The 126988-nt window shown below is 44.0% G+C and overlaps 1 protein-coding gene across 1 annotated transcript; it reads right to left on the bottom strand.

Moving 5' to 3' along the window:
* Positions 1-25633: 25633 nt before the first annotated feature.
* On the bottom strand, positions 25634-114101 carry LOC120919059 (keratin, type I cytoskeletal 19-like). Its single transcript, XM_040331026.1, has 8 exons — positions 113646-114101; positions 66910-66992; positions 56482-56638; positions 49596-49760; positions 35727-35852; positions 32249-32469; positions 29990-30012; positions 25634-28980 (listed from the first exon to the last, which is right to left on the bottom strand). The coding sequence occupies exons 1-8, from the start codon at positions 114024-114026 to the stop codon at positions 28889-28891; spliced, it is 1248 nt and encodes a 415-aa protein (XP_040186960.1). The 5' UTR covers positions 114027-114101; the 3' UTR covers positions 25634-28888.
* Between the last annotated feature and the right edge of the window lie 12887 nt (positions 114102-126988).

Raw genomic sequence — 126988 nt, 5'->3', positions numbered from 1 at the left:
GGGGTGCAGATACCTGTCTAAAGACAGGTATTTGCACCCACTACCGGCCCAGCATTCACGGGCAAAAGATGGGCATTGCATCACATCCCATCGCCCCCCCCCCCCCCCATTGTGTGCTGGGAACACTCGGCTCCCAGCACACAGCGGGAGCCAATCGGCGGGCGCAGCGCGACTCGCGCATGCGCCATAGGGAACCAGGCAGTGAAGCCGGAGCACTTCACTTCCTGGTTCCCTCACTGTGGATGGCGGGGGGGGGGAGCAGCAGAGTGACGAGCGATCGCTCATCCTCTGCTGCGGACGGCGCTGGATTCCAGGACAGGTAAGTGTCCTAATATTAAAAGTCAGCAGCTGCAGTATTTGTAGCTGCTGGCTTTTAATATTTTTTTTTGGCCGCACATCCGCTTTAACCACTTCAGCCCCAGAAGAGTTTACCCCCTGCATAGGATGCATTACCCACTTTAATACCGGGCACTAATACACCTTCCTGCCCAGACCAATTTTCAGCTTTCAGTGCTGTTGCACTTTGAATGACAATTGCACGGTCATACAACACTGTACCCAAACTACACTTTTATCATTTTGTTCCCACAAATAGAGCTTTCTTTTGGTGGTATTTGATCACCTCTGGGATTTTTAGTTTCTGCCAAAAAAAAAAAAGACCGAAAATTTTGAAAAAAAAATATATTTTTTTAGTTTTAGTTACAAAGCGTTGTAAATAAGTATGTTTTCTCCTTCACAGATGGGCACTGATAAGGCGGCACTGATGGGCACCGATGAGGTGGCACTGATGATGGGCACTAATATGCGGCACTGATGGGCACTGATAGGTGGCACTGATATGCAGCACAGATGGGCACTGATAGGCGGCACAGATGGGCACGGATAGCTGGCATGGATGGGCATGGATAGGTGGCATGGGTGGGCACGGATAGGCGGCATGAATGGGCACTGATAGGCGACACAGATGGGCACTGATAGGCGGAATAGGTGGGCACTGATAGGTGGCACGGATAGGTATGGGTGGGCACTGATAAGTGACACAGATGGGCAAGGATGGGCACTGATAGGTGGCACTGATGTACTGTAATGTATTGTACTGATGGATGCCAATCAGTGCCAAACAATAATGCCAGCCGATCATTGTGGGCACTGATTGGCATCCATTGTGGGCACTAATTGGCATCCATTGTGGGCACTGATTGGCATCCATTAGGGGCACTGATTGGCATCCCTGGTGGTCTAGGTTGGCATACCTGGTGGTGGGCATCCCTGGTGGTCTGGTGGCATCCCTGGTGGTACAGTGTGGGCATCCTCTGGGGGGCTGCGCTGATAATGGATCAGCACAAACCCCCCCTGTCAGAAGAGGAGCCGATCGGCTCTCCTCTACTCGCGTCTGACAGATGCAAGTGAGGAAAAGCCGATCACCAGCTCTTCCTGTTTACATCCTGATCAACCGTGATTGGACATGGCTGATCACGTGGTAAAGAGTATCCATCAGAGACTATTTACCTAGATCAGTGTTGCGGGTAGTGGGGTAATGCGACCACATTTGACCACATTTCCAAACTACCATTTAGGGACACACTCCCTTTACAAAAATCAGCTTGTGCTGTAACGAATCACAGCACAGTGATTTGACACAAGAGGCAGGATTTATTATTTCTCCAATAACAAGCAGGGGGCAGGGATTGTGCTCCTCCAGGCATTCCCGGCCAGGACAAGAACTGTCAATAAGTAAAGCGGTGATGTGGCAGCCTTTTTTGGGGGCATCAGATTGGCCCGGGGGGTTTGCTGTGTCAGTTTCATTCCGGGACACGGGACAGACCTGCAAAATGCGGGATTGTCCTGGGCAATCCGGGACACGTGGTCACCCTAGTTGCAGGGTGTCAGACTGACACCCTGCAACAATGATCGACGCGATGCGCGCCCCCTAGGGTGCGCAGCGGCTCAATGTCCTGAAGACAGCATATGACGTTCGATGGTCAGGGTATTAAAACCACTTTGCCGCCGTCATTTTGCATAAGGCGGGCGGCAAGTGTCTAAGGTGAAAAAACACAAGGGTTAACAACCCCCTGAAGTCAGTCAATCCTCTTCCATTTGTGATTCAAATGCTTCCTTTCCAGGGGCGTCGTTGGGGGTGGGCTAAGGAGGCTGGAGCCCGGAATGGGCCGCCGAAAAGCCCCGAGTCTCGGGCATGCAGTGTTTAATTACGAGCCCAGAGTGCCGCCAAACAGGGACCATTCTGTAGCCAGGGCCGGCCTTTGCGGTGTGCAGGTTGTGCGCCCGCACAGGGCGCCAGGGCGCCGTGCGTAGGGTTGCCACCTGTGCCTGGATACACATTCCATCGTCCTGTGGAATGTGCTGGATCGCAGCCGGATCTCTGTCTCTAGAAGGGCGGCGTGCATGACCCTGTACCCAATATTATTGAGATGCGCTCTGAGCCTCTGTGCCCTGTGATTGGCCGAACGGGCGATGTGTGGGGCGGGAAGTAGACATGGGGGTCTGTGACTGGCCCTGCGGAGCTGATGCTGGTCATGTGTAGAGGCGTGGGCGGGGCTGCACTGTGGGTTTGAATCGATAATCGTGCCTGCTTGCTCCCGGAGTCCTGCCTCACGATGTGTGTCTCCTGAGGTGAGGGCTCCTCTGCTCTGTGTCACCCCCCCTCTGTGTCACCCCCCTCCTTTGTGTCACCTCCCCTCCTCTGCTCTGTGTCACCCCCCTCCTCTGTGTCACCCCCTCCTCTGTGTCACCCCCCTCCTCTGCTTTGTGTCACCCCCTCCTCTGTGTCACCCCCCTCCTCTATGTCACCCCCTCCTCTGCTCTGTGTCATCCCCCCTCCTCTGTGTCACCCCCCTCCTCTGTGTCACCCCCCTCCTCTGCTCTGTGTCACCCCACCTCCTCTGTGTCACCCCCCCTCCTCTGTGTCACCCCCCTCCTCTGTCACCCCCCTCCTCTGTGTCACCCCCTCCTCTGTCACCCCCCTCCTCTGCTCTGTGTCACCCCCCTCCTCTGTGTCACCCCACCTCCTCTGTGTCACCCCCCCCCCTCCTCTATGTCTATGAATTTCTGTACTGACCATCTGAAAATCAAACGTGGAGCCATTGTCCACCAAAAATGTATTACATTTGTTGGCTAAAAATTGAAAAACAATTGTCTAAAGGAGCGTACTAATGGTAAGAATTTAGGACAACAGGCTGTCAAATGACAATCCCCTTCTGATTTTCGTATCATGTGTACGAGGCTTAAAGCGGTAGTTCACCCTCACTCACATGATTTTACCATCGAGACAGGCATTGTAGCGCGAGCTACAGTATGCCTGTCCCGATTTTTTTAACCCCGGACTCACCTTGTAATCGTACATTATAGATTTCGGCTCCCGCGGGGAATATCTTCGATGTACGAGTAAACGGTGAGTACGGGGAAAAAAAATCGGGACAGGCATACTGTAGCTCGCGCTACAATGCCTGATTTTATGGTAGAACAAAACATTTTTTTTTTTTTGGGGTTTATAGGGTGAACCCCCGCTTTAAGCCAGGCCATACATTATACAATTTTCCTTTAAATTTACCAAAAACCATATACCGTATATACTCGAGTATAAGCCGACCCGAATTTAAGCCGAGGCACTTAATTTTACCACAAAAAAAATGGGAAAAATTATTGACTCGAGGATAAGCCTTCTGCATGCCTCACTGTGCCTCACTGTGTCCATGTGCATGCCTCACTGTGCCCATGCCTCACTGTGTCCATGTGCATGCCTCACTGTGCCCATGCCTCACTGTGCCCATGCCTCACTGTGTCCATGACTAGACTGATGTTTAACATGGGAGTCTATGGAAGGGATGCCCGGCTTTGAAAAATCGGTGCTCCCCAGCTGTAGGTCCCCCAGACAACAAACTTTGCACACTTGTAGAGGAGAAATGTGTGCCAAGTTTCGAGTCCAGGAGATCTACGACCAGCCAGTACCGGGTCACCAAATTCACCAGAGAAATTACCGTTTAACATGGGAGTCTATGGAAGGGGTGCCCGGCTTTGAAAAATTGGTGTTTCCCGGCCGTAGGTCCTCCGGACAACAAACTTGGCACACTTGTAGTGGGGCTACATGTATGCCAAGTTTGGGGTACAGGCAGGGGCGGACTGGCAATTGAGTCACTCGGGCACTGCCCGAGGGCCCCATGTCACTAGGGGGCCCCATCATGGTTGCCAGGCTCAGTAAAACCAGGGACAGTATGTAAAAATATATGGTTTTTTTACATCTGTCCCTGATATGTCTGAAACCAACATGCTTCTGATGTGAAAATCCCGAGATTGTAGCTGCCCCGCCTCTGCACTGCCTCCTGGCGTGGTGGCCATCTGTAAGCCCAGGAGCCCCATAATCTTCTATTGCCTGGGGGCTCCATGAGTTGTCAGTCCGCCCCTGGGTACAGGAGACCTACGGCCGGCTGGTACCGGGTCCCCAAAGTCCGGGAGATCAGGCGCAAAAAGGTGACTCGAGTATAAGCCATGGGGGGCATTTTCAGCACAAAAAAATGTGCTGAAAAACTTGGCTTATACTCGAGTATATATGGTAATATGAGGTCAAACAAACTAAATAATTTTCTATTGTATTTAATTAGGCAGGCCCTTGCACTACATAGTTTAAGGTAAATCTAAAGGAAAATTGAACATGTATGGCCAGCCCTAAGAACCCGTGAGTTTGAACATTTTAATTGATTGTTAAAGGTATTTTTCAATGCAGGTGGTGTTGTTTCGCCTGTAAAAGGTGTTTGCCTGGAGCTAATCCATTCTAGGAATAATCCTTCTAAATTGGATGATAGGTCGTGCCACCTGCTTATCGTCCTCCTTGACAATCAGGTTGTATGTGCCCCGGTTTAGGCTTTAGGTCACTGCTCCGGTTTTTTGGTATTTGCTAAAATGAACTTGTCAATAAGGAAAGAGATTATCTTTATTATTACTAGTGCTGTTACTAGTGTGAGATCCCTAGGAGGCCCCAGGACCAGGGCCGGACTTACCATTGGGCTTGACTGGGCTCAAGCCCATGGGCCCTTTTTTGTAGGGGTCCGGAGGTTCCCAGGGGCCCGGAGGCCCCCAGGGCCCCCGGACGGCAACCCCCCTTTTTTTATTTATTTTTTATAAAAAAAAAAGTTTTTTTATATATATTTTATATATATATATATATATATATATATATATATATATATATATATATAATTATTATTATTATTATTATTATTAAAGGGCCCAGAGGTCTCCAGGGCCCCCGGATGGCAACCCCCCCCTTTTTTTATTTTTTTATTTACCCTTTTTTTTTATATATTTGTTTTTTATTAAAGGGCTCAGAGGCCCCAGGGCCCCATGTGGCACCCCACCCCCCTTTTTTTATTTTTTTTTATAAATGTTTATTTTTTTATTTTTTTTATAAATGTTTATTTTTTATTTTTGTTTATATTTTTTTATTTTTTATTAAAAGGCCCAGAGGTCCCCAGGGCCCCGGATGGCAACCTCCCTTTTTTAATCAATTTTTTATAAATGTTTATTTTTTTTTTATATTTTTTTTATTAAAGGGCCCAGAGGTTTCTTTTTTTTTTAATTTTTATTAAAGGGCCCCTTTTATATATATATATATATATATATATATTTCTTCTTTTTTTTGTAAAGCCCCCCCCCCCCCGCTTCTCAATTTCAGGCGGCAGCACCCCAGCCCTCACCCCGCCCGGTTCTCGGCTCCATGGGGCCCATGCCTTAAGTTGTGTAAGTTGCCGACCATTATATTGAAGCAGGTTGGCACGGCTGCCCGAATCGCCGTAGGTGTACGTCGGCCGCTTTAAGAGCTCTAAAGGGGCCTGCAGCGATGTGTACCCGCTCCTCAGAGCCAGAATGGGGATATGTCAATATAAACAAACAGATCCCCGTTCCAACAGGGGAGTAGAGAGAGATCTGCTGTTTCTAGTGATCAAGAACAGCGATCTGTCACCTCCTCCAATTGCACGATCGTGTGATGCTGTAACCAAATACATTTTTTTGCGCTATAAACCAATTAAAAACAAAAACAAAAAAAAAACATTACATTACATTCTGCTATAAAACACATCCAATAAAGTTTAAAAACAAACAAATTTCTTCATCAATTTTTGGCCAATATGTCTTCTGCTACATGTTCTTGGTAAAAAAAAAATCTCACTAGGCATATATTGTCTGGTTTGCGCAAAAGTAATAGCGTCTGCAAACAATGCAATATTTGTATCGTTTTTTTATAAACTAGTAATGGAGGTGTTCAGCGATTTTTAGCAGGACTGAGACACGGCTGACAAATCGGACACTTTTGACCCTTTTTTGGGGACCAGTGACACCAATACAGTGATCAGTGCTAAAAATATGAATTGTTACTGTACTATTGACACTGGCAGGAAAGGGGTTAACATCAAGGGTGATCAAAAGGTAAAATGTGTTTCTAGGGAATGCTTTCTAACTGTGTGGGGGTTGCTCTAACTGGATGAAAACATAGATTGGTGTTCCTTCTTAGCAGGAACACAAGGGCCCAGATTCTCAGTGGAGATACGACGGCGTATCTCCAGATACGCCGTCGTATCTCTGCGTTGTGCCGTCATATCTATGCGCCTGATTCTTAGAATCAGTTACGCATAGATATCTGTTAGATCCGACAGGCGTAAGTCTCTTACGCCGTAGGATCGTAACTGCATTTTTACGCTGACCGCTAGGGGCGTGTATGCTGATTTACGCGTTGAAATATGTAAATCAGCAAGATACGCGAATTCCCGAACGTACGCCCGGCCGACGCAGTACATTTACGCCGTTTACGTTAGACTTTTCCTGGCGTATAGTTACCCCTGCTATATGGTGGCGTAAGTGCGGCGTACCAATATTAAGTATGGCCGTCGTTCCCGCAACAAAATTTGTAAATTTTGCGTCGTTTGCGTAACTAGTCCGTGAATGGGGCTGGACGTAATTTACGTCCATGTCAAAACCAATACGTCCTTGCGGCGTATTAGGATCAATGCACACTGGGAGATTTCCACGGACGGCGCATGCGCCGTTCGTGAAAAACGTCAATCACGTCGGGTCACAGAAGATTAACATAAAACATGCCCCCCTGTCCCAAATTTGAATTAGGCGGGCTTACGCCGGCCAATATACGCTACGCCGCCGCAACTTACGGAGCAAGTGCTTTGAGAATACAGCACTTGCCCGTCTAAGTTGCGGCGGCGTAACGTAAATCGGATACGTTACGCCGCCGCAAAGATACGCTGCTGGACGAGAATCTGGCCCAAAATCTTCATCTTCTTCCCTGTCAGAACGGCAATCAGCCTTGTTTACATAGGCAGATCACCATTTTGTCTCTCCCGGGGATGATCTCGTGAGGCCGGTGGACATCGGGTCCCCCCAGACCCGCTAATTGCCATCCCCTGTGTCCAATCAGCGTGCGATCACGCCTCCAGCGGCTCGCATGAGCCACCCAGTGGCTATTGCACGAAGTGACGTACAGGTACGTGATTTCGGGCAATAGAGCCAACCTGCCACAGTAATTATGCGGTAGGCGGTCGGCAAGTGTTTAACCACTTGCCGCCCACCATATAGCAAAATGACGGCGGAAAAGTGGTTGCTGACTGGACGTCATATGACGTTGGCAGTATATCAAGCCGCTGCGCGTCCCCGGGGACACGCATCACGGCGATCGGTGTTGCGGTGTGTCAGTCATCAGTGTCACCTTATCAGTGCCCGTCAGTGCTGCCTTAACAGTGCCCATCAGGGAATGAGAAAACATGCTTATTTACAAAATGTTATAACCGAAACAAACAAAAAACATATTTTTTTTCAAAAATGTTGGTCTTTTTTTATTTGTTTAGAAAAAAAAAAAAAAACACAGAGGTGATCAAATACCACCAAAAGAAAGCTCTATTTGTGGGAACAAAATGATAAAAATGTTGTTTGGGTACAGAGTAGCATGACCGCACAATTGTTATTTAAACAGCGACAGATACGTTAAAAGATACGTTACGCCGGCCGGACAGATACGCCATTGTATCTGAATCCGGCCCAGTATCTACCTATTCAAAATCTGACTTTTTTTTGTGTGTAGACAGCACACAGTAGATGAGAATGCCACTCTGAAGCACCATCTAGTGGAGACACATGGTATAGCGCTTAACAGTGTACATTCCCTTTCTTGCGCCGATCATTTATTTCCTTTTCAAACATTTTTCAAAAGATTTTTATCAGAACCAAAACACTTCCATAGTTCCTAATGGCATAGCTATTTAAACATCAAAATTAACAAGTAGGCTAATGCTATGCAGGATACTCATCTATTATTCGATGCAGGCTTGAGATCCAAACCTGCGTTGAAGAATAACAACAGCAAAACAAAAGTTTGATTTAATCACTTGACCCCAGGCCAATTCTGACACTTCTTACCTAAATGTAAAAATCAGCATTTCTTTTTTACTAGAAAATTACTTAGAACCCCCGTACATTATATATTTTCTTAAAGCAAAGGCCCTGGAGAAACAATGTTGTTTCAAGTTTTCATGTCACATAGCGATTTTTTCAAACGTAGTTTTTTTTGGGTGGGGAAAATATGCTTTCATGAATTTTAGTGCACACAAACATAATATAATGTTCTATTGCTTGGTAAAATATAAAAGATTATGTTACACCAAATAAATACATACCTAACATGTCACGCTTTAAATATGTGCATGCCTGCAAAATGGCAACCAACTCTGATGCCGCGTACACACGGTCGTTTTTCGGCATTAAAAAAATGTCATTTTTAAAAACGTCATTTAAAATGATCATGTGTGGGCTTCACATCGTTTTTCGGCTTCTGAACTTTTCGAAAAATTCGAACATGCTGCATTTTTTAATGTCGTTTTTTAAAATGTAGTTTTTCATGTTGTAAAAAATTATCGTGTGTGGGCTAAAACGATGTTTTAAACCCGCGCATGCCCAGAAGCGAGTTATGAGACGGGAGCGCTCGTTCTGGTAAAACTACCATTCATAATGGAGTAAGCACATTCATCACGCTGTAACAGACAGAAAAACGCGAATCGTCTTTTACTAACACGGAATCAGCTAAAAGCAGCCCAAAGGCAAATAGAAATTCCCCTTTATAGTGCCGCCGTACGTGTTGTACGTCACCACGCTTTGTTCATCATTTTTCAAAAATGATGGTGTGTGGGCAACTTCGTTTTTTGGACATGCTGAAAAATGTCATTTTTTTTCATGCCGAAAAACGACCATGTGTACGCGGCATGATACTTAAAAATCCCCACAGGCAACACTTTAAAAGCCTTTACAGGTTACCAGTTTAGAGTTACACAGGAGGTCTGGTGCTAGAATTATTGTTCTCGCTACGACGTTCATGGCGGCACCTCAAATGGTGCAATCACAGTTTACTTAGGCGGGCGGGACTGACTTGCGTGTTTGCATTTGCACATGAGCATGGGAGGACAGGGGGCGAATTACATTTTTATTTTATTTTATTATTTCTTTTATTTACATATATTTTTCTTGTCTCTTTAAACAACTTTATTGCTATTACAAGGAGTGGACAACATCTCTTGTGATAGCTTTACTGAGACATCTGGGGTCTTTTAGACCCTAGATCTTTTCTCTACTCTCAAAGGCATCTGATCAAACCGAGATCGGTTTGATCAGATGCTTTACAAGCCAGTAACGGCCTGTAAACAAAAAAACTGAAACCAGAAGTGACATAATCTTCGTCTCTTTTGGTTTCACAGACCATAGAGATGATCGGGAAATGGAAGTTCCTCCTTCTTGTCTACTGTTTGCTGCCCCATTAGTTGGTTTCAGTCCAGGGCTCCCCGGTTCAAATGGAATGGGAGAAATCGGCAGGGGACGGAGATATTACATTCCACCACATGACCCTGTTAGAACCACTGAAACCCGAGGATGTACAGATACGTCCATTTGGGGGAAGTGGTTAAATTAGGGAATTGCTTTAAGGAAATGGAGACATCTGTTTCAGAAACAAACACTATGTTAATGCCCTATGGTAAAAAAGGGCTAATCCATTTAAAAAAAAAAATCATGCCTCAATGCTTGATCCACAAAAAAGTAACATTTTAATTATAAATGAGTCCTAGTGGGATGAGCCAGCACCAGGCTTCTTATATGTGTTGGATACACAAGTACAGTGGAATCTCGGTTTGTGAGTAACGCGGTTAACAAGCGTTTCGCAATACAAGCACTGTATTTAAAAAAATCATGACTCGGTTTGCGAGTGTTGTCTCGCAAAATAAGCATGATTCAGGCCAAAGTGGTGTGCAGTACCACATTTGGCCTGAGGTGGGGGGGCGCCGAGCAGAGCCGAACATCGCCAATTGCAACCGATCGGCGCCATTTGGAAATGCACGGAAAGGCCAGAGGACAGCACGGCTGACCTCGGCAAATCTTGGGTAGGAAGTCTTTCCGAGGTCAGCCGAAGTGTCCTCGGGCCTTTTCGGCCGTTTCCGAGGCTCTTCGGCGCCCCCCCGCCTCTGGCCGCATGCGGTATTGCATCTCATTGAAGTCAATGCGGAACAAATTATTTTTGTTTCAATTGACTTCAATGAGGAAACTCGCTTTGATATGCGAGTACTTTGGATTACGAGCATTCTCCTGGAATGGATTATGCTCGTAATCCAAGGTTCCACTATAGATTGATTGGGCACAGGGAGTCCTGGTCTGACATAATTCCTGACTCTTTCTGTCCAAATGGGTGTTCCCTCCCACCTTTAGCTGTTATAATATCTGCCAAAAATTCTAATGTCAGTTTTGAGTCGACTGGCCCTATAAAATAGATTGTCATACTCTCTAATTTGCATTGTATAGATCAACCCCTTTAAACTATGGCCCTTGGGCCACCTGCAGCCAGCTACTGGACTTTTTATGGCTTTCATCTAGGGTCAGTGGCGTATCCTCAGTGGTGCATCCTTAGACTCAAAGTGCAAAGACTGAGCATTCAGATGAGTTGTTCTCCACCTATGCGGGGGCACTGATGTAAGGGGCAGAGTGATGTATAACGAAGGGGGCTTTAAAATGATGGGAAGTTTGTGATGTGAAACGTAAGCTCTGATGTGAAAATGGGCTCCGATGCAATATGGAGGATTCTGATGTGAAGGGGGAGGTACCTCTAGTGTGATAGGAGTCTTCTGATATGAAGTTATTTATTGGAGTGTGTTTATTCATTTAAATTGTATTCATTCATGAAACAGATTTTATGGGGCCTGCGAATAATTGTAAACTATATAATGTGGCCCTCACTCTGATGTAGCCAGGAGCTGGCTATTATATCTACAATTCAGAGACATTGTGCAGTGTTATTGATGAGGGTTGGTTCCCTCTTATGTTGGCTGGACTCTATGTGTAATTTCCTTTTCTTCTGACAAAGTTTAGAGCAGAGCAAAGCATTGTGGGATGTGTAGTTCAGATTGCTAGATTTGCTGAGAATAGAAGAACAGACTGCTGGGAGAGAATATAGAAAGGTCTGGAGAGGCCTACATCGCTCTCTTGGGACTCCGGTTTGAATCTGCCAGCAGGGAGCTGTGTCATTGTGAGTTGCTGCTGATTTGTGGCCTACACAGCAGGGAGCCATTCAGCTGCACCAGGAGGGACCTCTGCAGACAGCATAGGCCCAGAGTCGGTTCCAGGTTATCCAGTGATGCCTGCACTTCAGATCTGGGTAGGCCGCTCTGGGAAAGATGCCATTTCCCAGAGCCAGGATCCAGAGGGAGTTCCTGAAAGAGTCTCATTCATCATCTGCATTGTCAGCAGCAACTGTATCCAGTGTGGTGAGCGGGCATAGCCCATTTAGAACACTGCATACAGACATCATTTACTCAGCCCAGTTTTCTGGTACTTGTGGTTAGGGCCAACCCTAGCAGAGGGGCAGCAATCTCCTGCCCGCCAGCCAACTCATTCCACCCGCTCCGCTGCTTATTTCACAGGGACTTATTGGGCCAGTAGATTGCAGTGCACCAGTGTGTACTTCTACTTCCTGGTGACGGTGGAATGCATGATAGGGGTGGACGTGATGTTATCAGCCGGAAATGATGGTTGCATCGCCTTCCTTGTCTTGCATCATTTACGACAAATTACATCATGTCCGCCCCATTGTTCGTTCCACCGTCACCAGGAAGTAGATGTGCACAGTGGTGCTCTGCTGTCATGTACCTGGGTGTATTTGAACCAGGATCTTCCTGGTCCCACAGCTGCACCTTTACCTGTTGTGTTATGGAGGAGATCTGGACTTATGGAAATGTCCTCGCAGTATTAAGCATTACCTAGGACTCACTAGCCCAACCTGCTGCCAGCTGTGGACAATTTTCAATCAAAGCAGCCCATAAATAGGAAGTGATGCTATCTCTCAGTGCCCGTTTTTGTGTGGATTAGCTCCCTGGGTGTTCTGACTGCTTGTGATATTGATTATCGTGTTGAACTTCTGCCTGAATCCCTGACTACTCTCTAGCCTGCTGATTTTGTACTCCACCACCAGCTCGTGTATGACCTTTTCCTGCCTGACCACTCTCTGGATTTCGATCGTGTACCGTTTTGCCTGACCTGTTGCTAACCTAATCTGCCTGACCACGTTTTCGCCTAAACCCTTAGCACACAAGTTCCACTTCGGACACTACCTATCACCTTACATATGCATCAACTGGCTCGATCAGTTCCCAATGGCGGCTCCTAATTTAGATTGACAAGCCTGGACTCTTGCACACAGTGTCTTAATGCCTTTCACCCTACTCCCTTTGTCAGTAATCTTCTTTTAGTGGAAAAAAAAGTTATTTTAACAATACACTAAGTTGGCGCTGTGTATCTTTCTCTCCTCCCCTGTCCACAGAGTCCCTTCTTGCTCCGGACATGACAGCCACTACAGTGGGCATCAGGGCCGCTGTTAGAAATCATGGAGACCCTGTACAGCCTACCTGACAGGGCCCCCTTCGAGCCAGTGGCAGGTGATGTAGCAAGTGACAAGCTGCATCTGCTGACAAGTGATGTGGTAAGTGACACACTGTATCTGCTGATAAGTGACTTGGCAAGTGACACACTGCATCTGCTCACAAGTGGATAAATTGCATTCGGGACTGTAGTTAACGGCATTTCAAACGTCAAGCGCTTAAAAACTTGGTAACCCGCGTTTATGCACATTTTAAAAGTGGAACATGTAAAATGTATTAAAAACACAATTTTCACCACATGGGGAGGGAGAGAGAGGGAGAGAGAGGGAGAGAGAGAGAGATGAATGGAGAAGGATGGATGAAGAGGGATAGATGGATGGATGGGAAGGGTAACTACTAAGTTACTCTCCCTTGAATGTGAACCCTGTGAGATGACTTGTCCTGGATTAACTGATACTTGTTAAAAGTTGTCTACACACCTGCTTCGGGCCCTACAACAATGGATCCCCTCTCTGCCCCTCGGGCACAAGTTTGTTTCCATCCCCATATCGAGGTTAGAGTAAAGAAGAGCACACACCAGGAATGCCTCTTAACAGTTTACTGAATAAATAGACACAAAGGTATTTACAAACTTCAGCCATCCCTTAAAAGTGGCAGCGGTCAAAATAAGTTACAAACAGTCCAGCATGTTTCAGAGAAATGTGGCATTAGGGGAGAAAAATGAGACCCGTTACTCATAAAGGGATGTCCTGGAGTCCAGTATCCCGTGACACGGGGATGTGAGTAGTCCGAAAAGTACATCAAGTCCTTTAATTGCTGTAAGCTTCTTCCCAAGGGAAAACTAAATTAAATAAGGTCCAACTGCCTACATGTTGTTCTTGTCCAGGTTCATCCACAGAGACCTCTGTGGATTACCATCAACGCTAAATATAAACCTGGCTTCCCATGGTGCCCTTATACTGTTAGGGACAGGCTGGTGTTTAACCCTAATAAGTCCCGAGCTTCCCCTGATTTATGGCTATGGGGACATCTAGTACATTAAGAAAAAAACTCTGTTCTCTACCCTACAGTATTAGTGCTTTCACATAAAGGTAGCCTATAGTTTAAGTTTGCTGGTCCTTTAATACAGTAAAGTGAAAGGATACCGCAATTGGCATAGAGGAACAAAAAGGTGTTACAGCAAACTAAAGAAGCACAATAGCTGCTATTGAAATAAACATTCATATTCTTAATTGTGTCTGCAGGTTCAAACCCAAATCTGGTAGATCCAGTTTGTCCAGCCCTACATGTTAAATAAATTTGATGACCTCATCCTTTCCACACCATGGAGATAGTGCTTATGCAATGTGGGAACAGCTTCCATTATTTACAGGGAGAAATTATGTCCCACAGAAGTGGAACACATTGATTTTCATAGAATATGCAGTATATTCTTAGATATTGTACTATGTAGAAACAGCATGGACATCTTAAACTGTGAAACTCAAGGTCAAGGAAAAGGTCACTAAATACAGTAGGATAATAGTGTCAATCTGGTTTCATAAGATGTTCTGTAATAGTTGTACAGATTAATAAGAGATGAACCCCAGGTATGTTCTTTTACTGCATAGTTACATTGGTTTAGCTTGGATGCATATCTCAGAGGAATCTGAGAGGAATTCCGTCGGGAAAATCATTGTTTTTCATTGTTTTTTTTTTTCGACAGGAAAGTTATTTTGAGTTTCTAACATCACTGTCTTTAACCAATTCCATTTTTCAAGATCTATTTTCCAACAGAAGGGTTAGTTGGGTTTTCCAATGTCAGATTTTACTATATCTTGGTGTATTTCATTTATATTGTAATTTATTATTTCCGTTGACTAGTTCATTCAACAGAGTGTGGGATTCTGGATGTTTATATGTAAATGTGATAGCAGTAGAATAATTTAAGTACAGCTCTTGTATAATTGAGCTCTTAACACTTCTATTATCCTGCAATACCAGAATGAACCAGTTTGGTAGTCTAGGGTGGGGACCAGCCTAAGAAGTGGTCAGGTGTATCCAAACAAGAACATGATTCAGTAATACATATGTAAAGGTAAGCTGTCACGTGTTTTTATTAAAGTATCTTCTATTTAGAAGAAAAAAAAGAAAATTAATGTCCAGGTTAATTAGAATGTATGCATAGCCAAAACTTGTTTAGTTTTAATTTGAGTCGGACGGGTTAAATCCCCATCGGAGTATTTTTCTGTTATCTGTGTCCTACTGGGAAACACAACAGGAAGTGAGAGGAAGTCACTTCCTGTTTTGGAAACACAACAGGAAGTGAGAGGAAGTCCCCCCCAAATTTAAGATAAATCTCATATTAGACAGTTGTCACTAAAACATTTGAAATATTTTCTTTATTACACTCTTTTATGCCAACTCTAAAATGACTTATTCATGCCTCAGTGACAATGGTCAGAAAGACAAACAGAGGGGCGAATCTCCCTAGTAGGGACAAAGGGGGGGGGGGGGGGGGAGGGGGTGTTAAATGAAATAGTTGTATTGCCACACATGGGTAAAACACATCTTCATTTTAAGATCATTTAAGGACTTTGAAAATGCCTATAACTATTATTTCTCTACAACAGAGACTCCCAGATACAAGAGATTCTAATCGGTGGGTACCATGGTGCACTAAGCTGCGAGGACAGACAACAGAAAGACAATACAATTGTGGTCTAGTATAACTTTTGCAGTGCTATTTTTTATTTTAATTTTATTTTGACTGAGTGTGCCCTTAGGGAGGACCTTTCACTTAGATGTTTAAAAAGTGATCAGCCACTGTAATAAATATAATTACATTATTGTCAAAAAAAGACACAGTCATTTCTGGAGTCCAAACGACACACTAATTTTTGGAGTCCATCAAAGTCTTCCTTTTAACCAAATTGTATCTAATGATTCTCTTCTCCTACACTACTATTTTTGTTGTCTGGGCATATCTCGGGGGCTGCCCATCCCAGTGACACACCCCTAGATTCTGCACATGTACACACAGAGATCTACCTGATTGCTGTCATCTATGCATGGGCAAAATCTTGCGAGAACTTACTGTGCCACAGCCTTCTTAAATGTGTGACGTGGTTATAAGGGGAAAACAAGGAAGTTGCAGGGAAATTAGACACTTATAGGTAGATTCAGGTAGGGGCGCGCAAATCTAAGGCGGCGTAGCCTAACGTGTTTACACTACGCCGCCTTAAGTAAGAGAGGCAAGTACTGTATTCTCAAAGTACTTGCCTCCTTACTTAGGGCGGCGTAGCATAAATGCGGCGGGCGTAAGGGCGCCTAATTCAAATGTGTTGGAGGGGGGCGTGTTTTATGGTAATGAGGCTTGACCTCACGTTTTTGACGTTTCCTTGTACTGCGCAAGCGCCGGGCGCCTACATTTCCCAGTGTGCATTGCGGCTAAGTACGCCACACGGGCCTATTGATTTCGACGTGGACGTAAACGACGTAAATCCCGATTCGCAGACGACTTACGTAAACGACGTAAAAAATTTTAATCTCGCGGCGTGAACGGCGGCCATACTTTAACATTGTTATTCTACCTAATAGATGGAATAACTTTAGGCCTGCTAATGCCTTATGGAAATGGCATAAATCGACTGCGGCGGCCGGGCGTACGTTCGTGAATCGGCGTATCAACTCATTTACATATTCTACGCCGACCGCAATGAAAGCGCCACCTAGCGGCCATCCGAAAAATTGCAACCTAAGATAGGACGGCGCAAGCCATCTTATCTTAGATATGTTTAAGCGTATCTCTGTTTGAGCATACGCTTAAACATAAGTCGGCGTAGACTGATAAGCCGGCCTAACTCTTACTGAATCTTACTGAATCTACCTATTACTAACCAAAAAAATTGGAAATTCGGGAATTAGAAAATTCGGAAATTCAAAAATTCAGAATTCAGAAAAGGTAATGGAAAAAATGGTTTAAAGAAAGGCGAAAGTTCTATTGAAACCAAGTTCAGATAGAGTGGTGAGGGGTTAGAACAGGTTTTTTATTGTTGTCCATGTCCCATTTGTCTGTTTGTCTTGGTGTCTATTATCACGGAGGCTGAAAATAAGGGAAATCTAAAAAATGTCTGTGATCAGCCAGCAGGTTGATTAAAAAAATAAACAGATTCCCCCATCCACACAAGCAAGGTGGATGGAGGAATCCTCCCAACTGCATTCTGACAACAGGGACTCCTCCTCTGTCACTCAGAATACACTGATCAGTGCTGCAATTGATTGGCTGGATTGATTGAATGGAATTATGAAAGTTTTCCATAATTCCATTTCCACAAAAGTTGATATGTCGAGCAGATGAATCTGAATTCAACCGGTCCCTGCTGAACTGGCCAGATTTTGATCCATCTATGGCCAGCTATAGACTTCCAATTGGGGGAACCTGTTTGGGGAAAACTGTCAGTTGGAATTTCCCTCACTTTGGAAAGATCTCCTCTTACTTCCAGGATAGGAAGTGAAGGGAAATTTCCCCAGTGGACAAAGATGGCAAAAATAAGCTGACAGAGCTATTACCTATTCCAGTGGCAGATGGTGCTCAAAATTGGGGGGGCGCAAACGGAAAAAAAATATTGCAGCCTCACTGTGCCCATCAAATGCAGCCACTGTGCCATCAATTGTCACCACTGTGCCATGCCATCAAACGCTGCCACTGTGCCATCAATTGTCACCAATGTGCCATGCCATCAAATGCAGTCACTGTGCCATGCCATCAAACGCAGCCACTGTGCCATCAATTGTCACCACTGTGCCATGCCATCAAATGCAGCCACTGTGCCATGCCATCAAATGCAGTCACTGTGCCATGCCATCAAACGCAGCCACTGTGCCATGCCATCAAACGCAGCCACTGTGCCATCAATTGTCACCACTGTGCCATGCCATCAAATGCAGCCACTGTGCCATGCCATCAAACGCAGCCACTGTGCCATCAATTGTCGCCACTGTGCCCTTTAATTGTCGCCACTGTGCCCATTGTCGCCATTGTGCCCATTGATGTTACTGTGACTGGGCCATTTAATTGTTGCCACTGTGCCCATGCATGCCGCTGTGCCAATTGTCCCCACTGTGCCCATTGTGCCTATTGTTGCCACTGTGCCGATTGATGTTACTGTGCCCATTGATGTTACTGTGCCCATTGATGTTACTGTGCCCATTGATGTTACTGTGCCCTTCGTCGCGGCTGTGCCCTGTAAAATGCCCCTCCCCCGCCCGGCACTTACCTTTACTGGAGTCAGCCATCCACTTCCCTCGATGTCTTCTCCCGCCCTCTATGACGCTTCAGCCAATCAGGTTACCGATAGCCAGAACCGGTCAACCTTATTGACTAAGACGCCTGTCAGTCTTATCCAAGGAACGCACCCCGGTACGTTCCCTGGATAAGCATCCGGAAGGCTGAGGGCTGTACTCGGAAAGCCGCTGACTCTGATAGGCACTTCCGTACAGCCAACCAGCTTCCGTTATTCAGGTGGTCGGCGCTCATGTCTGGCCATCTGAATAGACCAACGACGACAATAACATTGATTCATGCAATGCAGTGATATTAGTCAGTGGTCAGTGGTGTGTGCGGGAGCCAGAGGGGGCGGCGCTCCAGCGCCCTCTATGGACGAACCGCCACTGACCTATTCCCTACTCTATACAAAAAAGGGTTTGGTTTTAAATATAAAGCTTCTTTGGGACTGATTCCAGTTTAGCGGCTGGAAGAGTCACTTTTATTAGCCACAAGCAAAACAAAACCACTTATTTATCTCCTAAAATGATATCATTTGTGTTTCCTCAGCCCTGATATATTGGCATTACATGGAAAGAGAAGGGTTCTGCTGAAAGCATCTTGATGATCTAGTATCTGCAAACACACCCAGATTTCAAATCCCATTTTAGTTATTCTTTCAGCAGGTTTCTTCAAAGTTGTTCTTCAGCTTCCCTTGCCAATGGTTTGACAGCATGGAAACAGCCGTCTGCTTTTAGCTCCATTTAAACGTCACGTGTTTGACCCTTAAAGCGTACCTTCACTCTACTCACCCACTTTCCGTCATTCTATCCTTACCCCCATCCTCTATCACTAGTTATTTTTTAAAAATTTTTACCTCTTTTGCAGAACACATCCCTCACTTACTGAATTCTGAATTAAAGCGGTGGTTCACCCTTAGAGAGCACTTTTTAGCCTTAGATGGATGCTCGTTTTGTCTAGGGGAATCGGCTATTTGTTTTAAAATATGAGCAGTACTTACCCGTTTACGAGATGCATCCTCTCCGTCGCTTCCGGGTATGGGCTGCGGGAATGGGCGTTCCTTCTTGATTGACAGTCTTCCGAGAGGCTTCCGACGGTCGCATCCATCGCGTCACGATTTTCCGAAAGAAGCCGAACGTCGGTGCGCAGGCGCAGTATAGAGCCGCACCAACTTTCGGCTTCTTTCGGCTACTCGTGACGCGATGGATGCGACCATCGGAAGCCTCTCGGAAGACTGTCAATCAAGAAGGAACGCCCACTCCCGAAGACCCATACCCGAAAGCGACGGAAGAAGATGCATCTCGAAAACGGTAAGTACGGATCATATTTTAAAACAAATAGCTGATTCCCCTAGACCAAACGAGCAGGAATCTAAGGGGAATTTTTTTTTTTTTTAATAAATGGGTGAATTCCCGCTTTAAGTAAAAACAATGGGCCAGATTCACAGCAGAAATACGCCGGCGTATCTACTGATATGCCGGCGTATTTTCAAATTTGCAGCGTCGTATCTTGATTTGGAATCCTCAAACCAAGATACGACGGCTTTTAGCATAGATCCGACAGGCGTACGGCTTCGTACGCCTTCGGATCGTAGGTGTAATTCTCCGGCAGCCGCTGGGTGGAGTTTGCATCGTTTTCCAGTGTCGGGTATGCAAATTAGCTGTTTACGGCGATCCACAAAGGTACGTGCGTTCGTCGCATTCTCTTACGTCGGTTTATCCCGTCGTAAAGTTAAGAGTGCTATTTAGATGGTGTAAAATTACACCATCCATGTTAAAGTATGGCCGTCGTTCCCGCGTCAAATTTTTTTTTTTGCGTAAGACGTCCGGGAATACGAAAGTACGTTACGCACGTTGCCATTCAAAAAACACGTCGGGGCGCCGTAATTTCACGCAAAGCACGGCGGGAAATTTCCAAACGGAGCATGCGCAGAACGTTCGGCGCGGGAACGCGCCTAATTTAAATGGTACACGCCCCATTTGAATTAGGCGGGCTTGCGCCGTTCAGATTTACGTTACGCTGCCACAAGTTTACAGGCAAGTGCTTTGTGAATCAAGCACTTGCGCTGAAAAGTTGCGGCGGCGTAACGTAAATGAGTTACGTTACGCCAGAGCGCAGCTATGTGAATCTGGCCCATTGTATTCATCTGCCTGCAGCCTCCTGGGATAATTAAGTCATGCATCCCAGAAGACCTTTGGGTACCCCTTAATGCATGAACCGTGTTGCATCATCTGGAGGTTGGCTGTCTCTTCCTGACTTTTTCAGCCAGCCCCTTGATGGTGTGCCACCGTGCTTGCTTGTCATCAGGGGGCTGGCCAGAGGAGACAGCCAACTCCTGATGTTGTCAGAGAGCAAGATGGCAGCACTGGACAAAGTCAACAGTACTGAAGGAGTGGGTCCCTACAAAGCAAAACTGGAATTGCTGCACTTGTGAGTGTTTTTTTTTATTGTGGATAACCCTTTGAAACAGGGAAAATGCAACAGGCATGCAGGACAGGAGTGCAAACTTTTTGGACTTCACTAACTGTATGCTTGTTCCAGATCAGTAACTTACTAGGCAATAAATCCCAGGCCTTGTGCCTACAGCTTTGAAAACCAAGTCAGCAAGGACATCCTTAACGTTTCTTCCTTTAAAACCTTTTACTTTAAATAGATCAGCTTCATGTAAATAAACAAATCAATATGTATCAATGTATTAATAACCTTTTTTTCCATATATAGTTTGTAATTATATACCACGTGCAGCGCTACACAATGGTTGTGCTTGATTACTCATTCTTACCACCCAAGTACATGAGTCGGGCCATCTAATTGAAAGCAATGAATGAGTGAATGCACTCTCTGTGACTGATATCTAAAACAGGGAGGTTGAATCACACAGATCTCCCTGGTGCGTTTTGACAATGCGATTTGGCATGTCAAATCGCATATCAAAACTTTCAATTTCCGGCAATGGCGCCGTCCTAATCGGTGCGACGCCGCATCTGCGGCGCTGCACCGATTTCAAAAAGTTTCTGTACTACTTTTTGCGATTTGCACCCGCGATTTACATTGACATCTGTGCAGAAACCTGCACAGATGTCTCTAAAATCGCGGCCGAAATCAGGACTTCCAGCGGGAGTAAAATCGTGGGAGTTCAGCTGAATTTGCACGGCTTCACTCCCGCAGCCCAGTGTGAAAAAAGCACAGAAATCTGCGTCAGTATATGCATGCAATCACAGGTGCACAATGTTAATTTTAAAAGATTATAATCACATTCCGGATTCGCTACAATTTATTTTATGCATGTACGTGTGTACGCACAAATACATACAAAATAAATGCAAGACATTTCTGCCAGGAATTTTAATATTCAAACATCAGTCCTGTGTGCAAGTACTCTTAGTGCTGGTTCACACTGCAGCGACTTGGGATCCGACTTGTGTCGCCTCAAGTCGCGTGACATAAGAAATTCCATTGAAGTAAATGAGAGCCGTCTTAAAATACACTACTGAAGTCGCTCCGACTTCAGAAAAGGTTCCTGCACTACTTCAAGGCGACTTCTAGGCAACTTGTAGGCAACTTGTACACATTAGGGCAGATTCACATGCATTTAGATAGGCGCAGCGTATCAGAGATACGCTACGCCGCTGTAACTTACTTTTTCATTCTTTGAATCCACAAAGAATTTGCGCCGTAAGTTACGGCGACGTAGTGTATCTCTCGGCGCGTAATTCAAATCGGCGGGTAGGGGGCGTGATTCATTTAAATGAAGCGCGTCCCCGCGCCGAATGAACTGCGCATACTCCGTTTCGAAATTTCCCGCCGTGCATTGCACGAAATTACATCACAACGACGTAATTTTTTTTCACTTAGATGTGAATTACGTCCATCCCTATTCACGGACGACTTACGCAAAAAAAAAAACTAAATTCAAATTTCGACGCGGGAACGACGGCCATACTTAACATGGCAAGTCTATCTATACGCCGCAAAATAGCAGCTTTAACTATACGCCGGAAAAAGCCGACTAGAGCCGACGTAAGAGAATGCGACGGCCGCGCGTACGTTTGTGGATCGTTGGAAAAAGCTAATTTGCATACCCGACACGGAAATCAACGCAAACTCCACCCAGCAGACGCCGAAGTATTGCATTTACGATCCGAAGGCGTACGAAGCCGTACGCCTGTCGGATCGAACCGAGATGCCGTCGTATTTTGGTTTGAGGATTCAAACTAAAGATACGACGCGGGTAATTTGAAAGTACGCCGGCGTATCAGTAGATACGCCGGCGTACTCTCTCTCTGGATCTGGCCCATTGATTTCAATGGAAGTCGCCTCCAAAATCGTTTCACTGTCTTAACTAAAGCAACTTTACGGGAAAAGAAAATAGTTTACTCAGGCAAACCTCTCCCTCCTACAGAGCTGATTATTCTGTGATTGGCCACAGCCAAAATCGCTTGTCCTGGAGGCAACTTTAAGTCACGTTGTAAGTTGCTCCAAGTCGCGCTGAAGTCGCCTTGCAAAGTTGCGCTCTAAGTTGGGTTGCCCCTGTGTAATTATTGTAATATAATGGTAGTATGCATAAATCACACCAATATGATGTAACAGTTCTTTATTTTAGAGTATGATATAGAATGGACATCAAAGATACAAATACATATATCAACATTCACAGCTAATGTATAAGTGCTTAGAGAAAATACAGGGAAGAGTCATTAGGAAACAGCAATTCATAAATAAATATAATAAACACTAAATCCACAGTGAAAAGACCATCTTCACTAAAGTTATGAAGGCACTTTTAGTGCTGGGGCAGACAAATTTGGGAGCATTGTATTTAATGAATTTATTGCTATTTTTGGTACAATCTATTACCACCATGAGTTTGCCTTTCATACCTTTCAATAAAGATACCAACACTTAGTCAATACACATCGTAATTTTAACAAGGTCAAATTGCAGAAGCCATATACAAAAAGCAGATCCTATGCATTAAGGTGAAGAAACACCTTGCAGTCACCGCCCCCCCCCCCCCCAAGCCTCGGTTATACTTACCTGAGATCCGAATTTCCTTGGGAGCGAACCTAGTTGCTTTCACCAAACTCTAGTCAGCTCTTCATTAGATGACTGATTGGCTCCCTCTGCTGTCAATCAAATCAATGATGCGGCGCTCGGGGGGCAGGGCCCAGTCATACACTTGGTGGCTATGGCCGCCGAGTGTATCACACGGGAGCGCGCCCGCAAGGTAACCCCCTCGGGAGAGAGCTTCCCAGGGGGGTTAGCTCTTGCGGGGAGGAGCCGAGACAGCCGCTGTGGGATCCCAAAAGAGGACGTTTGGGGCCACTCTGTGCAAAACAAACTGCACAGTGGAGGTAAGTATTTTTTTTTAATATAACCCATAGTATCTCTTTAAAGTGTTTGTAACCCTAAAAAAAAACTGTCTGATCCTGCCACTTCCTGTATCCCCCTCTATGAGCTGACCACAATAACCAGGGCTGCTAAGCCCTCACTACAGTGGTCAGCTTACGTCCCTTACATCCCTCGGTCATCTGCTGATCTCCTCTGTACTCCTCTCCCCCTCCCTCTCTGCCTGTCAGCTCCCATGTCTGTGTCTCTGTCTCCGCCCCCTCCTGTCGCTATTCGTATTGAAAAAAGCTTTACAAAACATCCTGGCAGCCCCTCTCCATTATCCGGCGATAACTCATTCTGTAAGTGTTTGTTTAAAAAGATGCTTCTAAATACCCTTTTTCTGTTATCTTCAAGACACTCACGTGACTCCCGGTCAGTCTGCTATTACAATCCAGTGCTACAGTGGGAGGTGCTGAGCGGCCAGCACGCCAATTGCATGACTCCCGGCCGACGTCAGAGGGAGATCTCAGCTCCTCCCGCTGTAGCCCTGGATTGTAGTAGCAGAGAGTTTGGGAGTCAAGTGACCGGCCTGAAGCTACCTGGAAAAAGGTAATTAGAGGCAGCTTTTGAAAAAAAAAACACTTACAGAGTTATTGTTAGATAAAGGAGAGGGGCTGCCAGTGAAAGGCTCTTTTAGGGTTACAACCACTGTAACAAAAAATACAGCTTCAATGAGTTAAACGAAGGATGTAGTCCTTTAGTAAATCACATTTTAAAAAAAGAGTCTATTTAATTGGAAGAGCTCCACAGAGCATTACCCATTTTTCATTGACCATTACCTCCTTTCCACCTTTATGTATTCAAGCTATTTAGTCAACCTTTCCCGACTTTCTAACTATTTCACATACCAAAGACTGATCAATTTAATTGACTGTTACTGACAAATATGTTGGGACTGTTGTATGAAATTTTTTGGAAATGCAGCCTTGTTGGTGATAAGTAGGATGTGTGAGATTGAAAGACCAAGAATAGTTATAAAAAAAATATGTGGCTGTACCGAAAGTCAAAAGTGGGCATAATGTTTGTCTTAACTTACATAGGTCGTTCAAATTTCACATGTTGGTGGAGTAACTCTTCCTCTATAGTAAGGTAAATTTGCAGGAAAATAATGGATTCCAAGCAGAAGCAATGTACGATCATTGAGATCCTGATGAAGGGGTGCAGGCTGTCCTATATTGATGGTCTTCCTGTGTATGGTTTGTCTTCAGTACTAGTTTCCCCTTCTTTAAACATCTTCATCCATCTGTGCACATTGCTCCTGACAATGTGTCATCTCCGTAAACATTCTGTAGTCTTCTGTGGATGTCAGACAGCCTGCATACCTCCTTTGTCAAGACCTAAATGATGGCACATTGCTTCTGCTTGGAGTCAATTATTTACCCTCAGTGAAAAAGAAGAGTTATTACAAAGCAATGGTTACTCTATCAACATGTAAAATTTGAACAAACTACGCATGTTAATAAAAAAAAGTTATGTCCACTTTTGCATTACTTTCTAACAGCCCTTGAAAAAAAATTCTGGTAACATTGGTGGCTCAGATCTTCGCACTATCCATTCAGCAGAATTGTATGGGGAAATAATCCTGTAGCCAGTCCCTCAAAAGTTCTTCTTATCTAGATGATCGAACAGCTAGTTGAGGCTAACTACATTTAATCAGTCTTGTTCTGTAATGTTGAGTAAGATAATTGAGTTACCTGTGTGGATATAAATTCTGGGGTCCAGTTGAATGTGACTATCTGCTTTAGCTGGAGTTTTAAGATTTGGAACCAAGATAGAAAAAATAACATTTCAATTCATTTGAGCTAATTTATAAAAAAAAAATAGATCAAGCTGCAGAAGTGGAACAGGTGTTTATATCAACCAATAAAATTCCGTCTTTAAAAGAAAAAGATGTTTGGTTGGTTGCTGTGAGCAGTAGCTCCACTGTCAAGCTTCCGTTATGTTTTTTAAACTGGTCCTTGGGGCCCAGTTATAGATCAGGCTTCTGGGCTTTCATATAGGACCAAGAGTTCTTCTCTTTTTTTTTTTTCATGCTACTAAGGGTATTTTTAAAAATTGCTAACTAGGGAAGGTTAAGTACTGAATGGACGTTTTCAGGAGAAATACAGTCAGGCAATTCATTCTTAAAATCCATTCCTTGTTCTTTCAAAGCCAAACCATAGACACAACAAATGTCCTCTAATTCTATCATTGTAATTCTATACTCTGTTATTATTGAATTTAATGGTAGTCAGTTAATCATATACTCTCTTTATATAAACTTAGTGTATATTGGATAAAAATATGAATGTTGCCCTCACTATTTTTTGTAAAGATTTAAATGCTGGTTCTAATAATTCAACACATTTATTTTTCTGTATTGTTTTAATCAGTATCTTTCAAAAAGAAGAACCAAATTAAACCTGTATTTCTATTAAGAGAGCTGGAAAACATTTTTTATGGGGTTATTAAGGACCAGAGTTAAAAAAAAATTGCATTTAATGAATTAGTCTTTTAATATTGATTTTAACTGTAGTCAGGTAATCATATGCTCTCTCTATATAAACTTATTTTTTATTGCTTGTAGCTGTGAATATTTAATTGCTGGTTCTAATAATTCAATACTATTTGGGGGAAGAATGAACAGTAAAGTACATCAGAACAATCTACAAAGAAAAATTTAACTTAGTAGAAACTTAAATAAATATTTTGAATGTACAAATTTGACAAATTTGTAGATGTTCCTTCACTTAAACATCTGCCTAGTTATGCCCACTTTTACATTCATTGCATGATACATTTAAAGCAACTATATGCAAATGCTAAGTAGAAAAGTATTGGAAACAAGGGAAATTATGTAAAAAAAATGACCACATTTGATTAAAATTAAAACAAAATATAAATAAGCAGAAAATAACAAAAAACACTTCATAAGTATAACAATGTAAATGCAGTATGTGAGCCATTTGTAATACATTAAAATATGTAATAAGTAATGTAACACAGGGAGGCTATAAAGCCAAATTTAAGTTTGTATGAAATATAAAATTGGATCAATAGGTTCTAGGTGCAGCAAAATGGTTAAGTTTGTGCTATATTGTTTATTGCTGAGACAACAACAACCAAAATAAAAAAAGTCACCCTCCTCTTGTATATTGCCGAAAAGGGCATCTGTATCTAAGCAGCAGTCTGACACGCTCATTGGAGAGCTCAGTCAGAACTCTCCAATGAGCAGGGGTTATTTTTTTAACTTCATAATTTATTTATCTATCCCATGAGTGGTTGAGCGCTGATAGCCTAGCGCCATTTCTGGGTTTGATCTGAGCCTGTTCTGACTGGCAAGCTCCAATTCTAAAACAGCCAAGGGTATCAGACCACTATAGAGAGACAACTGCTTCAACACAGATTTCCTATTCTGTGGTATATTGGCTGGGCAAGGGCTTTTCTACTCTGGTTCACCAAATTCCGAAATGACAAATACTGTAATGGGTATTTAACCAAAATATGATTTTAATAATCAATCTTGAAGTATAATTCACCCAAAGTTGACATGTCAGATGCTAGAGAGGCTGCCTAATTAAAATATGGAAAATACTACATTAGGAATGGAAACATTCCAAGAAGAATGGCACACCCAGAGCTGAAAGCACACTTAACTGGTAGATTCCCTGAGAAACTAAATAAACCAGGGTGACTTCACCTATTGTACTTCACCTAATTTCAATATCAGTTTTTTAATGGAGTGTTGCTTCAAAAGGAAATCTGTCTTTTGCCTATTCAGGGCCTTATCTACTGGTACTGGTACTGCTGGTTTCATTGCTCCTTGGTCAGCTTTTTCACTAATCCTTTGGCTTAAAGTGGTTGTAAACCCCATTCATGAAATTTGATCTAAGCACATATATCTGTAGTGTTTACTTGTCTCTCTCCAAAGCTCCAAGTGCTGATTCTCTCTGGTGCTCTGTTCCTCTGTTTTCAGGATGAATCACTTCTGAGAAGTTCTCCGACACTGGAGATAACATGAGCTAAAAATTTGTGTTGGGGAGGGAGTTTAGAGGGAGATTATCAGGGAGCTTGTCTATTCAGAAGATAGCTCTGCATGTTTCTTTGTTTCTCTGCCAATGTAGAAGTGTCCCTTTCCTCCAATCAGGTCTCATACCATACAAGTCCAGTCTCCCCACCCACCCCTAAGTACAGCTGAACAGTGTGCACTTTTCAAAGAGCGTAGAAAGGGGAAGACCACAGATATACAAGTAAAACTTATATAGGGATATTTGTTTAATCTCTGTGTATCATTTGAGGCTGTTCACTTCACTGAGTATGTGTGAGGGTTAACATCCACTTTAAGTCCTGGGTTAAGTATGTTCCAGCTAACACAGAGATATTGGCTCTACACAGGGCTTTTGGCCTTCTATTCACCTCACAGACAACATGCAGGCTTGGCCATTAGCTACTCAAGAGTTCAATGTTGGAGGAAAAGGAGATAGTCATGTTCCCCTCTACCAGGATGTACATACTTTCTGGGAGTCTCAACTGGTGATCAGAGTGGGTGGAGGGAACAAAGAAGTTAAATACCTGCAGTGGGGAGCATCTGCTAGGCAGCATATTTGTTACTTTGCCCTGGATAAGTAAAGTACCGGTGCACTTAGTATACTCTTTTACGTCAAAATTATATCACAAAAAACAAGAAAATAAAATATAATGTAACATATTCCATTCATTCATACCACCATGTTAAAAACTATAATGCCTAAACAGTGTTTAAACAAAAATAACACTCCCATTGAATATGATGGAGTATTTACAGTATCAGACTCTAGGCTGTATATAAATAAATATTAATAGACACCGCCTTCTTCAAAGTATTGATAAATTAATTGCCTGTATATTTATGCTATATTAATTGAACTATACTTAAGTTACCTTTCGTAGCCATGAATAACAAAATTTATTTTCCAGCCTATGAAAATATACTAGCAGTGACATGTACTAAGCTCCCTAATGTCCCTGGGGTGTTATCTTCAGATAAAAAGAGCGTAGCACTAGGTTCACATTTTTTCAGGAAAGTACAGTAAAAGGTAACCCTTGCAGGGAAACAAACTAGGTAATGATAGATGATGTATGCCTGGCCGAATTAGCATTTTTTTTATTTTTTTGGACATCTATTATGCTGGCAGTAATAAACAGTAGACATTTTCTATTCTTTTCTATTCTTGTTACAGTATTTCCCGCTGTACATTTTTGCGATAAATATTGGCACATGTAAACTAGGTTTAATCGCCTGCTTGCGATGTGAAGTTTTTTATGTCTCAGATTTCAAGTTTTCATGTCTTCACAGTTTTAGGGGGATCTCAGAAATTCTGGAGTTAACCACTCTTCCATTGACCATGTCTTGGACTATAGTCTTGACCTTGCGATTTATATCTGAAAGAAAATAAGTTTAAATTATTTAGTAGTTCAGTTACAAGCACTGTATCCACCAGAAATGTATTTTAAGGGTCAAGCTCCTGCAAAGTTATAAGTAGATTGATATAGAGTGAGACATCAACTGTTATCCTATATTTTTGCAATTCAATTTTGCTCTCAGGTGTTACCACTTATTCGGTTGCTTAATGCAATTTGACTCTGTCTAGTATCTCTTCCCTTGGACCTTTTGGAGTCCAGTCAAAACTGCATTACACTTGAAATCGCTAAGCCCATTGACAAAAAAATTAGGAGTCTATGACTATTTTTTATTAATTTCACAATTCAACTTGTTCAAGTGTCAAAAGTACCATTCGTTTACGATTTGACATCATAGACTGGTTTAATGTGTGCTGTACAGCAGTACTTAACCATATGATTTGAAAAAAATAATCAAAGTAGAACTTCACTGCATCTGAGTACCACAAACCAAAAACACTATTTAATTCCTTCTTAATATTCAAAGCAAACTCCCCCATCCATCCGGGTCTCCGTGCTTTATTTTACTGAGAAATCACTTTGAAAACACCCCCTAGCATTTATGTGGCTGTCTTGAGTAAGAGCAAATGATTCATGTTGCATTTACATTCTGCAATCCGTCTGCCCTTAGCTCAGGCATGCAGGCAGAAGGGTGTGTTTAGCTGAGAAACCCCTCCTCCCTCTCTGAAGACTTCTGGGATTTATGCCATAATTTGCCTAGGCAGGGAAAGCAGGAAGTAACTGAATAAATGTATAACAAAAAGGGTATAATATACTTCCCTATCTATTTACTAATGCTAGTAGCATAAGGAATTAAAATAGACAATGTGGATTAAGAGAGTGAAGTTCTGCTTTAATCATTAACACATACAACTGTATTATAATCATTAAACATAACCTTTTGATAGTTCTCTTATCTCTCTTAACAAATCCATCAATCACAGCATCAGGCATAAAATCCATTATTCAATAAAACAGTAAATTATATTACCTTTTGTGTTGGTGGATTGTTCACTGTAAAAAACAAAACAAAAAAACAAATGTCAAAAACAATAAAAAGTTAAATGTTTATCCAGCTAAAATTGGATCTTCTAGCAATGTTATAGAAATTCAAGTATCTATATGTAGCACCCTCTACTGTGCTAGATGTAGTTAGTTGTTTGTGTAGGAAAATTTGGCCTGGCTGAGAGCCAGGCCTATGTTAAATCTGGGTCAAGGCTGAGTGACTTAGGGAGGCTGGATGACTCAGAAAGCAGCATCTCTGCTGACTCCCCCTGCTTTCTGGAACATTGGAGAAGCTTCCAGAAGTTGAGGGTGGGGTCCAGGTGGAGCTGCTTTCTGTTGATGAGGGCCCCAGCCAATCCCCAGCAAAATGGTCTGGCAGGGGGTGGGCCACCTCATAAAGACTCATGAGTCATGCCAGCTGGGACAACGATGTGGAAGATGGAGATGGAGTGCTGAGGAGGCTGTCAGTGGCCCTTAAGGGTGCCCCTAAGTCTGGGGGGGGGTAACCTTGGGCCTGGGGCTCAGATACTAGAGGGACCCTCTACAACACATGGTGTAATCTTTCCTGGAGGCACAGGAGTAAGGGCCCTTTCACACGGGACGGATCTGTTCCTTAATGATCTGTATGCTCAGCGGGGATCGCTCTGTTAATCCCCGCTGAGCCGGCAGATGACAGGGCGGTCCCTGCACACTGTGCAGGGACCGCCCTGTCAGATCTCCGCACTCCCCTATGGGGGGATCGGATTAACACGGATCGTCTGTCCGTGTTCATCCGATCCACTCTGCAGTCGGATGGAAAAATAGTATTTTCCTCCGTCTGCAGAAACGGAGTATTGCCGACCCCGCTGACACCCGCTATCTCATGGGGATTAATGTATGTCCCTTTTTTATCCATAAATGGATGGATGAAAAAGCAGACATACAGTCTGCATGTGTGAAAGGGGCCTATAGAGAGGACAGCAGGATCAGGTCAGAAGGCCTCCTGGGAAGTCAGCTAATTGGGCTTCTGATTGATCAGTCTGGGATGACTGTACAGAGAGAATGTCAGTCTGGGAGGACTGTGGAAGTAGCCATGAAGGCTAGAGAAAGGCAGCTGCAGCCAGGCGGGCTGGCAGTGCTTGAAGATTTGATGCTGGGATCAGTAGCCACAGGAGGAATGTAAGCTAGCCACTGGACTTTGCTACACAACCAAGGGGCCCAGGGGCCCCTGCTTGTTAAGGGCTTTTGCTTTGGTCTGGTAGATCCACTAAAAGTGTCCAAGCTTCCTTTTTTGGCATGCAAGTGAGTGCAGGAGGAAGTGAAGGGTGTATATAGACTGTACAGAGGAGAAGTTGTCCTTGGAGTTGTCTAAAGTCAAGTGGGCCTACCATAATACCCCTACTAATCTCTAATCTCTCAATAAACCGGCAAAACCAAATGCTGGACTATTTTCTGACTCTGGGAGACTGTGAAAATTCAGTGTGCCTGGCTGTGCAGGTTGGGAATTTCCATTTCACCTTTGGCTCCTTAGGGGGTGCGCTACAGATACATTCTTAACGAGTAGAAAATTTGCTTTTTTAACAAGTCATTGTTGACCTCTGTAGCTGCAGGCACCGTGGAATAAGGCATGCCCAAAACTCACAGCAGAAGCACACTTCTTCCAGAGCTCCTGTGTTTGCATTAAAAATTACAGGTTGGAGCAGGGTGAGTAGAGTTGCTTACGAGACTAGAACTTGGCTGTGAAATTAGAGGATGAATTGTTCCACAATGCCTGCAGCTACAATGGCCATTAGAGACTAGTTTTTAAATCTCATTTACTGTTTAGTTTAAATATGCACATACTTGAAAGTCCAAAACTCGACGATATGTTCACTTTAATTTTATTAAGCATTTAGGTGCTTCTAGTTTTTCTTTTCCCCCGAATCTTAAATTATTATTTTGCCCATAGAGTGCAGGCATTTTTGGACATGTGTGGGCAGACCAAGCAGCTAAACACTGCTGATTACCCCATATAATTTGTGTGTGGTACGAACAACACCTAAAGTTTCAATATATAAATGCCAATAAATAAATAAGACAGCTTGCAGCACCTTCTGAACAGTTTACATCAAAACGCATCTTCCATAGGGACAATAAGAGGAACATATGAAACATGCCTAACATGCATCAAAAATGCACGGGGTCTCTCACCCAAAGGTTTTAATGAAACACTAGGATTCTGGGGGTACCATGGCTGTGTCAATATGACCCTCACATGTCATTATACCTGCTGTTGTTTCCATCTATCAATCTTCTGTAGGTGGCAATTTCATTCTCTAGACGACTCTTGATGTCCAGAAGGATCTTATACTCGTTGCTCTGTTGTGATAGATCATTCCTAACTCTGCTCAACTCGGCCTCCACCTGGCAAATCTTTTCTTGGATATTCTGGAGCTGTGAGCCAGAGTTGCACTGGGTCTCATCCAACGTGTTCTCCAGCGCCTGTTTCTAAAAGAGGAAAACAGATCCTTGTAAATACCTTTATTTTTTTTTCTGAAAACTCTGTGTGAAATTTACAGTAAATGTATTTCCTTTCACATCTGTGCTCTTTAACCACTTCAATACGGGGCATTTTCACCCCCTTCCTGCCCAGGCCAATTTTTAGTTTTCAGCGCTGTCGCACTTTAAATGACAATAGCTCAGTCATGCAACACAGTACTCAAATTACTTTTTTCCCCCACAAATAGAGCTTTCTTTTGGTGGTATTTGATCACCTCTGCGGTATTTATTTTTTGTGCTATAAACAAAAGAGGAGTGACAAGTTTGAAAGAAAAACAATATTTTTTACTTTTTGCTATAATAAATATCCCATATATTTAAAAAAAAAAAAAAAATTCTCAGTTTAGGCTGATATGTATTCTTCTACATATTTTTGCTAAAAGAAAAAAAAAAACGCAATATACGTATATTTATTGGTTTGAGCAAAAGTTATAGCGTCTACAAAATAGGGGATAGATTTATAATACTGCATCTTAAAGGGGATGTATATAAACGTCGATCTGCCCACAGGAGGCATTGTGTCGACGTATATATGCCTGAGCTGGTCCTTACAGTGGAGGTTCCCCTTTCACCGTACATACCGTTATATTGTTATTCTCCTTCCGGGTTCTGATTCCCGCGGGACTGGGCGTTCCTATCCCTGGGTTAGATGATTGATGTCTGGTGAAAAACTTCCCATGGCGCACAAGGCGCGTCACCAGTTTTCCGTAAATAGCCGACCTGCGAGTCGGCGATATACGGCGCCTGCGCCCACCGTGTAGAGCTGACTGTGCAGGCCCTGTATAGCGCCGACTCACAGGTCGGCTTTTTTCGGAAAACTGGTGACGCGCCTTGTGAAGTTTTTCACCAGACGTCAATCATCTAACCCAGGGATAGGAACGCCCAGTCCCGCGGGAATCAGAACCCGTAAGCCGGGGGGAGAATAACAATATAACGGTATGTACGGCGAAAAAAAAAAAAAACCTGCATACTGTACATGTCGTTAGTATGCTGGATGTAATGTTAGATAATTGTTTTAGGGTGAACCTCCACTTTAAGCGGTTAAATATCAGAATATGTTACAGTAGCTAAAGCCTTTCTATTTCCATTTCTAGCTTTAACCTTAAATCCAGCTTTAATGGGAAAAAAAGGAATTCTGTTATGTCCTCGATGGAGCTACTTGGTAGAGGTCCATCGACACTGTTTAGAATAGGCATTCTTATAGCTTTGTTCCCCAGTGGCCTTTCCTTTTCAAGCAAAGTCCAAAGGGGTGTGTTTGGAGCCTTTTCTTTAAAATGTTTTACTAATATAATTTTATGGAATTTGTCCAAGTATCTTTTACGCTGATGGGAGCTCTGGATGGCTTATGCCCCGTATACACGATCAGAATTTCCGATGGAAAAAGTCAGACGGAATTTTTTCATTGGATATTCCGACAGTGTGTGTGCCCCATCAGACTTTTTTTCGTCGGAATTTAGAAAGAGAACACGTTCTTTTTTTTCCGATGGAAAAAAATTCTATCGGAAATACCATTCGTCTGTAGAAAACTCAGACGGAGAAAAAAACCATGCATGCTCAGAATCGAGTCAACGCATGCTCAGAAGCATCGTACTTCATTTTTCTCAGCTCGTCGTAGTGTTGTACGTCACTGCGTTCTTGACGGTCGGAATTTGGTGTGACAGTGTGTATGCAAGACAGCTTTAACGGAAATCCGTTGGGAAAATTAGTCAGAGTTTATCCCGACGGAAAATACGATCGTGTGTACAAGGCATTAAAATTCCTATCCCCGCCAGGTTGCCGAATGATGGGCTGGATACACAAAGTTTCCATTGCAACACACAGCACAACAGAGTGAGATAATACTAGGCAACCATACTGACTAGGTTCTGGTATAGGTAATACAATTGGATTAGCAGAGATTTTTCTTGAAAATACTGCAGGCTGAAGAAGGAACCAATGAGCTGTTCCAAAACGTGTCCTGCCTCTATGACACACTTCCTGTCCACTTCCTGTTTGTGTTCCATGCTGGTTTCTGTCTCGCTTCCTTTTACATCATCCCCAGGCTCCAGCATTATTGTGTCCTCTGAACATGAACAGCACAAGGCGGCTGTTATCTCGTGGACTTCCCTGGAAGCTTTACCATCACAGACTGGGACTGCCCTGCCACTGGAACATCTCCTGGACACACTTACCTGCTACATGCCTGTTTCATCCACTATCTTGTAAGTGTTTTTAACCCCTTTAGGGGATATTAAAAGTTTTATACTTCTGAACTTAGAGGCGCCTTGTTTGTTTTTCTGTATAGAAGAATACTAATGTTGGATGACTAGTAATAATAATTAATAAATATAATTATTACTAGTCATAAAACATTAGAATTCTACTATAGCTTGTGGGCGGAGCATTCGTACGATTGCAGCGTCGAACCGTCGAATCTTCTTAGAACATTCAACAGACACCATAAGCCTTCAATGACAGATTTGACCTTAATTAATTTGGATTTTCGGACTAATGCATTTTTTAACTAAACAAAACAAATAAAAACAAATATCGGAAGTAACTAAATAGTTTTATTTTTCGGACGAAACCGAAATTCTGAAACAAAATATTTCAGTGTGCACAAGTCTAGTAAATTCTAGTAGGTTACCATTGATATATGCCCATTGTTATGCACTGTACTTACCTACTGCTTCACTAGGAACATTGCTGATCATGATTATAAAAGGAAACTTGTACCAAGAGAATGTCTTCCATTGTGATTTAAATCATGGGGTCTATTTATAAAAAAATGCTGTATGAATGACTAAGCATTTACACAGCGAATAAGTTTCCCTAATGTGTCTAATATTATTTTCTATAGTCGTCAGCTCCATCTACTGGTCAAAATGTGGTATAATCATAAAATACTTAATTCAGGAAAATACTGCATTATGGCCAATAGATGGAGCTGCTGATCATAGAATATAATAATATTAGACATATAACAGGGAATATTCACAGTGCTAATGCTTTTATAAATAGACCGCTAAGTTGCCTCTAATCTGAGAACAATCAAGCGGTAAGTGCATGCAAAGTAAAGCTTGAGTTCCTGGGTCTGCACACCTGTTGTTCCCATAGGATGTGTGTGTAAAAACATAGTCGAAACCAGTATTCATGTATGCTGCCAGCTCATTTATTATATATTGTGTGTCAAATAAAATCACACCTAATAAATAAACAGGTCTTACCCTGCTGAGCTCAGCTTGCATTTCAATCTCCAGATTTTGCAATGTGCGTTTCAACTCTTTGATCTGGCTTTTGCTGCTTTGCAGAGCTTCTGTGTTTGTGTTAACCTCCTGTTGGACTGTTGTAGACTGAAATATACAAAACATGGTGATTAACATAGATAATCAGTAATTAAACAGCTTTTACTTGTAATTTGAAATGAAATTCATGTTGGACTATCATCTCTTTAGGGGGCACTTTGAGACTCAGTAAGCACGTCTATTTTTTTTAAGAGAGATACCTGCTGCTACCATTTGTAGTTTCAATGTTGCTTCTTATCAGTGGTGGTGCGTCCATTAAGGGTACAGGAGCGCCGCCCCCTCTCTCCTGCACCTGTCTATCACCATAGATAGATTCGTGCATTGCGTGAATATATCTATTGTCGCCGCTGCCACCCCCTATTCAGGTGTCTGGCCCCTGGTCGGGCGCCGGGCATCTGAATTACAGCGGTGGCGGTGTTTTTGGAAAAGCCTGATTAGAGCCGTTGGCTCTAATAGTAGTCCCGATTAGAGCCATAGGCTCTAATAGGTTTCCAAATTGGTAAACAGCGGGCGCAATGCTGTGCGTTCACTGTTTACACAGTGTTGTGTTAGATGAGTGAATAAATCGCTTCCCTAAAATTGACCCGCCTCTCAGCTAATCAGGTGCACCAGGTTACCTGTCACCTGATTGGCTGAAGCGACAGGTGTTGTGAATGAACACTCCACTATCAGGCATCCAATCATAACAGAGAAGAGGACAGGAGAAGACGTTGAGGACTTGGAGGGAGCATGGAGGACAGCGCCGTGACCTGAGACAGGTAAGTGCTGGGCAGGGGGCACACTGGCAGCATTTTATGGGGCACACTGGCGGAAATTGATGGGGCACACTGGCAGCAATTGATGGGGCACACTGGCGGCAATTGATGGGGCACACTGGCAGCAATTAATGGGGCACACTGGCAATGATTGATGTGCACAGCGGCGGAAAATGATGGGCACAGTGGCGGCAATTGATGGGCCCACTGGCAGTAAAATATGGGCACAGTGGCTGAGTTTGATGGGCGCAGTGGCTGCGCTTGATGGGCACAGTGGCTGCACTTGATGTTTTTTTTTTCAGTTTGTTTGCGCCCCCATTTGTCAACCCTTTATATACTATTATACATATACTAAGAACAACTTCTTTAGACCTTGTTCACAAGAGCAGCAGGGGGCTGTTTAGAGGGTAAGACAGAATAGACAGAGAAGGAACCCCTATTAATTTTAGCATTGATCAGGGGCATTGATTGCATTGGGCTCCAAGAGCACATGTTCCTGCATCTCCTGCAGGATGCCCTGGGTCCCCAATACCACAATCTTTGCCCCACCCTTGCTGCAGCAAACATTATCTTCACCCCACCAGCTGCAGATACCTGACACAAAGCCGAGGGAAGCTTCCCCTGGGCTCTTCCTTGGCTCTGACATGTTATATGACACATACAAGGAGGAGCCTGGAATTAAGAAAATCTTGCTGTATCTGGTCTGATTTATGGGTGAGTGAGTGAGTGAATAACTTGTATAGCGCTACAAATGCAAACTGAATCGCCTCAAGGCGCTTGGTATCCATTTCCTTCTATTTAGCCTTCAGAATAGGTGGGTCTTAAGTTTTTTCCTGAAGGCCTGGTGATTCACTTCCATTCGGATATTAGTTGGTAACACGTTCCACAGTCGAGGTCCTTGTACTGCAAATCTTTGTTCTCCTTTGGTCTTGTAGCGGGCCTTGGGGATTTGTAGTAGATTTTGATTAGTTGATTGAAGAACGCGATAGGGGTTGTGGTATTTTATTTTCTCACATAAATATTGGGGGGCGATTTCATGTACACATTTGTGCGTCAGGCAGAGGGCCTTAAATGTGACTTCGTCCTTAACGGCCAGCCAGTGGAGGGACCTCAGGGACTGTTACCAGTCGTGACGCCGTTTTCTGGACGACTTGTAGACGAACAATCTGGTATTTTGGGAGTCCGAGGTAAAGGGAGTTTGCATAGTCGAGCCTGGAGTTGATTATTGTTCCCACCACTACTGCTGTGTCTTCTTTCGGGATGAAGGGAACGAGTCTTCGTAGCAGAAGTAGAAGATGGTGAGATCCACTGACTACTGATCCTATTTGTGCATCCATGGTCATGTCGGAGTCAAAAGTGACTCAGAGGCTTTTGACTTTGGTGCTTGGGATGATGATTTGTCCCAAGATGGACGGGGGCGTCCAAGTCGTCCTAGAAAGTCTCTTTCGGTTTGCGTGGAGCAGAAGGGGGAGAGAATTTGTGCTGGGATAAGGAATTTGAAAGAAGAGGGGAGGATTTTGCGTTAAGAGGAGGGATTTGGGGTGAAGAGGATTTGTGCTAGGCTGGTGATGGTGGGAGGATTTGTGCTATAAGAAAGGATTTGATGGATATGATTTGTGCTGGGAGAGAGGAGACGATTTATCCTGCAAGAGTGAAATTGAGGGATGGTGGGGGTTTCTGAAATTGGAGGTGTAGATTTGTGCTAGGTGGGGAAATTTGAGGGAGGGGTAGGGAGAATCAGTGTTATGAGGGGGGATAGGGGTGGTGGGTCAGAGGTTCTGTGTCTGCAGGTTTGGGCCTCGGAGGGGGTGGGTAGGAAAGGATTAGTGCTAGAAGGTGGATTTGGGGGGAAGGGGGATTATGCTGAGGACTGGAGGTGAAATTACCTATAAGGTATTAACTGGCAGAAAAAAAATGTTTTACTATCCAAAATTAAAACAACAAGGGCAGAATATTTAATAGATGGAAAGTTGAAAAAAATGCTAAAATGCTAAAATGCCATAAAATAATTCCACCTTAGCATGCTTTGATTGCACTTGTTTGCAGATGTTTTAAATGCCTTAAGTGCAGTTTTATGAACAATGGGCATGGTATTTTCCCATTCATAATCTACTGTCTTATGTTTTTTTTTTTGCTTTGTGGAATTTTGTGTTTTAGTGCCCTAATGTCTGAGGCAAACACATTTAATTACATTAATTATACTCATAACAGCCCATCAGTCATCTGCAGGAAATGAGGGGCATGACTGTATATGTAATGTGATGGAGGTTGTCTGTTAATGCATGTTTTTCCTTTTCTTTACAATAACATAATGTTTGTATAGGGCCTGAGGTTAATTTATCACGAATGAACCGATTCCAGTTTGACCACCAGCCAAAACTGACGCAAGCCAAAATAAAATTGGATTAACATAAATTGTTGAACAAATGAAACATTTTTTTCCATTTAGTCTGATCTAAAGGGACATGTGTTGGCATGAGGCATGTGCCAGGGTTAAAGCAGTCTATGTTTACAATGCACACATACACATTAGCTAAGAGTGTAACGTGTATTCAATGAGCAAGTCTTGGCTTGTTCTTAGACAACATTCAAGAGCTGTTCTTGGCTTTAAAACCCAACTCAAACCCAAACTTTGTTTTCATTTTGGATAGAGTGTGGAAGGTTGAGACTCAACTTTTTATGTTACTTCCTAATTCAGGAGATTTTTCTTATTTCCTATTTCTATTATATTCCTATGCTGTGTGTGGACTATTTTTATGGGTCCAAAGTTATCTTCTGGCTGTGCTGCCTTTGGACTACCCAGGTGTATGAATTTATTGGCACTACAGACGAGCAATGAATGTCATGGGCGCTTCAGTTGTCGAAAAGTGTCCAGTACAAGGATAGTAATATATGTCACGTCACCTGTGGCCAGGGATGCACCTCAGGGTAGTGAACCCTATAGCCGACTGCTGCTATCAGAGAGGAAGCATAAGCCCAGGGCGCGGAGTCTAAGATGCAGATTTGTGTTCAGCAGAGCCTCTAGTGGTGAGGATGGCCTTCGCCGCAGCTGGATCCTGGTCACGACCCCTGGGATCCCCTAGGTCACGCTCCGCAGAGAGAGAGGGGAAGCAGCAAGCAGGATAAACGGAAGTGATGGGTAACCTGAGGTCAGGGCAACAGGCAGACAGGGTAACCGAGGGACAGCCAAAAACAGTACACAGGGAGGTAATTGTAGCACACTGCAGACAGGAACTTAAGCAAACAACACTGTTGAATAGCACAACAGTTAATATAGACTTCCTGGGATGGCCTGGGTGGGGCCATACAGGAAGTATAGGAGATAATAAGGTAACAAGAACAGGGTCAGGCCTCTTAATGGACAGATGGAAACAGGTAAGCTGCCAGACTATTGCATATCCATGACAATATACAAGACAACCAAATATCAAGGCTTTCATATGGGAACATCTAAATGGATCTATTGGACATGTTCACTGACTTTGGGTTTCTAGAAAGTATCCTAGGTGCATCCACTGTTCCCCTTGGGGGCAGGGCCATCTTTAAGGCAGGGCAAAAGCGACAGCTGCCCTGGGCCTTGTCACTGTTGTGGGGCCCAAAGCAGCTGCCTCATACTTGCCAACTATCCCAGTTAAAATTCCCTTGTCCCTTGAAGTTTTAGTCCTGTGCTGTGTCCTGATATCTCAGTGTGAAGTGCTGCCTAGCTCTGCCCTATTGTTGTGTACAGATGACTAACCTGCAGACCCTGTGTTTACATGTAAATAACCGTCATTCATATGTAAATAGTTGAGGCCGGCGGCATTCATATGTAAAAAAAGGCGGCATTCATATATATATATCATGCCCCTCTGCCGCGAACTGATACCTAAACCATTTTTTTACTTTAATGCAGAAAATCACTTTAAGTCGATTCTTTGGCACCTGAAAGAGAAACGTTTTCTGGAAAATATCCCGCTGTCTGTTTATATGACATGTGTCAGATCATTTTAGTCTTGTGATCATGCAAGTGATCACAGACTGTAGTGCAATACCTCAAAACAGTCATGTGGCAGGTAGTTATATCGGTCCGGATCCACAAAGAACTTACGGCGGCGTATCTATTGATACGCCGCGTAAGTTCTACGATGCGCCCTCGTAAGTTCTACGATGCGCTCTCGTATCTTTGTTTTGTATCCACAAAACAAGATACGCCGGAATGTGGGCTAGATCCGACTGACGTACGTGTTAGTACGCCGTTGGATCTAAGGTGCATATTTACGCTGGCCGCTAGGTGTCGCTTCCGTTGATTTCCGCGTAGAGTATGCAAATTAGCTAGATACGCCGATCCTCAAACGTACGTCCGCCCGGCGCATTTTTTTACGTTGTTTACGTAAGGCTTTTTTCGGCGTAACCCTTTACCCCTGGGTCTTCGTGGCGTACGCAATGTTAAGTATGGACGTCGAGACAGTGGCAAATTTTCCGTTGTTTGCGTAAAACGTTTGCGAATAGGGCTTTGCGTAAATTACTTTCACGTCGAAAGCATTGACTATTTGCTACGTGATTTCGAGCATGCGCACTTGGATCCCCCCACGGACGGCGCATGCGCCGTTCAAAGAAAACTTCATTTACGTGGGGTCAAGTTGAATTAACATAAAACACGCCCACATCTTTGTCATTTGAATTCCGCGCCCTTATGCCGACACATTTACGCTACGCCGCCGTAACTTTAGATGCAAGTGCTTTGTTAAAACAGCACTTGCCTCTCAAAGTAGCGGCGGCGTAGCGTAACTACGATACGCTACGCCTGCTTAAAATTACGCCGATCTACGTGGATCTGGCCCATAATTTTCTGAATGGATATTTGTGTATTTATTGAACCTTCAGCCTAAATAACAGCTATCCGATATGAAGGTACAGTAGTAATTTGCTTTCCACTTTGTATATACACACTTTATAAATACACGGTAAACCTTACATTTTGTTTAGCTGCTCTTTTAATGAACAACACACAAATAAGGAACCAGAGACAGTAAAAAAGCTAAACACCAAGGAAGGAAAAAAAAGCTCCCTTACATAGGTCTAGGGGACCGCAATAACCATTTTTGCTTCCCTGATCCTCTGTTCCTGAAGACTCCATTTAGGCCAGAAGTCTCCAAACTACAACGCATGGGCCACATTTTTTTTGTGGCTCACCACTAGTGTCAGTGGGGTATGCTCAGACTGAGAATTTAGATCAGTTGGTCTCCACTTCTGATGAGGACCCTGATGTAAGAGAAATCTCTGATAGGCACCCTAATGTTTGAGGGAACTCTGATAGGAGCCCTGGTGTAAGAAAGAAACTCTGATATGAAATGGGTCTCTATGTAAGATAAACCAAAAAGAATATGAATGTACCCCTACTAAGATGCTGCTTAGTGTACCTAAGGACCCTGTTTATAGTCACTCCTCATATTAGAGGTTACCGCCGTAGCCAAAAACATACATGCAAAAAAGTGGGTTTTGTTGCCTGAAGCGCGACGCCCCAAAACGCTAGAGGGGAAAAAATACATTATTCTCTATGGAGATGGTTCACATCTCCACTACAAAACGCCTGACGCCGAACGTCTGAAGCCCAAACAAGTTCTGGACCCTTTTTTGTCGCTCGAATTTGGGCGTTTGGGCGTTTTACATTGGTGACCCTAGACCTCTAAAAAATTGCGGTAAAAAACGCTGCGTTTTGTCGCGGCAAATCGCGGTAAAAAATGGCGCGGCAAATCGCGGTAAAAAACGGAGCGTTTTGTCGCGGTAAAAAACGCTGCAAACCGCTATGCTCGGGTGTGAATGCAGCCTAAGGGGCTACTATGGGCAGTAACGGACAATGATCAGGGTATATATATATAGAAAATATATTTAAATTTATTGTATGAAAATCCTTAGGTAGATAAAATTACAACATAATGCTACAAATAGCAAATCACAAAAACTAGCTACTAATTGCCGGCAAGTGTTGCACCAATAAACAAAGTTTATTGTGTATGTGCAGACAAACAACACACAAAGACATAAACTAACATAAAAACAAATTAACAAGAGCAGTCCGGACGCCTAGATGTCCGCACTTGCTGGGCTCCCAAGCGGGAATACACTGCATATCTTAATAAAATAATAATAGTGCTAATATTGGGAGCATCCAGCATGTGCGTCCCCGCAGGGGATAGTGAGGAATAACGCCTGTGTAGTGGTGGGGCTTACATACTAATGCCCAATTACTGACTAATGTGACACTCAACATGGTTATGAAAGGAGAAACAATCTAATGGCTGTCCTTTTTCAGTAATACTGCAGATAATCACAGTGATTGGCCAGTCTTATATACAGATGCCATTCAATGATGGAATGTCCCTCTGTGTTTTGAAAGCTCCAAGTACTCCAATATCTGGCATCTGTTAGGCAGCAAATCACTAAAAAGTCAGCAGCACTCCTTAGTAGAAGTTGATATCATAACTTAGTTGGTATGCTGAATGCTGAATGCTATTAGGTGTCGCTACTAAAGGCACGTACGCTTCGGGTCAGTCCACTTGCCCATTAGACGTGGATGTCTATTGAAAATCCTCGTAGCGATACACTTAACAGTTCATGAACACTCTAACATCAGCCTGATTACGGAAAATGCATTCCACCTTACCGCCTTTGCATGTCATAGGGTTATGTTGTGCAGACTCATCCTCTACCTCCAAAGTGGGATGTGCCCCGTACACGGGTGTATGTATTGTTTTGATACACCTCTGCTGGGGGGTAGGTGGATTGACGAGCGATGAGTTGTATATAGCGCTTCTCAGATAACTTGCGATCCCTACTCCCGTATGCCAGGCACGCATTACCGTATCGTGTCACATATAGACCGAGCCTTTACGTATCTCCCACTAGGCCGGGGAATAGCTTCAACGGCGTCCTGGAGCTGCGTGACATCAACGCGTTTCGCAAACGTGTATCGCGTAGATTAGTCTGGATGGAGAGGAGGAGGCGTGCATCGCTCCCTTATATCCTATCAGTGCACGCCCACTCCTCATTACAATAAGTATTACAAACAAGATCAAGGAGTTATAGCGAGTAGATTTCTCCCTTATGTGTTGGTTGTCACGTTCCCTTAACAGATGAGATAGCCAATACTGCGTATAGAGTCATTCCTGTACATACTCATTGCGTATTGCTGGCACAAGGACGCCAGCAGCAATGAGTATAGAGTGTTACCATACATTACACACCCGTTATTCCTGTAAAAGGGATAGTGGCTACACACTTAAAAAACGATTTTTAATTGAGACCCTGACACATAGGTGTGTGCACAGGGTATGCCAGGTGTGCCTGGGCACACCCTAATCACCCTGTGTGGTGCCGATTTCCCCTGCTTTCTGTCTCTCCCCTGCAGTGCTGCCAGCTTCCCTCCTCTCAGGATTGGGGAAGGGGCTGGTAAATATTTCCTTAAAGGGGTTGTAAAGGAAAAAAATGTTTTCCCTAAATAGCTTCCTTTACCTTAGTGCAGTCCTCCTTCACTTACCTCATCCTTCCATTTTGCTTTTAAATGTCCTTATTTCTTCTGAGAAATGCTCACTTTCTGTTCTTATGTCTGTAACTACACACCGTAATGCGAGGCTTTCTTCCTGGTGTGGAGAACGCCTCTTGAGGGGGCGAGCAGGAGTGTCAGGACGCCCACAAACACCCAGCTCCTTTCTCTATCTGCAAAGTAGAGAGTGTCCTGACTTGCCTGCTCGCCCCCTCTCCCCTCAAGAGGCTTTCTCCACACCACGGATAAAGCCTTGCTTTACGGTGGTGAGTTACAGACAGAAGAACAGGAATTGTGCATTTCTCAGAAGAAAAAAAGGACATTTAAAAGCAAAATCGAAGGATGAGGTAAGTGAAGGAGGACTGCACTAAGGTAAAGGAAGCTATTTAGGAAAACATTTTTTTTCCTTTACAACCCCTTTAATCGGCCCTTCCTTTTCTGAATAAACACAGTGAGTGAACTGTACTAATCGCTTTTGACTTCATTCTTAACCAAAGCCTTAACAATGTTTACTGCAGGCTGCAGGCTGCAGGCTGAAAGGAACTGGGCAATCTCTGTCCTTGGTTTCTTTCTCAAAAGTGAGGCCTCGTACACACGACAGAGTTTCTCGGCAGAATTCACCGAGAAACTCGGTCAAAACCCGGATTCTGCCGAGAAACTCTGTCGTCTGTACAGTTTTGGCTCGATGGAGCCGCCGAGGAACTCGACGAGAAAATAGAGAACATGTTCTCTATTTTCTCGTTGTTCTCGTTGTTCTATGGGAGAAGGCGGCCCGCCGAGCTCCTCGGCGGCTTCATCCCAAAACTCGACGAGGAACTCGACGTGCCAAGCACGTCGAGTTCCTCTGTCATGTGTATGGGGCCTGAGACATCAGGGTCCTGTTTAAACCCCTGATATTTCACCAAAGCCCCATAAATAAAAAAAATTGAAAACAAAGTAATAAAAAATAATACTGTAAAAAATGATTTAAAAAAATAATATTATAAAAAATAATAAAAATAAAAAACTACTAATACTGTCCACTGCTCTGCTGATATAAACACATGTGTGTTTGTGCTCTGGAGTGCACACTCTAATGCAATAGGCTGCGCACACCAATGCCCTAAAGTAAGGGGGGGCTTCAGGGGTCAAGTCCTGGGAAAAAAAGTGTGGGAACTCCCACCCAAGATCCACTCCCCCACAAAAAAAAAATGATACGCTCGTATGCATAATTACTAAAACGCAAGTTCTTTCTAAATCCTGAGATAACTCGCGGCAGACCTCCGCAATGTCTCCTGGGAACAATGACAAAAGCTCCCAGGAGACATTGCGGCATCAAAGAAGTGACGGAATACCCGCACAATACCGATGAATCCATATACAGGAAGCGGCCAGTAACATAAAGGATTACTAAGGTTCGCCTGCCCCTGATAGTGACTCGAGCTGGGCATCGCCGCCTAGTGAAGGATTGGCTCGGGTGGCTCGGCTGCTCTAGTCCTGCAAAGGGAACTGCGTTCCTGCTGTGAAAAAAGTGCAGGAACTCCGTTCCCATGCGTTCCCGCAGGACTTGAGCGCTGGGGGGCTTTATATAAAAAGGGAACTCTGAAGGGATGGGGGGCTTCTGATGTAAAAGGGGGATTCTGATGTGGGGGGCAATGATGTGAAGGGGGAACTTCCGATGTAATGTTTGTTCTTGGAGAGGGTTTATTCATACATTTTTAAAACTGATTGTAATGTATATGTTGTGGCCTTTGGATTAAAACGTTTTGGCTGTAATTCCAGTCCCCACAGCCTCTTATCCCCTATGCTCTGGCAGTTGCAGGTCCTCTGACATGAGTAAGTCTAGTGAGTCACGCCAATGTACTTTTTTAGTGAAATTTATATTTTTGGATTACAAAACCAATGGTGTGGTGCCTTTGTTCTTTCCAAACTCTTTAATTTTGCTCAAGGCACTTTAGGGACCCTTTCATATTTAAGAGCCTCCTAAAAAGAGCTTGGGCTATACAATACTACTGGTTCTACTATGTACTGGGCTACTTAACTATCTGTGAATCCACTGAATCCCATCAATAATTAGAATGAATGTACGACTGGCCACTGCTCCAGAACCAAACCAAATCTGGAGCAATTGTAGGCAACAGCTAGTCAGGTTTCATGTGAAAAATAAAACCTGAATATTTACTTTGTACAACTCAATCGCTTTTTGTTCCAGTTTTCTGAGATCCAGTTGTCCCAAACCAGTCCCTTCATGATTTATACACTGCACATACACGGTTTATGTATATATACACCCACATACTTTATTTCATAGTCATCGCATTACAACTCGTTTTTTTGTTACAACAGGAGCCTAAGGATATCTGCTACACCAGTGCTTGAATGTGTAAGTTGACTCCAAAGTGTATTACCTTCCTATGGGAAAGTATAACCCGACATGTTAAATTTCATGCATTGAAATTTCATACAGTAGCTTAATATGCTATTTGCAGTTTGTAATACATTTTTCTATAATATCAAAGTTTTTGTTGCCCCAACATTTCATATCGCTGATATGTGCCTGCTGTACCATGTAGTTGTATGGAAAAGTTTCCTGTTCTCTTTGTATTGCTTCATTGTGTGAAATCCCTGGTGGTCCTGCAAGTCCCTCTGCTTTCCTAATAAAAATTTACCACACTAAGCATGAGAGCACACAGTGGTCAGTCCTCTAGCTATGCTGTGATCTCAGCCTGGTCTCCTCCAATGACTAGACCTGTGCTCACAGACCCCCCCTCCCCCCCATGTACATCTTTTTACTGGAAAGATCAGTGTCCTGCTGTTTCTTCTCCCCCTAGCTCTTATGCAGTTGATAACAGAGGGAATGTTATCACTTATAAAAAAGGGAAAAAAGGGTATTTAGAACTTATTTTCTTTTTCATATCTATACACAAATGGTTTACCTTTCATTTCTATTAAACACTGAATTGATTGTTTTACAAGGTAAGGGTTTACAATCACTTTAAGCCATATCTTTGACATATATTATAAATTCTGGGTGAACAGTTAGCCAAGGGACATAAAGGAAAGATTTGCATGTCTCTGCTTGAAGGACAAACCAGGAGTCAGGTTGTTTAGCCTGTTCCTGGTCCAGGAATCTAAACTACAACTTTGCAATGATGGAGTGGAGAGACCCATCAAATTCCGGACATCTCTGGCCAATAGACCTTATCATGAAAACCCTTTACATGAAAGGTTGTAAGGCCTCACTGTCTGGTCTCTGAGGACTTCATAACAGTAACTTGGATATTCTAGTGGGAGCAACTCTGGAACCTGTCTGGCCAATCTGGCAAGCCCGCCATCAGCAGAACATCTTCCACTCCTGAACTGAACTGGCTGCTACAACAGTCCCAAGTGCAGCCTGTGACCTCTACCTTCCTGAGACCTTCTCCAGCACCCCGCTTGTGTGACACGATAATAAGGCATCAGGGTTGATTTAAAGCGGGGGTTCACCCTAAAAAAAAAAAAAATTCTACCATGCCATCCAGCATACTAGCGCGAGCTACAGTATGCCTTTATTTTATTTTTTTGCGCCGTACTCACAGTTTAATCCCGTAGTTAATTTTCAGACTCCCCGCGAGGAGTAGGCGTTCCTATGCAGAGGGGAACATGATTGACGGCCGGCTATAGCGCGTCACGCTTCCCAAAAAATAGCCGAAATAGGAATTGGCTCTTCACGGCGCCTGTTCCTAGTCTGTGCGCAGGCGCCGTATAGCGCCGTGAAGAGCCGAGTCCTACTCCGGCTATTTTCGGGAAGCGTGACACGCCATAGCCGGCCGCTAATCATGTTTCCCTCTGCATAGGAACGCCCATTCCCCGCGGGGAGTCTGAAACGTAACTATGGGATTAAACTGTGAGTACGGCGCAAAAAAATAAAATAAAGGCATACTGTAGCACACGCTAGTATGCTGGATTTCATGGTAGAAACTTGTTTTTTAGGGTGAACCACCGCTTTAATAAGACTGGAGAGTGCAGAATCTGGTGCATATGTGCATGATAGCCAATCAACTTCTAACTTCAGCTTGTTCAATTTAGCTTAGACAAAAAAATGGAAGCGGTTTGGTTTATATGCAGAGCTTCATCCAATTTTGCGCTCTCCAGTTTTTGCAAATCTCCCCCAATGTGTTTTTAATGTCTTTACTGAAAATTTTCCAAATATTGGTAACATAGAAATACTTCTACACAAGCTATAAAGTAGGGGGTTTCTATAATGCCATATACTGTTGCCACAAATGCATGACACTCACCCCTAATCTGCTGCAGTGTCTGATCCAGGGTTTCTCAACCAGGGTTCTGTGGAACCATAGGGTTCCTCCTGCGGTTTCTAGGGACTACTTGAGGAATGAGCAATTTCTTCCTCTCAGTTAAGTTCCCACGGACACCTTTGATATTTTTTAGCCATCTGTAGGGGAATAATTCTTCCCAAAGACCACAAGTGTAAGGAGCATTCTTCCCTCTGACCATCACACTAATGTATCATGAGCTGTAGATACAGTGGAACTTCGGATTGCGGATCGCAATACGAGCATCGTATTTCTAAAAATCCTAACTCGGTTTGCGAGTGTCGTCTCGCAAAACATGAGCAGGATTCAGGCCAAAGCGGTGTGCAGTACCACTTTTGGCCATAGGTGGGGGGGCCAGAGCCAAACGGCGCCGATCGTAGCCGACCATTTGCATTCGGAAAGACCCGAGGACAGTTCGGCTGACCTTGGCAAACCTCCGAAAGGCTCGTGAATGTAGTCTTTCCGAGGTTTGCCGAGATCAGCCGAACTGTCCTCTGACCTTTCCGGACGTTTCTGAGGCTCTCCGGCACCCCCCGCCTCTGGCCGAATGCGGTATTGCATGCCATTGAAGTCAATGCGGAACAAATTATTTTAATTTCCATTGACTTCAATGGGGAAACTTTGATGTGTGAGTACTTTGGATTACAAGCATTCTCCTGGAACGAATTATGCTCGTAATCCAAGGTTCCACTGTATAGTAAATTTTTAGCATTGTTTCCCTGACAATGGAAAGTTATTACAAGAGTTCCTTGGTGTTGAATATGTTGAGAAAGGCTGGTCTGATCTATCATTGTTCTCCAGATTTCTTGAGAGCCCACAAACGGGAAACTACAATCTGAACCCTCCTGTTATCTCCACCCATCCACTATATAGTCTCGCACAAGAGAGGTGCAGATGAACCCAAGTCACTGGCAACATGGCAGGGGTTATTACAAACAAAAGGCTTACAGAGGAGACTAAACCCCCTTTGCATGACTACTATCCTAGAACGAGGAATGTTCTCCCTATTTTTGGGATATGTGATAGAATGACACATGTAAATACTGTACCTTATTTTCTGCTAGGGCTCTACCGTGCTTAGCTTTCTTATAGGTGCTTCATAAAAAAATAGCCTTTTAGTAGAAAAATAAGGAATGTAAAACATTGCAGACGGTATGAGTGACAGAACTTCTATCAAATGACTGTATTACCATTCTGGATATGTGAGGACTTTTCTTACCTGTTGTTTGTACCATTCTTCAGCATCTTTTCTGCTCCTCTCTATAATGCCTTCATATTCCTTTCTCACTTCAGCAATATATTTGGCTAAGTCTGCACCTTTGGGAGCATCAATTTCCACATTGACAGTTGAACCTTGCTTTTGTGCTTGAGCCAGCTTCATGTCCTGTATGAGTAAGTCAGATATTAACATAACTATTGCATCCCAAGGCTAAAATATATTTTTAGTACTAGATTTGTAAAAAGTTTAAAAGAAATTTCAGCCCAAACTTTCTGTGCTAGTTTTGGATAGTGCTGGGAAGGAATTTAATCTGCCAATGGAAATCTGATGACAATGGTCAAAGGTTGGATATCCATTAATTTGGGTAGACTGCTTTTACTCCGTCATGTCTCTGGGACAGGTAATGAGGGTTATTCTCCTCAACGGAGACACGTACAACCATAAAAACTTCACAGAGGTTCTGGGTCAGTGACTCAAGATATTAAGGTGTGAAGGTCAGCATGACATCCAGGCAGCTAGAATTTGCAAAAAAAGTGGGCAGCCATGTCTTTATGTTTATCCCATGACAGGTTTCCTTTTAAGGGTCAGTCCACCCTACATATATGTCTTTGGTAGATGTTGGAGAGTTACAACCCCTGAGAATTTATTATGGCTGTATTAGTGAAATCTAGAGTTCCTAGATATTCCTGCATACCTGTTGTTCCCATTACAAGGGGTTGTTATGGACAATGGTGGGCAGGAAAAGAGTTGTAAATTATTACAGGATGATTCCAATGAATAGGTATTCAAACATATAAAAATCCAGGGGTTGACTCAGTCCACCAAGATCCACCAATAAGTGAAATAGTACTTTTATGTGGCCTCAAGCCTCGTACACACGCTCGGTTTTCTCGGCAAGAACCAGTAAGAAAACTTCTGGCAGAGCTTTCTTGCCGAGTAAACCGTGCGTGTCTACGAGGCTTTCAGGTTTCTCGTTTGGCCAGAATCTAGACGAGAAAAATAGAGATCCGCTCTCTATTTTCTCGTAGAGATTATTCCCGACGAGAAACCCGAGAGTGTACTTGCCTGTCGCCGTGGAAACCCGCGCATGCTCGAAATGACTTTGACGCATGCGCGGAAGCTTCCACGGCATAGGTAGGGTGAAGCAAGATGGTGGCGATGGCATCGAATGTGACGAGCGCATGCTCGCCGTACGCGATGACATCAACGCGTTCTTGCCTTTCTAGAGAACTGCGGTCTGTCTGTACACTCGGGCAGCAAGAGATTCTTGCCAAGAATCTCGTCGGGAAAAACTACATTTTTTTCCTGACGAGATTATTGCCTGTGTGTACGAGGCCTCATCCTTTAAACAGTTCACACTTTGTGTTCCTAGGTAGGGATGAGCTTTATGTTAGAGTCGAACATGAGTTCGACTCAAACACTGGCTGTTCGCTCGTTCGGCGAACAGCGAACAATTTAGGGTGTTTGCGGCAAATTTGAAAAGCCGCGGAACACCCTTTAAAAGTCTTTTGGAGAAATCAAAAGTGCTAATTTTAAAGGTTAATATGCAAGTTATTGTCATAAAAAGTGTTTGGGGATCTGGGTCCTGCCCCAGGGGACATGCATCAATGCAAAAAAAAGTTTGAAAAACTGAAGTTTTTTCGGGAGCAGTGATTTTAATAATGCTTAAAGTGAAACAATAGAATATTCCTTTTAAATTGCGTACCTGGGGGGTGTCTATAGTATGCCTGTAATGTAGCGCATGTTTTCCGTTTTTAGAACTGTCCCTGCACAAAATGTAATTTCTAAAAGGTAAAAAAAGTAATTTAAAACTACTCGCATCTATTCATGAATTGTCGGATCTCGGCCATACAGATCAAAGTCATTGAAAAAAACGTCCCGAACCCAAAAAAAAGTGTGGGGGTTCCCCCAAATTCCATACCAGGCCCTTCAGGTCTGGTATGGATATTAAGGGGAACCCTGCACCATTTAAAAAAAATGGAGTGGGGTTCCCCACAAAAATCCATATCAGACCCTTCAGGTCTGGTATGAATTTTAAGGGGAGCCCTGCACCAAAATGAAAAAAAAAAAATGATGTGGGGTCCCCCCAAAAATCCATACCAGACCCAGGTCCCCAAACACCTTTTATGACATTAACTTGCATATTAACCTTTAAAATTAGCACTTTTGATTTTTCATGTTCGTGTCCCATAGATTTTAACGGTGTTCACGTGTTCGAACTAATTTTTTGCCTGTTCGCGTGTTCGGCTCATCCCTATTCATAGGCATTGAGGTGTGAGTATCAAGCATGCACAGTCAGATTTCCCTGTTATATGTATTACTTATACAATGTAGAACAGAGTTGTACAGATATGAATGGACTATAGAAAGATAAAGAGAATTGTGTATGTACAAACCAACAATTACCATTATAACATCTACAATATCGTAACAATGTCCAGACAAGGTTATCATCAGTGGCCTTTTAATATGGCCACGTTTATTTTTCTCTACACTCTTTATGTGTTCTGAATACTTTATATGCTGTAATTTTTTGCAAGCGCTGTAGACAGTTACTGATACACACTTGTTCCTTCTCTATTCATATGTCCATTATTCTCGTTGACAGTACCGTGAAAGGTACATTTTGTTATTTGGGTGTGGATATTTGCTTATACCCTTATTGTTCTTCAAAACAGACTTCATTATCTATACATTTGTCAAAGCTGGTTGTTCCTTTTTTTTTTTTTTTTTGCTGGATCAAATGACTGCTAGTATCCCCGAGTTATCTAGGCTTATGATGCAGATTGAATTTCTAGTTTCCCAGAATAAGCATATTATAACTATAGATAATTCATTTAGATCAGTATGCAGAAATCTAATCAATTATTACTTTTTATAGTAAGGCAATACATGGATAACCATCCATGGGATGACCAGCGACCAATAAACATGAAAAAGAGGTGAGGGCACTTCTATTTAATAGAAAAATGAATGATCCCTGAACCATACATACACTATATTGTCAAAAGTATCGGGACACCTGCCTTTACACGCACATGAACAAGCTCTATAGACATGGAAGACATGGATGAGCGAGTTTGGGGTGGAGGAACTTTTCTGGCCTGCACAGAGTCCAGACCTCAACCGAGAGAACACCTTTCGGATGAATTAGAGCAGAGACTGCGAGCCAGGCCTTTTCGTCTAACATCAGTGCCTAGCCTCACAAATGCGCTTCTGGAAGAATGGCCAAACATCACCATAGACACACTCCTAAACCTTGTGGACAGGCTTCCCAGAAGAGTTGAAGCTGTTATAACTGCAAAGGGTGGGCCAACTCAATATTGAACCCTACAGGCTAAAATTGGGATGCCATTAAAGTTCACGTGCGTGTAAAGGCAGGTGTCCCAATACTTTTGGCAATATATAGCCAGATTCAGATACACTGGCTTAATTTTGAGGCGGCGTAGCGTATCGCATATACGCTACGCCGCCGAAAGTCAGAGAGGCAAGTGCTGTATTCACAAAGCACTTGCCTCCTAAGTTACGGCGGCGTAGCGTAAATGGGCCGGCGTAAGCGTGCCTAAATCAAATGATGAACTGGGGGGCGTGTTTTATGTTAATGACTAGTGACCCGACGTGATTGACGTTTTTAATGAACGGTGCATGCGCCAGTCGTGGACATATCCCAGTCAGCATGCGTCGGATAGAATGCCTAAGATACGTCAAACACTGCCTATGACGTGAACGTAGCTTACGCACAGCCATATTCGCGTACGACTTACGCAAACATCGTAAAAAGATAGGCCTGTTCCGACGTCCATACCTTGCATGGGCTGCGCCACCTAGGGAGCAGCTTTATCTTTACGCTGGCGTATCTCTAACGAAAAACGGCGGAACCAAATGCGACGGGCGCATGTACGTTCGTGAATCGGCGTATCTTGCTCATTTGCATATTCGACGCTGCAAACAACGGAAGCGCCACCTAGCGGCCAGTGTAAATATACACCCTAAGATACGACGGCGTAGGAGACTTACGCCGCTCGTATCTTAGCCTAATTTAAGCGTATCTGGTTTCCAGAATACGCTTAAATTTACGACGGCGTAGATTCAGAGTTACGACGGCGTATCTACTGATACGCCGCCGTAACTCTCTGTGAATCTAGCTAATAGTGTACATTATTCCACATTCAGACTTGGGTCAACTGGGAAATGAAGGTTCACATGAAGAAAAACATTCAAAAATGTTCCTCCTACCTAAGGAACTTACCAAGAGTAAGTAGGCCATGTGTAACTCCAGTTGACAGATCATCCAATTCACCCAGGATTGTAGGTGCCTGATGACTAGTTGGCATTTTAATCCAGTTACACAATTGAAGCATTTGAATGCCCATCTTAAAACTCAACTTACCATCAAGAAACACATGAATGTTTTTAGTCACACACAACAAAGAATTGCATAACTAGAAGGGGACTGCAGGGCACCATATATTTGGACTGCAATGAACCATACAACTGAACTGCAAGGGAACATTCAACTGAACTGCAGGGAACCTTACAACTGGACTTCAGATGGCCATAAAACTGGACTGCAGAGGAACATAGAACTGGTTTCATGTGTAGATGTGGCCCCTGATTCAACCATCCCACCCACACATTACCCAAGCAAAGGTAACCAGTTCATATGTAGCACCTAATTATTGTCTTCTCTTATGATTAGGTCTATAATCTGCCCAACAATCAGACCAAGTATTTGCATATAGGTGCATCTTATGCTAGGCAATTTACTGTGAGATACAGGAGCGTGATCAAGTAGTGATGCATGTTTGTCGTGGGTTTCTGGGGCAAAATTATAGGGTCCCCAGGTTTGGCAAACTCTACATTAAAACCATTCTTTGTATTAATATCTGAACAATTTTATAACAATAACAACAATGCCGCACACCTACTGCTTTCCTAGAAAAAGGTGCCACAACTCTATATACATTCCCTTATGTAGAGAACTAAGCTGTCCTGAAATCTTCCAGTCTAATGCCACGTACACACGATCAGAATGTCCAACAACAAATGTTCGATGGGAGCTTTTTGTGGGAATTTCCGACCGTGTGTAGGCTCCATCGGACATTTGCTGCCGGAATTTCCGACAACAAAAATTTGACAGCTGGTTTTCAAATTTTCCGACAACAAAATCCGTTCTCGTAAATTCCGATCGTGTGTGGTCAATTCCGACGCACACAATTCCACGCATCAAGTACGAGACAGAAGGGCTCGGTCTGGTAAAACTAGCGTTCGTAATGGAGAGAGCACATTTGTCACGCTGTAACGGACTGAAAAGCATGAGGCTGAAAAGCGCGAATCGTCTCTCACCAAACTTCTACCACCGTATTTCCCCGAAAATAAGCCCTACCCCGAAAATAAGACCTAGCCTGATTATCATGGAGGGCTGCATTATAAGCCCTACCCCGAAAATAAGCCCTAGTTACGTTCATTAAAAAACTGTAAAATTTGTATATGGTGCAGTGTGTGTCTCCCTTTGTAACTGCATTTAATACGGTAATCCCATATTTACAGCCACTGCTCTGCCGGAGGATTCTTTCTCTCCTCCCGGCTGACATCTGCAGCCCTTTGCTCTTCAGAGCTCAGAGCGGGCTGACGTCAGCAGGATCTCGACTCTTCCCTCCATCTGACTGACGTCTGGGGCCCCTCTCTCCTCAGAGCTCGGAGTGGGCTGACGTCAGCAGGGATCTCAGAGAGGAGAAGAGAAGATCACGAGCGGGCCCAGGGGATCTGTTACCGTAGAAAGGTACCGTATTTCCGAAAACTGTTGCAAAGGGAGACACACTGCCACACTTATACCAGTACCGTATGACATAATTTTAAGCCAGATGTTTTTTTGTTTAATGATGTCAAAATGATGTCACAGGAATATTTTATTGATTTAATCCAGAATTTTTAGAACAAGGGGTAAAATTACACAGCACCAAGCACAAGCACTGTGCTTTAAAGGAACAGAATATATATATACAACCACTTTTAAGATCGCCATTTTACATGCCGTAAATAAATAAGACATCCCCTGAAAGTAAGCCCTAGTGTGTTTTTTGTAGGCAAAATTAATATAAGACCCAGTTTTATTTTCGGGGAAACACGGTAACACAAGATAAGCAGAAGGAGCCCAAAGGGTGGCGCACTTGGTACTGAACTTCCCCTTTATAGTGCAGTCGTACGTGTGGTACGTGACCGCTTTCTTGGCGATCGGAATTTCTGACAATATTTGTGCGACCGTGTGTATGCAAGACAAATTTGAGCCAACATCCGGTGGAAAAAAAAACACGGTTTTGTTGTCGGAATGTCGGATCGTGTGTACGTGGCATTAGTCTTCTCAGTTAACCAATATAAAATATCACTTCATCTCTACATTTTCTTGTATAATCCATCTATTTTATCTACAGTGATGTGGTTAATGGTTCATGCCCTGGCAGATCCGTATGCATTCCAAAGCACTAGGTTGCTGGGCCACAAAGGAGTCACATGATCTGGTATGGTTCTTTGTATACAGGCTTGGTTCCCTTGCTCGTATTTTAAGAAACCTCTTCATTCTTTTTCATTATCATTGTGTCTGCGATGTACAATTAATCTATTGTTAGTTGGTACGCCTGGTTCTCTGCCCATATCCAGTTAAACATGACAGCTAATAAAACCAGACATATTGTATGCAGAACAATTATCTTAGTATATGGCTTATTAGTCTAAGCTATTCTTCAGACTGGGAAACCAAAGTGATACATTGTTTGTCCTGTCCTGTTTTGTTTAATTGAGATGTCCCTACTGGTACAATGCTATACTTAGAGCCGTCCATGTCTTCTGGATAGTACAAATATTATGCAGTGAATGGACATAACAGTACCTCCTCGTGTCTCTTCCTCATGTAGATCAACTGTTTCCTGCTTCCCTCCACCTCCATCTCCAGGTCTGTCCGGACAATGGTGAGGTTATCCATCACTTTGCGCAGGCCCTCCAAGTCCGTCTCCAAGGCTGCACGAAATGCTTTTTCTGTTTCATATCTGAAACCACAAATCAACAATTTTTTAACTGCACCACAGGGTCACTTAAAACTTGCATATGGCGGAAATACTTAGTAAAAAAAAATAAAGAAGTCATAAAGGTGAGAAAACAAATAATAACATAGGGCCAGATTCACAAAGCAGATACGACGGCGTATCTCCTGATACGTAAAAGAGTAGTATTACTGCGCTACCATATAAAAAACAAAATCGGAAAAAACCCAGCAAAAAACATCAAATAATAAGAGCTGCGTATCAAAAAGGTGAACCAAACCAAAATTGTATGAAATGAATAAAAGATAGCGCTAATATCAACTAGTGCTAGGTGAATACAGTAAGTGTCAATAATAGTATCTCCTGATACGCCGTCGTATCTGTTGTTCTATCTATGCGACTGATTCATAGAATCAGTTACGCATAGATAGCCAGAAGATCCGACAGGTGTAATTGTTTTACACTGTGGGATCTTAAGATGCAATACCGCGGCCGCCGCTGGGGGGAGTTTGCGTCGTAAACCAGCGTCGGGTATGCAAATTAGCAGTTACGGCGATCCACAACGGTTTTTCGCGTTCGCTACGTCGCCGCTAGTCTAGTTTCCCGTCGCAAAGTTACACTTTTTTTTTGGTGCCTTAACTTTAGTCAGCAAGTGTATTGCTGTCTAAAGTATGGCCGCCGTTCCCGCGTCGAAATTTAAAAATCAATGTCGTTTGCGTAAGCCGTCCGGGAATACGGAATTACGCTATGCGCGTCGCCGTTCGAAAACATTACGTCACGGCGCGCAAAGCACGGCGGGAGTTCGGAAACGGAGCATGCGCGGTAGGTCCGGAGCGGGCCCGCGCCTAATTTAAATGGCACACGCCCATTTAAATTGGCCCGCCTTACGCCGGAGGCCGCCAGCGTAGGTTTTCATCGCAAGTGCTTGGTGAATCAGGCACTTGCGATGAAAACTTGCGGCGGTGTAACGTATCAACGATACGTTATGCCGCCGCAATTATTTGTGAATCTGGCCCAAAGATCCAAAACTTTTGTCTAGTTCTGGACAGCATAGGGAATGTTTTTTTTTTCTGCTGTCTGTGCCCCCATTACTTTCGGTTTCAGTGGCACAACAAGAATTGAGCGGAAAAGTGGAAGTGCATCCAGTTGTCACCAGTATGGGTGTTCCCATTGGAAGACTTCTTCTGAATTTTTTTTTTTTCTGATGTCAAATTTGGGGTTTTTCGTGACTTTTGGGTGGTCACCAGGAGAATCAGAGAGATTGAATCTCCCTAGCAGAGACACAAACACCAATAAGGCCTCGTACACACGATAGGTTAACCAGAGGACAACGGTCTGAAGGACCGTTTTCATCGGTCAAAACCGATCGTGTGTGGGCCCCATAGGTTATTTATCCATAGGTTAAAAAACAGCCAACTTTCTTTAAAATGAACCTATGGATTGGTAACCGATAGGACAAAACCGATCGTTAGTAGGCACAACCATCGGTTAAAAATCCACGCATGCTCAGAATCAAGTCGACGCATGCTTGGAAGCATTGAACTTCGTTTTTTTCAGCACATCGTGTTTTACGTCACCGCGTTCTGACACGATCGGTTATTTAACCTATGGTGTGTAGGCGTGACGGACCACCAGTCAGCTCCATCGGTTAACCTTGGACAACAGTCCTTCAGACCGTTGTCCTCTGGTTAACCTATCGTGTGTACGAGGCTTCAGAGGGATTTTCAGACAGTTGTGTTATGCCGTGTACACACGATCGGAAATTCCGACAAAAGTTCTTGTCGGAAATTCCGATCGTCCGTATGCAATTCCGATGGAGAAAAATCCTACGCAGGCTCTGAATCAAGTCAACGCATGCTTGGGAACATTGAACTTAATTTTTCTTGGCTCGTCATAGTGTTGTACCTCACCGCGTTCTTGACGGTCAGAATTTCATGTGACCGTGTTTATGCAACACAAGTTTGAGCCAAAATTCAGTCGAAAAAAATTCACGTTTTTCTTGTCTGAATTTCCGATCGTGTGTATGCGGCATTAGAGTTCATGTACACAAACGTACAGGTGTTTTCCTACATATGCGAGGCATAGGTTCAGTGTAAAGCCCGCTGCCAGCAACCCTGTCAAGATCAATGGTGGGCTGAACCACACATGGCCCTAAAGGTGATTACCACTAGGAACAGCATACAGAGTTCAGACGCCATATATTTTTTACTGTCATTTATTTTGGCAGGACTGCTGGCACCTGTGCCTCCTGGGTGCTGGAATATGCCCAATTTTTATGCTCTATGGGAAAAATTCCTGAACATGAGCCCTTTTAAGGCCTCGAACACCACTGAAGAATCAAAATGCAGTTTGTCATCTGACTTATCTCTATAATTGTCATAAAAACAGCTGCACTCTCGGGCCCCCCCCCCCCTGTTTTACTTACCTGAGCAACGAAACTCTGTGGGCGCGATCCCGCGATGCTTTCCCCCAGCTTAAGGGCTGCTCTTCATTGGAGATTGATAGCAGGGCAGCCATTGGCTCCCGCTGCTGTCAATCAAATCAATGATACGTGCGGGCCGAGTGATACACTTGGCCGCTATGGCTGCCACTGTATCACACAGGGGCGCGCCCGCAAGGTAACCCCCTTGGGAGAGCACATCCCAGAAGGGGGTTAGCTCTTGCGGGGAGGAGCCGAGGGACCCCAGAAGACGAGGAGCGGGGCCACTCTGCAAAACAAACTGCACAGTGGAGGTAAGTATGGTATGTTTGTTATTTTTTTAAAACATTTTTTAACCCTTACAACTCCTTTGAATAAGAGCTGGAGCGACTAACAGCTCAATGCAGCCAAAAATGTTATGCAAAGAAATTCACCTAAAAATTTAAGGACCAGAAAAACCTATGCCAAAATCTCTGCATCAGAATCAAATGATCCACTATAGATCTCTATTATTATAATTTTAAACCACTGACTCCACTGAAGGATCTTCCTTTACCTCAGTGCAGTCCTCCTTCACTTACCTCATCCTTCGATTTTGCTTTTAAATGTCCTTATTTCTTCTGAGAAATCCTCACTTCCTGTTCTTCTGCCTGTAACTACACACAGTAATGCAAGGCTTTCTCCCTGGTGTGGAGTGTCGTGCTCGCCCCCTTCCTTGGACTACAGGAGAGTCAGGACGCTCTCTACTTTGCAGATAGAGAAAGGAGCTGTGTGTTAGTGGGCATCCCGACTCTCCTGTAGTCCAAGGGAGGGGGCGAGCACGACACTCCACACTCCCCCGAGATCGGAGATGCAGGGTGTCAGACTGACACCCCACATCACAGATCGCCGCGCTGCGCACCCCCACGGGTGCGCGCCGGCATGAAATCCTGCAGGACTTTAATAGACGTCCAGTCAGGATTTCACAACCACCTCCCGGACGTCAATTGTCCATTGACCAGGCGGGAAGTGGTTAAAGGAAACACAAATGGGCTCCCGGAGGATTTAAACTAGCAAGAGGCTTGAAGATAGGCATTTTAGACACTTGGTACATCCAGCTTGTGCACAGTGCATGCGTGGGCACCATAGCTGGCCCGGAGACTGGAAACAGCCACAAAATCTGGACCAGATTGTGCACGCACGCCAGTCACAGGTAAAGCCACAGGTGAAAGAAAAAAAAACGCAGACAGGAAAAAACAAACAAATTGCTCCCACAAAGGAAAAATAACGAAGCCTAATGAAGGTAGAGGCAAGGGAGAAAAAACAAAAAAGGATAGCGCAAACCTGTGGGAGGAAAGAAAATGCAGAACTAACTCCAGCACCAGGATTCCGCTCGGGTGTGCCGAGCAACACATGCAGCATGGACTCCAGCAACCAAAACCAGCTTAGCTGCACCACATGAGGTTCTGACATCTCTAGTTAGAGAACTCCTCCGCCCCAAAGGACCACCAAAAGGGTCTCCCCACCTTGTTGGTGCATTTAGCAACCTACGATGTGGGACTGCGCCTTGGAGAGGGTGAAACCAGATTGACTCTGACTCAGTCGGCAGGTAGGGATTATATTTATCGCGGTATAACGCACTCCCGCGTATACCGCGCACCCCTAAAGTTGCCCCGAATCCTGTGGAAAAAAACGTTTTTTTTTGTACTTACAGTTTTGGTGTCTTGCGCGGCGTCCATCTGCGGCCTCGTCGGGTCCGGCGTCCGTCTGCGGCTTCGGGTGTCCTCTTCGTCGTGTCCGGCGTCCTTCTGCGGCTTCGGGTGTCCTCTTCGTTGGGTCCGGCGTCCGTCTGCGGCTTCGGGTGTCCTCTTCGTCGGGTCCGGCGTCCTTCTGCGGCGTCCTCGCGTCCTCCCCGCTCGTTTCCCGCGCCGAGTTTGAATACTGCGCCGACATATACAGAGCGCAGTACACTCGTGTATTGTCGGGCAGGCTCGGCAACTCTCGCGCTGACGTCCTGTACGTCCAGGACGTGAGCGCGGAAGGAGCCGAGACTGCCCGACTATACCCGAGTGTACTGCGCTCTGCATATGTCGGCGCAGTATTCAAACTCGGCGCGGGAAAGCGGGTATCGGCGTATACCGCGCACCCACGATTTTGCCCTGATTTTCAGGGCAAAAAAGTGCGCGGTATACGCCGATAATGACGGTAATCACAACATCACAGTCTTGCAGGTGTTGAATTTTGAGGACAATAATGGGAGAATGGGGAAGGTTGCTCTAGCTTTCCTTTTATAGATTTAAACAGGTCCTGTGGGTGGATATAGGGGAGCTATATCACATGTATGCTGCCATGTTGGAAACGGAAATATCAGTTATGGGTGCACAGACCCTTTAAAAGAAACCTGTCTTGAGAAAATACCACATTATACCACTAGATTGCGAGAAGTATAATAGTATTATAATTTCTTTTGATACTTAGCACAATCTAGTGGCCAAATGTAGCATTTTCTGCTTGAAAGCAATGAAACGCATAACAGAAAACTGCCTAATAACATTAGTTTTTTTGCCTCATTTGCAAAGAATAATTGTTCATGCACTTTCACTGGTGAAATGCTTTTTTTTTCTTATAACTAACTCAGTACTTCAAGTCACTGACCCAGAACTAAAATGCAGAGAAGTAATTATTTCTAAAAGACTATATTGAATAGACTTCTAATTTCGGCTTTCTTTGTTGTGCGGACAGGACTAAACATGGTCAGCCCATCAAGAATCCACAGCTTGCCTCCTGAAGCTGCTGTGAGCTACACTTTGTAGAAGTGTTACAGGATGCTTCCAATAACCATTTTGTTCTGCACACATCACAATCGTTACTAAGATAACCAGTAAAATCAGAAATATGGGTGGGTCAAGAAGGACATAGGAAGGTGAAGCATCATGAAAGAAATGACAAGCTTTGACTCTTATATATCCACACAATAACACATCATTTCCAGGAATTGGTGTCCCCTCTAAACATGAGATCATTTATGAGCACTGTGCTACATTCGGTACAGAAGTGCAACATTCCTTATAGTGGAACTTGGCTGGAGATGAGGATTCCCCAATGGTCCATCTTCTAAGCTTATTGATTTAGAAAATTGATGTCCCTTTTTTGCCTATTTAAATGTAATTAACTACTTAAGCACCGGACCATATTGCTGGTCAAAGACCAGAGCACTTTTTGCGATTCGGCACTGCGTCGCTTTAACTGACAATTGCGCGGTCATGCGACATGGCTCCCAAACAAAATTCATTTTTCCCCCACAAATAGAGCTTTCTTTTGGTGGTATTTGATCACCTCTGCGGTTTTTAGTTTTTGCGCTATAAACAAAAATAGAGCGACAATTTTGAAAAAAAGTTATATTTTCAACTTTTTACCATAATAAATATCCCCCAAAAATATATATATATATAAAAAAAAAATCCTCAGTTTAGGCCGATACGTATTCTTCTACATATCGCAATAAGCTTTTTTTTATTTGGTTTGCGCAAAAGTTATAGCGTTTACAAAATAGGGGGTAGTTTTATGGCATTTTTATTAATAATTTGTTTTACTAGTAATGGCAGCGATCAGCGATTTTTTTTCAGTACTGCGACAATACGGCGGACACTTCGGACACTTTTGACACATTTTTGGGACCATCGGCATTTTTATAGCGATCAGTGCTATAAAAATGCATTGATTACTATAAAAATGCCACTGGCAGGGAAGGGGTTAACACTAGGGGACGGGGAAGGGGTTAAGTATGTTCCCTGGGTGTGTTCTAACTGTAGGGGGGTGGACTCACTAGCGGAAATTACTGATCGCTGTTCATACATTGTATGAACAGACGGTCAGGCATTTCTCCCCTGACAGGACCGGGAGCTGTGTGTTTACACACACAGCTCCCAGGTTCTCGCTCTGTAACGAGCAATCGCGGGTGTACTGCTGCATTCAGGTCTGTAGAAAACTATGTATGGATCTGAATGTCCTTCAAAGCCCTCAAACTTTAATTTGCACCTTATTTTTATGATCGTCCTTGACTCCTTAGACCTCTCCCTTTATCTGGGTGAAACACTATAGTAATACCATTGAGGTCCGCCATCTTCTTTGTGACTTTGTGAACCTTGCTCCACTGCCTGATCCACACATGTGCATGCTCCCTGCATCTGGTACAATAAGAGCTTAGAAGCAACACATGGGAGCTTAGAAGCAGTGTATTGCTGTGCACTCTCAAGCTTGTCTTCCAGGATTCCAGAGTACCGGTATATCATTGTTTGAATGCATTCTGATTAATTATGATTAGAGTGATTTTAATTTTAAGTGGTATTACAACTTTAGTTTTTCTATATGTTCTTACAGTATATCTACAATTTTATTCCCATATAAAAATATATGTTTTAGAAAGATAGGCCAGTAGGCATAGCAGCACCGGTACCAGTCCCCTTGGGGAAGCCCTGGCTGTGGTATACGGACGATACACAGGCACAGGTTGGAACAGCATCCAGTTACTATTACATTCCTTGTTGAGGAGAGAAAGCTGTCTCCTGATACCAGAATAGCAGTAGTAGAGGGCAGAAATTAAAAGATAATCCCCTATTGTTTATGGGATAGCTATCACTATGACTAACAATGATATATGATTACCATGTACTATGAATTATGAATTGTATATTTATTTATGTATCTCTTTATATATATCATTTTATATTTATTACTATTTATGAATTGGCTCATGTGACAGGTGTTCCACCTCTTAACCCCTCCCCCTCATTAAAGGTATGAAGGTGGCGTTTATTTGGGCTAATAGTTCACTTGGGTATGAAGGATTGAAGGATAATGTGAAATCATTCATACCCAATTTGGCTCTGATGAAGAGGGCTCGACCCTCGAAACATGTTAGCCTTTGGATGCTATGGGGGTTTTCCATACCACTGACTGAGGACTGTGGATCTTGGGGTAGTTTTATTGGCAACATTGTATTTGCCTTTGCTTGCCAAGAGTTTCTAAGTAGATTACATTTTACGTTTGAATAAAAATGGTTATGTTGGTAATGCACTAGGTCAGTGTGCAGTTTTTTTTTTATTGTTTTCAACTATAGTTAAAGTGTTTGTTAACCCAGAAAATAAAAATAAAGATCCTGTTCCCTTAAAGCATGTTATACAGCACAGTCTTTGTGCTGTGTAATTTGACCCCTGTATCACCTGATCCTGCCAGTTTCTACCCTCCCCCTATACGCAGACTCCGATATATAATGGCTGCCAAGCTCTGACACTGGAGTCAGTGTACGTGCCTTCGTCATCCGCAGCCCTGCTATCTGTCTCCTGTGTGCTCTCCCCCTCCTCTGCCCCTCCCCTCTCTGCCTGACAGCTGTGTGTCCGTGCCACCCCTTCCCGTCCTGATGCTCAAATTACTGTTTATTTTTCATATAATCATCAGTTTTTTACTGTAATGGCACCCTTTGACCGTGCTTTATGAAAATAATGCTGCAGATACCTTGTTTACAGCGCGTTCATTGACCCGCGGCTTCTCTCCTCTCTCGGCTGACAGATGCAGCGGGCAGGGCTGTATCTCTCCTCCTCCCCTCCTGACTGACATCAGTGACCCACTGCATCTGTCGGGCCAAGAGAGTAGAGAAGTGGCGGGTAAATGAGCGCAGATCAGCACTCTGTAAACGTATTTTCAGCATTTTTTTTATTTAGCATAGTCATAGGGGGCAATTAAAGTAAAACACAGAGAGGATTATGAAAAATTACATTGGTGGGTTAGCAAACCATTTTAACATCCTTCAGATGAAGCCATAGGGATAGTGGCGTAACGCGTAGAGGTGGAGCCTGGCGGTGGGATTATCTATGCCATATGTGAGATCTGCTGTATTTTGTTATATGCTATGTTTGTATTCAATAAATGTGAGTGCATTGTATGAAGCTGGGGTAGGGAGGTTTGTTCAGTCTTACACCTAGGTACTGCACTACTGGAAGCACTTTTTTCTTTCCATGTTATTCTGGAGTTCCCTGTGACCAATGTGGAGCCACCCCTGATGGGGAATCGCACAGTGTCTAAAGGAACAAGATTATCAGCTAATATCTTTTAAGCCCATTTGACCACTTGATGGAGGGGCTCATTTGATGGAGGTGATCCTGCATTGCACTTGGTGAAGGGGGCACATGTCACGGAGTTGGGTCACATTGTGTGTTTGTGAAGCACGGCTCATAATTAGATACTACTTAGAGCACTGTTCATAAGAAGATTTTCTGTAATTCGTATAACTGGGCTTTTTACATTGTGTGCACTTTACACTTTTCTTTAATATGTACAGTGGCACTTGCACTTTATTAGACATTTGCACACTGAATTTTTTTTTTTTCGGAATTTCGTTTTCATCCAAAAAATACATTTATTTAGTTACTCCCGAAATTCGTTTTTATTTATTTTGTTTTGTTTCGTTAAAAAATGCATTCGTCCGAAAATCAGAAATAATTAAGGTCGAATCTGTCATTGAAGGCTTATGGTGTCTGTTAAATGTTCTAAGAAGATTCGACGGAGCAGCTAAACTGTACGACGCCGCAATCATACATTTCCGGTCGAATGTTCCGCCTACAATCTATAGTAGAATTTTAATGTTGTATAACTAGTATTAATTATATTTATTAATTATTATTACTAGTCAACCAACTTTAGAATTGTTCTATAGCCTATGGGCAGAGCATTTGACCATAAAATGTCCGCTCGCAACGACTGCGTCATCGAATCTTCATGTCGAATCTTTTCTCTCTATGTCGAATAATCTTAGACTAATATAGCTAGATTCACAAAGAGTTACGCCCGCGTATCAGTAGATACGCCGTCGTAACTCGGAATCTAAGCCGTCGTATGTTTAAGTGTATTCTCAAACTGAGATACACTTAAACATAGCTAAGATACGACGGCCTGTGCCGTCGTATCTTAGCTGGCTAGTTCTGCCGGCCGCTAGGGGCGTAAACGCTGATTCAGGAACGTACGCTTGCCCGTCGCAGTAAAGATACGCCGTTTACGTAAGGCGTTTTCCGGCGTAAAGTTAGTCGAACAAATAGCTGGCCTAGCCAATGTTAAGTATGGCCGTCGTTCCCGCGTCAAAATGTGAAAAATTTACGTAGTTTGCGTAAGTCGTCCATGAATTGGGCTGGACGTAATTTACGCTCACGTCGAAACCAATACGTCCTTGCGGCGTACTTTGGAGCAATGGACACTGGGATATGTCCATGGACGGCGCATGCGCCGTTCGTTAAGAACGTCAATCACGTCGGGTCACCAGTAATTAACATAAAGCACGCCCCCCTCATCCTCATTTGAATTAGGCGCGCTTACGCCGGCCCATTTACGCTACGCCACCGTAACTTAGGAGGCAAGTGCTTTGTGAATACAGCACTTGCCTCTCTGACTTACGGCGGCGTAGCGTATATGCGATACGCTACGCCGCCTCAAAAGTAAGCCGCCCTACCTGAATCCAGCTAATAGAGTTAGATTAGGCACATTCAACCTTTTTTGCTATTGTCTCTATAATGTCTCTCTAAGTAGAATAATCTTGGACTAATAGAGCTAAGGTTAGGCACATTCAACTGCAACAAAAACTAAAATAAAGCATTTGTTTATGTCGGATCTCTCGTTTTTCAAACTCTGCACATTCGTTATCGTTTGTTAAAACGATAACGAAAATACCCCAAATTTGGACGAAAATGCATTCGGATGAAAACGAATGCACATGTCTACACTTTATTATGAAGTTTGTTCTTTTATAGTTCTATATGGACATATATGTATTCAATTAGGAGTTTTTTTTCTTAAGCAGAGCTACCACATAGGTCTTTTTATATGGACATACTTGCGTTTGAAGTCATCTAAGGCCAGCTTGGCATTTTCCATCTGAAGTGTTAGCTTGGCATCGTTTGTATGTCCAGTGAGGAGCTGTAAACAGAGCGAGAAAACAAGAATTAATTCAATCTTAAAAAAAATCCAAACAACAAGGGATAGCAGTCAATAAGTTACTAATTCAATCTAGCCACAGTTTTTAAATCAGAAAGATCACTTATTCAGTTTATTTTAACGTGTATGTAAACCCTCTTATTTGATCCCTTTTGGTTTGCAAAGTATATAATTGAAAGCATTTTGTTATGTTGGTTTAAAAAGTAAATGAAACAGATAAAAATGCTTTGTGATTAACAGCGCTTGCTACTATGTAACCAGCAAATTACAAAATAACAATAAGGTGACAGTGTGCAATCAAACAATCCAAAACATACAAGGAACTATTAATTACTGTGACAAAAAGGTTTTTTATTTTTTACACTATAAACAAAACAAAAAAAAAACGTCAATATGAAAAAAAAAAACTATGGGCCAGATTCAGGTAGAAGTGCAGCGGCGTAACGTATCGTAGATACGTTACACCGCCGCAAGTTTTCATCGCAAGTGCCTGATTCACAAAGCACTTGCGATGAAAACTACGCCGGCGGCCTCCGGCGTAAGCCCGCGTAATTTAAATGGGCGTGTGCGCGCCGGACCTACTGCGCATGCTCCGTTTCGTAACTCCTGCCGTGCTTTGTGCGAAGCGACGTCATTTTTTCCAACGGCGACGCGCGTAGCGTAATTCCGTATTCCCGGACGGCTTACGCAAACGACGTGAATTTTTAAATTTCGACGCGGGAACGACGGCCATACTTTAGACAGCAATACGTTTGCTGTCTAAAGTTAAGGCACCCAAAACGACAACTAACTTTGCGACGGGAAACTAGACTAGCGTCGACGTAGCGAACGCGAAAAACCGTCGTGGATGGCCGTAACTCCTAATTTGCATACCCGACGCTGGTTTACGACGCAAACTCCCCCCAGCGGCGGTCGCGGTACTGCATCCTAAGATCCGACAGTGTAAAACAATTACACCTGTCGGATCTAAGGGCTATCTATGCGTAACTGATTCTATGAATCAGTCGCATAGATACTCTGAGAGATACGACGGAGTATCTGAGATATTCCGTCGTATCTCCGCTGTGAATCTGGCCCTATATTGTTTACTTTCTGAAAACATATCCAATAGAAAATTTGGAATCAGACTTCTCCATAAATTTAGGCCAATATGTATTCTGCTACATATTTTTGGTAAAATAAATCCCAGTAAGCTTATACTGATTGGTTTGCACAAAAGCTATAGCATCTACACACTATGGGATTTTTTTATGCGTTTTTCTAGTAATGGTGGAGATCAGTGACTTATGGTGGTACTGTGATATTGCGGCGGACATTCTGACACTAACTGACACCTTTGACACAGTGACCAGTGACACTATTACAGTGATCAGTGCTAAAAATATGCACTGTCACTGTACTAATGACACTGGCTGAAAAGGGGTTAATATCAGGGGCTATCAAAGGATTAAAGATGTGCCTAGCATCTGTGTGAGTTGCTTTTACTAACGGAAGACACATAATTTAGTCCCTGCTTTGCAGGTACACCAATTTCACCCCTTCCCTTCTGACAGAATGGAGATCTGCCTTGTTTACATAGGCGGATCGCAGTTCTGTTTCTCTGCCTAACGCTTGCCAGGTGCCAGAAGAGATTGGGTATCCGGCACTCGCTGATCGGCTTCCACTGTGTGAAATCAGAGTGGAAGCGAGCTGTTGGCAGCACGCATGCACGTGCCCCCTACCCGGAAGTGTCAGATCATGTATATACAGTGAAACCTTGGTTTACGAGTAACGCGGTTAAAGCGGGGGTTCACCCTATAAAAAATTTCTAACACTACATCCAGCCCAGTTCTGCAAATAAAATTACACTGAACTTTTTTTTTTTTCGCCGTAGATATCGTTTATCGTTAGAATTCACAGCGGCTTCCGGGTAGGGAATCCCGCTGTGCAGAACTGGGCTGGATGTAGTGTTAGAAAATTTTTATAGGGTGAACCCCCTCTTTAACGAGCGTCTTGAATAACGAGCAACTTTTTTTTTTTTAATCCTGACTCAGATTGCAAGTGTTGTCTCGCAATACAAGCAGAATTCAAGCTAATGGGATGTGCAGTACCGCATTTGGCCAGTGGTGCGGGGGAGCTGGTGACACGCGGAACAGTTCAGAGCCGTTCGGAAATACTCATAATCACTCATAGCCATTGACTTCTATGGGGAAACTCACTTTGATATGCGAGTGCTTTGGATTACAAGCATTTTCCTGGAACGGATTATGCTCGTAATCTAAGGTTCAACTTTTTCAAGATTAGGGTTAGGGGATAGGGTTAGGGTTTCCCATTGAAGAATAAGGCTAGGATTCAGGAGTTAAAACAGGGACCTACCCCAGAGGTCAAAGGTCAGAAGGCAGGTTCCCAGAGGTCAAAGGTCACAGAGGCGTGGCTTACCCACCCCCACCAAAGTGTACCGCCTACCCCAACTAAGTCGGGGAATGAACAAGTCGGAGAAATCGTTTTCAACCTAATCTGCTACAGAGGTGCCGCCCTGTAGCAGTAAATCTGCTATAGGGAGGACCTGAAGTGGTTAAATAATGTTGTGCCTTAACAGCAGAACATACATAAAGTAAAACAAGACATTTCTTTCTAGGTTCAAACCTGCTCAGTTGTTATTTGCTGATAAAAAAGAGTGGCCACACACACAAGCTACAATTCAAAGCTTTGCAGCCATAGGTAGTAGTTACAGGTATATGGACAGCATAAAGCACAAGAGTTTTCATTTTTCTAAAAGAAAAACGTGGTAAAGTTACGTTTCTGTCCTATAAATAGGTAGGCGTTCTTTCATCTTAGCCTTTGTTTTTCTCCTCTCGGGTTTCAGTAGTATTTCCTGCAGGAGTAGCCCGATATTTTGCTGGTTTGTGTCAGTGACAAGGCGTGGGCTTCATGTTTGAAGTTCCAGCAATAACTTGCTAATGTAAATGTGTTAATCCATGTGTGGAATATTAGAACAAGGGTGGGACCCATGCAAACCTACCATGTGAACAGCCGTCAAACAAAACACCTATTTAAATTATTACAAACGATAAAAAGTAGTCTGACCTCAATAATGACTAAACCCTCTCCAACAGATACCAAGCAGCTTGAGTACAAAAGATAAAAAGTACACAGTGTCATTCTATAGGTGGGAGGGAAGAGAAGCTGTCCCACAGCAACCAATCAAATTCTATGGGTCATCTTTGTAGAGTGGGAGTAAAGAATGTAAGGAAGATTCTAATTGGGTGGCTTTAAAGAATTTTCTGCACCTGTACTTTTAAAGTATACTTAAAGCGGGGGTTCACCCTAAAAAAAAATTCTAACATTACATTCAGCTCACTACCGACATTGGGGTAGATTCACTTAGCATTTACGGCGGCGTATCTCCAGATACGCCGCCGTAATTAGAATTTTGCGCCGGCGTATCGTTACGCCGATTCACAAAGGCAGATACGCTAAAAAAATAGGCTTCCTCCGCCGAAGTAACTTGAATGCGGCGGCGTAGAATTGTGTGCAATATTACGTTGGCCGCTAGGGGTGCTTCCGTTGCTTTCGGCGTAGAATATGCAACTTATCTAGATACGCTGATTCACAAACGTACGTGCGCCCGGCAGTAGTTTTTTACGTCGTTTGCGTAAGGCTTTTTCTGCGTAAGGTTGCTCCTGCTATTAGGAGGCGCAGCCAATGTTAAGTATGGACGTCGTTCCCGCTTCGAAATTTGAATTTTTTACGTCGTTTGCGTAAGTCGTTCACGAATATGGCTGGACGTAATTTACGTTCACGTCGAAACCAATACGTTGTTGCGCCGTACTTGGAAGCAATGCACACTGGGATATGTACACGGACGGCGCATGCGCCGTTCGTAAATCACGTCAGTCACGTCAGGTCATCACATATTAGCATAAAACACGCCCCCTTCCCCATTTGAATTACGCGCGCTTACGCCGGCCCCATTTACGCTACGCCGCCGTAACTTACGGAGCAAGTGCTTTGTGAATACTGCACTTGCTCCTGTAAGTTACGGCGGTGTAGCGTAAATACGATACGCTGCGCTGCCGTAACAAGAAGCGCAGGTACGTGAATCTACCCCATTGACAGTATGCAGATATATATTTTTTTTTGCTGTACATACCTCGTATAGCTATTTTTTTAGCCGGCTTCCGGGTAGTGAATCCCGCGGGAGTGGGCGTTCCTATGCAGCAGTTAGTGATTGACGTGATGGCAAAAACTCCCCCACCCGTCGCATAAGGAGTGTCACGAGTTGCCGAAAGAAGCCGAACGTCGGTGCGAAGGCGCCGTATAGCGCCGACTCGATGTTCGGCTTCTTTCGGCAACTCGTGATGCTCCTTATGCAACGGATGGGGGAGTTTTTGTCCTTATGTCAATCACTAACTGCTGCATAGGAACGCCCACTCCCGCGGGATTCACTACCCGGAAGCCGGCTAAGAAAATTGCTATACGAGGTATGTGCAGCAAAAAATAAATAAAAATATCTGCATACTGTCAATGTCGGTAGTGAGCTGAATGTAATGTTAGAAATTTTTTTTAGGGTGAACCCCCGCTTTAAAGCAGAGTTCCATCCTAAAAATGTACTTTCTATTAACATAAGGTGACCAGATTTTTAAAATGAAATCCGGGGACATATTTTTTCTTTACTAGTAATGGCAACAATCAGCGACTCTCTGCCCGTCGCCACCCACCTCACAGCCTCTCAAATCTTACTTTTTGGGCCCCGGCTACTACTGGATGGGGAGCGGAGGAAGTTCACTTCACCAGGGAAGGCAAGGAGATAGGCAGGTGGCTGGCCAGGATTTGAGCCAAGGCAGAAGAACATGCGAGCGAAGCTGAATGGGCATGCACCCGAAACTGAAGAAATATTCCCTCCGCTTCGACCAGCACATGATCATCAGAAAAGGGGAACAGATAATGGGAAAAATACAACCCCCCCCCCCCCTATGCTAGCAGACACGGCAGAGCGGGGGTGGGAAATTCAACTTTTCTTATTTTAATTCTGCACTGATTGTCTTTGAAATTGCCCCTGCCCCCTATTAAATCCAATCTGGGGACAAAAACAGGGAGAAGACTTGGTCCGGGGACAGTGTCTTCAATCAGGGGACTGTCCCCTGAAACTGGGGATGTCTGGTCACCCTATATTAACAGCTTGCCTTTAATGTAAAAAAAAAAAAAATGTACTCACTTCTATCTGGCTGTTACTAGGCAGTATTCATAATCTTTTTATCAGATCTCTCCATAGGAGACAGCGGCGCTGCACAAGCCCCTCCCCGCTCAGTGAGCAGAGAGGGACCTGTCATCCGCCGGCTCAGCAGAGAGATCTCCCGCTGAGCCGACGGACTCTTCCACACGTGTGGAAGAGGCCTACTGTCGATAGAGAGATAGTTTTGGTTTTAAATATTTTTTGAAGGTTGGCCTTTTTTTTTTATCTGATTTGTAAAGTGAAGCTCCACTATTACCTAATTCTTAAATCTTTTCAGTACGTGCGTGATAATTAATTTATCATATGCAAAATTCAGTAGCGGCTCATATTATGTTGAAGGCGATGTTGAGTAAGCGTGAAATTGGGCATTTACTAGATGTAAACATTGAAGCCAACAATAAGGGTGTCGGGACTCACAGTATGCGCCTAAATTGTCTCCAAGTCAAGTCTCAGTAATCCACTTTGCAGTTTATTGGGTCTAGACGCTTAGCATTTGTCTTCCTTGTTGAGAAAGAGGTGCACAATATTAATCCTTATGATGTAACAAGCTCAGTATAACACTGTTGACAGCAAGGTTAATCTCATCTTAATTTTAAAAATAACAGTTTCAAGGTATAATTGTGTGGCAGCCTAGTGTGCGTAAAAAGGGTGCGTTCCATTTCTTATCTTAGCCATTAAAAAATTTGACTGGTGGATTATGAAGGCCAGACGTCCTATATTCAGAATCTACAAACAGACTAATAAAGTCTAGTAAAGCGTAGCGGTACTTCTGAGCTCCACTCTTCGTCTCTCTCACAGCACATCTATCCAGAAAGACTAAAACAATAGAATTTTCATGTGTACAATTATTTTTATCTCAGCAGCTGTTCTGCAACATCACCTGTAAGAGGGGCTCTGTAAATGTCTAGAATTGGTGCCACTAGCACAAGTCCCTACCACCGCTCTTGTCCTTCTAGAACAGGGGTCTCCAAACTTTTTACTTCGAGGGCCACATTCTATATTTTACACATATTCGCGGGCCGGAAACATAATTTATAAATAAATCCACAGAAGAAGAATAGAATAGAATTTGACTTACTGCTGACAGCAGGATTGGATGGTGCTCCTATATTCTTTGCTGGCACCTAAACGCTGGAGCATCATGCAGCGGGGCTAAACTTCCAGCGTGCATGAGGCTTTACATCCGTGTCACCATCATCTGTGTCCCCATCAGTCTTCCCATTCATCTGTGTCCCCATTTATCTGTGTCCCCATCATCTGTGTCCCCATCAGTCTCCCCATCCATCAGTCTCCCCATCCATCAGTCTCCCCATCCATCAGTCTCCCCATCCATCTGTGTCCCCATCCATCTGTGTCCCCATCCACCTGTGTCCCCATCAGTCTCCCCATTCATCTGTGTCCCCATCAGTGTCCCCATCCATCTGTGTCCCCATTCATCTGTGTCCCCATCAGTGTCCCCATCCATCTGTGTCCCCATCCACCTGTGTCCCCATCATCTGTGTCCCCATCATCTGTGTCCCCATCAGTCTCCCCATCCATCTGTGTCACCATCATCTGTGTCCCCATCCACCTGTGTCCCCATCATCTGTGTCACCATCATCTGTGTCCCCATCAGTCTCCCCATCCATCTGTGTCACCATCATCTGTGTCCCCATCAGTCTCCCCATTCATCTGTGTCCCCATCAGTGTCCCCATTCATCTGTGTCCCCATCAGTGTCCCCATCCACCTGTGTCCCCATCATCTGTGTCCCCATCATCTGTGTCCCCATCATCTGTGTCCCCATCAGTCTCCCCATCCATCTGTGTCACCATCATCTGTGTCCCTATCAGTCTCCCCATTCATCTGTGTCCCTATCAGTCTCCCCATTCATCTGTGTCCCTATCAGTCTCCCCATCCATCTGTGTCACCATCATCTGTGTCCCCATCAGTCTTCCTATTCATCTGTGTCCCCATTCATCTGTGTCCCCATCAGTCTTCCCATTCATCTGTGTCCCCATTCATCTGTGTCCCCATCAGTCTTCCCATTCATTTGTGTCCCCATTCATCTGTGTCCCCATCAGTCTCCCCATCCATCTGTCTCCCCATCCATCTGTGTCCCCATCAGTCTCCCCATTCATCTGTGTCCCCATCAGTCTCCCCATCCATCTGTGTCCCCATCCATCTGTGTCCCCATCCATCTGTGTCCCCATCCATCTGTGTCCCCATTCATCTGTGTCCCCATCAGTTTCCCCATCCACCTGCGTCCCCATTCATCTGTGTCCCCATTCATCTGTGTCCCCATTCATCTGTGTCCCCATTCATCTGTGTCCCCATTCATCTGTGACCCCATCATCTGTGTCCCCATTTATCTGTGTCCCCATCCATCTGTGTCCCCATCCATCTGTGTCCCCATCCATCTGTGTCCCCATTCATCTGTGTCCCCATCCATCTGTGTCCCCATCCATCTGTGTCCCCATTCATCTGTGTCCCCATCAGTTTCCCCATCCATCTGTGTCCCCATTCATCTGTGTCCCCATTCATCTGTGTCCCCATTCATCTGTGTCCCCATTCATCTGTGACCCCATCATCTGTGTCCCCATTTATCTGTGTCCCCATTTATCTGTGTCCCCATCCATCTGTGTCCCCATTCATCTGTGTCCCCATTCATCTGTGTCCCCATTCATCTGTGTCCCCATTCATCTGTGTCCCCATCCATCTGTGTCCCCATCAGTCTTCCCATTCATCTGTGTCCCCATTCATCTGTGTCCCCATCAGTCTCCGCATTCATCTGTGTCCCCATCAGTCTCCGCATTCATCTGTGTCCCCATCAGTCTCCCCATTCATCTGTGTCCCCATCAGTCTCCCCATTCATCTGTGTCCCCATCCATCTGTGTCCCCATTCATCTGTGTCCCCATTCATCTGTGTCCCCATCCATCTGTGTCCCCATCAGTCTTCCCATTCATCTGTGTCCCCATTCATCTGTGTCCCCATCAGTCTCCGCATTCATCTGTGTCCCCATCAGTCTCCCCATTCATCTGTGTCCCCATCAGTCTCCCCATTCATCTGTGTCCCCATCAGTCTCCGCATTCATCTGTGTCCCCATCAGTCTCCCCATTCATCTGTGTCCCCATTCTTCTGTGTCCCCATCACTCATTAGGCTATCCCCACAAATTGGTGTCCCCATTAGAGCCCCCCCCATCATTTATCCGAGTCTCCCTGCACATTTGTGTCCCCATCACAGCCCACCCCCGCCTGCATATTTGTGTCACCATTAGAGCCATCAGCCCCCCTCCTCACATGTTTGTGTCCCCATAAGAGCCACCAGCACCCCCACATTTGTGTCCCCATCAAACCCCACAGATATTTGTGTCCCCATCAAAATCATCAGCCCCCCACATTTGTGTCCCCATCAGACCCCACAGATATTTGTGTCCCCATCAGAGTCATCACCCCCCCCCCCCCATATATATATATTTATGTCCCATCAGTCATCAGCCCCCCCCCCCCCCACATTTATGTCCCCATCAGTCATCAGCCCCCCCCCCCCCCACATGTATGTCCCCATCAGAGTCATAAGCGCCCCAAAATGTGTGTCCCTATCAGTCTACAACCCCCCCTCCACGTGTGTCCCCAGCAGAGTCATCAGCCCCCCAAAATTTGTGTCCAAATCGGTCTGAAGACCCCCTCCACGTGTGTCCCCATCAGAGTCATCAGCCCCCAGATGTTTGTGCCCCATCAGCGCCATTCAACCCACCCCCACTCAAGTGTATCAGCCCCCCTCCTTGCATGTGTCCAGCGCGTCTCCACTCTCCGTCACTGGCTGTGCAGACCTGCTGCATCTCCCGACTCCCGCCCCGCTGGTATTGCACACTCGTTACTGGTTAACAGCGAGGCGGGAGGCGGGAGCAGGGAGGCGGCAACGGGTCTGCCCTAAACACCTTATTGGCTGCTGGGATGCCGTGGTCCCAGCAGCCAACACACACAGTGAGATGCCGGGAGGGATTGCGGGACCTGCGCTGCATATTGCCTGGGGCGAATATGCAGCGCAGATTCCACAACTAACAGGTGGACTAAGGAGTCACGCTGCGGGCCGGAAGAAATGGCCTGGCGGGCCGGATGTGGCCCGCGGGCCGTAGTTTGGAGACCCCTGTTCTAGAACACTGTCCCTCCTGCTGAGGCCTAACCCTCCACCAGAGTGTGTCCCACTTCGTGCCAGAGGACTCCACATTAGAGTGACCCAGACATCCCCGTTTTCCAGGGACAGTCCCCGGATTGAGGACACTGTCCCCAGATCAAGTCTGTCTCCGGTTTTGTCCCCGGATTAAATTTGAACAGGGACTGGGGCAATTTCAAAGACAGTCAGTGCAGAATAAAACAAAAAAATCTGAATTACACCCCCCCCGCCGCTCCACCGCTCCTACTAGCTGCGGGGGCTGGAAGGGGGTGTATTTATTTCATTATCTGTGCCCCTTTCTGATGATCATGTGCTCATCAGATCGGAGGGAACATTTCTTCAGTTTCAGGTGCATGCCCGTTCCGCTCCACTCACATGTTCTTCTGCCTTGGCTCAAGTCCCATCCAGCCGTCTGCCTATCTCCTTGCCTTCCCTGGTGGAGTGATCTTCCTCAGGCGGGCGGCGGTGGCGATGGGCAGAAAGTTGCTGATTGCCGCCATTACTAGTAAGAAAAAAATATGTCCCCGGATTTAATTAAAAAAATCTGGTCACCTTACTCCACATGACATTCCCAGACATTGACCTTTATATAACAAGGAAGGAATGTCCTCACATAAAACTAGTTTTCTTCACTTTACTGATGGAAGTCAGGAAATGGCATAACAGTTACATCACATCGACATACATTCCAGAGATACTTGCACAGTCAATCAGATTTAGTGGACGGTCCACAGTAGTCACATGTGAAAGCATTTACAGCACTTTTAGCAGCCATCTCCCCCTAACAATCTCTCCTTCATCATCAATATTCACAGGGCTGGACTCTATGTAGTCACCTCCTTCTTAGGTACACTTCTCCTGGGACCCTTCAGAGAAGCAGCCTCATTTAGGAAACTCTTGACCTGGCCTAAAAAAAGTTCTTTGCAATACACTCTGTCCCCCACCTCCACAAGGGACAGAAAGACTACAGATGGCTCTTCCTGGATGCAGGTCAACTTCTCCCATCCCCCTGTCCATGCTGGTGTGGGGTCTTTACCTCCCATGCCCCAAGTGTACTAGGGCTCCTTCTAACCTGGCTTATACCTGGGCATTGACTCACCCATGCCATCATTTCAGAAGGGCTCACTAAAAGGGGCATAGCACCTGATGACACTATCTGCTGTAACCAGACACTATACTGGAACAGAGCCACCTAGTGCCATTGTAGCTAACTGCACCTGCCTACCCACCTGAATCTACATTACTACTGGCAATATAGTGTGAATGAGCGAGTTTGGGGGCAAAGGAAGTGGACTGACCTACAAATAGTCCTGACTTCAACCTGTTGGAACACCTTTGGGATAAATTAGAGCGGAGACTGTGAGTTAGACCTTCTCGTCGAACATCAGTGCCTGACCTCACAAATACGCTTCTGGAAGTATGGGCAAACATTCCCATAGACGCACTAAACCTTGTGGACAACCTTCCCAGAAGAGTTGAAGCTGTTATAGCTGCAAAGGGTGGGCCAACTCAATATTGAACCCTACGGACTAAGGCTGGGATGTCATTAAAGTTCATGTGCGTGTAAAGGCAGGCGTCCCAATAGTTTTGGCAATGATGGCCCAGATTCACATACATCGGCGCATATTTATGCGGGCGTAGCGTATCTAATATACGCTACGCCGACGCAGCGCACAGAGGCAAGCAGTGGATTCACAAAGCACTCGCTCCCACTCGCTCTTAAAGATACGATGGGTTTCCTCAGCATAAGCCAGCGTAGGTGGAAGTGGGCGTGAGCCATGCTAATGAGGCGTGACCCCATGCAAATGATGGGCCAAGCGCCATAGAAGTACTTAAAACGAACGGCGCATGCGCCGTCCCGTGGACGCATCCCTGTGCGCATGCGCAGAATCACGTCGGAACTACTCCCTAAGATACGACGGATCACTGCCTACGACATAAACGTAACGTACGCCCAGCCCTATTCACGTACTAAACAACGTAAAATACGACGGCTGTGTCCCCTGGTCCATACCTTAGCATTAGTTGCACCTCCTATATGTGGAATAACTTTACGCCGAAGGTATGAATTACGCAAACTGCGTATATAATGCGCCGGGCACAACTACGTTTGTGAATCGGCGTATCTCCCTCATTTGCATATGTGCATAGAAAATCAATGGGAGCGGCAAATGCGCCTTGCGTAAATATGCGCCCACGATGCGACGGCATAGGCAAGTTACGTTGGTCGTAGGAAGCCTATTTTTAGGCGTACTGTATCTCAGATTGTGGGCACGGCGCACAGATACGACAGCGCATAGTTACACTTACGCGGCGTATCTCGAGATACGTCAGCGTAAGTGCTTTGTGAATCCGGGCCATAGTGTACATTATTTCACATTCAGACTTGGGCCAAATGGGAAATGAAAGGCCACATGAAGAAAAATATTCAAACATGTGTAAAGGCAGGTGTCCCAATACTTTTGGTAATATAGTGTATCTGTTTATAAATTACAGTTCTGGAAATAATGAATGGTAAAGAACATGACATCATATAGGTGTTACAGTAATCATTCACTTTAACATGCACTTGTTGAATATACATTTTAATTTGCATTGGAAGTGTCATTTCCCCAGCACAGATGTTTTGAGAACAGAAGGCAGTAGGTTAAATCATATACTAGAATCTTCAGAGCTATGGGCCAGATTCACCAAAGAGATACGACGGCGTTTCTCCTGATACGCCGTCGTATCCCTGTTTCTATCTATGCGACTGATTCATAGAATCAGTTACGCATAGATATCCATAAGATCCGACAGGTGTAATTGTTTTACACTGATTTTTTTTTTTTACAAATTTATATCAAATTTATTTTTGGAGTAAAAATCTATCTAAAGATAGTTTTCTATTTAAAGCGGAGGTTCACCCGCACAGGACACTATTTCCCCCTAGATGGATGCTCGTTTTGTCTAGGGGAATCGGCTAGTTGTTTTAAAATATGATCCGTACTTACCGTTTACGAGATGCATCTTCTCCGTCGCTTCCGGGTATGGGCTGCGGGACTGGGCGTTCCTATTTTGATTGACAGTCTTCCGAGAGGCTTCCGACGGTCGCATCCTTCGCGTCACGATTTTCCGAAAGAAGCCGAACGTCGGTGCGCAGGCGCAGTATAGAGCCGCACCGACGTTCGGCTTTTTTCGGCTACTAGTGACGCGATGGATGCGACCGTCGGAAGCCTCTCGGAAGACTGTCAATCAAGAAGGAACGCCCGCTACCGAAGACCCATACCCGGAAGCGACGGAGAAGATGCATCTCGAAAACGGTAAGTACGGATCATATTTTAAAACAACTAGCCGATTCCCCTAGACAAAACGAGCAGGAATCTAAGGGGAGAAGATAAAAAAATATATAATTGGGTGAACTCCCGCTTTAAGATGCATTAATCATTTAGTTTATTCAGCATGAAATGGAGCTCAGTTATGTAGCATTAGGCTGTATATTCTGCAATATTTTCATTTTTGGTAAAATCATCCAATGAATCCAAGCTCTGCAAGCTGAGATAACATGCATTGCAATGATGCATTCACACAATTTCACAGTAACCAGGAGATAAAACAAAGTTCAGGAATATTTCTTTATCCCATTGTTTTGAAAATATATAAGAAGTAAAAGCAGCGCCATCCTAGGCTCCATGCACACTGGAAGCTAAAAAAAGCTATAAAAAACGCCAGTAGCTTTGCAGGGAGCCTTTCAACTTTTTTTAGCGTTTTTGCAATAGCGTTTATTAGCGTTTTTCAGTGTAGCTTTTTTTTTTCTTTTTTTAATGGATTAAAAAACGCAAAAAAATACGGATGAGCAGCGTTTTGGAGTGTTTATTAGCGTTTTTCGGCGTTTTGCGTATTTTTGCGTTTTCCCCTACCAAAAAACGACACTTTGAACACAAATTTCTGACGTTCAGAAAAAAGCCCATAATCTCCACTACTCATTAACACTAAAAAACTTACATATGTGCATGGACACATAGGCTAACAGAGTGCAGTTTATGGGCTTTTTAAAAAAAAAAGCCAAAACGCAAATAAACTACAGTTTATCAGCTTCAGTGTGCATGGAGCCTAAGAGTGGCAGTATGTGACTTTAATGACCACAATGTGCTAACAACTTACAAGATTATAGTAGGTATACTTGTCATATAGGTAAGTCACCGCTGTGGGCAGCTGGACGACTGGCGTTCCTCGTCAGGAAGACCGAATGGAGTCCTCGGCAGCGTGGGCAATGCTGTATCTTGGCCTAGGCCAACAAAGCCCAGGCCTCTAGGGCAGCACTTTGCAGGGGGGCAGCACGGAAAGAGTCCCCACCAGTTTGCGCTACACTATTAGGCCCCGTACACACGACCAAACATGTCTGCTGAAACTGGTCCGCGGCCCAGTTTCAGCAGACATGTTCGGTCGTGTGTAGGCCCGAGCGTGCAGGATTCCAGCAAACATTTGCCCGCCGGGCCTTTTCCCAGCGGACAAATATTCCTGGACTTGTTTTAAAACAGTCCGCTGGAATCCTGCCCGCTCGGACATGTTCGGTCGTCTGTACAGACCTACCGTACATGTCCGAGCGCCCACCATCCCTCGCATGCGTCGAATGACTTTGACGCATGCGTGGAAGCATTTAACTGGCAGGCCCGCCCACATCGCCGCGTCATCGTCGCGGCGACACCGCGGACACGCCCCGTGTATTGTTTACGCGCGGATTTCTGTACGATGTACAGCCATCGTACAGAAATCCCCGGCCAGACATGTACGGTGAAAACGGTCCGGCGGACCGCTTTCATCGTACATGTTTGGTCGTCTGTACACGGGTTAGTGTAGCGCCAATCTTATGGGGTGGACTGGCAAATCAGTCTAGCGCCCCCATAAAGCGGGCGCACTGCTTCTAATTTTGACTGTCCTATCATCCTGGACCACAAACCTTACTCATTATGCTATATGTTTTCTGCTGCACCATTGGCATGGTTATATCTTCTTAGTCCTCTCCATAAAATTATCAAACATTTGTGCTTAAATTAGAACTATAGGCAACACTTATTTTTTTATTATGGATAGTAAGGGAGGATTATAGCCCCTGTCAGTTTATTTTTTACCATCCCTGTCCCATTGCCGAGATTTCCCCTTACTTCCTGACCCATAGCCAAACAGGAAGTGAGAGGAAATCTATGCAAATAAAGGGAATCCACTGCCCCCCGAACACTGATGCCCTGTACACACGATCTGAAATTCCGACAGCAAAAGTCCGATGTGAACTAGACCCTCCCATTTAGAATCTATATACTGTAGCGCCCTGGTCCTGTTGAACAGGTGCTGCTTTAAATTTAGTAAGGGTCTGAGCTGTTATTTGGCTCAGACCAGAGTGATTAAGGGCAATTTAGCCTCTGTTCCAGCCATGCTGAGAGTATCTGAGAGTTGCTCGCCTGGGGGTGTCATTACCACCTCAGACCAAGGGTAGCAGCAGTAAGGTCAAGGTGAATTGAGTGTCCCCGTCTACAGCGAATCAGTGGGAGTGGTTGCCCGCTGGCAATGCCAGGGAGGGGTACTTAAGGGGCAGATGCCATTGGTGTGGGGTCTGTCGTCCGTCCGCACCTTGTGGCCCTCCTGGCCTGAGGTGCGCGTTCTGAATCCTAGTTCCGGGACCATGTTGGCCCAGGGCTGCGGCTTCGCTTGAAGGCCCAGTTGTTTGGCTGGGGCCTGCACTGCAAAGGTGATCCTGTGCTGTCCGTCCTGCGGGAGGAAGCCATCTGATGAAGGAAGCCAGGGGAGAACCTATCCTGGAGAGGGCCATGCAAGAGGCTGGTACCTTGGGAGAAGGCCTGGAAACTTCATCAAATGATGCACCATACACTGAGAGGCTTGACAGTGTCGCCTGTCGGATCTAAAGTTAAAAAGAAACAAAGCTAAAGAGATCCGGGTGCTGAATCCTGTGGCAGGGGATTCCGGACCAAAGTGTCTCATCAAGAAACGAAGGTCTGTGGCAGAGACTGTACTTTACTTTGTGCGCCATCCCGGCTGCTAGACCAGTGAGAGGGACCTGTCCGGGTGAGCAATACCTGCTCTGGCTAGAGTGGCGACGAAAACTGTATGCTGGAAACAGGAGTGTTACCTTACTTTGATTATGCACCTGAACCTACCTACCCTTCCACCCCTCATCCTTCTTTTCTTCTAAAGTTCTCCCAAATAAATCCAAGAAAAAGAGGTAACCTATTTTTCGGACCATAAGACGCACTTTTTCCCCCCATATGTATGGGGAAGAATGTCCCTGCATCTTATAGTCCGAATATTGAATGGACAGCCCCCACGTCACCGCCATTTAACATACCGGTGATAGCAAACATGCAAGCATCCAGCAGGCATCCAGCCGGCACCATCAGTGGGCTCACGGCGGCATAGTCGGGTTGTTTAACGGCGGCATAGCCGGGTTGTTTAACGGCGGCATGTCGGCATGGGAAGCGGGCTACGGACAAGAAGCCCCAGGCAGCATTGCGCCATGTCCAGTGCATGGAGCTACGCCCACACGGCGTCACTACGTATTGCTCCGTGCACAGTGCTCTCCTGAGTCAGCTGACCCCTGAGTCAGCTGACCATAATAGTGTAACATCATTGGTTGCTCCCTCACAAGCATCTGGACAGCGGGCCAGATTCTCCAATAATCTGCGGCGGCCTCGCGTAAGCTATTTACAGTACGCCGCCCCAACTTACTGGAGCAAGTGCCATATTCCTCAAGCACTTGCTCCGTAGTTTGCGGAGGCGTAGTGTAAAAGGCCCGGCGTATCCCCGCGTATTTCAAAGGGGGCGGCTTATATTTAAATTAAGCGCGCCCCCGTTCCGATTGAACTGCGCATGTGCCGGGCTAAAAATAGCCCAGTGCGCATGCTCCAGTTCTCGGCGGAAAATGTCAATGACGCCGACGTGTGCGTCATTGACGTAAAGTCGTATTCAAGAACGACTAAGGAAAATGACGTACCCGACGGGAAAAGACGACGCGGACCCGACGCCATACTTAACATGGCATACGTGGGGCTGGCGTAAGGTTACCCCTCATATAGCAGGGGTAACCTTACGCTTACGCAAACGACGTAAGCGACGGTTACGCGACGCAATTTCGTTCGGGAATCGGCGTATCAGGCTCATTTGCATAAACAAATGAGACCTGAACGTAAACGCCACCTAGCGGCCGGCGGCGAATTACATTTAAGATCCGACAGTGTAAGTGACTTACACATGTCGGATCTTCAGCGTATCTATGCGAAAATGATTCTAGGAATCACTCGCATAGATACGCGGGTCAAAAAAGAGAGATACGACGGAGTTTCCTGAGATACTCCGTCGTAACTCTTCTGAGAATATGGCCCAGCATCTGGACAGCATGTAACATACGGAATACAGCATACGATACAGTACAATAGTAGTGCCATTTAAAAAAAAAAACAGAATTTTCAGTAACTAAATTCTGGTACACCATTTGGGTCAGAATCATTTTTTTCAAATTTTTCTCCTCTAAAATCTTGATGCGTTTTATGGTCAGGTGCGTCTTATGGTCCGAAAAATACGGTACATTGTGTGGACATTGAAATTCTTTAGACTCTCCTTTCACCCTGGACAGCGAGAACATAGAGGTAACGTGCCACCCAAAATATAACCAGCAGCTCCTGCGGGGGTAGTGCTACAATACAAAGGACATGATCAATGAAATCGCTATTTCTTCAGAGCAGAAACAGGTAGGAATCTGCACAAAGTTTGTTAAAATCCCCACAGTGTGGATTGATCAACCAGAAGGATATGTATTGAATTTCAGACCTCACTTTATGGCAGTAGGTTTGGCAGTAGGTTTGGCGCAGTAAACCCAATCCACAATTAATAGCAGTAGTAGTATATCTTTGTACAAATGACCCTGCATTCTGTTGTGCATGTCATAGCTTTACTTAATCCATGTGAGTGTATATACAACTAAACCATACATTTCACACACTCATAAAAATATCATTAAGACTAATCTTCTCTTTGGGCCTTTTAGAAGCGGATACAATTATCGTAATTACAAGGCACGGTCACCCTCTATATATGCGGTAATAGCAAAAAATGCTGAATGTTTAACATTGTTTAACAACATTGTGTTCTGGGCTGGATCATACCATTCATATCTCTCATACACTCAGCCTGCTATTAGAATTAATAGAATGCCTAATTACCTAATTAGGTAAGTTTAAACATTTATCCAACAAATGCTAACTCAGCTATTGTACTCTACCCTACATCAGCAAGCATTAAAGATTAGTAAAGCATATATTGGCCCGGATTCACATACATCGGCGCATATTTATGCTGCCGTTGCGCATCTCTTTTACGCTACGCCGGCGCAGCGCACAGAGGCAAGCACTGAATTCACAAAGCACTTGCTCCCACTCGCTCTTAAGGATACCCTGGGTTTCCTCGGCGTAAGCCAGTGTAGGTGGAAGTGGGCGTGAGCCATGCTAATGAGGCGTGACCCCATGCAAATGATGGGCCAAGCGCCATAGAAGTACTTAAAAGGAACGGCGCAAGCGCCGTCCCGTGGCCGCACCCCCGTGCACATGCTCAGAATCACGTCGAAACAACTGCCTAAGATATGTCGAATCACTGCCTACGACGTGAACGTAACCTACGCCTAGTCATATTCACGTACAACGTAAACGACAAAAGATAAGACGGCTTGTGTTCCCTGGTCCATACCTTTGCATGAGTTGCGCCTCCTATATGGGGAATAACTTTACGCCGGACGTACGACTTATGCAAACCGCGTATATTATGTGCCGGGCGCAACTACATCGTGAATCGGCGTATGCTCCCTCATTTGCATATGTGCATAGAAAATCAATGGGAACGGAAAATGCGCCCCACGTAAATATGCCCCCACGATAAGTCGGCGTAGGCAAGTTACGTCGGTCGTAGGAAGCCTATTTTTAGGCGTATCTCAGATTGTGGGCACGGCGCACAGATACGACGGCGCATAGTTACACTTACGCGGCGTATCTTGAGATACGTCGGCGTAAGTGCTTTGTGAATCCGGGCCATTGTATTTTAAAGTGGATGTAAACCCAAAAATGTATTTATTTATTTTTTGATGATCTGAGAATAAGATTTCCTATCATCTGTGCCCAGTCTTGCCACACAGAGTTAATCCAGCTCTGAGCAATCCTCTTTTATTGTTCAGTGAAAATTAACAGACTTCCAGATAAAAACCTGTCTAAAAACCTGCCAGACATTTTGGTACATGCATTGGCATAGGAAACACATAGGCATGCTCCACACAGCTTGGTAAAAAGCAGAACCTCAATGAGAAAATTTAACAAAAGGTTACAAATGCCCTCTAGTCTGTTCGATGTGATCAGCTGCTGGGCATACAGTAAAGCCTCGTACACGTGATCAGTCCATCCGATGAGAACGGTCTGAAGGATAGGTTAACCGATGAAGCTGACTGATGGTCCGTCAAGCCCACACACCGTCGGTTAAATAAACGTGCTGAAAAGAATGAAGTTCAATGCTTCCAAGCATGCGTCGACTTGATTCTGAGCATGCGTGGATTTTTAACCGATGGTCGTGCCTACTAACAATCGGTTTTGACCTATCGGTTAGGAATCCATCGGTTTAATTTAAAGCAAGTTGGCTTTTTTTTAACCGATGGTTAAATAACCTATGGGGCCCACACACGATCGGTTTTGACCAATGAAAAACGGTCCATCAGATTGTTGTCCTCTGGTTAACCTATCGTGTGTACGAGGCCTTAGTGGCACAACACACTAGAATAAGCAAAGGGAAAACCCTTTATCATAATTGGTAAAGAACTGTACAAAGGATTTAAGGATTTAATGTCCCTGCCCAAGTCGAGCAAACATGGGCAGGAACGGCAATGAAAACTGGTAAAAATGTTGGTAGGAGATTAATTTTACTCCCATTTTGTCCTTGTTATGCCGAGTACACACGGTTGGGAATTCCGCCAGCAAAAGTCCGATGTGAGCTTTTGGTCGGAAATTCCGACCCTGTGTATGCTCTATCGGACTTTTGCTGTCGAAATTTCCGCCAGCAAAAGATTGAGAGCAGGTTCTCAATTTTTCAGACGGGAAACATTCCAATCAGAAACTCTGATCGTCTGTAGCAATTCCAACGTTTCAAATTCCGACACATGCTTGGAAACAATTTGACGCATGCTCGGAAGCATTGAACTTCATACCTTTTTCAATTTATTTCAATTGGAAAAATATGTGAATCTTGTGTAAGGTCAGGTAGATCTTGGGATAAAACATTCAGACTCTTTGGGCCAGATTCACATACAATTCGGCATAACGTATCGCATTTACGTTACACCGCCGCAAGTTTTACGGGCAAGTGCTTGATTCACAAAGCACTTGCCTGTAAACTTGCAGTGGCGTAGCGTAAATCACTCCGGGGCAAGACCGCCTAATTCAAATGGGGCGTGTATCATTTAAATTAGGCGCTTTTCCGCGCCGAACGTACTGCGCATGCTCCGTTTTGAAATTTCCCGCCGTGCTTTGCGCGAAATGACGTCGCACTGACGTAATCTTTTGAACGGCGACGTGCGTTACGTCCTTTCCTATTCACGGACGACTTACGCAAAAAAAATATTAAAATTCGACGCGGGAACGACGGCCATACTTTAACATGGCAAGTCTAAATATAAGCCACGAAATAGCAGCCGTAACTTTACGCCGGGAAAAGCCGACTAGCGACCATGTAAGAGAATGCGACGACCGCGCGTACCTTCGTGGATCGCCGTAAACAGCTAATTAGCATACCCAACGCGGAAAACGACGCGAACTCCACCCAGCGGGCGCCGAAGTATTACACCTACGATCCGAAGGCGTACGAAGCCGTACGTCTGTCGGATCTTAGCCAAAAGCCGTCGTATCTTGGTTTGAGGATTCAAACTAAAGATACGACTCGGCAAATTTGAAAATACGCCGGAGTATCAGTAGATACGCCGGCGTATTTCATCTGTGAATCTGGCCCTTTGTTGTCACCTGCACCTAGATTTTTTTGTAAGAATGATACATGCTAATGTACAAAATAAAAAACGCATTCCAGCCCCCCCAATGTGCCGTATGTGGATTAGTATGCACAGTTTCCTGAATTCCTGACAAATTTCATATTATTGATAAGGTAGTGGAATTATGGATTTTGTAAGTAGTGTAGATTATCTATAAACTTTATAAAATTTAGGGCCAGACAGGGAGTAAAAAGTAGCCACAGCTTATAAAGCACAACAGCCCTATTTTTTATTGCCGTGCCAGTACTGTGCATTTATTGTTGGCACTTAGAAACCGGCTGGTTCAGTAGTAGGCTCAGTACTTTCATTGCTGAAAGCAAATGAAAACAAATCATTGAGATTTATCAATTATATAACACACATGAGTGCAAACAAATAAAAAAAAATGCAGATATAATATTTAGATAGTTGGCTGTTTTCCTAATCTGCTTTATGATATGAAAAGAGAAAAGCAGGGTTTAAATCAAAATATACAAACATACTTGCCTAGGTGGATGCAGCATTGGACTGATGCTGCGTCTGTCCCCCGCCACCTCTAAGACCGAGAACTGAGCGATCAAAGACTGCTGATCATTCAGTTTTCAGTCTTCAGTGAGCAAAGAGCTGGTGGCAGTCAGTCTCTGCACTGCCCCTCCAGTGCTCACTGAAGAGCTGGGCTGTGCAGAGGGCAGGATCGGCTGTCTTTAAAGTGATTTTAATCCCTCACATTGTAAAACAACCTATTCAGTTTAAAATAGAAGCAAAAGACAAAGCATTTGTGTATAGATATAAAACAATGTTAAAGCGGTGGTTCACCCTATAAAAAAATTCTAACACTACATCCAGCCCAGTTCTGCAAATAAAATTACACTGACCTTTTTTTTTTTGTCGCCGTAGATAGCGTTTATCGTTAGAATTCACAGCGGCTTCCGGGTAGGGAATCCCGCGGGAGTGGGCGTTCCTATTGACATGCCAATTGATTGACATGCTAAACGACGGCGCATACAGCGCGTCACGACTTCCCGAAAGAAGCTCAGGTTTTTTTGTCAATGTTTTTAGTCTATTTTCCTTTTATAGTGAAAAAATTAAATAAAATCTGTGGTTATTACATACCACCAAAGGAAAGCTCCATCTGTCTCAAAAAAATGACACAAACGTTGTCATCTACATATAATTCAGTTTTACTATCTCTACCCCAGTGTTTCAAAAACAAATCAAACCTTTATAGCCATGTAAACCAAAGTATTAAGACCTATGTAGACATCCAAACACCAAGGATGGTATTATGTAACTAGGAAATAGTGGCTCAGCAACTTTCACACCTCAACAAGACACGTGGCCACTCATTAAAATTAGAAGAAAAGAGGTTTAACCTTAAACTACATAGAGGGTTCTTTACTATAAGAGCGACAAGGATGTGGAATTCCCTTCCACAGTCGGTGGTATCAGCGGAGGGCATCGATGGTTTCAAGAAACTATTAAATAAGCACCTGAACGACAACAACATACAGGGATATACAAGGCAATACTGACATATAATCACACACATAGGTTGGACTTGATGGACTTGTGACTGAGGCGTCCCTAGGGGGGGGCAGAGGGGGCCCTGACCCCCCCAACATCATGCTGTGCCCCACCATGTGCCCCCCCCAAAAAAATTGTTTTTTTATTTTTTATGCAATTTTTGTATTTTGCTCCCCGAGAGGGAGAGCGTCGCCAGTCAGCTCTGCGGGGGATTCCTCCCCCTCCCTCTGCTCGCCGACACTGCATAATGCGAGTGCTCACACAACCAGATATTCTAGCCTGGACCGTGTTTAAGTGTGTGCACTGCAGACTGCAGTACACTGTAATCACTGAACTACATTATCTCCATCCCTTCCCTCCCCCCCCATCTGTCTCCCTCCCCCTCTCCTGTTCTTTCAAAACATTCACAATTTACTTTCACTTTCAGTTAGGCAGATAATATACGGTGCAAATTTCTTTCCTGCATCCACAGATTGCAGGAAAGAAACTTGCATGATTCCCCCATCAACACAGACAGTGCTGACAGGGGAATATCCCTCCTGCCCAGCAATTATATTCTCCCGACAAACAGTGATTATCACCAGTGGCTATACAGCAACCACTAGTGATAATTATAAGAGAATCTGCTCATTAATGGTTCAAATCTCAGCCAGTTTCTGCTGAACCAGCTGAGATTTAAACTGTCTATGGCTGGTCTTAGCTCTTAGGCAGCCCATACATTGATTAACACTGTGGAGTGTCGGCTTCCTGGCGTGATCGGGCATGTGGGATTTCAAACACACCCAAGCCCATCTCTATTGGCTGTAGACAGTGGAGCAGGTTGCTTAGCAGGAGTGGACCCTTCTCTGACATGCTGATCGGGATGCAATCCAGGTGATGCTCTTAGTCAAATCCTAGTCATAAATATCAGTGATTTTATTGATCAAAGCCCACACTTTACAGGCATTGAGCCCACATGGCTGCTGACCATACGGTTGATTATATTTATGTGGTTGTACTCTTGATGCTAATAAATAATGTGTTTATTAGATCTGACTGGGAGCATCACCTGGATCACATGCCGATCAGCATGTCAACAGAGAAGGTTATACAGCATTACTGCTGCTAGGTGACCAGCTGGGGGCTCGGCTCTCTATAACCAATAGTGCCAGCCTTCCCCTGCATGCACCCATAATGTCACCAGCACTAGGTCCTAATAGACTGCCGCCGCTGCCAAGGAGACAGACGCCAGACCAGCGCTGTAAATAGCAGGGACAGGACAGCTGGGGATCCCCACTGTGGCAGAACACCAGGGCCCGGTGGCAAGACAACCTTTACAACCCTGATAGTTCTCCCACTGCTATGGACCCTTATATTTTCTTGGTGTGCTGGTGACATATATATCTCTTGTTTTCTGCCACCCTGGGGGGCCCCAGTATAGTAGGAAGGGAGCTCACTGCAGAACATGTGAAAGGGCCCATAGTGGGATCGTAGTAAAGGGCCCCAGGATATATATATAAATATATATATACCGTATTTATCACGGTATAACGCGCTCCCGCGTATACCGCGCACCCCTAATGTTGCCCCGAATCCTGTGGAAAAAAAGTTTTTTTAGTACTTACAGTTTTGGTGTCTTGCGCGGCGTCCATCGGCGGCCTCGTCGGGTCCGGCGTCCGTCTGCAGCTTCGGTGTTCTTTTTTTTGGGTCCGGCGTCCTTCTGCGGCTTCGGGTGTTCTCTGCGTCGGGTCCGGCGTCCTTCTGTGGCTTCGGGTGTCCTCTTCGTCGGGTCCGGCGTCTGTCTGCGGCGTCCTCGCCGCTCGTTTCCCGCGCCGAGTTTGAATACTGCGCCGACATATACAGAGCGCAGTACACTCGTGTATTGTCGGGCAGGCTCGGCAACTCTCGCGCTGACGTCCTGTACGTCCAGGACGTGAGCGCTGAAGGAGCCGAGACTGCCGAGTGTACTGCGCTCGGTATATGTCGGCGCAGTATTCAAACTCGGCGCGTTAAAGCGGGTATAGGCGTATACCGCGCACCCACGATTTTGCCCTGATTTCAGGGCAAAAAAGTGTGCGGTATACGCCGATAAATACGGTATATATAATTGCATTTTATAGTTGGCCCCCCTACTTTTGTCCCTGTCCCCCCATGTGCCCCCCCTAAATATGAAAGCTGGAGACGCCACTGCTACTATGTAACTATGTAATCTCCAATCCTGTTCTTGGAAATTGGGGAGACATTTCTTCACTTTCTGTCCAGGAGATTTATTTATTTTGGTGTTTATGGGGATAATTATTGTAATGATATGTTATTGTTTATTGTGTTACCTTTTCCAAGATGACTTCCTGGTCATGTCATACTTTCAGTTGTGTAAGTGTTGGAATGAAATATGGTGTGGTGAGGTAGGAATCTACAGTGTGAATGTGTCTACAACCACATATTTCTTCTATACCAGGCCACAATGGAAGATTGGTCCGTTTAGGACCATGTGGTCTTTATTTGTCATTTCTGAGCACACAGACCTCTCAACTGTCCATCATCAGAAAGGAATGTCCCACTTTCCTCCTCATCTGTCCTCTTTTTGGTCTTATGTATATACCTCTAGAAAAATTGACTATTCAACTATCACTATATGTTATAGTATACCAACCCCTTAACCGATTTCCGACCACCGCACGCACTTTTACGTCGACAGAATGGCACGGCTGCGCAAATGGGCGTGTATATACGTCCCCTTTAATTTGCGAGCCGCCGTCGGCGACCGTGACCGTGCCAGCGGGACCCGCAGACTCGATGTCCGCTGGTGTCCCTCAATCAGGTCACATAGCTGAAGAACGGGGAGATGTCAGTGTAAACACAACATCTCCCTGTCCTTCCCCTGACATGTCACTGATCGTCTGTTCCCTGTCATCGGGAACAGCGATGTCATGTCAGGCAAGCCACTCCCCCTAACAGTTAAAAGCTCTCCCTAGGTCACACTTAACCCCTTCAGCGCCCCTACAGGTTAACCCCTTCACTGCCAGTGTAATTTTTACAGCAATCAGTGCATTTTTATAGCACTGATCGCTGTAAAAATTATGTCAAAAGTGTCCGATGTGTCCGCTATAATGTCGCAGTCACGATAAAAATCACTGATCGCCGCCATTACTAGTAAAAAAAAAATATTATTAAAAATGCCATAAAACTATCCCCTATTTTGTAGACGCTATAACTTTTGCACAAACCGATCAATAAACGCTTATTGTGTTTGTTTTTTTTTACCAAAAATATGTAGAAGAATATGTATCGGGCTAAACAGAGGAATTTTTTATATATATATATATATATATATATATATATATATATATATATATATATTTTTTTTTTTTGGCTATATTTATTACAGCAAAAAGTAAAAAATATATATATATTTTTTTTAAATTGTGGCTCTGTTTTTGTTTATAGCACAAAAAATAAAAACCGCAGAGGTGATCAAATACCACCAAAAGAAATCTCTATTTGCGGGAAAAAAAGGTCGTCAATTTTGTTTGGGAGCCACGTCGCACGACCGCGCAATTGTCAGTTAAAGTGACGCAGTGCCGAATCACAAAAAAGTGCCTGGTCTTTGGCCAGCGAAATGGTCCGGGGCTTAAGTGGTTAATTTAACCTGTAAATTACTGGATATGTTCATTTCAACAGCCAGCACAAAGTAAAAATAGTGGTGAACAAAGGCACTTCTAGGTTTAACCTATCATTTTTTTTGCATATTAATACTTCATAGTCTGTAAAATTGGGTGTGGAGAAGGAGTGTGTTCTTCGCCTACATAGTTTGTGATAAAGTGTGTGTCTCTCTCTCATCTCAATATGTTGGGAGGTATAAACACATAGGGGTAGATTCACTAAGACTTACGACGGGCGTATCAGTAGATACGTTGTCGTAAGTCCGAATCCCCGCCGTCGTATATTTAAGCGTATTTTTAATCTGAGATACGCTTAAATATAGCTAAGATACGACCGACGTAAGTCTCCTACGCCGTCGTATCTTAACTGCATATTTACACTGGCCGCTAGGGGCGTGTACGCTGATTTGCGCCTAGAATATGTAAATCAGCTAGATACGCCTATTCACGAACGTACACCCGGCCGTCGCAGTACAGATACACTGTTTACGTTAGGCTTTTTCCGGCGTAAAGATAAACCACCAAAAACATGGCGCAGCCAATGTTAAGTATGTACGTCGGAACCGCGTAAAATTTTTCAAATTTTACGTCGTTTGCGTAACTCGTCCGTGAATGGGGCTGGCCGTAAGTTACGTTCACGTTGAAAGCATGCACACTGGGATACGTCCACGGACGACGCATGCGCCGTTCGTTAAAAGCGTAAAATACGTGGGGTCACTAGTATTTTACATAGAACACGCCCCCAACCAGCCTATTTTAAATTATGCGGGCTTACGCCGGCCCAGTTACACTGCGCCACCGTAAGTTTCAGCGCAAGTTCTTTGTGAATACAGGACCTGCGGCTCAAACTTACGGCGGCGTAGTGTATCTGAGATACGCTACGCCGGCCAAAATCTACGTGAATCTACCCCATACTGTACAAAAAATGTGGAAACGTTTTTGGGATAGAAATATGGCTGGAGAGTTAAAGACAAGATGGTGTTTGTATATACAGGCACATTACATGTGGGTACAACTCCAATTGGGCACACCAGATCATTGCATGTTAATACTTTGGAGATAAGAAAAAGAATGAGGAAACAGAAATTGCTTATCTTATGGGAAAATACTGACTGGACAAGGCATTCATACTTGACAGTTGACCTATTCCTCCAAAAGGGGATGTCTACTGGTACCTTAGGCCCAAAATAGTCACCCAGATATGGTGATACCCAGCTCACACTATAATCAGTTAAAGGAAACCCATGATTAGCGTATGCAGAGAAAAGCATTTAAAACAGTAATAAACCCAGGGCTGTCTTAATGAGAGGGCACAACTGGGCACTGCCCAGGGGCTCCAGCTGCATGGTGGGCCCCTGCACTTTCCCCAAAGCAGCTGGTCCTTGAGCCCATGCTGCCCCAAAATTGTCTCCATTGTAGGGGCCCCAAAGCATTACTTTGCCCAGGGGCCCATGATGCTATTAAGACGGCCCTGAATAAACCATCTTATCCTTTACTGCCAATGAAGCTACTATTGTAGCTCCTGTTTGATCTGTAGTTGCCATGGTGCTGCACATGTGTTCAGCTATGACACCAGCCGTTTGATGGCTTGATAGTGTACACAACTGTTGCCCTCTTAAGAACAATCTATTGTGAAGTAATTTTCAGAGAGGGTTTGACAGGCGGTGGGAAAACGATATGTTGCCACCTCACCCTCTGTTATAACCTCTAAAAGCCTCTACCACCAAGTCACAACCGTGTGCATTGCCATTCACTTGAAGGGGTCATGTTTAGTGGGTGATACTGCCCACCAAATGCTTCAGGGGGGTCACTTTTGCTGTGGCATGTGGTTTGTAGAGCAGAAAAAAAATGTCTCAACCACCTGTTTTCACTGCCTCTCAACTGCAAGTGTAAACTTAGCCTTATGCCCCGTACACACGATCGGAATTTCTGATAGCCTAAAATCCGATGGACTGTCCAAAACGTGGTGATGTAAAACACTACGACGAGCCGAGAAAAATGAAGTTCAATGCTTCCGAGCATGCATCGACTTGATTCTGAGCATGTGTGAGTTTTTTTCTCCGTCGGAGTTGCACACAGACGATAGGAATTTCCTATTGTTTTTTTTCCATCTAAAAAAAATAAAACATGTTCTATTTCTAAACACTGACGGAAAAAAGCCTGATGGGGCCCACACACGATCGGAATTTCCGATGAAAAAAGTCCATCTGACTTTTTTCATCGGAAATTCAGATCGTGTGTACACGGCATTAGGATGAGAGCACAAGAACAGGGGCGGAGCCAGGTGGGTGCTTGCCTGTGCTGATATGACACACGTCAAGTCCTGTTGTGGGGTTACATTTTCATAACACTACCAGACAACATCCAAATTTGCAAAAAGCTGTATAAATATTTTTTTCTGCATATTCCCTGTAAATTATTAGCATGGCAATAGCTTGCAGATCCTGTTGATCTGCTTTCTACAGACCTTTTTCCCTTGGTAAACTCTGCCTGGCTTCCTGCCTCAAGCAAAAGTTATTGTCTATTTATGAAAATCAAGAACTTAGGTCAATATGATACTTAGGTTTGTGAATATTGTATTTCTTGTGAGTTTCTTTTGTATTTGCAACTGAAATTTAATCTTTGTTCTTAATAAAGATATACACAAAGGGCCACAGACATTTATTTTCAAGCCTGGATTCACTGTAGACGGGAACTGTTGCTTGAGTTGAGTTGCTTGAGTTAAACACATACTGTATATGTGTTGCAAGTTTCAGGTTCATTTAAATGGCACGGAACTTGGTTAACTTCCTGCAGGTCTTTTTACATACCCAACCATAAACTCACACAGGAGTGAAATTTGGAACAGACACATGTGCCTGATGATGGCCTAGTCCCTAACGTTGGGGGGCAAATGGGCTAGTTGCTTGGTAGGCACCAGCACCCAGGGAATACATCATTTCTATTCAGGTCACTGATGCACTACTACTGTGAACATTTGCTCACCAGACACTAATGCCGCGTGCACACGGTCGGAAATTCCGCCAGCAAAAGTCCGATGTGAGCCTTTGGTCAGAAATTCAGACCGTGTGTAGGCTCCATCGGATTTTTACTGTCAGAATTTCCGCCAGCAAAAGATTGAGAACAGGTTCTCAATTTTTCCGACGGGAAAAAATTCCAATCGGAAATTCCGACGCGCAAAATTCCGTCGCATGCTTGGAAACATTTCGACGCATGCTCGGAAGCAATTCGACGCATGCTCAGAAGCATTAAACTTAATTTTCTCGGCTTGTCGTAGTGTTGTACGTCACCGTGTTCTTGACGATCGAAAGTTCAGAGAACTTTTGTGTGATCGTGTGCATGCAAGCCAAGCTTGCAAGTCATCCAAGGTTTTGAAAATCCGATCGTGTGTACGGGCATAAAGGTCCACTTTGCTTTATTTTTCCGACATATATAGCTCTTCAGCTCTTGGCATGGGGAACATTGGATGCCTTCAGCTGCCATTGTGCTTTGCCGGGCTTCTGGCATGTCCCTGAAGGAGAAAGTGCTGCCTCCAGGCATACCTTCCCTTAATTTATCTATTGATATACAGTACTGTATGTATTTTCCAATATGGAGACACTCAAATATAAGAGCTTTGTCCCAATCCTCTAAAGCCCTGTACACACAATTGTTTTTTCCGATGAAAACAGCCCGATGGACTGTTCATCGGACAAACCGATTGTGTGTGGGCCCCATCGGTTTGTTTTCCATTGGTGAAAAAAAATAGAACATGTTTTAAATTTTTCCTATGGATAAAAAAAAGATAGAACAAAAACGATTGTCTGTGTGGAAGTCCATCGGTCAAAAATCCATGCATGCTCAGAATCAAATCGACGCATGCTCAGAAGCATTAAACTTCATTTTTCTCAGCACGTCGTAGTGTTTTACGTCAACGCATTTTGGCACGGTCGGATTTTTGACTGATGGTGTGTAGGCAAGACTGATGAAAGTCAGCTTCATCGGATATCCGACGAAAAAATCCATCGAAATAGATTCCATCAGATATCCGATCGTGTGTATGAGGCTTAAATGCCACTGAAGATTTTGATGTCTGGATCACTAGTTGAAAATAAAGGGAACAAATGCCCAAAAACGATAAATATTGAATCCACCAAAATCAAGTAAGCTGAAATAGATAATTTTTTTTTGATGGGTTTTGAAGTACTTTAAATGTATTCATCTCTGACTTTGAAACTGCTCAAGAAAGGCTGTACCAATGTGGATATACAAGTTCAAATACTATAAAATACAGTGCTACATACTGTACACCTGTTCTCTACAAGCTTTTTTATATTTATATAATAATATGTTTCATGGCAGTGCCAAGACAAAATATCAGTAGCAACGATTAAGCTAAGACCTTGGGCAATGATGACCTAAAAACCAAGCTGGTAAAAACGACCTTATGCAAATAATTATAACCTACACAGATTAGCTATACCTAAAGCTTTACATCATTGTTAAAGCATAAATATTATTATGAAAATTCTTCCGTATACAGTTTACACACACATCCGCCAACCTTGACTGGTCTACACACAGCAGTCCTTGCAGCTGAAGCTGTCCATATGCCAAGTGATGACTTAATGGTAAATGGGATGAAAACACAGGAGTAACCTAAGGTTACATTTGGAGAGGCACTTTTTACCACTGATACAGTAGCTAAGCTCATCCAATTCATCCAAAGGGAATTACAAACAAGCTGTGATTGGCAAGAGGCCCTGGGCCTAATGCTACATTATATCTTTAGAGCAGCCTTTTTTTTCGATATTTTTACCCTAGAGGAACCCCTAAAATAATTTTCTGGTGTGGGGGAACCCTTACAAAAAGCATTTGATAAGCGGCGTTGCACCGGAAAAAATAATTAAAAGTCAGCAGCTACAAATACTGCAGCTAGTGACTTTAAATATATAGACACTTACCTGTCCAGGGAGCCCGCGATGTCGGCACCCGAAGCTCATCTGTTCCTCGACTCTCGGTTGGAGGCGCCGCCATTTTTGGTGCGGCTTCACTTCCTGGTTCTCTACTGCAAATGCGTGAGTCACGCTGCCTCATTTCACTGGTCCCTGCTGTCTTCCAGGACCTGTGTGTCTCCCAGAAAACAACGAGGGGGACAGAGGAGAGGCCGGACATGGCGTAGATTAGAAGTGTCTCCTGTTACATAGTTACATAGTAATTTTTTTTTTTTAATTTTACACTTTTCTTTGTGAAAGGGTAGGGGTACAATGTGCCCGTTACCCTTCCCTGTGCCTGCGTGGGTTTCCGCCGGGTATTCCGGTTTCCTCCAAGATCTAAAGACATGCTGGTAGGTTAATCAGATCCTGTCTAAATTAGCCGAAGAGCGTCAAGACTCTTCAGGGTAAGACCACGCTATATCAAGATACCTCTCAACTCAACTCAACAGTTGAGTTCCCAATCGAATGCCTAAACTACCCACCTAACCCAAACATGATTAAAAAAAATATCACAGCTTTATTACTGCCAATATAATTTTTTGCACACTGAAAATCCAATCCTTATCAAGAACTAATCATTTTAATTGAAGATTTTAGGATATTTTATGAAGTAAAAGTAGATCTATGCTGGGCTTAGGCAAAACAAAGCATAGGTTGCCTTTAATGCCCCCTACCCCAGCAGCCTAAACTCACATTTTCTTTATTCCCCTGCTACACCATTCTGCTGCAATAGTCCTGTTTAAACTCTAATGCCGCATACACACGATCGGAATTTCCGACAAGAAAAGTTTGATGTGAGCTTTTGGTCGGAAATTCCGACCGTGTGTAGGCCCCATCTGACTTCTTCTGTCGGAATTTCTCCCCGCAAGAGCTAACCCAATCTGGGAAGCTCTCTCCCCAGGGGGTTACCTTGCGGGCACGCTCCTGTATGATACACTCAGCGGCCAAAGCCGCCAAGTGCATGACTTGGCCCCGCCCCCCGGTGCGCTACATCATTGATTTGATTGACAGCAGTGGGAGCACTGCTATCAATCATCCAATGAAGAGCTGACAAGAGCTGAAAGAAAGCAACGCGGGATTGCGCCCACGGAGATTCAGAGGGCTCAGGTAAGTAAAACGTGGGCTCGGGGGGGGGGGGGGGCGGTGACTGCAAGGTGAAAAAACATAAGGCTTTACGACCCCTTTAACGGTGAGCGGTCCTGTGTAAACAACTTACCATGCTGAGGGCGCGCTCCCTGCACTGTTGCCGTCGGGGATTGGTAAGCTCCCAATGCATGCTTGAGATCGGGAGCTTTACGATCATGTGACCGCTGTGACAGTCAATCACAGTGGTCGCATGACCCAAATGCCTGCCTCCCAGTCTTTCAGGGGGTTTAAAAGCCGGGAGGCGAAGGGAAAGGTATTCGAGTCATGCGACCACTGTGATTGGTCAGTGCGAAGGGGTTAAGGTTGAGTGTCCTACATGAGTGGATACTGCTGTATTTGTTTTGTTTTTACATTTTAAAATGGAGTGTCCCAAGATTGTCCATAATTTAAATGGGTTCCTTGAGGTTGAGAAACAGTGTCTTACATTTCACTATAATGTACATGCTATACTGCAAATACAGGGTCTTATTTCCCAAAAGGGACATTTTAGGTAATGGTAGAGCCTGGGAGACCACGTCTTCTTGTCTTGGATACTCCACCAAAGAGAGTTCCTTACAATTCCTGACTATCTTGATGTGCTCTGCCTACCTTTGCATATTTCAGGATCTATCACAACCGGGAATATCGGTTTTGAGTAGACTGGCCCTTCATAACCGCCATGAAATAGATCTTCCTTCCGTTGTATAGATAATCATACCCTGTCAAGTTTTCACACATCTTCTAAATGATAGCATAAGATATGAGTTATCCCAAAGAGCTCAATTTAAGGAGGCACTTTGTTTAAACAGTTATGACCAGGCTAACTTTACTGCGATTGATCACAGGTAATTCAGCGTTACAGTCATGCTTAAACACTGACCATTTACCTTAATAGTTGCATTTCTCACATACACATTGAAGCTATGGATCATTATTACTCAGTGAAGCACATGCATATAAAATCAATCAAACATTTTTATTCTTTAAATCATGCTTTTAACTGCATTTATTATATACAGTATTGCTAATCACACGTATTCTTCAAGCCATACCATTTCTTGCATGGTTGTCAACACAAATAGGGCAGAAAAAGCTTTCTGATTTTGTAGGAAGCATATACGTGAGAAATAGACAAAATATTTGTACATAGGGAAAGAAACAGGAGCATAAGGTATCATCATGCCCAGATACAGAGCTGCATTAAAGTGTAATCAGTGGCGGCTGGTGCTCAAAGTTTTTTTGGGGGCCCAAACAAACCAAAAAATTCTAAATAAAACATCAAATGCAGCCACTGTGCCCATGAATTGAAGCAATTGTGCCCATCATATGCAGCCACTGTGCCCATCAAATGCAACCACTGTGCCCATCATATGCAGCCCCTGTGCCCTACAGTGGCGGACTGAAAACTCATGCGGCCCCAGGGCAATAGAAGTCAATGGGCCCCCGGGCCTACAGATGGCCACCACGCAGTGCAGTGCAGAGGCGGGGCAGCTAAAATCTCAGTATTTTCACATCAAAAGCATGTCAGTATTGGACATATCAGGGACAGATGTAAAAAAAACCACAGATTTTTACATACTGTCCCTGGTTTTACTGAGCCTGGCAATCCTGATGGGCCCCCTAGTGGCAGTGCCCGAGGGCCTGAATAGTCAGTCCACCCCTGGTGCCCTATCAAATGCAGCCATTGTGCCCATGAAATGCAACAACTGCACCCATGAAATGCAGCCACTATGCCCATGAAATGCAGACACTGTGCCCATCATATGCAGCCACTGTGCCCATGAAATCCATCCACTGTGCCCATGAAATGCAGCCTATGTGCCCCATCAATTGCAGCCTCTGTGCCCATCACTGTCTGACCGGCACTTACCCCATCTTGGTGGCAGGTCAGGCAGTGGGTGACGGCGGCGAGCTGTTGGATGGGTAGCACAGGTCAGGCAATGGCTCCTGTGTCCCCCGTATGTCTCTTCTTTGCTTGTGCTAGCTGGCCCATAGGCCGAATGTGGCCCTTTGCTTGCCTTTATCCGGCCCTTGAGACACTATCCCTCCCACTGATATGAGGCACTGTTCCTTCCACTGACACCAATGATGTAGCATTATTCCTCCCGCTGACAGCAATGGTATGTCACTATTCCTTCCATTGACATCAACGGTGGGGCATACTTCCTCCCAATGACACCAACGTGGGGGCACATTTCCTTCCACTGATATGAGGCACTGTTCCTCCCACTGACACCAATGATGTAGCATTATTCCTCCCGCTGACAGCAATGGTATGTCACTATTCCTTCCATTGACATCAACGGTGGGGCATACTTCCTCCCAATGACATCAACGGCGGGCAGGGCTGGACTGGGACAAAAATTTGGCCCTGGACTTCATCCAGACTGGCCCACTTTGACAGGTCTCTCCCATGGCGGCCGGACAACTCCCGCACCCCTCCCCCGGCCACCCAAGCATCCTCTTCCCTCCACTAGCCATTCTACTTTATTAGAGTAGAACGGTTGGTACTGGTACTCTTATAGGCAGTACCAGTGGGGAAGCTAGACATTATTTCACCCGGGGCAAAGAATCAGTTCGGTGCTCCCCAGGGGCGGACTGACAACTCATGGGGCCCCCGGGCAATAGAAGAGTATGGGGCCCCTCTGGCTTACAGATGGCCACCACGCCAGGAGGTAGTGCAGAGGCGGGCAGCTAAAATTTTGGGATATTCACATTAAAAGCATGTCATTTTCGGACATATCGGGGACAGATCTAAAAAAAACACAGATTTTTACATACTGTCCCTGGTTTTACTGAGCCTGGCAACCCGGATGGGGCCCCCTAGTGGCATGGGGCCCTCGGGCAGTGCCCGAGTGACTCAATGGTCAGTCCGCCCCTGGTGCTCCCCCTTATGGGACAAGATTAGGCAGAAGTGAGAAACTTCCAGGCCATAGCTGTTGAGTCAGCTGTCTGTCCCCTCCCCCCCTTGCTCCTCTGTCGTCCTCCCTGCTCCTCTGTTCCCACCCAGGTGAGCGCTGCGGGGAGGAAGAGGAGGTGAGTGCTGCAGAAAGGGAGAGACAGAGGAGCGGATGGGGGGGGCGGCGGTCCGCTGTCACTGAAGCCGGCCCACTGAGCCATCGGCCCACCGGGAAACTCCCTGTAGTCCCAATGGCCAGTCCATCCCTGACGGCGGGGCACAATTCCTTCCTCTGATATGAGGCACTATTCCTCCCACTGACTCCAATAGGGAGGCACCATTCTTTACACTGACACCAACAGTGGGCCATAATTCCTTCCAATGACAGCAACGATGGGGCACTATTCCCCTCACTGGTATCAATGACTACTGAACTTAGGTGATTATTATTATTATTATTCACGATTTATATAGCGCCAGCAGCGCTTTACAATGTAGAGGGGGGACAGCACAATTACAGTACACATCAATACAGAAGGTACGGGAGGGTCCTGCTCATAGAGCTTACATTCTAGGGGGGGGGGTACAAAAGGTAATAGCTGCAGAGAATGATTTGATGGGGGTGGCTTGGGGACAGTTGTTAGGTGGGTGTGGTATAGGTGCAATAATTGTTTTACTCCCACTGACCACCAATAATTTTTCTAACCCCACTGCCACAGTCCGGCCCCCCTAAAGTCTAAAAGACAGCAAACTGGCCCTTTGCCTAGAAAGTTTGAAGACTCCTGTTTTAAATTATTGCTAAGCTGGTAATATCTTCTGATTAAGTATGTCTAGAACTGTTATGGCATGTACCTTCTGAAAACTTATACTGATGATTTCTGGTGAAATAAGTGGAGGGGAGCTAATTTCAGCCACATAAATATAATTGACATCCCTTTGTCTTCTTATTCAAAACCCTATCACTCTAAAGCATGTAATACAGAGATGCTAATCAGTAGTTCACTCATATTTCTTGCAAAGAACCCTTTATTAAACCATTGACACACACACTTGATACTCCGAAGAATTTGGATTGCAGAAGAATTCAGGAAGGCTTTACTCTACCTCTCTGGCATGAAATAAAATGACTTATTTACAGTACTCATGAGTTTCACCAAAACTGAAAGGTAGAGTGCTTATTGGAATCTTATAATCATTATCCTCTTTAATTGCCCTTTGTGAATGACATGAAGTCATGTTAACATCTGTCAATAATGATGTAATCATTCTGATGAAATAATGAGATCACAAAATGATGTCACTAAAAGTAGGATGAAAATTTGTAAATAAATATTTGCCTAGGGCTCTGGCCTATGCGTTACATTTTAAATAAATGTATGCGAATTGTCTTGCCTGACAAATGACTTATTAATATCTTGTGATTGTGGTACACCTTCAGGACAGCAGAACATTATCCCTGACTTTTTGGAATGAACAGATAGCAAGGCTAATTTACAAAGCTGTTCTCCAGTTGAAGCAATTACCCAATTTTGGTCAACCACATGATATCTTTAGATATAATCAATTTGATTGGTTATTATGAGTAACTGTTTTACTTTGCTTTCATTTCCCTTTTGCACTCTATATCTACATTTGCATTCATGGGGTTCTTGACAGTGATTGAGTAACCTTCCCAGAATTCTTTTCGCAATCACACTAAGTAGTAAAATCTGGCCCAGGGAAGCTGTAATTGCCTGTACACGACCAGGTTTTTTCCGACGGGAAAACTGCGAGGAGAGCTTCTGGCCGGGAATCCCGGCCATGTTTATGCTCCCTCACAGTTTTTCAGATGGGAAAACTGCCAAACCCGCCGGACAAAAAAAAAGAACCAGATCTCTTTTTTTCTGTCAGGATTCCCAACAGACTTTTTCCCGTCAGAAACCCTGTCCGTGTGTATCAGAAAAACTCAGATGGAGCATAAACACGGTCGGTATTCCAGAGGAAAAGCTCTTATCAGAGTTTTAACAACGGGAAAACCGATCGCCTCTATGGGGGAAAAGTAGAGAGCAAGTTCTCGGTTTTCCCCTCTGGATTTCCAATGGACCTTTTCCCGTCGGGAATCCTGGTCTTGTGTACTAGGCATCAGTTTCTACAACTTGCATGACCTTAGTTGATATGATAGTAAAGGCTTGTTTATATTTGGGGTTTGGTAAAACCCTATATTTCACCGAGGCTCCCAATTGGTTACCAAATCACTTAAAGGGGTTGTAAAGGTTCAAATATAAGAAAAAAATAACAAACATGTCATACTTACCTCCACTGTGCATTTCGTTTTGCACAGAGTGGCCCAGATCCTGGTCTTCTGGGGTCCCTCGGCAGCTATCTCGGCTCCTCCCCACAAGAGCTAACCCCCTTCATGGGAAGCTCTCTCCCAAGAGGGTTAGCGTGTGGCGCGCTCCCGTGATACAGCCGGTGGCTTTAGTCTCCAACTGTATCACTCGGCCCTGCCCCTGGCGCGCCGCGTCATTCGTTTGATTGACAGCAGCACAAGCCAATGACTGTGCTGCTATCAATCATCCAATGACTGAGCCGATAAGAGCCGAAAAGCCCGGTCCAGAAACCTGCTTGTTCACAAGGCAGGACTTTCGAGTGCTTAGGTAAATAAACAGGGGGCTTGTGGGCAGGCAAACATCAGATGTTTTGAACCTTTACAACCCCTTTAAGTGGCCTTCGCTCTTCAAAAGGTTGAACTCCTCTGATGCAAAGCATGCATTCTCAAGCAGAGTTCCGTGAAATCCTATGGTTCTTACAGAGGTTGCCAGGAGTTCCTTGAGCCAAGGGCAATTGCTGCCTCTAATATAAGTTCCCACTAACATCAGTAATCTTTTTAGCTTTATGTAAGAGGTGACCTTACCACTGGCCACAAATAAAAGAAGCATTCTTCCCACTGGCTATGACCATTTACAGTGAGGTGTGGCTATAGTAATTATTAGCAGGGGCACCTTGTGACCAGGGGTTCCACTGTGTTAAAAAGTTGGGAAAGGCTGGCGTAGAGGATGCAAAAGAAGGTGTCATTGATGACTTTTACTAGAAGGAGCAGAGGATACAGATAAGAAAGACACCAACTATATTGGGGATGAGAGAAGGAACAGAGCAGGTGAAGAAGAGGAAGAAACTGAAGATATTGGGTTGCAGAGCAGTGACAGCACTAACAGAAAGAAGGTGTAAAGAAGGATGATTTGGAGAATGGGATTAGAGCAGGAGTTTGAGTACATTGAGGAGGAGAGTGGTGAAAAAAATTGAAAAATCTTCACAACGCTGTAGAGCAGACAGGAGAGGGAAGTTTAGAAAGAAAAAGACACAGAGGGGAAGATGACGATGAAGGTGAGGATGGGCACCCTGTAACACTGAGAAGGAGGAAGATGAGCACTGAAGAGGAGAGATGAGAGGCTGGTAGTACATGCTCCCTGAGGATGTAAAAGTCTGTGTATTCAATGATCCCTTTTCTCTCTTTATATTATAGAGAGACTAGAGAGAGAACACAAATGACACATTTGCAAAAGAGGGTCATAACACCATGGTGCACAGATGACGTGGGCAAATATAAGAACGTGCTTTAACAAGGACAAGATGCCAATTTTCTGATATTTACATTGATTATCTCATTACAATGACATCTGAAAGTGGGTGGGATATTAAATAGGCAGCAAGTGAACATGTTGTCCCTAAAGTTTCTCGGTTGAAAGCAGACAAAATGATCAAGGGTAAGTGACTTGACAAGGGTCAAATTGTAATGGTGGGATGACTGGGTCAGAGCAACTTCAAGTCTGCAACTCTTGTGGGATGTTCCCAGTCTACAGTGGTGAAGACCTACCAAAAGTGATCGAAGGAAGGAAAATCTGTAAAACTGGCGTCAGGGGCATGGGCCACCATGGCTCAATTATGCACATGGCGAGCGAAGGATGGCCTGTGTAGTCTGATCCAGTAGAAGAGCTACTGTAGTTAAAATTGCTGATAAAGTTTATGCTGGTTCCCATATAAAGGTGTCAGAACACACATTGCATGTGTATGGGGCTACGTAATGCATTTGCATTTGATTTGCCATGACTTTACTACTGAGAAGCTATTCCTATGATGAGTTCTTACCAGATTATATACCTGTATCTGAAAATTTGGGAGTTTATAGCAGCTAGGCCAGTTTAAGCAGAACGTTGACCTAGTAACTTTTCAGGTTCTGTAGGATTACATTTACAGAAGCAGTATAATTTTTTTAAATCACCAACTTTTACCATTAAAATCAACCCTTGGGGGCTCCAACTGAGTGATGTTGCCAGGATTATGTCTTTATTAGACATGTGCATTCGTTTTCGTCCGAATGCATTTTCATCCGAATTTCAGGGATTTTTGCGTTTGTTTTAACAAACGATAACGAACGTGCAGAACCTAAAATGCTTTAGGTACGACATAAAAAATGCTTTATTTTCGTTTTGTTGCGACAACAATTCCATATAGATAGAAGATTCGACATGACGGTGACAATAGCGATCTGTGTCTATCGAACCTGCTGTTGAATGTGCCTAACCTAACTCTATTAGTCCAAGATTATTCGACACAGAGAGAAAAGATTCGACATAGAGAGAAAAGATTCGACATAGAGAGAAAAGAGTCGCCATAGAGAGAAAAGATTCGAAAATAGAGAGAAAAGATTCGACATAGAGAGAAAAGATTCTACATTATAGAGACATGAAGATTCGACGAAGCACCTAAAAACATACGATCGCCGCAAGCTGACATTTATGGTCAAATGCTCCGCCCATAGGCTATAGAAGAATTCTAATGTTGGTTGATTAGTAATAATAATTAATAAATATAATTATTACTAGTCATACAACATTAGAATTATTCTATAGCATTCAACCGGAAATGTATGATTGCGGCATCGTACAGTTTAGCTGCTTCGTCGAATCTTCTTAGAACATTCAACAGACACCATAAGCCTTCAATTCACATATTCGACCTTAATTCAGATTTTTGGACGAATAATTTTTTTTACGAAACAAAATAAATAAAAAACAAATTTTGGGAGTAAAGGCTCTTTCACACCTGCGGACCGTATGTCCATTTTTCATCCATCCGTTTTCGGATGAAAAACGGACATACATGTATCTCTATGGCCACATCGTTTTGCTCGTCGAGTTCCTTGTGAAGCCGCCGAGAATCTCGGCGAGCCAAGTTTCCTCATTGACTAACGAGGAAATAGAGAACATGTTCTCTATTTGGCCCGACGAGATTCTCGTCGGTTTCCTCGGCCAAACGTGTACACACGACCGGGTTTCTCGGTAGAATATGGCTCCGATCGAGTTTCTGGCTTCGTGTGTATGGGGCCTATAGGATTGCGGATGTCGGCGGATGAACATCCGCTGACATCCAATCTCATCAGTCTCCGCTATGCTCCGTTTCTGCAGATGAAGGAAAATCCTATTTTTCCATCCGTCTGCGGATCGGATGAACACGGACAGACGGTCCGTGTTCATCCGATCCTCCCATAGAGGAGAGCGGAGATCTGACAGGGCGGTCCCTGCATAGTGTGCAGGGACCACCCTGTCATCTTCCGGATCTTCCGGGATCAACAGAGTGATTCCCGCTGAGCAAGCGTGTGTTAAAGGAACGGATCCTCACAGGATCCGTACGTGTGAAAGGGCCCTAACTAAATAAATTTATATTTTGGATGAAAACGAAATTCCGAAACAAAATATTTCAGTGTGCACGTGTCTAGTCGTTAGTCTGCTGCATGTGTAGAGAGGAGTATTTACTCAGTTTTCCCTCCACCAGTGATTTGATTTTGACTTCCTAGCTCAAACAAGAAATGTGAAAATACCACAGTTTTCATATCTAAACCAGCATTTCGGTCTAGGAAGTGGATGCTGACCCTGCATAATGTCTGAACAAAGATGTCTGTCTGTCTACACTTAGGCCTTGTACACACGACCGAACATGTCTGCTGAAACTGGTCTGCGGTCATGCTAAGAAACATGTCCGCTGGAAGCCTGTCCGTCGGACATATTTGGTCATCTGTACAGACTCACCGGACATGTCCGCTCGGCCGCCATCCCTTGCATGCGTCGAAGTGATTCGACGCATGCGTGGAAGCATTGACCTTCCAGGGCCGCGCACGTCACCGCGTAATCGTCGTGGCCACGTCACCGCGTATCGTGTACGCGCGTATTTCTGTCTGATGGTGTGTACAACCATCAGACAGAAATCTCCGGGCGGACATGTCCGCTGAAAACGGTCCGGCGGACCGATTTCAGCGGACAGTCCGTCCGTGTGTACGAGGCCTTACACACATATTAGCATGCATGCACTTAACAACAACAAAAAAAATCTAATGTTAGGTCCACTTCACACTGGCCCAAGTTGCTGCTCATCGCTGTCCTATTCGGTGTGTCATTAAATTAAATGATGTGTTGTGTTCTTACAGCTGGAACCTATGGATTATCAAGGGGGTTTTGCTGAGTAGAGATGAAAGGATTTTAATATAGTCAGCTAGGATACAAGGAGAGAGACAAGCATTAATAGACACTTTCGCATCATAAGGGATTAACTAAGGGAGTGAAGAATATTTCATTGTTACCTGAGAGAACTGGCAAAACAACACATCACGTAAGAAGCATAACATTCAGTCTTACTAGGAAGTTTCTGTGTCTCTGCCAAGTTGGTTGATTTTAAAAGGTCAACCTACTTATACTTCAGTTGCATGTAAAAATGTAGTACATAGAGACACAAAGATATTACTGTTTGAAGTGCCCAGTCAAGACTCGGATAACAGAAAAGATTGGATCAGTGCAGCCACAGGCCATCCAAGCTGCTGCACACAAATAGCAGGAGGAAAGGTCACACTTGGTTCTCTGTCCAATAAAAATGTAGGTAGCAAAATATTAGAAACTTTCACAGGTATTTCTATGATGTGTATCAATGGACCCTTTGGTGACTCCTGCATGCAACTGAAATCTTGACAATAAAGCTTTGTTAACTAAGGACCGTGTGTGGCTTTTCCTCCGCCTACCATTACATGGGTGGAGTGTTAACTAATTGCTTCTTACAATGTCTTGGGTTCACCAGTAGTGTAGTGCAGTTGTAGCAGATGGGTGGAGCTGGGAACTCAAGCATCATGGTCCATGAATGAACTTCTGCCATGAAACTGGGGGTCGAGTGTGCTTATTCCTTATTCTACAATACATGGGTGAAGTCTGGTGGGGGTGAACCAACTGACTGCTTCCTACATCTCTTGGGGCTACCAGCAGTGGGCTACAGTTGTGGCAGATGGGTGTAGCTGGGAACTCAAGGACAAGATTTTGTCACCATGATCCATGAATGACCTCCCAGCCTAAGAATGAGGATCTGATGTGACTATATATGTGTAAAGTCTGGTTGGGTGAACCAACTGGTTGCTTCTTACATCTCTTGGGGCTACCAGCAGTGGGCTACAGTTGTGGCAGATGGATGTAGCTCGGAACTCAAGTACAAGATTTTGTCACCATGATCCATGAATGACCTTCCAGCCTGAGAATGAGAATCTGATGTGACTATTCCTTATTCTACAATATATGTGTAAAGTCTGGTTGGGTGAACCAACTGGTTGCTTCTTACTTCGTGTGGGGACAACAGCAGTGGGAAACCAGCTGTGAGGGATAAATGGAGCTGGGAACTCAAACATAAGATAAGATCCATGAATGGCCTAAGACTGATGACCTCTAATATACCATAAGATCCATAAATGACCTCCCGGCCTGAGACTGATGTCCTGGTGTAACTATTCCTTATTCTACAATATAATGCCACGTACAGATGATCAGACATTCCGACAACAAAACCGTAGATTATTTTCCAACGGATTTTCGCTCAAACTTGTCTTGCATATACACGGTCACACAAATGTTGTCGGAAATTCCGATCGCCAAGAACGAGGTGACATATGATACAACACTACAACGAGCCAAGAAAAATTAAGTTCAATGATTCTGAGCATGCGTCGAATTGATTCCAAGCATGTGTAGGATTTTTGTGCGTCGGAATTGGATACACATGGTCGGAATTTCCAACAAGAACTTTTGTTGTCGGTAAAATTGAGAACCAGCTCTCAATCATTTGTTGTCAGAAATTCCGACAGAAAATGTCTGATGGAGCCTACATACGGTTGGAATATCCGACCAAAAGCTCACATCAAACATTTGCTGTCAGAAATTCAGATCATGTGTATGCGGCATTAGTTTGAAGTCTGGTTGGGTGAACCAACTGGTTGCTTCTTACATCATGTGGGGACAACAGAAGTAGGAGACCAGCTGTGGTGGATGAATGGAGCTGTAAACTCTAACATAAGATAAGATCCATGAATGACCTCCCGGCCTGAGACTGATGACCTGGTGTGACTATTCCTTATTCTACAATATATGTGTGAAGTCTGGTTGGGTGAACCAACTGGTTGCTTCTTACATCATGTGGGGACACAGCAGTGGGAGACCAGCTGTGATGGATGAATGGAGCTGGGAATTCAAACACAAGATTTTGTCACTGTGGTCCATGAATGACTTCCCAACCTGAGACTGAGGGCCTGATGTGACTAATCCTTATTCTACAATATATGTGTGAAGTCTGGTTGAGTGATTTTCTTTGTGGGGGCATTTAGGGGACGGGAGACAAAGATTTGTGCTGGAAGGGGGAATTTCTGTGGGGGGGGGCAGATTTGTACTGGGAGGAGGTGAAATTTATACTTAGCGGGTAAGCATGCAAATTAGTGCTCATACATCTTAGGCCCCGTACAGACGGGCAAACATGTACGGACCGTTTTCAGTGTACATGCCCGCCCGGAGATTCCTGTATGATGGCTGTACACACCATCATACAGAAATCCGCGCGTACACGATACGCGGCGACGAGGCCACGCCGTTGTCGCGACGATGACGCGGCGACGTGCGCGGCCCTGGCAGTTCAATGCTTCCACGCATGCGTCGAAGTCATTCGACGCATGCGAGGGATGGCGGCCGCTCGAACATGTACGGTAAGTCTGTACAGACGACCGAACATGTCCGACGGGCAGGATTCCAGCGGGCATGTTTCTAAACATGTTTAGAAACATTTGTCCGCTCGAAAACGGTCTGGCGGGCAAATGTACGCTGGAATCCTGCCCGCTCGGCTGTACAGACGACCGAACATGTCTGCTGAAACTGGTCGGCGGACCAGTTTCAGCAGACATGTTCGGTCGTCTGTACGGGGCCTAAAGGGTGATGCAGTTTGGCATGTTCGCCCTGGGCTTTAGGTGACCTTGTCCCGGCACTGCTATGGACTGGAGACTTCTGTTATGGTGACAACAGTCTAACTTCCTGTTGCGTCTCTGACAGGAAGTGAGGGGAAGTCTCCCCATCGGGACACAGACTACAAAAAATAAACTGAGGAATTTTAACCATTCCTGACTCCCAATTCTTAAAAAAGTTTGGTTATAAGTAATGTACACTTCAAGAGTCGGACACCTAAGTTACTAAAATATAAAGTGAAATAAAGAACAGTGAATCATCCAATCACCTGCACGGAGAGTTCTCTATTTTTAGACTCCCAGTCAGATGATTGGGTGTTGAAACTCAGGTTCACTTCTCACTTTAGCAAATCAAGCCCTTCTATTCTTTATAGCACAGGTGTCAAACACAAATCTGGCCCTCCAGGCCCTCACATCCCCTTGTCTCCGCCCCCACCTGGTCTCAGGAGTCAGCAGCAGTGAAGACAGTACTCCACCAGATCCTGCACTTCTCTCTCCAGCCCTCCTGGCAGAAGCACAAGGCAAGGGGGTGCACTGATGTAAGGGATAGTGGGGGGGATGCTCGACTTTTGATGGTGGGGGGGCTCTTGACATCTGATGTAAGGGGGTGGGGTGCTGATACAACCGACCCTTTGAGGGCAACCATAATGCTGATGTGGCCCGCAAGTAAATGGAGTTTGACACCCCTGCTTTACAGCATCCTTTCTGAACCAGAGTTCACTTGAACCCTAGGGTACCACCTGAGGCTGCTAGGGGTCCCTTGAGCAATAAGCAATGGTGAATTGATATTCCATTTCCATTGATCACCAATGTAATGGGGCAATTTTCTACTAACGCCTATGTTAAGGTTCACTTCTACACTGAAGGCTAACCCAAGGGGGTGACCCAATTTTTACATTTCAAGACTATTACTGAATAATATTTTGTTGTATAGAGTCGAGCAGTTATGGCAAACCTTGGTACCCCAGATGTTTTGGAACGTACACTGTAGAGTGCATGAGCATCCTGGAAAATGTAGTTCCAAAACATCTGGGGTGCCAAGGTCCGCCATAACTGCCCTACTCTATACAACAAAATAGTATTCAGTTGTAGTCTTGAAATATAAAAATTGGGCGGTCAGCTTGGGTTAGTGGCCAGTGTAGAAGTGAGGGGAAGTCTCCCCTCCCCTCACATTCTACAAATAATAACGAATGTGGTCTACCTAGTGTATTAAACACACTTGTTTTACCACCCACTACTCCAGTGATGGCGAACCTTGGCACCCCAGATGTTTTGGAACGTACACTGTAGAGTGCATGAGCATCCTGGGAAATGTAGTTCCAAAACATCTGGGGTGCCAAGGTTCGCCATCACTGGAGTAGGGGGTGGTAAAACAAGTGCGTTTAATACACTAGGTAGACCACATTCGTTATTATTTGTTTTTAAAAATTCTACAATTTATGAATATGAATATCATGAGCTGTAGTTTTAATGACTTTTTAGCAGGGGTTCCCCAAAACCTGAAAATGTTTTTAAAAGGTTACTTCAAAGTCTAAAGGTTAAGAAAGGCTGTTACCACATTGGTGGTATAAATATAATATTGTATTCTTGAGTAGCTATCAAAAGCATTACAAATTTAAAAATTAAAAACAATTTTGGCAGTGTTTAATTCTGCTCTTTAATTCTGCTCTTCAACACTAGACTTTGCATCCCATGTAACAAAATTAAAGGGGTTGTAAAGGAATTAATTTTTCCCTAAATAGCTTCCTTTACCTTAGTACAGTCCTCCTTCACTTACCTCATCCTTCCATTTTGCTTTTAAATGTCCTTATTTCTTCTGAGAAATCCTCACTTCCTGTTCTTCTGTCTGTAACTCCACACCGTAATGCAAGGCTTTCTTCCTGGTGTGGAGAAAGCATCTTGAGGGGGGTAGGGGGCGAGCAGGCAAGTCAGGACACATACTTTGCAGATAGAGAAAGGAGCTGTGTGTTAGCGGGTGTCCTGACACTCCTGCTCACCCCCTCCCCCCTCAAGAGGCTTTCTCCGCACCAGGAAGAAAGCCTCACATTACGTTGTGGAGTTACAGACAGAAGAACAGGAAGTGAGGATTTCTCAGAAGAAATAAGGACATTTAAAGGCAAAATGGCTCCTTTCTCTATCTGCAAAGTAGAGAGTGTCCTGACTTGCCTGCTCGCCCCCTCCCCCCTCAAGAGGCTTTCTCCACACCAGGAAGAAAGCCTCGCATTACGGTGTGTAGTTACAGACAGAAGAACAGGAAGTGAGCATTTCTCAGAAGAAATAAGGACATTTAAAAGCAAAATGGCTCCTTTCTCTATCTGCAAAGTAGAGAGTGTCCTGACTTGCCTGCTCGCCTCCTCCCCCCTCAAGAGGCTTTCTCCACACCAGGAAGAAAGCCTCAAAATATGGTGTTGAGTTACAGACAGAAGGACAGGAAGTGAGGATTTCTCAGAAGAAATAAGGACATTTAAAAGTAAAATGGCTCCTTTCTCTATCTGCAAGGTAGAGAGTGTCCTGACTTGCCTGCTCGCCCCCTCCCCCCTCAAGAGGCTTTCTCCACACCAGGAAGAAAGCCTCACATTACGGTGTGTAGTTACAGACAGAAGAACAGGAAGTGAGGATTTCTCAGAAGAAATAAGGACATTTAAAAGCAAAATGGAAGGATGAGGTAAGTGAAGGAGGACTGCACTAAGGTAAAGGAAGCTATTTAGGGAAAAAAATGTTTTCCTTTACAACCCCTTTAAGCTTTTAAAATTCTCTTAACGTTCGGTACCTGTGCTTGTAGGTCGGCGATGGCCTTCTCGTAGCTGCTGTAGTCTTTCTTCTTATTCTGACTCTTCTTTTGGTGCCACTCGCTGATCTTCTTCTCCAGCCCTGAGTTAGTCTCCTCCAGTGATCTCACTTTCTCTAAGTACGAGGCGAGCCGGTCATTTAAATTCTGCATGGTGTACTTGCCATTACCAGACAGCAGGTTCTCGTTGAGATAATCCTTGGTGAAGTCAAGTCCCCCCAAGGAAGAGGAAAGGGAGGTAGATCTTGACCTAGACATTTGACTCGCTGGACTCATGCTGTAGCTGGAGGAGCCAAAGGATTCCCCTAATCCTCCATTGATGGAGGTGAAGGATGACTGGAGCTTGCTTGAGTAGAGGCTCATGATCAGCTGTGAATCTTTACTAAATGTCAACTGTCATCAGCACGTTGCTGTAAAGTAGATGTGTATCATTGCTAGTGTACTTTATGTCTTCCCCAGTGGGAGTAGCCACATAGGGATTGTGTCATCTCATTAAGTACGTTGCTCAATCCTGCACCTCCGTGTTATTATTTTGAATAACAACCGAACCTCTCACTCCTTCTTTTTTTTTTTAACCCTCATTCACATTATGCTACCAAGGTGTGTCTAAGGTGGAGGAAGCTTTGCTAAGTTTCAAACTCTATTGTAATCGTATACAAGGGTAATGTCTGCCCGGCGTAGCTTTAGAAAGGAGCCGCAAAGAATTCTACGGCAACTCTCCAGATTCCGGAGTATAATTACACTGTCTGAAAATGTAACCTCTTCCCTCCCGATACCAAATAAATGACGGCATCAGCAAGTTGGGACTTTGTTTCGAAATTATGAAAAAGTGTACTGATGCAGTTACTAACAGTAACTTTGTATTAGATGGAAAAAAAGGTGAAATTAAGTAAAAATAATAAATAAAATAAAGGTTTTTTTTTTTTTTTTCTGGGCAGTGTGTTGCTTTGTATTAGATGGAAAAAAGGTTAAATAAAGTAAAATAAATTCAAAATAAAATAAATAATAAAACAAATAAAGTATTTTTTTTCTGGGCTGTGTATTGCTTTGTATTAGATGGAAAAAAAGTTAAATAAAGTAAAATAAATTCAAAATAAAATAAATAATAAAACAAATAAAGTATTTTTCTTTTCTGGGCTGTGTGTTGCTTTGTATTAGATGGAAAAATGGTGGAATAAAGTAAAATAAAATAAAATTTCTGGGCAATGGGATGCCAGCCAGGGTGAGGGATGATTTCCGACTTCCAGTTGCTATGGGTTACAGCAATTTGTGCTTAACTGTCAACTGACTTTTTTAAAGGTCCTGTAAACTTTAAATAAAATAAAAATAAAATTAAAAACACCCAACTATATAATATTGGGATACTTAATTTTCAGGGGAGTTTTTTTCTGGGCAGTGTGTGTCGCTTTGTATTAGATGGAAAAAAAAGTGGAATTAAATAAAAAAAAAAAAAAAAAAAAAAGTTTTTCTGGGCAGTGTGTTGCTTTGTATTAGAAAGAAAAAAGGTGGAATAAAGTAAAATAAAATCTAAAATAAAATAAAGTTTTTCTGGGCAGTGTGTTGTTTTGTATTAGATGGAAAAAAAAGGTGAAATTAAGTAAAAATAAAAAATAAAATAACGTTTTTTTTTTTTTTTGGGCAGTGTGTTGCTTTGTATTAGATGGAAAAAAGGTTAAATAAAGTAAAATAAATTCAAAATAAAATAAATAATAAAACAAATAAAGTATTTTTTTTCTGGGCAGTGTGTTGCTTTGTATTAGATTAGGAAAACAAGTGGAATAGAGTAAAATAAAGTGAAAATTGCATTAAAAAATAAAATAAATACAGTTTTTATGGTGGAAAAAAGGTGGAATAAAGAAAAATAAAGTCAAAATAAAATAAAATAAATAAAGTTTTTTTTTCTGGGCAGTAAAAAGATGTAAAAAGGGTGGAATAAAGTAAAATAAAATAACATTTCTGGGCAGTGTGTTGGGCAGTGTGTTGCTTTGTATTAGATGGAAAAAAGGAGGAACAAAGTAAAATAAAGGAAAAATAGCATAAAAAATGTAATAAATACACTGTGTATGGGCAGTGTGTTGCTTTGTATAAGATGGAAAAAAGGCGGAATAAAGTAAAATAAAGCAACACACTGCCCAGAAAAACGTTATTTATTTTATATTTTATTTTCACTCTTTTTTCCTTTGTTCCACTTTTTTTTCATCTAATACAAAGCAACACACTGCCCATAAAAAAACGTTATTTATTTTATATTTATTTTTACTTAATGCCACGTAAAATAAATTAAATAATAAAACAAATAACATTTTTGTTTTGTTTTTCTGGGCAGTGTGTTGCTTTGTATTAGATGTAAAAAGGGAGGAATAAAGTAAAATACATTTTAACATAAAATAAATATTTTCTGGGCAGTGTGTTGCTTTGTATTGGATGGAAAAAGGTGGAATAAAGTAAAATAAAATAAAAATAGCATAAAAAAAATAAAATACATACAGTTTTTATAGGCAGTGTGTTGCTTTGTACAAGATAAAAAAAAGGTGGAATAAAGTAAAACAAAGTCAAATAAAGTTTTTTTTTCTGGGCAGTGTGTTGCTTTGTATGAGATGGAAAAAAAGGTGGCATTAAGTAAAAATAAAATAAATACAGTTTTACAGTGTGTTGCTTTGTATAAGGTGGAACAAAAGGTGGAATAAAGTAAAATAAAGTTAAAATAAATAATAAAATAAATAAAGTTTTTTTTCTGGGCAGTGTGTTGCTTTGTATGAGATGTAAAAAGGATGGAATAAAATATAAAATAAAATAACGTTTTTCTGGGCAGTGTGTTGCTTTGTATTAGATGGAAAAAGGGTGGAATAAAGTAAAATACATTTTAAAATAAAATAAATATTTTTTGGGCAGTGAGTCGCTTTGTATTACATGGAAAAAAAGTAGGATTAGTAAAAAATAAATAAATAAATAAAGTTTTTCTGGGCAGTGTGTTGCTTTGTATTGAATGGAAAAAGGTGGAATAAAGTAAAAGTAAAAATAAAAATAGCATAAAAAAATAAAATAAAATACATACAGTTTTTATAGGCATTGTGTTGCTTTGTATACGATGAAAAAAAGGTGGAATAAAGTAAAACAAAGTCAAAATAAAATAAATAATAAAATAAATAAAGTTTTTTTTTCTGGGCAGTGTGTTGCTTTGTATTAGATGTCGATGTAAAAATGCTTTGTATTAGATGGAAAAAAAGTGGAATAGAGTCAAATAAAGTAAAAATTGCATAAAAAAATAAAATAAATACAGTTTTTATGGGCAGTGTGTTGCTTTGTATAAGGTGGAAAAAAGGTGGAATAAAGTAAAATAAAGTCAAAATAAAATAAATAATAAAATAAATAAAGTTTTTTTCTTTCTGGGCAGTGTGTTGCTTTGTATGAGATGTAAAAAGGGTGGAATAAAATATAAAATAAAATAACGTTTTTCTGGGCAGTGTGTTGCTTTGTATTAGATGGAAAAAAAAGTAAAATAAAGTAAAAATAGCACAAAAAAAATACAGTTTTTCTGGGCAGTGTGTTACTTTGTATAAGATGGAAAAAAAGGTGGAATAAAGTAAAATCAAGGAAAATTTAAATAAATAATAAAATAAATAAAGTTTTTTTTTTCTAGGCAGTGTGTTGCTATCTATTAGATGTAAAAGGGATGGAATAAAGTAAAATAAAGTAGAAATAAAATAATGTTGTATTGGAAAGTTTTATTGGAAAGGTTTATTGGGTGTGTTGCTTTGTATTAGATAGTAAAAAGGTGGAATAAAGTAAAATAAAGGAAAAATAAAATAACGTTATTTTTTTAGGGCAGTGTCTTGCTTTGTATTAGAAATAAAATAGAATAAAGTAAAATAAAGTAAAAATAAAATAAAACAAATAAAAAAAATATAAACTAAAATAAAGGTGATATTTTACTTTCTAATAAATCATGTTTGTTTAATTTATCTTCAGTTCTGATAATATTCTGATACATTCTTATGGCCATCATTAAAGGCTATTAAAAAAACTCTTTTACATAGAGCAGCTAATGATAACAGAATTATTTTGCGTAATAGATATTTCGAAAAGCAGTGGAAAGAGCCAGGGTGATGTGCAAACACATTTCAACTTTCACCCAGCCTAGCATAGTCCGGACAATACTTTTTTTTTTTAGTTGGTTCATCTACTTAAATGATCACCAGAGTGTTAACCAATGTGTTAAAGTCCAGGTAAATCCTTGCTGTTTATCACTGTAAAGACTTGTTAACACCTGCTTTGCCCTTTGAAGAGCAATCCGTGTTTGGATTGCTCTTCAGGGATGATTTGACAGGCAGTGAGGAGGTGTTCTATCGCCTTCTCATGGACTGTTTTAACTCTCCCCTTATGCTGGACTACTCTGCTGCAACCACATGTATTGAACTGGTTGCACTTGCCCACCAATCGTGACAGGGGGTATAATTTGTGCTGCGAAGCAAAGTGTCGTGGCTGCAGCATGTCCCCAGCTGCTACGTCTGCAGCTAAAGAGGGAAACAGTTGAGGCAGGGGGTGTACATACAGGGGTCACAATTGCGACCCACCCCCATTCGCCAAGAGGCCTGTGCAGCCCCTTGTGTACCTAGATAGGAGGGGTGGTGGGGAGGCATGTAGAGGAACCAGCCCCCTCTATTTTCCTCTTTAGCCTTTCAGGGACTGCAGTAGATGGAGAAGATCGGTTCTTCTGCATGCCTCCCCACAACCCCTTGTGCTGCCTTTGCAATGTATATTACATGCTTGGCACTCAGCAGTGTCTGTTTCTTTAAGACCCTCCATTTTCTTGATGCCTAGAGGCGGGTCTTCTCTGTATGTCTAAGGCTTGCTGGGACATTTCCTGTTTCATTCCAGCTCTAGCTACTGTAGTGAACAGATCCACAAGACATCTTAAAGCTATCACAATTTGCAAACCTGACGAACACCAAAGCCTGTGAGTAAAGGGGTTTTGCTAGTTCAGCTTGTGTAGAGGGATGCTAGACATTGCAGATAGATAATGTGTGTTTCAGTGTAGTAGGCAAAGCACATGTTAGGCCTATCTTTTGTATTAGCTATGTATAATGTATGTTGCTTGAATAGCCATGCTTACATTTGTTTTCTATGTTTGTTTCACAGTTTTACCACTATCACATCACATCTCATCCCATATCATCATACTATTGTACACATTCCTGTTCATTATATCTCAGTAAAGATTGCATCAGTTCAACAACCAGCGCGTCTTTCATTGGGACTTGGTTTATACTTGATGTTAAGCTGTGTACCTAAAGCAACACATAGCCGAGGCATTACAGTAAAAAGGCTTTAAATCGTTGTCAGAAGCAGCTAAACAGCTTTGAATCGTCTTTCCGCAGTAAAAGAACTATTAACTCCTTTCAGCCACGTGGAGTGAAGCTAAAGTGAAACTAATTTCTCTCACTCACTACAACACTGATACTGCCTGTGTCCAGTCATCATCATTATCCACTCTGCCAGCTAAATCAAGATGCAGAACACAGAGAACAACACTCTGACAGTTAACCCTCAATGCTCCTATAAGGAGGATGACACACACAGCTTGCCAAGAATCAAGTCTAGATGCACAACATTGTCTAGAGCATCTAGTCAAACAAATCTGACTTCAGCTAGCGCAGATTCAGCAAGATCTAAGCGTACTAGTTCTAGACATTCAAGCATCACCAGTCTGTCATCGGCTAGCGACAAAGCGACTAAGGCAAGAGCAAAAGCAGAGGCAGCTTGCGCCATGGCTTCTTATGCGGAGCAAGAAGCTGAATTGATGAGAGAAAAAGCAAAAAGTGAATCCGAAGCACTCAAAAAGAAAGCAGAAGTGGAAGCATCTTTACACTTACTCAAACAGCAGAAAAACGCTGCAGCAGCCTTAGCCGAGGCAGAAGTTTTCACAAGGGCTGCCGAAGCTCAGTACGATGGCATAGAAAACCAGACGTCATCCCATAGCGCAATCCAGCGCACCCGTGAGTACGTACAGTCACAAGCAACCATGTACACCGACCAGCAATCCAATGACGCACCTAGGTCTTCATTGACTCCACTAGCAATAAGCAACTTTGATACTACGCAACATTGCAAGGCTGAATCAGGATCCCAGAGTGGGAAGTCAAGTGGTCGCATGCTCGGAGACCAATCTGCCAACCCTCCAAGAGTGCAAACGGATGCTCGCGTACTCCCTCCTCAAGCAAATACAAGTCTGGATTATAGCAGAAAGACTTACAACAGACGAGAACAACCACCTAAACAAAGTGGATTCAGTCAAGCGCTTCATCAGCCTTACCAGCAGCAGCCATACCCTGAGTTTACACCCGAGAAGTATTCGCCAGACGCAACAAGTGCTATAGAAGTGGCAAAATTCCTGATGCACCGTGAGATATTAGGCGCTGGTCTCATGAAATTCGATGACCGCCCAGAAAACTACTGGGCCTGGAAGTCATCTTTCCTGAGTGGTACCCAAGACTTAAATCTGACAGAGAAGGAAAAGTTTGACCAGCTCGTCAGATGGCTAGGACCAGAGTCCACTGAGCAAGCCCAAAGGATCAGATCAGTACATGTTCATGACGCAGCAGCAGGACTTGCAATGGTGTGGCGGAGACTAGAACAATGCTATGGATCACCTGAAGTGATCGAGGATGCTCTGCTGAAAAGGATAGAAAACTATCCAAGAATAACAAGTAAGGATTACCAAAAGCTGAGAGGTTTGGGAGACCTACTCTTAGAAATAGAAGCCGCTAAGTCTAGTGGATATCTGCCAGGTCTCTCATATCTGGATACAGCACGTGGAGTTGAGCCCATAATCGAGAAACTTCCTTACAACTTGCAAGAAAGGTGGGTAGCTCAAGCTTCAAGATACAAGAAAGATCATCGAGTTGCATTTCCACCGTTCGCCTTCTTCGCTGAATTCATAGAAGACCAAGCTGAAATACGCAATGACCCAAGCTTTGCTTTCCTGAACAAGAGAACGGCAAGCTTCCCAAAGGTAGAGCAGAAACCTCCAGGGCTTTACAAAGAACGCAGAGCAACAGTTTCTGTAAGGAAGACAGAAGTTCCGCCTGAATCTGCAGCCAATCAGGAAGACAACACAAGGAAGAAAGTTGAGGAGCCAGACAAAATATGTCCTATCCACAACAAGCCTCATCCACTAAGAAAATGTCGCAGTTTCAGAAGTAAGACATTAGAAGAGCGCAAAGCTTATCTTAAAGACAATCGCATTTGTTTCAGATGCTGCGCTTCAATTCAGCATCTTGCAAAAGACTGTACAAAAACAATACAATGCGCAGAGTGTAACAGTGACAAACACTTGTCAACACTGCACCCGGGACCACCACCATGGAAACAAGAAGTTCCGGCAACTCAAGAAGACCATGGTGGGGAGCAAGGCGAGAGTACAATGCCAGCAGTAACCTCAAAGTGCACTGAGATCTGTACAGAGCAGGGCCGCTCAAGATCATGCTCCAAGATATGCTTAGTCAAGGTGTATCCAGCAGGTTTCAGAGAGAAGGCAATCAAAATGTACACAGTCTTGGATGAACAGAGTAACAGATCTCTGGCAAAAACAGAATTCTTTGACCTCTTCGGTGACAAAGGAAGTCCAACTCCATACACCTTGAAGACTTGTTCTGGAGTTGTAGAGACAATAGGGAGAAGAGCAAATAACTACATCATCGAGTCATTAGATGGAAAGACAAAGGTGACTCTTCCTACCCTCATAGAATGTGATGAGATACCAGACGACAGGTCAGAGATTCCCACACCTGAAGTTGCTCGTCATCACCCACATCTGGTGCGAATAGCAGACCAAATACCAGCACTAGATCCAGATGCTGCAATCACCCTTCTACTCGGGAGAGATATTCTCAGAGTGCACAAAGTCAGAGAACAGTACAATGGGCCACACAATGCACCATTTGCACAACGCCTTGATCTCGGATGGGTCATCGTTGGAGAAGTATGTCTAGACGGACTGCACAAACCAGCAAAGGTAAATGTCTACAGAACACATCTGTTGCAGAATGGTCGTACATCTTGTCTTTGCCCATGTACCAACAGTCTACACATTAAAGAGAGATTAGATAACCCAAAACATCATCGAAGTATACAGAGGTGCATGGAAGACTTAGCCTCAACTGGAAATGCAGATGAACTGGGTTGTAAGGTGTTTGAAAGAACACGAGACGACGACAAGCCAGCACCCTCGGTGGAAGATACCCTCTTCCTTGAGATCATGGACAGAGAAGTCTACAGAGACAAGTCAGGCAGCTGGGTAGCCCCTCTACCCTTCCGGTCACCACGCCATCGCCTTCCTGACAACAGGGTACAAGCAGAGAAACGCTTCAGTTTGTTGCAGCGCACTCTACAAAGAAAGCCAAATATGAAGAAACACTTCCAAGCCTTCATGCAAAAGATTTTTGACAACAAGCAGGCAGAAAGGGCACCACCACTACAAGAGAACCAAGAACACTGGTACTTACCAATATTTGGGGTGTATCATCCTCAGAAACCAGGTCAGATACGTGTAGTATTTGACTCTAGTGCGAAGCACGAAGGCATCTCATTAAATGACGTCCTTCTCAGCGGACCTGACCTGAACAACACACTCCTTGGAGTACTCATCAGGTTCAGAAAAGAACTCGTAGCAGTAACAGCAGATGTACAACAGATGTTCTACTGTTTCTTCGTTCGAGAAGATCACAGAGACTACTTAAGGTTCCTGTGGTATGCAGACAACGACTTTAACAAAGACATCACAGCGTACAGGATGAAGGTACATGTGTTTGGAAACAGCCCTTCCCCAGCTGTAGCTATCTACAATCTGAAACGAGCAGCACAGCAAGGTGAAAGACATGGTCAAGAAGCCAAACAGTTCGTCATGAAGAACTTCTACGTGGACGATGGACTTGCTTCTTTCTCCAGTAACGAAGAAGCTATTAACGTCCTGAAAAGTACAAAAGAAATGTTGGCAGAATCCAACATAAGATTAAACAAGGTAGCTTCCAACAGCTACAGAGTCATGGAAGCATTTCCAATGGAAGACCGTGCTAAAGACCTCAAAGACTTAGATCTAGGAACAGAATCACCACCCTTGCAAAGAAGTCTTGGGCTTAGTTGGGACCTAAAGACTGACAGTTTCACCTTCAGGGTCTCCAGAGAAGAGAAACCATTCACAAAAAGAGGCGTCCTATCTACAGTCAACAGTCTTTATGACCCCCTGGGATTCGTAGCACCCATCATCATGCAAGGCAAAGCTCTTTTGAGACAGATCGCTACTGAGCAAGAACAAATTGACTGGGACGTACTTCTTCCTGAAGAGAAGCAAATGCAGTGGAAGTTGTGGAAAGACTCATTGTTAGAGCTTGAACAACTCAACATTCCAAGACCGTACGTATTTGTTTCCTTGTCTGCTACAAAGAGGAGAGAATTATGCGTATTCTCTGACGCTTCCACTATGGCTATTGCAGCTGTAACTTACCTTAGGGTAATAGACACTGAGGGACAAAGCCATGTTGGGTTCATCATGGGAAAATCTAAACTAGCTCCCAGACCTGCTCACACTGTCCCACGTCTAGAACTTTGTGCTGCTGTCTTAGCGGTAGAGATGGCAGACATGATTACGACTGAACTGGACATTGAGATCCATGCAGTGAACTTTTATACAGACAGCAAGATTGTGTTAGGATATATTCACAACGCTTCAAAAAGATTTTACACATACGTGACCAACAGAGTGACACGTATCAGAAAGTCTACAAGTCCAGATCAGTGGCATCACATCAGCACAGACAAGAACCCAGCTGATCATGGGACAAGATTGGTGTCAGCCGCTGTACTCAAGCAAACTAACTGGTTCGTAGGTCCATCGTTTCTTGGTAAGCCAGAAACCAAAGAGACTACTCAGGTAGAGACCTTTCAGCTCATAGAACCAGATCAAGACAAAGAGGTAAGACCTCAAGTTGCAGTTTGTAAGACTTTAGTTACCAGAGACAGTCTGGGCGCCCATAGATTTGAAAGGTTTTCCAGTTGGAAGTCTTTAACCCGTGCAATCGGAAAACTTATCTGTCTAGCTAGATACTCCTGCAGAGCTACTAATACTGATCAGCGTAGCAACGACCATCTTGAACAAGCTAAGGTCGCGATCATCAAATGCATCCAGCAGGAAGTCTTTAAAGAAGAAATTCAAAGCCTTCTGAAAAAGGAAGAGATTTCTCGACTCAGTTCGCTCAAGAAGTTGAACCCTATCCTCGACGAAAACGGAGTACTAAGAATTGGAGGTCGTTTGTTGGCAGCGGATATGACTATCCAAGAGAGACATCCCTTCATCATACCTAAGAATCATCACATCGCTCTTCTTCTGGTAAGACACTATCATGAGCAAGTTGCACATCAAGGACGACACTTCACTGAAGGAGCAGTACGGTCAGCAGGATTGTGGATCATAGGAGGTAAGAGACTAGTCTCCAGCGTGATCAGCAAATGCGTTACCTGTAAGAAGATTAGAGGGAAACTTGAGGTTCAGAAGATGTCAAACTTACCTGCAGACAGACTTGCTTCAGATCCTCCGTTCACTCACGTAGGTCTAGACGTTTTTGGACCATGGAACATCTCTTCTCGCAAGACCAGAGGAGGCAGTGCCGAAAGTAAACGTTGGGCTGTTCTGTTCTCTTGCCTGAGTACTAGAGCAGTTCATATTGAAGTGATTGAATCTTTATCCACTTCAAGTTTCATCAATGCCTTGAGAAGATTCTTCTCTATCAGAGGACCAGCGAAATTGATTCGTTCAGACCGTGGCACAAACTTTATTGGGGCCTGCAAGGAGTTGAAGATCATCTCTACAGACTCTGAAACAGGTTCCTATCTTCAAGATCAAGGATGCACTTGGACTTTTAATCCTCCACACGCATCGCATATGGGAGGAGCCTGGGAGAGGATGATTGGAGTAGCTCGTCGTATTCTGGATGCCATGCTCCTGAAGGTTGGGTCTACTCGCCTCACTCATGAAGCTTTGACTACACTAATGGCTGAAGTCGTGGCCATTATGAACGCCAGACCTTTGGTTCCAGTGTCTACAGATCCGGAGATGCCGTCAGTCTTGACACCCGCAATGCTGCTGACCCAGAAGATGGAACCAGTGACAGCTCCCTCAGGAGACTTTGACCTCAAGGACTTGTACACCAAGCAATGGAGACAAGTTCAAAGTCTTGCGGACATTTTCTGGAAGAGGTGGAGACAGGAATACCTGGTGACACTCCAGCCACGCAAGAAATGGCAAGATGACAAACCCAACTTACAAGTTGGAGACATTGTCTTATTAAAAGACACTCAGGCCCACAGGAACGAATGGCCTATTGGACTCATTGTGGGGACTGATCCTAGTAGTGATGCTAGAGTTAGAAAGGTTGAAGTTAGAATTGTTAGACAGGGCATTCCCAAGGTGTATGCTAGGCCAATTTCCGAAGTAGTTTTACTTCTATCCAAAGGTTAGTGGCATAACAGAAGGTATGCCAGGTGGGGAGTGTGCTGCCTTTGCAATGTATATTACATGCTTGGCACTCAGCAGTGTCTGTTTCTTTAAGACCCTCCATTTTCTTGATGCCTAGAGGCGGGTCTTCTCTGTATGTCTAAGGCTTGCTGGGACATTTCCTGTTTCATTCCAGCTCTAGCTACTGTAGTGAACAGATCCACAAGACATCTTAAAGCTATCACAATTTGCAAACCTGACGAACACCAAAGCCTGTGAGTAAAGGGGTTTTGCTAGTTCAGCTTGTGTAGAGGGATGCTAGACATTGCAGATAGATAATGTGTGTTTCAGTGTAGTAGGCAAAGCACATGTTAGGCCTATCTTTTGTATTAGCTATGTATAATGTATGTTGCTTGAATAGCCATGCTTACATTTGTTTTCTATGTTTGTTTCACAGTTTTACCACTATCACATCACATCTCATCCCATATCATCATACTATTGTACACATTCCTGTTCATTATATCTCAGTAAAGATTGCATCAGTTCAACAACCAGCGCGTCTTTCATTGGGACTTGGTTTATACTTGATGTTAAGCTGTGTACCTAAAGCAACACATAGCCGAGGCATTACACCCCTCCTATCCACCTCCTGCTGTGATCAGGCCGATGTGTGATCCCCTGGCCCCCCCTCACCCCCCCGCAACGCTGATGGGATCCTCCCTCCCCTCTCCTGCCAGCTGCTGCAGGGGATGTGTGAGGAATTGTCATGTTCTAGGCGGTGACGACTGGTGCTCAAAATTTTTAGACGGGCGCAAACAAACTGAAAAATTCTGGGGAAAAAAAACCCATCAAATGCAGCCACTGTACCAAACTCAGCAACTGTGCCCATCAAACGCAGCCACTGTGCCCATCAAACGCACCCACTGTGCCCATCAAACGCAGCCACTGTGCCCATCAAACGCAGCTACTGTGCCCATCAAATGCTCCCACTGTGCCCCATGTGCTGCCACTGTGCCCCATGTGCTGCCACTGTGCCCCATGTGCTGCCACTGTGCCCCATGTGCTGATGCTCTGCCCCAAATGCTGCCCCTGTGCCCCCCGGCGGCAGGTGGCGAGCGGTGTCCGTGTATTCCGTCTTCCCCGTCTTCCCATCTTCCCCGATCCGATTGCTACTCCCGCCCGCTCCTCCTCTCATCCTGTGCTGTGATTGGATGCCTGATAGGCGATTAATCACAGTGCCTGTCGCTTCAGCCAATCAGTTGACAGGTAACACAGAACCGGTGCACCTGATTGGCTGATTGGCTGAGAGGCGGTTCAATGTTAGGAAAGCAGATTCCTTCCTAACATACAGCTAAGTGAGAAGCGAACGCACAGCATTGTGCCAATTCTCACTTTTCTGGACGCCAATTAGAGCCTGCTGTAATTCAGCTGAATAGGGGGTGTCAGCACCGACCATAGATAGATTCAGGCAATGCCTGAATCTATCTATGGTAATTAGAGTGACAGAAGAGGAGGGGCAGCGCTCCTGCTCCCTTTATGGACGCACCGCCGCTGGTTCTAGGTGTAAGGTCGAGGTGCTGAGAGGTTTCCCCTTGTGGCTGAGTGCAGCGCAACCCTGAGAGTGGTACAGGGAATGCAGTGCCAAAAGAAACACTGTTTTCCGGTTACTGAAGTCTGATGAGCTGATCACCAGAGAGTAGCTGGAACAAGCAGGATGCGCTGTAAGGAAGGTGTGCTTGGGTGGTGCCAGATGTATGTGACAGTGGAGCAATCCGGGAAAAAAATCAGAAGCCAGGCCAGGGGTCATACATGGCAGATCAGTCTGCCGGGATCC

Source organism: Rana temporaria, chromosome 12 (assembly GCF_905171775.1).
Source record: "Rana temporaria chromosome 12, aRanTem1.1, whole genome shotgun sequence".
In the NCBI taxonomy this organism is placed as follows: domain Eukaryota; kingdom Metazoa; phylum Chordata; class Amphibia; order Anura; family Ranidae; genus Rana; species Rana temporaria.
Note: the sequence above shows the minus strand (reverse complement) of the source record. Positions and strands in the feature narration are given on the sequence as shown.

Excerpts from the sequence above, each read along its gene's own strand:
- LOC120919059 (XM_040331026.1), bottom strand. The coding sequence starts at position 114,026 with ATGAGCCTCTACTCAAGCAAGCTCCAGTCATCCTTCACCTCCATCAAT. Across the intron at positions 66,993-113,645 it reads TCGCCGACCTACAAGCACAG|CTCCTCACTGGACATACAAA; the intron begins GTACCGAACGTT and ends CTCTGTTTACAG. Across the intron at positions 32,470-35,726 it reads TGCAAGCTGAGCTCAGCAGG|AAACAGGCGCTGGAGAACAC; the intron begins GTAAGACCTGTT and ends TTCCTCTTTTAG.